Here is a 130,423-nt window from a genome sequence, read left to right as displayed (position 1 = left end):
GGTCAAACAATAATACTCAGTTCCAGGGGTAAAATCCACACAATACTGACAGAGCTTCCATATCTGGACGTCATTGTATAAGGAGACATAGAGGCCCTGACTTTACCAGACTCTGTGCCTGCGTCCTTCTAGTGGCTAATGTATCCTGTTAGATGTAATGCAACATCAGAAATGAGCGGGTGCAGCAAACTTTCTGCTGAAATCATTACACAACAAGTCCAGAATGCTTGGTATGTGTCATGAACCCTTGACACATTTTGTTCTGAACCTTGTCTTGTCTCGTCATTTCCTGTTTTATTTTGAAATATTACCTTCCCTCTCGTTTCAGGTATCTTGCTCTTCCTCTTGTGTTAAGCGTCTGATTGTCTTCCCTGATTCCAAAGGGTTTCCACCTGTTCCCCATTGTCCCTCATGTATTCAAATAGTCTGCGTCTCCCTTGTCCTGTGCCAGTGTGTCGTAACTTTTCAGTGTTCTTCACCCTAGCGTTCTCAAAATCCATACTCTTTGAATCCACATCCCTGTAGTAGAGCGTTCCTCTTACAGAGCGATCTTTTGTTTCTTAAAGTTTTTGAACCATAGTCATAGTTTAGACTTCGTTTAAGTTTCATAGTCTGTTTTGTTTCCTCCATTAAGAAGTGGTTTTTGTTCCTGTTAAAGTTTTATCGTGCCTCCGTTAGAGGAGAGATTTGTGTTTGGTTATAAGAGTTCATAGTGCCTCCGTTAGATGGAGTGGATTTTGTTTTGACAACCGTTTATTGTGCCTCCATTATAGGAGAGCCCAGTGATAAGTATTAAGTTTCATAGTGCCTCCCTTTGTGGAGAGTTTTGTGTTATTTGTGATTGTGCCTCCGTTTATCGGGAGATTCTGCCTCACTAGGAGTGTGTGTAAAGTTAATTTGTTACCGTTTCACAGCCTTTCTGTTTTCCTCCTGGAGTGGAGTGAGTTTTGTGTTCATAAGTTTTATAGCTACACTAGCCTCAAGTATAGATATTGAGCCTCTTGTTTTGCTCTGTTTAGGAGATCCATAAGTTGTTTATATTAATAAACTGACTTATTTTGAAACCCTGCATCTGTGTCCTGCCGGTCCGTGACAGTATGAGGGGATTATGTGGATACCACGTTAGCCTAACCAGTAGACCAGTATCACCACTTCTTCTTTCTCTCTCTCTCTATGTCTCTGTCTCACTGTGACTCCACTAGACAGCCCTGTGAAAGTCATTTGTGATGACAAGGTTGCATCAAAGACAAACGTCCAATTACGCTTGCCAACTTTACACACATTCTGCTCCACAAGTCAGAAAAACACAGCCAAACAACCACACAAAAAACACCAAATCTAAGAGCTAATAGCCACTGCACTCTCGCTCGCTTTTTCATCAAATCCATCAAATAATGGTGGTTGTTATCATAAAACGATTTTATAACAGTTTAATGGTTATTTTACTTTATCTCAAATAAATTGGCAAAAAAAAATACTTTTCAAAGTGATTAAGTGTTGTCACACTGAAAAAAGTGATCCTTTTGATTCTATTTAGAACATGCTGTAATGGTTTCCTGGGTCTAGACCTTTGTATGCTTTAGTCTGCATGATGCCATTCAAGCGGAGTGTTTCAGTTCAGCTTCCTCTTGTGGTAGAAAGGAAAATTACAAAAGAAAAAAAAATAATCACCTATGAAAAAAAGGCTAAAATCTATAACCTTTTACCTACGCACAATTCACAAAGTCAGGAGAACAAGTTCAATCTTCTTCAGACTTCCATTCTGTCTATTATTCTGATAATCTTCTCATCTTCTAACTTAACTCTAACTTCTAACTCTAACTCTAACATAACATAAACGTATGGGATATAGAACGTCAAATAAACAACATAATATAACATAGAAAACGATTGTGGATCTTGAATACTTGAATCCATCAAATTCAGATGTACATCTGGAAAGTTATGACATATGAATAAAGAACCAAACAGTGTTATTTTCCTGTGTTAAACATGGAATACAAAAAGAAACAGCAGGAAACATCAGTTAACAGTTGCATTACTTCATATAGATGTCTAGTTACTGAATTTATTTAGGTTTAAGTAACCAATACTACAAACCACTAGGCGGCAATGTGGCTCCAGAGAAAAGTTAGTAATTTGACTAACTAATGATTTCTTCGTTATTTCACCAAGTATGATCGTGAAGAAGGTCTTAAAATACAGCTCAAGATTTCACTGAGAACCTTAAACAAAATGTACAAAGATATTGATAACTTTCAATCAGGCTTCCGACATCATCACAGCACTGAAACATTTGTAATGCAACATTTTCACTCTTGAAAGTTGATCAGTTTTGAAGGGGGAGATAAAAATACACATTAACAGCATCGATTAGGCCAGTCATCAGTAAATGAACCAAGATGTTTAAAGCAACAGAATTTCTGGTCTGACAATGAGAAATTAAATGTATCTCTTTCCAATTCTCTGCTTCAGTCCAAACACAGCTCACTGAAATCCTTATAACAATCATCTCTCTTACCTCTGCTAATGAGACCAAGAGGTTCCTCTGAAGTGTTAAATGACATTAGGTTGAATACTGATTGTGGTTATGTTTCAGTCCTGGTTCTGTCAGATGTCACTGCTGCATCAATTGCACTTTAGATCACAGAATCCTGTTGTACAGGCTGGAAAACTGGGTTGGACTTTCTGGAGCGGTCCTGGTTCAGGTCCTATATAGAAGGCCGGAGTTATTTTGTTACAATTGGCAGCTATGAATCTGAGCGAGTGGCCATGACTTGTGGAGTCCCCCAGGGGTCAATTCTTGGAAATCTTCTGTTTAACTTGTATATGCTCCCTTTGGGTCAGACATTACAGAATTTTAACATCAATTATCACAGTTATGCAGACGATACACAACTTTATGTGTCTCTGTCACCAGACGACTGCAACCCAAAAGAAGTACTGTGTCAGTGTCTGGAAGAAATAAACACCTGATGTCAACAAAATTGTTTTGATAAATTTGCTGAATGAAAGTAAATGTCTTGGCTCTGTGAATTTAAGGGTGTGCTTTTAGCCTCCGACAAGAGACATTGTTGAGGCAGAACACAAAAAGTACTTTATTGCCACTGTGAGAGCAGAATTGTTTTCAAAGGTAGAGACAAGAAAATGTAGAAAAGGTACAAAAGCTTTTGTCAGGTTCAGATGGAGTGGAAACACATGTTTCTCTATGGCATCATTTCTGTCTCTTGATTTCTGAGTATGTTTGGCCAGAATGGCCATTTACCAATTAATGCATTAAAAATCCTACAATATGATTTTCTGATTTTTTTTCCCTCATTTTGTCTCTCATAATTGAGGTATACCTATGATGAAAATTACAGGCCTCTCTTTTTAAGTGGGAGAACTTGCACAATTGGTGGCTGACTAAATATTTTTTTGCCCCACTGTATATGTACATTTACACATATATTTCTACTTATTCATCTTTTTACATATTATTTTTTTTTACTTATATATTATTTAAAGTGTCACATTAAAGTTACTGTTTTTTTTTTCTCAGACTGACAGAGCTGAAGCTGAAGGGTTTGGCTGACTGTAAAAAGAGTTGGACCAATATCGATGACATTCATCGGGCATTTTGCTGTAAACAGACTGACATGTCAGGTACATTATTGCAGGTTATGTAAATGTATGCAAGTATAAACCGATCAGCCACTACATTAGAACCACTGAGACAAAAAAAAAAAAAAACTGAATAACTTGTGAGAATTTATTAAGGGGTGAGTTTTACGGGCCAGGAAGGGAATTATTGAATTGAAATACTGAAAGTGGCAGGTATGTGCATAGAAATTCTTCTTGCTGTCAGGGTGGGAGGGAGGGGCCCTGAAGAATGGTCCGTCTAGCGGTTGGCCAGACTCCCGGCGACCCGGCCACCGCTTCAGGGCCGTGAGTCGGCTCAACAATTAAACAACAATTAAATACTGTTACAAAGACTAAACATAAAAAAAAATTCTAGATTTTGTTGCCTTATATCATATATGAGGCATAAATTGTTGTGAGAATGAGCATGTCTGGAGAACACGTGAGGTGTGTCCATTGTCACTGAACATCCTTCTTTTACAAGTACTAGTATGTGTGCAGGAAAAGGAACAAGTATAGATTTTATGTTTCGGCGTGATTCATGCGTGAAGCCCACATGTACATTTTCCACTGCCTGTTCAAGATGGGACTAATGCGCCTTTGTTGCTGTTTAGTTTAAAAGCCATATAATTACTAATTAGTTATGTCTTAGGTCAGAGCCTATGTTAATCTCTGACCACAGCTGAATGTGATTACAAAGGCATGTGAGCATCAGATCTAAACTGCATCATTGAGCAGCAAAGGAAGGTGGTCTGGCATAGGTGGCCCTAGTCTGACCCTTACTGAAACAGCACTGCTGACAGCCCTCTGTTTGGACAGGTGAAGACCGAGCAAGTACTCATTCCCGCCCTTTAGGTGACGTCAGCAGCCGCCATTTTCTGTATATTTGCACATTAGCTAAGGACACAGTCATTCTGGCTGTGGCAAGTTATGGTGTGTTTTCATACATTACCCATCATAAAAAACTGGGCATCTGCGGTGTAATTTAATGCAGTTAATGGAAACATTATTAAGATATTCCTCTCGTGATACCAAAAAACACTCAAGCTCTCTATATAGATATAGATTACTAATTAGTTACTTTATTAGTTACTCTTTTAGTTTAATAGTTTAGCAGAGTAGCTGTAAGTTATCAGATGCTACTAAACAATGCTTTTTGATTAACTGTCAAAGACAGAACAAGACAGAAGTCTACACTGCATAACTCGTAGTAATGTTGTAATTTTTCCTATTAATTATTGCATTTAATTATGTTGTGCATATAAACGTAATAATAACGATTGTTCTTGGAGACCTACATCTTTATCAGAAATATGCTGATAATGTTACGTTAACACAACAAGAGCAGTCCACAGCATTCAGTGTAGCAACAACAGTGAGGAGAGGACCGGTGTTGTGTTGACCTTATCCACACAGTTGTGGGTTGTCTAAATTACAGAACACAAGTGTTCAATGAGAAAACATTCAGTTAACAAAATAATGGTTTTACAACAATGTTAATCTTTTAAAAAGTAACAGCAAAAACTTCTCACAAGTTCTTTCTGAGTTAGCTATGTGGAGCCTAACCCAGTTATCATTGAGTGAGAGGGAGGGTAAAGCCTGGACAGGTTGCCAGTCCATTACAGGGCCACATAGAGACAAACAAACATCCACACTAACTCCTTGGGTCAATTTAGAGTCACCAATGAACCTGACATTCATGTTTTTGGGCGGTGGAAGGAAGCCGGAGAGTATCCACGCATACATGGGGAGAACATGCTGTCACTCCCTCCAGGAAATACACCACGCTATTAGTTCTTCTTTTACTGATATATTTGTTCGTCACTGTTAAATCCACCATCGAACTAAGCAAAACATAACAATACCACAATAAACACAGACTGAAAACATGCAACACAATGTAACATTAATAAACGTACCTTGCTAGCTGCACAAAACCAGGTGTAAAGAATCTAGATGTGTAAATAAATGGTAAATAAATGTGTATAAACTCTCAAACATCCTCTGCTAACGAAAGTGCCCGAGCAGGATTTGGCTTTATGAAAACTAGAATTACATCTTATTCCTTTTACAGACTATGTCCAAGAACATTGGAAGGAGGACGCTTTCTTTGGCTACCAGTTTCTAAATGGTCTCAATCCAATATTGATCCGACGTTGTACGACCCTGCCCAGTAACTTTCCTGTTACCGATCGCATGGTCTTCCTCCATGGTAGGAGCAGTTTGGCTGATGAAATGAAGGTGACGCCACACACTGAAATGCAGTGGACTGCAACTTTCTTTGCATCTAGTTGATACTTGAATTGCTAAATGAATGTGCTCATATTGTGAAATACAGACGGCAAACATGTGAGACAGAGCATTTCTCAATTTTCCATGGAATTCAAACAGAAAGGAAACATATTCCTATGTGACTACAAGCAAATGGATGGAGTGCAAGCAAACACCATCAATGGAAAGCAGCAGTACTCGATGGCTCCACTCGTCCTGCTCCAAAAAACTCTAGACGATAAGCTGATGTCAATTGCTATCCAGGTGAGACTAACACTCAGAGACAATAGAGTATAGCCTTCAGTGAAATTCAGATTTGTCATTAAGCAGGTATCGAAAATTGATGGATGGATGGATGGCATTTACTGTCTGTACAAGTTGTATCAAGAACACTAATAAAATAAAAGCATTTAGAGCTGCTAAAAGTTTACTACTTACCCTTAACAGCTCTACATTATAATGCAAAGAGCCTGTTTGATAAATATTTTAATGTTAAAACAGAAAAAACATGAAGAAATAAACATGTCACTCATCTCATCAGGTCCCTCTTGGCCAGTACCCTGAAGACCACTTCAGTGAGGAGACTCCCCTTCAGGTTATGAAGGACTTCCAAAAAGAGCTTGAGGTGTTAAGTGCAAATATCAAGACCAGAAACAAACATCTGGAAGTGCCATACACATACATGGATCCAGAGGAGGTAGAAAACAGTGTGGCTATATAAGCATGGCAGGGTGGAACCAGCACAACTGATTTATCACTAATCGTTGATCAAAATTAGTAGTTCCCTTTTTGTTTGTGATCTGGGGTAAATAACCGCAAAAACATATCTAAAATGAATGAAACCAGAATCGTGATCATATTTATTTTTCTGTGATAACTTGCAGGGGATGTGTGTTTTGTATGTGGTAGTTTCAAGACAGACGGCAGGACTAAAGAGCCTTAAAAGCTATGTTCTATTGTCCAATGAGAGATGGCTCCCACGGTCACAGAACACATTTTCTCAAAAATCGATGGGAAAATGACTCTGCTTCTCTCTTGATTTGAAATTTCAGCCATCATTTTTCTGAAAGAACTTTATGGTCTCACACACAGTAAAATATGTTTTACTACGTCAGAATGTTCACTTGTTGGATTAAATAGTTATGTGTCATTTCTGTGATTTCTTTTCATTTTTCTCAGCTGGGGTCTTTCTGTGTGGGGTTTATTCTCTGGTCTTATTCTCTGCTTTCTCCCACAGTCCAAAAATGTGCATTTTATATCTGACCAGTGATTTAGAATTGACTGCGAGAATGCATGGTGCATGGAAATGTCCATGGTGGGCCCTTCCTTTCCCCAGTGCCTCAACAGCTTGCATGTCACTAAATTGTTTCAATACATTTTGCTGAAGTAAAGGTAAATGTCTTGAGTCTGTGAATTTAAAGGAGGTTGTTTTTTTTTAAAAGGCACATTTTTGAGACAGAACATAATGGGACATTACTGCCACTGTGGGTGTAGAATTGTTTTCAAAATTAAGACAAGAAGGTAGAAAAATGTAGAAAAACGTTTTTTCAAAATACAATGATTGTACCTTGGATTAGACAAATAAGCAGTCTCTTCTCCATGCTGTTCCATGTAAGCACCCTGAGTGTATCACATATCTCACATGCTTTCTTCACCAAGGAGTTGGTGTTGGCTGACTAGGATAGAGCTTCTTATAGGAGACATATAGCAGACACTGAACACACTCCCAGTGAATGAGTCTGGCTTGGTCTCAGCCACACCATTTCCTGTAATCCAGTATCAGTTCTTGCCATTCAATTAAATTTAGATCCATTCATATAGCGCCAAATTACAACAAATGTCATCTAAAGGAACTTAAATAATATAGTCCAATTCAAGCCAATTGGAATTCAATTAATTGTAATCATAATCCAATGAAATCCATCCATTTTCTATACCAACAGTCCGTTAATCAGGTAGTGGGTGGGCTGGAGCCTATCCCAGCAGTCATCGGGCGAAAGGCAGGGTACACCCTGGACAGGTTGCCAGTCCATCACAGGGCCACACATAGAGACAAATGAGACAAACAACCATGCACGCCCACACTCACACAGACAATTTGGAGTCACCAATTAACCTGACATGCTTGTTTTTGGATGGTGGGAGGAAGCCAGAGTACCTGGAGAGAACCCACACATACACGGGGAGAACATGCAAACTCCACACAGGCAGGGATCGAACCTGGAACCCTCTTGCTGTGAGGTGACGGTGCTAACCACCACACCATATAAGACACTAGCAGCAATGTTTCGTGGCATAGGTGAAACTGAAATCTGTACTTCTCACAAAAATCTTTACCAATAGCCAGTCATACTCAGAATCCGTAGGGAAGAAGATCGGGTTGTCCTCTGCTGGTTTCTGCTTCAGCTGCAGGACATCATACATACATCATAGTCATCAAAAAGGATGAAGATTTTCTTGTGCCTGTTGTGTGTTTGCCTTTATTATTGTAAGCTTATGTTTGGTACTGTCTCCATCCCTTCTAAGGAATTTCCACTGAGTCAGCTTCAGAACATCAGTCCCACTTTCCCACACACATCGTTGTGTGCGTGTCAAATCAAATTGTCAGTTAGAGTTACAAAACTTTGGATGTTGCTTAATCTCAGTGTGATCATAATGTCATCTCAGTTTGCTCTCTGACAGTGTCGTTGTTGTCAATTATATCAATCCTATGTCTGTAGACAATGACTGATGACTTCTCTTGGACAGTTGGATTCCTTGGTAAACTTAAGTCTTATGGTTTGTACAGCATTATAATTTATCACCTGAATAGCAACTGACTTCAGCTTATCATCTGGAGTTTTTTGGACGAGTGGAGCCATCAAGTACTGCTGCTTTCCCATTGACGGTGTTTGCTTGCACTCCATCCAGATCGCTTGTAGTCACAGGAATATGTTGCCTTTCTGTTTGGATTTCATGGAAAATTGAGAAATGATATCTCTCACATACATAGCATACAGGCTTCTTCAGCTCCTCTGACCATGGAGGAAGATCGTGTCATCACTGATAATGTAGGATCACCATAGGATGGACTGTCCATTCCCCGTGCTTTTCCCCAAATCACAGTTGGGATGTTGACAAAATGTTTTGATTAGTTTAACTAAGAAAAAGCAAATGTCTAAAAAAGGAAAAAGAAAGAATCAGAAGCGGCTTACCTTAACGCGTCATCTTATTGTTTACTTGCATCTGTTCATTTCAGGTTCACTCTGATTAAACATAAGAGACTAAAAAAGAAAATAAATGTAAGTCAAATATTGATTATAAATACTAATAAGAGATATTTAACTAAAAGCAAAATTAGTTTATTTTACTGTATCGTCTGAACATTGAAATCAGTCTTTTCATCTCAGGTTCACTCTTTCGTACATTTGTATAAAACAACCGCAAGCCAAATGACTTATATTGTTTCATCATAGGTGCCAAAGTCTTGCATCAGGTTTCCACTGAATTTTAACATGTAAGAACTTGAATGAACAACTAAACAAAATCAAGATATCATGCAAATTCCACAATAACAGGAACTTCTATCTTATCTAACAGTATGTTTCATAACAGCATTTTCTGAGTCAGTCTGATGATTAGTATTTGATGAGGGTGTGTCAGAGAGGCAATTCAAAGTGCTTTACAACTACATAAAATCACAAGAAGACAAATAAAATCATTCCAAAAACATTTTTTAAAAAATCATTAATTAATTCAATTAAAAACAAAGAGTGCAGATAAGATACTTTCAGTTGTCATGTGCACCGCTAAATAGAACTGTTTTCAGCCTGGATTTAAACGTTGAGGCTTCTCTCACATCTTCTGGAAGACTGTTCCAGATTTTAGGAGCGTAAAACTGAAACACAGCCTCATCTTGTTTAGTCCTGACTCTAGGCACCAGCAGGAGACCCCTCCCTGAGGTTCTCAGAGTCCGAGTTGGTTCATATGGCTCCCACATGTCAGAGATGTACTTTGGCGCTAGACCATGAAGAGACACAAGCAGAACTGTTTTAAAGTCTATTCTCTGAGCATCAGGAAGCCGGTGCAGAGACCGAAGCACTGGACTAATATGGTCATATTTCCTGGTTCTAGTCAGGACTCGAGCAGCAGCATTCTGGATGCACTGCAGCTGTCTTACAGCCCATTTAGAGAGCCCAGTGAGCAGGCTGTTACAGTAGTCTAACCTACATCAGGGTTTCCACTTAATTTTGACATGTAAGAACTTGAATGAACAAGAAAACTCGGAAGGAAAAACACTCGGAAAAGTGGGAATGTCGATGGATCGACCTGTATTCATTCAACTGTTTGGAAAGACTTTGTCTGTTACTAGTTGCTTGGGCCCAGGCAGGTTATGTTAAGAATATAAATGTGTCAAATAAGTAATTGATTGAAGAAAAATATCAGAAAAAGTTAAAACTAGATTGAACGTAAACGACTAAAAAGGAAATAAATGTAAGTCAAATACTGATTATGAATACTAATAAAAGATATTAAAGTCTAATTTTAACATGTAAGAACTTGAATCACTCTCCTAATTGTTCAAACAATTATTGTGTAACATTTGTCATTTCTGATGAGCATCAACTGCTGGGAATTTGAACATTGAAAAGAAATGAGTTGATGTCATCATTTTCCTTTTATTTATTTATTTTTTATGACACTTTGATACAGTCAAAAGTATACTTTTGCCGCACAGGGACAATCATACATGCACACTCAAACCTGGGTTTGGCTGCTTTTCAGGTTCATACATTTCAACACTTCATCATTGAAGATGTCCATTGGTTCTGGAAGGTTACTCCCACAAAACCGTGTATTTAAAGAGACATCAGAGGTGTTGCACCAAGCCTGAAGATCTTCAGAGGAACTTCTTGGTCTCATCAGCAGAGGTAAGAGAGATGCTTGTTATAAGGATTTCAGTGAGCTGTGTTTGGATGGAAGTAGAGGATTGGAAACAGAGACATTAAATTTCTCATTATCAGACAGGAAATTCCGTTGCTTTAAACATCTTGGTTAATTGGCCTAATCTGTGCTGTTAATGTGTATTTTTATCTCCCCCATCAGGATTGATCAACTTTCAAGAGAGAAAATGGTGGATTACGAAGTGACTGTGATCACTGGAAGTCGCCTCTATTCCTTTACCTATGACTATATCTACATTAAGCTGGTGGGCACAGATGGGGAAAGTGACCGCACCTGCTTCAATACAACAAAAGCATTCGTCAGTGGAGCTGTAAGTCTGGAAGATCAAGCTCAATCTTCAAATGTTTCAAATGTTTCCTCAGTCTTGCCTCACACGAACATTCATTAGCTCAGTCTCATGTTTAGCAACAAGATATGTGCAGCATGAGCAAAAATTATCTGACTGTCACTGCTCAGCTCTCACTTTTTAAATATGCTTCATGTCTTGTAGTGTTTTCTAACAATGCTTTCACTATGTTTAGGTATCATATTTTACTGTGTCCTGCCCCACTTCCATTGGAAAACTGGTGCTGATTGAACTGGACAAACAGCCTCTCCTGCTGTTTCCAGAAGACTCTTGGTTTCCTGCCAAAGTGGAAGTGAAATCCCCTGAGGGACGCACCTACAACTTTCCCATCTACCGCTGGATCACTGACAGTGAGGTGTACCGCTTCAGAGAGGGAACAGGTTTGTGAAACTGTGCCTGTCATAAAAAAAGTGTACATTAAAAAAAAGAACAGGTTCTGTAAATCGGGTAAATTCATCTTAACACATTTGACTTACTGACACTTTTAAACCTTTGTTTCAGCTCTGAGAGTCTTTGAAGATGACCATCATCTTGGCAGATACAGTCGGGAACAAGAGCTTCAGGAGCGTAAAGAAGACTATCGGTGAGAGCTTTTACACTTTTCAGTGTATTGCACCCAGAGACTAACAAGAACACAAACCTGCTCAACCCTGGTTGGAGTAGGTTAGCGTTTACATGACACTGTTAAAATGCTAGGATTTATTCAAATACTTTCAACTATAAAATATCTAAAAGAATCCAAGTGATTTATGATTGCATACTCAGACACCTTCTTTACTCTTCTCAGCTGGGATGAGTACAAGGAGGGAATGCCACATAACATGAAGGTAGATGACCCTCTTTCGCTGCCTTGTGAGGTCCGTTTTTCCTTCACCAAGACCACAGAGTTTTTGTACACTGGAGCCACAGGGTGAAGTCATTATATTCTCTCCTATATCTTTCTACTTATTCATCTTTTTACTTACCTATATTATTCAAAGTGTCACATTAAAGTTACTGTTTTTCTTTTTCAAAATTTTCCAGACTGGCAGAGCTGAAGCTGAAGGGTTTGGCTGATTGTAAGAACAATTGGACCAGCTTGGATGGCATTGATCGGGTGTTTTGCTGTAAACGGACTGACATATCAGGTACAGTACAATTATTGCAGGTTAGCTAAGGACACACAGTCATTCTGGCTGTGACAAGTTATGGTGTGTTTTCATACATTACACATCAGAAAAAACCTGGGCATCCGCTGTGTAATTTAATGCAGTTAATGGAAACATTATAAAGATATTCCTCTAGTGATACCAAAAAACTCTCTTGCTCGATATATAGATATAGATAGTTACTCTATTGTTGTGTTGAAAACACACTTTATCCACACATTGTGGGTTGTCTGAAATACAGAACACAAGCGTCCAGCTATAAAAAAAACTCTGTTAACAATATGTACGGCATAATGCCTCCATCATCGTGGCATTTGATGGACGGAGATTTACAATTTGTGGCTCACTATGACCACTGCTTGGGACATTGGGAGATGACCAAATGTTGCTCCATTCTCGTCTTTCTGTACTGACGGAGCCCAGTAAGCCTGCAGGCTGCTCTCACAATGTGCCCCATCACCGACATGATCTGGGGAGTTTCCAGCCCGGCGTCAGAGAGACGTCCGACCGACAGCATGCTCCGGAGACTGTGGTTGCATAAAACAGTCATCGAGAGTAGGGGTTGTCCATGTCTTTGTCAGCCAGGAAGTCTCTTAGTGTTTTAACTGCCCATGTCGTGGTTTTTTTTGTGTTTATCCTTTAATATGTGCAATTCCTCCGGTGTCAACTCCTTGTGTTGCTTCTTCCTTTTATTTTCTTTTCATATTCTCTTCTCTCTTTTTCTTCTGCTGCATCCCAGTCTCCAAAGCTATCAAATTTAGCAGATAAGTTTAAAAAAAAGATGAAATCACTCATGTTTTTGTCTGTCTTGCCGTTGTGATAAATAAACTAAGAAATAACGCTGAGTCTCCGTTGACATGGTAACCAACGAGCGTTTGATTCAACGCAATAGTTTAGAACTGTCATCAGACAATTTGATCGGAATGTCTTTCCTAGATGTAAATTAACACTTTTTAACCTACACCCTCCAGACAATCAGAATCGAGTGTTCACCCAGACCATGGTATAAAATAATATAATAACAATGTTAATCTTTTAAGGAGTAAAAGAAAAAAAACTTCTTAGAAGAGTTTAACACTTGTTGGTGACTTTAAACACCCAAATGCATGACCCCAAGAACAAACAAATAATTATAATGATAATATTTCGATAATAACTCACCTTAAAAAAATGTATGAGATATCTAAAGACAAAAACATGTTGAGGTTCTATGGTATTCCTTTTTTGTCTTTTTCAATTGATGACAGAAATAAATTATCCAGATTTGGACGGGTAACAGTTAAATGTGTGTAAGTGGTAGAGCAGGTTTTTGCTTAATGCAAACTAAAATCACATCTTATTCCTTTTACAGACTACGTCCAAGAACATTGGAAGGAGGACGCTTTCTTTGGCTACCAGTTTCTAAATGGTACCAATCCAATGTTGATCCGACGTTGTACGACCCTGCCCAGTAACTTTCCTGTCACCGATTGTATGGTCTTCCTCCATGGTGGATGCAGTTTGGCTGGTGAAATGAAGGTGACATCTCATACTGAAATGCAGTGGACTGCAACTTTCTTTGCATCTAGTTGATGCTTTAAATGTATGCTTTGCTAAATGAATGTGCTCATGTTCCAAATCCAGATGCTATGTATGTGAGAAAGATCATTTCTCAATTTTCTACAAAATTCAAACAGAAAGGCAACATATTCCTGTGTGACTACAAGCATCTGGAAGGAGTGCGAGCAAACATCATCAATGGAAAGCAGCAGTACTTGATGGCTCCACTCGTCCTGCTTCAAAAAACTCCAGATGATAAGCTGATGCCAATTGCTATCCAGGTGAGACTAACACTCAGAGAAAGTACACTGTGGCTATTACTGATTCAGATTTATTATTGTCAAAAATATTCTAGAAGAGAAATAAATTACAACAGTCAGAAAGCAAACTGAGATGGCATGAAGTTCACACTGAGATGAAGCAACATGTAACGTTGTATCACTGCAACTGTCAATTTGTCAACTTTACACACACACACAATGATGTGTGTAGGAAAGTAGGACTGATGTTCTGAAGCTGACTCAGTAGAAATTCCTTAGAAAGGATGGAGGCAGTACCAAACATAAGCTTACAATAATAAAGGCAAACACACAACAATATGTATGAATGACCAACATGTTCCCTCCTTGTCTTGCAGCTGAAGCAGAAACCAGCAGAGGACAACCCGATCTTCTTCCCTACGGATTCTGAGTATGACTGGCTGCTGGCAAAGATTTTTGTGAGAAGTGCAGATTTCAGTGAGCATCAGCTCAATGTTCACCTGCTGCGCACTCACCTGCTGGCTGAAGTCTTTGCAGTCTCACTGCTGCGCAACCTGCCCATGGTGCACCCTCTCTACAAGGTAACTGAAGATGATGAACCGTCATGTCTCGCTATGCAAGTATTAGCAAATATTTCACGCTGCTGCATGGTGTAGAAGCTGAAGATTTCAGTCATGGTAAAACCACAAAGCAAAAACAAAGAGCACAAGGAATAACAACTCGCTGTGTTGCTAACAGAGTTCTCTCTTTCCTCAGCTTCTCATACCTCACACCCGCTACACCATACAGATCAACTTCTTGGCCCGAAGGACGCTGATATCAAAGAATGGTGTTTTCACTCAGGTAGGAGAAACTTCCTAGACAATACTCAACTTTGTTTTTTGCTTTTTCATTATGACAGAAAGTATTTGTCTTTTAATGCAATGTGACTATTCTTTAGTTTGCAGCCTCTGGTGGAAAGGGTTTGGGCACCATTCTGAGGAATTCATTGTCCTCGGTGACATACAGGTCCCTCTGTATCCCTGAGGACATTGCTGACCGTGGGCTGGAGGATGTGCCAAACTTCTACTACAGGGATGATGGACTCAGGCTTTGGGATATCATCCACAGGTACTACAGATATCTTCCATTTTGTGTTGCATATTAGACATTTATGATAGCAAAGACATATCATAGATACTTTATCATGCTAAATTTCCAAACATTCACTCGGATTAGTTGAAATAAGTATATAACTAACCCTTTATCTATGACTAAGGAAAAGAAAAAATATATAGAATAGTTTGCTCTCACCACATTGAATACAAGAACGATCTGATTCTGACCCAACACACAGTGAGCATCTGACTCCTCAGGCATAATCTACATAAGCCACTCTACATTGAACATAAGTTATCAGCAGTGCATATAATTGCACTAAATATATCGAATACAGTTCAGAGTCCTGATCAACTATAAAATATAATTGTAATTGCAGATGGTTATTACTGTCTCTGACTGAAGTGGTCCAGAGTGAACATCATTAAACCTTAAGTTCATGTTGTTGTGTTGTTAAAAATGTTTTGATCTCATGTTTATGTTCATATTTCATTATTTCTACATTTACAGGGATCGAGGCTCACAAATTTAAATTACACTCAATCCAGTATCTGTTTTGCATCTTACCCTGTGTTATTACTCTTCTATAACTTTCAACAAAAGTAAAATGCAAAATATTTAATATATTTAGCCATATGAATTTTTTAACACATTACTTACTATTTAGACAATGATGGCATCTACCACAAATGTGAAATGTATTTTACAAAATGTTTCCATATCTCTCAAAGGTTTGTGAAGGGAATCCTCGGCTACTACTACAAGAATGATTGTGAAGTCAAGCAAGACTCCGAACTCCAGAAGTGGATTTCCGACATTTTCGAACATGGATTTCTTTCCAAAAAAAGCTCAGGTGGGTGTATAAGAAAATCTTAAACTAAAGCTTTGTGAATGTATTAAGAATTTGTTCTTTTTTGTTTGAATGTTGTTGAATAATAAAGTTTATTCTTTCTCATTTCCAGGAATTCCACAGAGATTTTCCACTGTGGCTGAGCTCATACAGTTTGTTACCATGGTGATCTTCACTGGCTCAGCCCAACATGCTGCGGTGAACACTGGACAGGTACAGAGATATGTATTTTTAAGAGACAAAAAACATGCAATGCTGGACTCTTATTCTGGTCTGATTCATAGTGAGGATAATATTTTCTGTGATGTGAGTTTACTGTGCCAACATGCAAGCAGTTTACAAGTAGCGTTAAACAGTATAGTTGATTAAAGTAGAGATTCCATTTGTTTTGCAGGCAAGATGAAAAGTCAGTGGATCATGAAATAAGTTTATTGCCAGATTTCATCAGTTGTGAATCTTTATTTGGAAAAGATTTCAGATCAAAACATCCAGTTGTTAAAACATTTTCACCTGGACCAAGCTTGGCTGACTCACCAAGAGAGGTCAATCACATGTGATTGAGAGGATGCTACTAAAGTTAAACATAGCCGACTGTTTGGACATTGAAGAGCGAAAAAGGATCAATAACATCTGGTATTTCTCATTTATTTACTGCAGTATGACTATGGTGCCTGGATGCCAAACACCCCCAGTTCTCTGCAACTTCCCCCACCAACCACGAAGGGGAAAGCGACTGAAGCCACGATGCTCAACACTTTGCCGGACATCAGTACAACAGTTAATGGCATGTCCGCAGTATGGCTGCTCAGCAAGCAGTCCAGCGACTTCGTAAGTGTGCAAAACCTCGAGACAAATTACACTGTAACATTTACTGTCTGTACAAGTTGTATCAAGAACACAAACAAAATAAAAGCTTTTAGAGCTGCTAAAGGTACACTGCTTACCCTTAATAGCTCTACATTATAATGCAAAGAGCCTGTTTGGTAAATATTGTAATGTTAAAAAAGAAAAAAAAAACGAAAGAAATAAACATGTCACTCACCTCATCAGGTCCCTCTTGGCCAGTACCCTGAAGACCACTTCAATGCGGAGACTCCCCTTCGGGTTATAATGGACTTCCAAAAAGAGCTCAAGATGTTGAGTGCAAACATCAAGGCCAGAAACAAAGATCTGGAAGTGCCATACACATACCTGGATCCAGAGGAGGTGGAAAATAGTGTGGCTATATAAGCACGGCAGGGTGGGACCAGCATAACTGATTTAATCTAATCATTGATCACTATAAAGAGTTTTTTGTGATCTGTGCTTTAAAACCTATTTTCAAAGGACTAGCAGGGGGTGAGTCCCACGGTCACAGAAAGAAACAAATTTGTACACAAGTAAATGGGAAATGACTGCTTCTTTCTTGATTTACAAGTTCAACATTTTCTGAAAGAACTTTATGGTCTCACACATAGTTAAATATGTTTTACTACGTCAGAATGTTCACTTGTTGGATTAAATAGTTATGTGTCATTTCTGTGATTTCTTTTAATTTTTCTTAGCTGGGGTCTTTCTGTGTGGGGTTTAGACCAGTGATTTAGAATTGACTTGTTTGTCTGTGTTAACACTGCGATAGACTGGTGAAATGTCCATGGTGTGCCCTTCCTTTCCCCAGTACCCCAACAACTTGCATGTCTCTAAATTGTTTCAATATGTTTTACTGAAGTAAAGTTAAATGTCTTGGGTCTGTGAATTTATGGGTGTGTTTTTTTAAAAGGTGCATTATTGAGGCAGAACATAATGAGACATTACTGCCACTGTGGGTGCAGAATTGTTTTCAAAGGTAGAGACAAGAAGGTAGAAAAATGTAGAAAAGGTAGAAAAACTTTTTTCAAAATACAATGATTGTACCTTGGATTAGACAAACAAGCAGTCTCTTCTCCATGCTGTTCCTTGTAAGGACCTTGTGTGCATTGCGTCTCACTAAATTGGTTCAATGTATTTTGCTGAATAAAAGTAAATGTCTTGGGTGTATGAATTTATGAGTGTGTTTTTTTAAAAGGTGCATTATTGAGGCAGAACATAATGAGACATTACTGCCACTGTGGGTGCAGAATTGTTTTCAAAGATAGAGACAAGAAGGTAGAAAAATGTAGAAAAGGTAGAAAAACATTTTTCAAAATACAATGATTGTACCTTGGATTAGACAAACAAGCAGTCTCTTCTCCATGCTTGTAAGCACCCTGAGTGTTATCACATGCCTCAAATGTTTTCTTCACCAAAGAGGTGGTGTTTGCTGACTAGGATAGAGCTTCTTATAGGAGAACAACAAGGAATTAAAAGGACTCCACACACTGAACACACTCCTGGTGAATGTAGAGTAAGGCTGGGTCTCAGCCACACCATTTCCTGTAATCCAATATCAGTTTTTTGGCTATAATGGTGTTTAAAACAGGTTTTTTGCTGAGCACTGAGCTGATAGTCTCTATATCTCATCTTTATATGCTGATTCTCTCCAACTGAAATGAGCCTGGTAACAGTTGAAAAGACATGGCCTCAGAACACAACCTTGAGGAGCTCCAGTGTTCAGAGTAATGGATGAAAATGTGTGGGGGCCAAGTCTGATATTCTGTGAGTGATTTCTCAAAAAGTCCTTGATCCAGGTACAGATATTTAAGCCCAAGTGCAGCAGTTTACCAACCAGAATATCTGGGATGATGGTATTAAAGACACAGCAAAAGTCGATGAACACCATCCTCAATATTTACAATATTATAAAACAATCTAATAAGATATATATTAGATGTAAGTACATTAGCTGTATATTAGAACAATAATAACAACAACAACAACAATAACAATAATAAATGAATGCATAAATTAATAAATAACTTTGAGAAACATATGTCAGCTGTCACTGTTAAAAAGCCTTTTGGCTGTGGGGACAAAGGACCTCCTGAATCTTTCAGTTCTGCAGTGCAGTGAGATGAGTCTCTCACTGCAGCTGCTCCTCTGTCCTGCCAGGATGCTTTGGATAGGATGTTTATTGTTCTCCAAAACAGAATAAAATTTCCTGCTCATCCGTTGCTCCACCATAGCACTGAGAGGGTCTAGCCTTCTGCCTTCTACAGAACTGGCCTTTTTCACCAGTTTGTCCAGGCGCCTACAGTTTTTGCCTGTAGTGGAACTCCCCCAGCAGACAACAGCATATAACAGTGCACTCTCATTGACAGTGTGATGAAACATGCACATCATGTCACTGCTGACAATGAAGCACCTGAACCGTCTCAGGAAGAAGAGATGGCCCTGGCCCCTCCAATACACTGATGATGCAAAGGCACTCTGTAAAATATTGAACTGTTCGGTCCGCTATACACGGCACAATACACCCTTATGGACCAAGGGTTTTCAGTTTAGCAATTCATTTTGCACCAACACTTTACTGGCCACTCTGTGTGCCTGTTAAAAGGTTAAAAGTCTTCCACGCGAGACGCGAGTTAATGTCCAATCACTGTTGTACCTCCACCCACCCCCTGTGCAGCTTGTACATGGAAGCGGAAAAAAATAAAACAAAGCTGTTGAGAGCAGTGGTGGAATAGCCATCGGGAGTGCCAGGACATTTCCTGGTGACCTGGCTGCCGAACTGGCCCACTCTGCGATTGCTGATGGTCGGTGGGCCGTCTAGTGGGGGCTGGTCTCTGGGCTGGATGGCTGGATGGCTGTGTCTAGCAGCGGAGTAATGTTCCCTTAGTTAGACTAATTTACATTGCAGCGTGCATTGAGAGGGCAGGGACTGTAACATGGGTTACCTGTATCGTTGCACCCCTACTATACTTCTATATTGGCAGACCACTCAAGTTTATTGTCCAGTACCACCCCCAGGTATTTGCAGGTCTGAACAGTCTCTATCTTCCCTCCATCAATGCAAAATGACTGGTATGGAGTTTTAGATCTGCTGAAGTCCATGACCAGCTCTTTGGTCTTGGTAGTGTTCATGGGAAGACAGTTCTTTTTGGTCCAGCCATTGAAGGACCCCACAAGGTCCCTGTACTCCTTCTCCTGTGCACCACGCATGCATTCCACAACAGCCGTATCATTAGAATACTTTATGTGGCAGGACTCCGAGTTGTACCTGAAATCCGATGTGTACAGGGTGAGAAGAAAAGGAGCCAAAACAGTACCCTGCGGAGTCCGAGTACGGCATTTCCAGTGTTCCAGAAACACATCTCCCCATCCTGACATACTGTGGTCTGGCAGTCAGAAAGTCTATAATCCACAATGTCAGGGAGGGGGCCACACCCATAACTAAAAGCTTGTCTTTCAGTATGGGAGGCCATATGGTGTTGAAGGTACTGGATAAGCCAAAGAACATGATTCTTACATATGAACCAGGCACATTCAGATAAGAATATTATCTGAATGTGCCTACAGCATCACTTCAGAGAGTGATGCTGTAGTGTCGCGAGATTGTGTGAGACTATCGGCAGATTCAAACAAGGCGCGCCTCAAATAGAGCAAACAATATATTAAGATTATAATTACGCCAATAACTACTGTTTAAATAAATATATTATCGGGTGAAACAAAAACAAAACACTGGAGTACAGTGAAGAAAGCCTGGAGAGCCTCACGGATTTCATCGACGAGTGTTTTGACAGGATCGTCATGGGGAAAACTAACCAAACCCCATCTGCTAGCAGCAAGGCTTCAACCTCAAAGAGAAGTCGTAATGAAGAGTCACCCGGAGCGACATCTCCAGCTGGTAATGATTCTACGGACATTTTGACATCAATAGATAAGAAACTATCCAGCTTCGACGCCCGTATGTCTCTGTTAGAGATTCTACACAGAGAGTTCCAGGCATCACGGGAGTCGTTGGAGTTCAGCCAGCAACAGGTGCAGACGCTGGCTGCAGAAAACGCAGCCCTCAGAGGATCGGTGAAATCACTCACCGAAGGAATGAGCCGGATCTCTGATGAGAACAAGAGGATGAAAGAATCAATTATTGATCTCCAGGCTCGTAGTATGAGGGACAATCTGGTGTTTTCTGGAATCCCGGAGCAGGCAGACGAGGATCCTGAACTCGCAGTGAAAAACTTTATCCAAAATCAACTGAAACTTCCAGTAGATGCAGTGAAAAACATTACTTTTCACCGAGTCCACCACCTGGGAGGGAAGAGACCTGATGCCCGCCGACCGAGACCGATTGTGGCCAAGTTCGAGCATTTCCAACAGAAGGTCCAGGGGCCTCATGTACAAAGGGTACGTACGCACAAAAAAGTGACGTACACACTTTTTCACGTCAACTATCAGATATATCAAAAGCGAAATGACCGTGGAAATGTGCGGTGCCTCACGCAAATTTCAGGGCTGTCGTACGCACTTTTCTACAGCGGTTGTTTCTTTGGCGACACTTACAGGTGATGTTGGGAAATTGTTATAATGAATAAATTTAAACACAATTTGTCCTCAGACTGAGTGATGTGCACATCTGAGACACATGAACAATTAATACACGTGTCTGCAAGTACACAAGTGGATATAAAAGCATGCGCAAAGTGTTGCAGTGCATACCTTTAAAACAATGGCTGCTTTAGCGGTATTAGAAGAATACCGCAAATAGAAAATAGCATGTTTTTAAGAGAATGAGAGGATTTGCTGGCACCTGATGACAACTGGCTCATCAGCCGTTTTGAGAGCAATCCTCCTGGAACTGTGCGCAGAGCTGCTGCCGGCGCGCAACACAGCGAGGAGCCATGCGCTGCTTGTGCCACAGGTGATGACCACACGGGGGTTCCTAGCAACCGGGGCATTCCAGAGGGAGCTGGCCAACCGATTGGGACTGTGCCAGTCGACCCTGAGCCGAGCCATGCCAACCTGAGTGGGAGGAATTATCTGCATCTCAGCACATACATCAAATTCCCACAATACAGTTGAACAGGCCTACATTGAAGCGCAATTTGAAGCGAGAGCTGGTTTTCCTAATATAATTGGAGCTGGTTCAACGCACGATTCATACATTCAGTAACGGAATTGTTGGGAACAGACTACAAGCTGGCACTGTGCGCGATGGGTGGCTTCTTGGTTTATTTGTGTAATTGTCCTAATATTATTCCCCGTGAAGTGGATTGAGCATGTGCGCCCCCAATTTCTATCCCGTCTTCACAGCATCATAGTTGGTGGTTAAAGTTAGTAACTTGCTGTTTTTTGCTGGTTAAACAACAGCTTAAGATCTTTCTAACAAGCCCCTGACCGTCTCTATGTACAAATGTTAATAATCATGAGCGTAAAGTGTGAAATGTCTTAATCAGCCTCACCTTTTCCCCAGCGCACTTCTGCACTAGTTACTGTATCAACATGTTTGTTGTGAGTTACACACACTTCGGCAGTGGGCAGCCATTCTCCGCTTCACATCCACCTTAATATCGGACCACTTCTTTTTCACCTCTGCTTGTGTGCGCTTCTCAGACCCCACAGCATTAAAGGCCTCGCTCACGCTCTCCCACCCACTCCTCTTATGTTTGCTGCTTATATCGTTGGACAGCGTGCCAAAGAGCACATTTTCGCGGGCCTCCACATCAGAAAGTAGCACCTCCATCTCGATTTCCGTTAAGTTATTCTTTTTCCGTCTTACTCATTCTTGCAGGAATTGCAGGTGCAGGGCTAATTTAAATATGATTTGCATATTTAAGTAGGGGCGTGGACAGGGAGGAGTCGGGTACTCCGACATGTGTGCTCAATTCCACGTAGATTGGGATGTACAAAAGAAATGTGCTTGGATTCATGCGTGGGCACACATTGATACATCCGGACATTTTTGTACGTTGGAGGGCATTTTGGTTTGAGCGTACGCCATGTTTCAGTAGGAAATCCACGCAAGTCTTTGAACATGAGGCCCCAGGTGATCTGTATTTGTTAACTTGTATGAATCATTTCACTGTAGATGACATATAAGTAAGATGAAATAATCTATCCAATTCACAGTTTCCTATCAAGGCAAAATATATAGCTCACTGCCAGTCTCACCAGCACAGGATATATGCAGTTCATATTTGTTTATTTGGGTATGTTTTTTTGTTTTTGTTTTTCTTTTTTCTATCTCACACTTCCACTCTTTTGCACTGTTTTTCTATTCTGTCTTTCTTCCCCAACCCGCTGCGTTTCCACCTTAATAAGTAATGTTAACAAGCACGGCGCACATAGAGTTTTGAGCAGAGCACATAATCAAGTTCCACACAGCATCGACAGCGCAAGTACATATTGTAGCAAGCTCATACTGACAACTGAAACACCAACAATGGCATGTTCATGGAAGCATATATACACACACACGCACGGGATGCTTTTAGCAAGCATCCAGCACTCACTGCGTTAGTCTGAGCATGTCCACGCTGAGGTTTATCTCATGGAATGTGCATGGAGCTGGGTCCAGGGAGAAGAGATTAAAAATCTCCAATAAATTGAAGGATTTACAGGCGGACATTGTTTTATTACATGAGATTCATTTATCAAAGACTGTAGCTGATGTTCTCACCACAGCACAGTTTCCTCATGTGTACTCAGCCTGTTACAACTCCAGACAAAGAGGTGTAGCCATTCTGATAAATAGAAGAGTGAATTTCACCGTAAAAAACACAGTTATAGATCCAGAAGGTAGATTTCTAATAGTTCATTTATCTATTCAAAATATGAATTTATGCATTGCAAATATATATGGTCCAAATGTGGATGACCCCTCATTTTTTCACTCCTTTTTCACTTCACTCTCTGATCACTCAGATAACACACTCATCATAGGAGGGGACTTTAACATGGTATTAGACTCAGGAGTAGACAGACTCAGTACTTCAGGAAGTCAGCGGAACTGGCAGTCCACGAATATTGTTAAACAGTATATGAAAGATTTTGGTCTTTGTGATGCTTGGCGCTCCCACCACCCCACTCTTAGAGAATACACCTTCTTCTCACCGGTACACCACTCATATTCAAGAATAGATTATTTCTTAGTTAGCAGTTCCTTGATGAGGGATATTTCAGACACCAAAATCCACCCCATCACTATCAGTGATCACGCTCCAGTTTCTATCACACTGAAGAATAACAGAGTTACACCACCAGCTAGGAATTGGAGATTTAATACATCATTACTAAAAGACCCTGATTTTATTAATTATTTCAAAAGGGAATGGTCTGTATATTTAGAAAATAATGACCTGCCAGGAATGTCAGCTTGTACTCTCTGGGAAGCCGGAAAAGCAGTTATGAGAGGCAAAATAATCTATTTTTCATCAAATAAGAAAAAGAGGGAAAGTTCAAGGATATCAGATTTAGAACTCAGGATTAAATCATTAGAAATTGTCTACAGTACCTCCAAAGAGGAACACATACTGAATGAACTAAGAAAAGCTAAACTTGAATTAAACAAAATTATTGATAAACAAACACAGTTTCTGATACAAAGACTTTGCTTGGAGAACTTTGAGCACGGCAATAAATCTGGAAGGTTCCTAGCTAACCAACTAAAGAGAAACAAAGAGAAAACAACAATCACTTCTGTTAAAGACTCAAAAGGATATGTCACCCATGACCCCGATGTAATCACCAATGCTTTTAGGGACTTCTATAAAACCTTATATTCATCACAAAATGATCCATCAGACAGTAACATAGATCAGTTTCATAGTAATATCAACCTTCCAAAATAACAAACCGAACAGGCAATGGCTCTGGATTCACCTCTCTCAGTAGGAGAACTCCATGAAGCCCTTCAACATATGCCTAGTAACCAGATGGTTTTCCAGCAGAGTTCCACAAAGAATTTTGGACTGTTTTGGCACCTGCATTTCACAAAATGGTATTACAAGTTAAGCAGAATGGCAGATTATCCCCACACATGAACTCTAATAACATTATCCTGCTACAGAAACCAGGAAAAGACCCCATACTTCCATCCAGCTACCGCCCAATATCTCTAATAAATGCAGAACTCAAAATAATTTGTAAAGCCCTCGCCAAAAGAATAGAAAAAATAACTCCACTTATAATACATCCTGACCAGACAGGTTTCATAAAGGGTAGACACTCATCCACTAACACTCGCAGGCTAATTAATCTCATAGACTATTCTACCATCAACAACCTGGAAACCACAATAGTCTCTCTAGATGCAGAAAAAGCATTTGATCGAGTGAACTGGAAATTTTTATTCGCAGCATTAAACAAATTTGGGTTTGGGTCACACTTCATCAACTGGATAAGGATATTATATAGCTCCCCAAATGCGTGTATCAGGACAAATGATCAAACCTCTCCAAGCTTCAGTCTGCAGAGAGGTACAAGACAGGGTTTCCCACTTTCTCCCTCACTTTTTGCTATTTTCATCGAACCTTTAGCAGCTGCTATCAGACAAGATAGAAATATTAAAGGCATCCAACCCCAAAATATTGAGCATAAAATAAGTCTTTATGCTGATGATGTTTTACTTTTCCTTCAGAACTCGCAAACGTCTCTCACTCACACGATCACACTCATAAATAAATTCTCAGCACTTTCTGACTACTCTATCAATTGGTCTAAGACCATTAACTGTAGGGTACAGAATATACCTGCGATCACTTTACAGTCAGGAAATATTAGATATTTAGGCATAAACATTTCCTCCAGGCTCTCAGAGCTAACAAAGCTAAATTATGTGCAATTATCAAAGACAGTAGAGGACGATCTCTCTCGTTGGAAGTCCTTACCTATATCACTTATGGGGAGAGTTACAACCATTAAAATGATGATACTACCAAAAGTTAATTATTTGTTCTCAATGATCCCCATAAAACCATCTGCTACTTGGTTTAAGTCACTAGATTCATGCATCTCCAAATTTCTGTGGAAAAACAAACCACCACGTATTAGTTTAAAAACCCTACAGAAGACCAAGGACTGTGGTGGATTAGATTTACCTAATTTTCAGCACTATTCCTTAGCCAATAGGTTACAGTATATATCAAAATGGTTTAAACCTAGCCCAATAGATGAACCATGGATAAATATAGAACAAGCATTGTGTGATAATCTGGAAATCTCTGACCTGCCACTTATTAGTCAAAATGTAAAAAATCACAAATGTTTCAAAAGCATTAACATCAGCACCTCTCTGACAGCCTGGTGGGAATTTCTTAAAATAACAAAGTCCTCACTTGTCCCGTGTAAGCTTACACCCATCTGGAACAATCCTGACATACTGCAAAACAAAAAAATGCTAAACTTTACTCTGTGGAAGATCAAAGGAATCAAACATCTGGAACATATAATCCAAAATGGAAATTTTATTTCATTTGATGAGCTCATATCACAACATGAGATAGGCAGCAATAAATTCCTAGAATATCAACAACTTAAGTCTATAATAACAAAGAAATATATCCTCCACCAACCAGACTTACAACTCCCGATTAGGGTAGCAGAATTTTTAAGCATCTGCACCCCAAAACTGCTATCAAAAATATATAAATTATTGTCTAAGATAGATGACACAATGTCTCTACCATCCTCAAAATGGGAGGCAGATTTATCCATCAGTTCTAGTCATAGCTTCTGGCCACAAATATGTTTGAACACCTTCAGAATGACTCGAAATCCTAATTTACTGATTTTCCCCTGTTGGGGGGGGCCTGGGTGATGGTGGGTCTCAGGCCCGGGCTGCTGCGACTGGTGTGATCGGGTGGTTTGTTTGTTCGTTTTTTGTTGTCGTTTGTTTGTTTTTTGTAGAGGTCCTCCGGGGTGGGGTGGGGTTGGGTTGAGTGGGGTTGGGCGGGATGGGTACCTTCTGGGGGTACAGCAGCTCCCGGAATATGGTCGCTGCAGGCCCCGAGCCTGGTGGACATCAGGCCCTCCTGCCCTGTGTTGGCTCCCAGGTAGCGGGGATGCCTATTGCAGCCAGTCCCTGGCTGACCTCTCCGAGGGAGAGTAGCTCCCCTGGTGTATATCCCCATACCCCTCTCCCTTCAGGCTCCTGTACACAGCACACACTCACACATGAAGGGTTTTGGGGGCGTGTGTGTTCGGTGGGGTGTAGTGGATGGGGCCACGTAGGTGGTCCCCTTGGCTGCACTCTGTAGTTCTCCGCCCCTGTTTTAATTACAACTTAGACATTACTACTTATCAAACACACTCACACACACACATTAGGTCTTGGGGGGTGGTTACACTGAGTGGCATCTGGTGGGCGGGGCTCGTTGGGTATGTAGGCTGCCCAGAGGGCCGCGCTCCCAGTTCTACAAGTTTGGCTGCCCCTCAATTTTAATTGCTCACTATTAGAAAATATTGAAGAGCCAGAAGGGTCTTCTTCCCACACCCCTGCTTCCTGGTTGCTGCTCGGGGCGGGAGGGGCCAGGAGGATTAATTAATTGTTCTGCTGGTTCGGTGTCTGTGGTGGCTGGGGGTCTGCTGGCCCCCTGGTGTGCCCGCTGCACTACACCCCAGCGGAGTCGAGGGAGGGAGGACGTGTGGATGTATGGGACGTGAAAGTGTGTGTGGTAATGATTGGGCCTGGATCTGGGGCTTGCTGTCGCCTGGCCTGCCTGTGCTTCTCCCGATGGGGGGGCGGCGTTGCCTCTCCCCGCTGCTCGCCACTTCACCCACCTGTGGGCACGTCTTGACTCCCAGGGCACTTGGCCAGGGGCGCTGGGGCAGGCGCTGACCCAATGTGTGGCTGTCTGGGGCGCTTGGCCCTCCTGGGTATTGGGTGGGGCCTCTGCCGGGGGGTTTGGGGGTGCTCGGGCTCCTAGGGCCCGGGTCCAGTGCACGGCCCATGTCTGGGCGGCTGGGGCCTGGCGGGGTCGGTGGGCTGTTGCCCCTGGCTCCCGGAGGGCCTCTGCCCTATGCTTATGGGGGCTCTGTCCGGGGGCTTCCTCTGCAGTCTTCTGGGTGGATGCGTGTTGTCCCTGCGGTGGGCTTCCTGGGTTCTGTGCTCTGTGGGGGCTGCTGGTGGCCTGGGTCTTGTGGCCCTCTCTGCCTGCTTCTGATTGCTGGGGGGGGGGGGCTGTGGATTGTGGCTCTGTACACTTATACACTCATAACTAAGCACGGTTATCATGTAGGTCCTGTGCCATGGGTGTTGCATGTTCTCACACACACACACACACATTCATTAGTCCAGTAGCATGGTCGCTAAGCAGTTGATGTATTATCATGTCGTCTCAGGTCATCTATATCCACAGCTGTGTTGTATGCGATTGCCGCTTCTTGTGCTTGTTTTTGTTTGTTTGTGTGTTTGTTTTTTCTCTGCTTGTCTGCTTTCAGGTGCTTCTGGTGGCGCTAAGGCTGGATTCCCCTCAGAGGCCATGGATTGTTGTCTGTTTTGTTTTTTACAGGTGTAGCAATTGGTTGTCTGGTTTTTGTTTCTATTTTTGTTCTGTTTCCTCTTCTTTCCTCTTCTTCTTTCCTTGCCCCCCGGTCTGGTTCAGTTCTATTACATGTCATATATTGTAAACAGAAATAAATAAATGGGCATCAAGGGGAGCTTTACATTTATAAAACTTCCCTTGGCAAAGCAAATCTGTTTGGCATCAAAGGTATTCAAACCACAATTCTGCTGCCATAATGCTGGACAGGAAAAGGGGAAAAAAAAAAAAAAGAAATATGCTGATAATGTTACGTTAACACACCAAGAGCAGTCCACAGCATTCAGTGTAGCAACAACAGTGAGGAGAGGACCGGTGTTGTGTTGACCTTATCCACACAGTTGTGGGTTGTCTAAATTACAGAACACAAGTGTTCAATGAGAAAACATTCAGTTAACAAAATAATGGTTTTACAACAATGTTAATCTTTTAAAAAGTAACAGCAAAAACTTCTCACAAGTTCTTTCTGAGTTAGCTATGTGGAGCCTAACCCAGTTATCATTGAGTGAGAGGGAGGGTAAAGCCTGGACAGGTTGCCAGTCCATTACAGGGCCACATAGAGACAAACAAACATCCACACTAACTCCTTGGGTCAATTTAGAGTCACCAATTAACCTGACATTCATGTTTTTTGGGCAGTGGAAGGAAGCCGGAGAGTACCCACGCATACATGGGGAGAACATACTGTCACTCCCTCCAGGAAATACACCACGCTATTAGTTCTTCTTTTACTGATATATTTGTTCGTCACTGTTAAATCCACCATCGAACTAAGCAAAACATAACAAGTACACAATTAACACAGAGTGAAAACATGCGACACAATGTAACATTAATGAACGTACCTTGCTGGCTGCACAAAACCAGGATGGGCGAAGACAGGCAAACACAAATTCTTCCAGGAAAATGGACAATGCAAAAAGCACCTTCATGTTTGGCTTCATGATCTTAATTATTGCGACCAATGAAGTGTCTTTGTGCATCACAGTCCTTGAACAAGGTTCCTACCAAGTACTTAAACAAATCAGCACAAAAATGAATTCTATAAATACATGTAAACAAGCCTATCAAATTACATAAAAATTTACATACATGAAACATCAATGCCTTTTATGGTAGTTAAACATACAAAACCCAGAAAGGCACCAGGTGGGAGTTAAACCAGGAACCCTTTTGCTGTGAAGCAACAATGCTAACCACCACACCACCATGGATTTTAACAAATGTTAAAATAGCGAAAGCCATAAACATGTAGAAGTTCCACATGTTTTTTTAAAATTGATGGCAGAGGTAAAGAATCTAGATGTGTAAATAAATGGTAAATAAATGTGTATAAACTCTCTAACATCCTCTGCTAACGAAAGTGCCCGAGCAGGATTTTGCTTTATGAAAACTAGAATTACATTTTATTCCTTTTACAGACTATGTCCAAGAACATTGGAAGGAGGACGCTTTCTTTGGCTACCAGTTTCTAAATGGTCTCAATCCAATATTGATCCGACGTTGTACGACCCTGCCCAGTAACTTTCCTGTTACCGATCGCATGGTCTTCCTCCAGTTTGGCTGATGAAATGAAGGTGACGCCTCATACTGAAATGCAGTGGACTGCAACTTTCTTTGCATCTAGTTGATACTTTAATTGCTAAATGAATGTGCTCATATTGTGAAATACAGACGGCAAACATGTGAGACAGAGCATTTCTCAATTTTCCATGGAATTCAAACATCCAGTGAGAGGTGGCTCCCACGGTCACAGAACACATTTTCTCAAAAATCAATGGGAAAATGACTCTGCTTCTCTCTTGATTTGAAATTTCAGCCATCATTTTTCTGAAAGAACTTTATGGTCTCACACACAGTAAAATATGTTTTACTACGTCAGAATGTTCACTTGTTGGATTAAATAGTTATGTGTCATTTCTGTGATTTCTTTTCATTTTTCTCAGCTGGGGTCTTTCTGTGTGGGGTTTATTCTCTGGTCTTATTCTCTGCTTTCTCCCACAGTCCAAAAATATGCATTTTATATCTGACCAGTGATTTAGAATTGACTGCGAGAATGCATGGTGCATGGAAATATCCATGGTGTGCCCTTCCTTTCCCCAGTGCCTCAACAGCTTGCATGTCACTAAATTGTTTCAATACATTTTGCTGAAGTAAAGGTAAATGTCTTGAGTCTGTGAATTTAAAGGAGGTTGTTTTTTTTTAAAAGGCACATTTTTGAGACAGAACATAATGGGACATTACTGCCACTGTGGGTGCAGAATTGTTTTCAAAATTAAGACAAGAAGGTAGAAAAATGTAGAAAAACGTTTTTTCAAAGTGCAATGATTGTACCTTGGATTAGACAAATAAGCAGTCTCTTCTCCATGCTGTTCCATGTAAGCACCCTGAGTGTATCACATAACTCACATGCTTTCTTCACCAAGGAGTTGGTGTTGGCTGACTAGGATAGAGGAGCTTTACATTTATAAAACTTCCCTTGGCAAAGCAAATCTGTTTGGCATCAAAGGTATTCAGACCACAATTCTGCTGCCATAATGCTGGACAGGAAAAGGGGAAAAAAAAAAAAAAGAAATATGCTGATAATGTTACGTTAACACACCAAGAGCAGTCCACAGCATTCAGTGTAGCAACAACAGTGAGGAGAGGACCGGTGTTGTGTTGACCTTATCCACACAGTTGTGGGTTGTCTAAATTACAGAACACAAGTGTTCAATGAGAAAACATTCAGTTAACAAAATAATGGTTTTACAACAATGTTAATCTTTTAAAAAGTAACAGCAAAAACTTCTCACAAGTTCTTTCTGAGTTAGCTATGTGGAGCCTAACCCAGTTATCATTGAGTGAGAGGGAGGGTAAAGCCTGGACAGGTTGCCAGTCCATTACAGGGCCACATAGAGACAAACAAACATCCACACTAACTCCTTGGGTCAATTTAGAGTCACCAATTAACCTGACATTCATGTTTTTGGGCATTTTGCTGAAGTAAAATGAAGTAAAGGTAAATGTCTTGAGTCTGTGAATTTAAAGGAGGTTGTTTTTTTTTAAAAGGCACATTTTTGAGACAGAACATAATGGGACATTACTGCCACTGTGGGTGCAGAATTGTTTTCAAAATTAAGACAAGAAGGTAGAAAAATGTAGAAAAACGTTTTTTCAAAGTGCAATGATTGTACCTTGGATTAGACAAATAAGCAGTCTCTTCTCCATGCTGTTCCATGTAAGCACCCTGAGTGTATCACATAACTCACATGCTTTCTTCACCAAGGAGTTGGTGTTGGCTGACTAGGATAGAGCTTCTTATAGGAGACATATAGCAGACACTGAACACACTCCCAGTGAATGAGTCTGGCTTGGTCTCAGCCACACCATTTCCTGTAATCCAGTATCAGTTCTTGCCATTCAATTAAATTTAGATCCATTCATATAGCGCCAAATTACAACAATTGTCATCTCAAGGAACTTAAATAATATAGTCCAATTCAAGCCAATTGGAATTCAATTAATTGTAATCATAATCCAATGAAATCCATCCATCCATTTTCTATACTGACAGTCCGTTAATCAGGTAGTGGGTGGGCTGGAGCCTATCCCAGCAGTCATTGGGCGAAAGGCAGGGTACACCCTGGACAGGTTGCCAGTCCATCACAGGGCCACACATAGAGACAAACGCCCACACTCACTCCTACGGACAATTTGGAGTCACCAATTAACCTGACATGCTTGTTTTTGGATGGTGGGAGGAAGCCAGAGTACCTGGAGAGAACCCACACATACACGGGGAGAACATGCAAACTCCACACAGGCAGGGATCGAACCTGGAACCCTCTTGCTGTGAGGTGACGGTGCTAATCACCACACCATATAAGACACTAGCAGCAATGTTTCGTGGCATAGGTGAAACTGAAATCTGTACTTCTCACAAAAATCTTTACCAATAGCCAGTCATACTCAGAATCCGTAGGGAAGAAGATCGGGTTGTCCTCTGCTGGTTTCTGCTTCAGCTGCAGGACATCATACATACATCATAGTCATCAAAAAGGATGAAGATTTTCTTGTGCTTGTTTTGCGTTTGCCTTTATTATTGTAAGCTTATGTTTGGTACTGTCTCCATCCCTTCTAAGGAATTTCCACTGAGTCAGCTTCAGAACATCAGTCCCACTTTCCCACACACATCGTTGTGTGCGTGTCAAATCAAATTGTCAGTTAGAGTTACAAAACTTTGGATGTTGCTTAATCTCAGTGTGATCATAATGTCATCTCAGTTTGCTCTCTGACAGTGTCGTTGTTGTCAATTATATCAATCCTATGTCTGTAGACAATGACTGATGACTTCTCTTGGACAGTTGGATTCCTTGGTAAACTTAAGTCTTATGGTTTGTACAGCATTATAATTTATCACCTGAATAGCAACTGACTTCAGCTTATCATCTGGAGTTTTTTGGACGAGTGGAGCCATCAAGTACTGCTGCTTCCCATTGACGGTGTTTGCTTGCACTCCATCCAGATCGCTTGTAGTCACAGGAATATGTTGCCTTTCTGTTTGGATTTCATGGAAAATTGAGAAATGATATCTCTCACATACATAGCATCTGAATATTACATTTGCAAAACAAGTACATTCATTTCATTCAACAAGAAACAAAGAAAATATGAGGCTTCTTCAGCTCCTCTGACCATGGAGGAAGATCGTGTCATCACTGATAATGTAGGATCACCATAGGATGGACCGTCCATTCCCCGTGCTTTTCCCCAAATCACAGTTGGGATGTTGACAAAATGTTTTGATTAGTTTAACTAAGATAAAGCAAATGTCTAAAAAAGGAAAAAGAAAGAATCAGAAGCGGCTTACCTTAACGCGTCATCTTAATGTTTACTTGCATCTGTTCATTTCAGGTTCACTCTGATTAAACATAAGAGACTAAAAAAGAAAATAAATGTAAGTCAAATATTGATTATAAATACTAATAAGAGATATTTAACTAAAAGCAAAATTAGTTTATTTTACTGTATCGTCTGAACATTGAAATCAGTCTTTTCATCTCAGGTTCACTCTTTCGTACATTTGTATACAACAACCGCAAGCCAAATGACTTATATTGTTTCATCATAGGTGCCAAAGTCTTGCATCAGGTTTCCACTGAATTTTAACATGTAAGAACTTGAATGAACAACTAAACAAAATCAAGATATCATGCTAATTCCACAATAACAGGAACTTCTATCTTATCTAACAGTATGTTTCATAACAGCATTTTCTGAGTCAGTCTGATGATTAGTATTTGATGAGGGTGTGTCAGAGAGGCAATTCAAAGTGCTTTATAACTACACAAAATCACAAGAAGACAAATAAAATCATTCCAAAAACATTTTTTAAAAAATCATTAATTAATTCAATTAAAAACAAAGAGTGCAGATAAGATACTTTCAGTTGTCTTATGCACCGCTAAATAGAACTGTTTTCAGCCTGGATTTAAACGTTGAGGCTTCTCTCACATCTTCTGGAAGACTGTTCCAGATTTTAGGAGCGTAAAACTGAAACACAGCCTCATCTTGTTTAGTCCTGACTCTAGGCACCAGCAGGAGACCCCTCCCTGAGGTTCTCAGAGTCCGAGTTGGTTCATATGGCTCCCACATGTCAGAGATGTACTTTGGCGCTAGACCATGAAAAGACTTGTACACAAGCAGAACTGTTTTAAAGTCTATTCTCTGAGCATCAGGAAGCCGGTGCAGAGACCGAAGCACTGGACTAATATGGTCATATTTCCTGGTTCTAGTCAGGACTCGAGCAGCAGCATTCTGGATGCACTGCAGCTGTCTTACAGCCCATTTAGAGAGCCCAGTGAGCAGGCTGTTACAGTAGTCTAACCTACATCAGGGTTTCCACTTAATTTTGACATGTAAGAAGTTGAATGAACAAGAAAACTCGGAAGGAAAAACACTCGGAAAAGTGGGAATGTCGATGGATCGACCTGTATTCATTCAACTGTTTGGAAAGACTTTGTCTGTTACTAGTTGCTTGGGCCCAGGCAGGTTATGTTTTTGTGTTGTGAATCTTGTGAACTAGAATAGTTGATACGCAGTTTAGTGAGTGGAGTATGTAGTCGGAGTATATAAAACACCTGCTCGTGATGATGACTTGGTGCCAAAGGCCAGCCTTTGGCCCGATGACCACTGGGATAGGCTCCAGCCCCCCCGCAACCCGACTGACGGATTAAGTGGGCATAGAAAATGGATGGATAAAATAAAATAAAATAAAAATAAAAACACCAGAAGAATAAAATGGAAAAAATGGATAAAAGATATAGGTTAAATACTAAAACAAGTTTATTCACAGCCCAAAGAATGTAAATGTGTCAAATAAGTAATTGATTGAAGAAAAATATCAGAAAAAGTTAAAACTAGATTGAACGTAAACGACTAAAAAGGAAATAAATCTAAGTCAAATACTGATTATGAATACTAATAAAAGATATTAAAGTCTAATTTTAACATGTAAGAACTTGAATCACTCTCCTAATTGTTCAAACAATTATTGTGTAACATTTGTCATTTCTGATGAGCATCAACTGCTGGGAATTTGAACATTGAAAAGAAATGAGTTGATGTCATCATTTTCCTTTTATTTATTTATTTTTTATGACACTTTGATACAGTCAAAAGTATACTTTTGCCGCACAGGGACAATCATACATGCACACTCAAACCTGGGTTTGGCTGCTTTTCAGGTTCATACATTTCAACACTTCATCATTGAAGATGTCCATTGGTTCTGGAAGGTTACTCCCACAAAACCGTGTGTATTTAAAGAGACATCAGAGGTGTTGCACCAAGCCTGAAGATCTTCAGAGGAACTTCTTGGTCTCATCAGCAGAGGTAAGAGAGATGCTTGTTATAAGGATTGTTATAAGTTTCAGTGAGTTGTGTTTGGATGGAAGTAGAGGATTGGAAACAGAGACATTTAATTTCTCATTATCAGACAGGAAATTCCGTTGCTTTAAACATCTTGGTTAATTGGCCTAATCAGTGCTGTTAATGTGTATTTTTATCTCCCCCATCAGGATTGATCAACTTTCAAGAGAGAAAATGGTGGATTACGAAGTGACTGTGATCACTGGAAGTCGCCTCTATTCCTTTACCTATGACTATATCTACATTAAGCTGGTGGGCACAGATGGGGAAAGTGACCGCACCTGCTTCAATACAACAAAAGCATTCGTCAGTGGAGCTGTAAGTCTGGAAGATCAAGCTCAATCTTCAAATGTTTCAAATGTTTCCTCAGTCTTGCCTCACACGAACATTCATTAGCTCAGTCTCATGTTTAGCAACAAGATATGTGCAGCATGAGCAAAAATGATCTGACTGTCACTGCTCAGCTCTCACTTTTTAAATATGCTTCATGTCTTGTAGTGTTTTCTAACAATGCTTTCACTATGTTTAGGTATCATATTTTACTGTGTCCTGCCCCACTTCCATTGGAAAACTGGTGCTGATTGAACTGGACAAACAGCCTCTCCTGCTGTTTCCAGAAGACTCTTGGTTTCCTGCCAAAGTGGCAGTGAAATCCCCTGAGGGACGCACCTACAACTTTCCCATCTACCGCTGGATCACTGACAGTGAGGTGTACCGCTTCAGAGAGGGGACAGGTTTGTGAAACTGTGCCTGTCATAAAAAAAGTGTACATTAAAAAAAAGAACAGGTTCTGTAAATCGGGTAAATTCATCTTAACACATTTGACTTACTGACACTTTTAAACCTCTTTTTCAGCTCTGAGAGTCTTTGAAGATGACCATCATCTTGGCAGATACAGTCGGGAACAAGAGCTTCAGGAGCGTAAAGAAGACTATCGGTGAGAGCTTTTACACTTTTCAGTGTAATGCACCCAGAGACTAACAAGAACACAAACCTGCTCAACCCTGGTTGGCGTAGGTTAGCGTTTACATGACACTGTTAAAATGCTAGGATTTATTCAAATACTTTCAACTATAAAATATCTAAAAGAATCCAAGTGATTTATGATTGCATACTCAGATACCTTCTTTACTCTTCTCAGCTGGGATGAGTACAAGGAGGGAATGCCACATAACATGAAGGTAGATGACCCTCTTTCGCTGCCTTGTGAGGTCCGTTTTTCCTTCACCAAGACCACAGAGTTTTTGTACACTGGAGCCACAGGGTGAAGTCATTATATTCTCTCCTATATCTTTCTACTTATTCATCTTTTTACTTACCTATATTATTCAAAGTGTCTCATTAAAGTTACTGTTTTTCTTTTTCAAATTTTTCCAGACTGGCAGAGCTGAAGCTGAAGGGTTTGGCTGATTGTAAGAACAATTGGACCAGCTTGGATGGCATTGATCGGGTGTTTTGCTGTAAACGGACTGACATATCAGGTACAGTACAATTATTGCAGGTTAGCTAAGGACACACAGTCATTCTGGCTGTGACAAGTTATGGTGTGTTTTCATACATTACACATCAGAAAAAACCTGGGCATCCGCTGTGTAATTTAATGCAGTTAATGGAAACATTATAAAGATATTCCTCTAGTGATACCAAAAAACTCTCTTGCTCGATATATAGATAGAGATAGTTACTCTATTGTTGTGTTGAAAACACACTTTATCCACACAAGCGTCCAGCTATAAAAAAAAACCTCTGTTAACAATATGTACGGCATAATGCCTCCATCATCGTGGCATTTGATGGACGGAGATTTACAATTTGTGGCTCACTATGACCACTGCTTGGGACATTGGGAGATGACCAAATGTTGCTCCATTCTCGTCTTTCTGTACTGACGGAGCCCAGTAAGCCTGCAGGCTGCTCTCACAATTTGCCCCATCACCGACATGATCTGGGGAGTTTCCAGCCCGGCGTCAGAGAGACGTCCGACCGACAGCATGCTCCGGAGAATGTGGTTGCATAAAACAGTCATCGAGAGTAGGGGTTGTCCATGTCTTTGTCAGCCAGGAAGTCTCTTAGTGTTTTAACTGCCCATGTCGTGGTTTTCTTTGTGTTTATCCTTTAATATGTGCAATTCCTCCGGTGTCAACTCCTTGTGTTGCTTCTTCCTTTTCTTTTCATATTCTCTTCTCTCTTTTTCTTCTGCTGCATCCCAGTCTTCAAAGCTATCAAATTTAGCAGATAAGTTTAAAAAAAAAAAAGATGAAATCACTCATGTTTTTGTCTGTCTTGCCGTTGTGATAAATAAACTAAGAAATAACGCTGAGTCTCCGTTGACATGGTAACCAACGAGCGTTTGATTCAACGCAATAGTTTAGAACTGTCATCAGACAATTTGATCGGAATGTCTTTCCTAGATGTAAATTAACACTTTTTAACCTACACCCTCCAGACCATCAGAATCGAGTGTTCACCCAGACCATGGTATAAAATAATATAATAACAATGTTAATCTTTTAAAGAGTAAAAGAAAAAAAACTTCTTAGAAGAGTTTAACACTTGTTGGTGACTTTAAACACCCAAATGCATGACCCCAAGAACAAACAAATAATTATAATGATAATATTTCGATAATAACTCACCTTAAAAAAATGTATGACATATCTAAAGACAAAAACATGTTGAGGTTCTATGGTATTCCTTTTTTGTCTTTTTCAATTGATGACAGAAATAAATTATCCAGATTTGGACGGGTAACAGTTAAATGTGTGTAAGTGGTAGAGCAGGTTTTTGCTTAATGCAAACTAAAATCACATCTTATTCCTTTTACAGACTACGTCCAAGAACATTGGAAGGAGGACGCTTTCTTTGGCTACCAGTTTCTAAATGGTACCAATCCAATGTTGATCCGACGTTGTACGACCCTGCCCAGTAACTTTCCTGTCACCGATTGCATGGTCTTCCTCCATGGTGGATGCAGTTTGGCTGGTGAAATGAAGGTGACGTCTCATACTGAAATGCAGTGGACTGCAACTTTCTTTGCATCTAGTTGATGCTTTAAATGTATGCTTTGCTAAATGAATGTGCTCATGTTCCAAATCCAGATGCTATGTATGTGAAAAAGATCATTTCTCAATTTTCTACAAAATTCAAACAGAAAGGCAACATATTCCTGTGTGACTACAAGCATCTGGAAGGAGTGCGAGCAAACATCATCAATGGAAAGCAGCAGTACTTGATGGCTCCACTCGTCCTGCTTCAAAAAACTCCAGATGATAAGCTGATGCCAATTGCTATCCAGGTGAGACTAACACTCAGAGACAGTATACTGTGGCTATTACTGACTCAGATTTATTATTGTCAAAAATATTCTAGAAGAGAAATAAATTACAACAGTCAGAAAGCAAACTGAGATGGCATGAAGTTCACACTGAGATGAAGCAACATGTAACGTTGTATCACTGCAACTGTCAATTTGTCAACTTTACACACACACACAATGATGTGTGTAGGAAAGTAGGACTGATGTTCTGAAGCTGACTCAGTAGAAATTCCTTAGAAAGGATGGAGGCAGTACCAAACATAAGCTTACAATAATAAAGGCAAACACACAACAATATGTATGAATGACCAACATGTTCCCTCCTTGTCCTGCAGCTGAAGCAGAAACCAGCAGAGGACAACCCGATCTTCTTCCCTACGGATTCTGAGTATGACTGGCTGCTGGCAAAGATTTTTGTGAGAAGTGCAGATTTCAGTGAGCATCAGCTCAATGTTCACCTGCTGCGCACTCACCTGCTGGCTGAGGTCTTTGCAGTCTCACTGCTGCGCAACCTGCCCATGGTGCACCCTCTCTACAAGGTAACTGAAGATGATGAACCGTCATGTCTTGCTATGCAAGTATTAGCAAATATTTCACGCTGCTGCATGGTGTAGAAGCTGAAGATTTCAGTCATGGTAAAACCACAAAGCAAAAACAAAGAGCACAAGGAATAACAACTCGCTGTGTTGCTAACTGAGTTCTCTCTTTCCTCAGCTTCTCATACCTCACACCCGCTACACCATACAGATCAACTTCTTGGCCCGAAGGACGCTGATATCAAAGAATGGTGTTTTCACTCAGGTAGGAGAAACTTCCTAGACAATACTCAACTTTGTTTTTTGCTTTTTCATTATGACAGAAAGTATTTGTCTTTTAATGCAATGTGACTATTCTTTAGTTTGCAGCCTCTGGTGGAAAGGGTTTGGGCACCATTCTGAGGAATTCATTGTCCTCGGTGACATACAGGTCCCTCTGTATCCCTGAGGACATTGCTGACCGTGGGCTGGAGGATGTGCCAAACTTCTACTACAGGGATGATGGACTCAGGCTTTGGGATATCATCCACAGGTACTACAGATATCTTCCATTTTGTGTTGCATATTAGACATTTATGATAGCAAAGACATATCATAGATACTTTATCATGCTAAATTTCCAAACATTCACTCGGATTAGTTGAAATAAGTATATAACTAACCCTTTATCTATGACTAAGGAAAAGAAAAAATATATAGAATAGTTTGCTCTCACCACATTGAATACAAGAACGATCTGATTCTGACCCAACACACAGTGAGCATCTGACTCCTCAGGCATAATCTACATAAGCCACTCTACATTGAACATAAGTTATCAGCAGTGCATATAATTGCACTAAATATATCGAATACAGTTCAGAGTCCTGATCAACTATAAAATATAATTGTAATTGCAGATGGTTATTACTGTCTCTGACTGAAGTGGTCCAGAGTGAACATCATTAAACCTTAAGTTCATGTTGTTGTGTTGTTAAAAATGTTTTGATCTCATGTTTATGTTCATATTTCATTATTTCTACATTTACAGGGATCGAGGCTCACAAATTTAAATTACACTCAATCCAGTATCTGTTTTGCATCTTACCCTGTGTTATTACTCTTCTATAACTTTCAACAAAAGTAAAATGCAAAATATTTAATATATTTAGCCATATGAATTTTTTAACACATTACTTACTATTTAGACAATGATGGCATCTACCACAAATGTGAAATGTATTTTACAAAATGTTTCCATATCTCTCAAAGGTTTGTGAAGGGAATCCTCGGCTACTACTACAAGAATGATTGTGAAGTCAAGCAAGACTCCGAACTCCAGAAGTGGATTTCCGACATTTTCGAACATGGATTTCTTTCCAAAAAAAGCTCAGGTGGGTGTATAAGAAAATCTTAAACTAAAGCTTTGTGAATGTATTAAGAATTTGTTCTTTTTTGTTTGAATGTTGTTGAATAATAAAGTTTATTCTTTCTCATTTCCAGGAATTCCACAGAGATTTTCCACTGTGGCTGAGCTCATACAGTTTGTTACCATGGTGATCTTCACTGGCTCAGCCCAACATGCTGCGGTGAACACTGGACAGGTACAGAAATATGTATTTTTAAGAGACAAAAAACATGCAATGCTGGACTCTTATTCTGGTCTGATTCATAGTGAGGATAATATTTTCTGTGATGTGAGTTTATTGTGCCAACATGCAAGCAGTTTACAAGTAGCGTTAAACAGTATAGTTGATTAAAGTAGAGATTCCATTTGTTTTGCAGGCAAGATGAAAAGTCAGTGGATCATGAAATAAGTTTATTGCCAGATTTCATCAGTTGTGAATCTTTATTTGGAAAAGATTTCAGATCAAAACATCCAGTTGTTAAAACATTTTCACCTGGACCAAGCTTGGCTGACTCACCAAGAGAGGTCAATCACATGTGATTGAGAGGATGCTACTAAAGTTAAACATAGCCGACTGTTTGGACATTGAAGAGTGAAAAAGGATCAATAACATCTGGTATTTCTCATTTATTTACTGCAGTATGACTATGGTGCCTGGATGCCAAACACCCCCAGTTCTCTGCAACTTCCCCCACCAACCACGAAGGGGAAAGCGACTGAAGCCACGATGCTCAACACTTTGCCGGACATCAGTACAACAGTTAATGGCATGTCCGCAGTATGGCTGCTCAGCAAGCAGTCCAGCGACTTCGTAAGTGTGCAAAACCTCGAGACAAATTACACTGTAACATTTACTGTCTGTACAAGTTGTATCAAGAACACTAACAAAATAAAAGCTTTCAGAGCTGCTAAAAGTACACTGCTTACCCTTAATAGCTCTACATTATAATGCAAAGAGCCTGTTTGGTAAATATTGTAATGTTAAAAAAGAAAAAAAAAACGAAAGAAATAAACATGTCACTCACCTCATCAGGTCCCTCTTGGCCAGTACCCTGAAGACCACTTCAATGCGGAGACTCCCCTTCGGGTTATAATGGACTTCCAAAAAGAGCTCAAGATGTTGAGTGCAAACATCAAGGCCAGAAACAAAGATCTGGAAGTGCCATACACATACCTGGATCCAGAGGAGGTGGAAAATAGTGTGGCTATATAAGCACGGCAGGGTGGGACCAGCATAACTGATTTAATCTAATCATTGATCACTATAAAGAGTTTTTTGTTATCTGTGCTTTAAAACCTATTTTCAAAGGACTAGCAGGGGGTGAGTCCCACGGTCACAGAAAGAAACAAATTTGTACACAAGTAAATGGGAAATGACTGCTTCTTTCTTGATTTACAAGTTCAACATTTTCTGAAAGAACTTTATGGTCTCACACATAGTTAAATATGTTTTACTACGTCAGAATGTTCACTTGTTGGATTAAATGTTGAAAAGGTAGAAAAACTTTTTTCAAAATACTATGATTGTACCTTGGATTAGACAAACAAGCAGTCTCTTCTCCATGCTGTTCCTTGTAAGGACCTTGTGTGCATTGCGTCTCACTAAATTGTTTCAATATATTTTGCTGAATAAAAGTAAATGTCTTGGGTCTTTGAATTTATGAGTGTGTTTTTTTAAAAGGTGCATTATTTAGGCAGAACATAATGAGACATTACTGCCACTGTGGGTGCAGAATTGTTTTCAAAGGTAGAGACAAGAAGGTAGAAAAATGTAGAAAGCAGTCTCTACTCCATGCTGTTCCTTGTAAGCACCCTGAGTGTATCACATGCCTCACATGTTTTCTTCACCAAAGAGGTGGTGTTGGCTGACTAGGATAGAGCTTCTTATAGGAGAACAACAAGGAATTAAAAGGACTCCACACACTGAACACACTCCTGGTGAATGTAGAGTAAGGCTGGGTCTCAGCCACACCATTTCCTGTAATCCAATATCAGTTTTTTGGCTATAGTGGTGTTTAAAACAGGTTGTTTGCTGAGCACTGAGCTGATAGTCTCTATATCTCATCTTTATATGCTGATTCTCTCCAACTGAAATGAGCCTGGTAACAGTTGAAAAGACATGGCCTCAGAACACAACCTTGAGGAGCTCCAGTGTTCAGAGTAATGGATGAAAATGTGTGGGGGCCAAGTCTGATATGCTGTGAGTGATTTCTCAAAAAGTCCTTGATCCAGGTACAGATATTTAAGCCCAAGTGCAGCAGTTTACCAACCAGAATATCTGGGATGATGGTATTAAAGACACAGCAAAAGTCGATGAACACCATCCTCAATATTTACAATATTATAAAACAATCTAATAAGATATATATTAGATGTAAGTACATTAGATGTATATTAGAACAATAATAACAACAACAACAACAACAACAATAACAATAATAAATGAATGCATAAATTAATAAATAACTTTGAGAAACATATGTCAGCTGTCACTGTTAAAAAGCCTTTTGGCTGTGGGGACAAAGGACCTCCTGAATCTTTCAGTTCTGCAGTGCAGTGAGATGAGTCTCTCACTGCAGCTGCTCCTCTGTCCTGCCAGGATGCTTTGGATAGGATGTTTATTGTTCTCCAAAACAGAATAAAATTTCCTGCTCATCCGTTGCTCCACCATAGCACTGAGAGGGTCTAGCCTTCTGCCTTCTACAGAACTGGCCTTTTTCACCAGTTTGTCCATGCGCCTACAGTTTTTGCCTGTAGTGGAACTCCCCCAGCAGACAACAGCATATAACAGTGCACTCTCATTGACAGTGTGATGAAACATGCACATCATGTCACTGCTGACAATGAAGCACCTGAACCGTCTCAGGAAGAAGAGATGGCCCTGGCCCCTCCAATACACTGATGATGCAAAGGCACTCTGTAAAATATTGAACTGTTCGGTCCGCTATACACGGCACAATACACCCTTATGGACCAAGGGTTTTCAGTTTAGCAATTCATTTTGCACCAACACTTTACTGGCCACTCTGTGTGCCTGTTAAAAGGTTAAAAGTCTTCCACGCGAGACGCGAGTTAATGTCCAATCACTGTTGTACCTCCACCCACCCCCTGTGCAGCTTGTACATGGAAGCGGAAAAAAATAAAACAAAGCTGTTGAGAGCAGTGGTGGAATAGCCATCGGGAGTGCCAGGACATTTCCTGGTGACATGGCTGCCGAACTGGCCCACTCTGCGATTGCTGATGGTCGGTGGGCCGTCTAGTGGGGGCTGGTCTCTGGGCTGGACGGCTGGATGGCTGTGTCTAGCAGCGGAGTAATGTTCCCTTAGTTAGACTAATTTACATTGCAGCGTGCATTGAGAGGGCAGGGACTGTACCATGGGTTACCTGTATCGTTGCACCCCTACTATACTTCTATATTGGCAGACCACTCAAGTTTATTGTCCAGTACCACCCCCAGGTATTTGCAGGTCTGAACAGTCTCTATCTTCCCTCCATCAATGCAAAATGACTGGTATGGAGTTTTAGATCTGCTGAAGTCCATGACCAGCTCTTTGGTCTTGGTAGTGTTCATGGGAAGACAGTTCTTTTTGGTCCAGCCATTGAAGGACCCCACAAGGTCCCTGTACTCCTTCTCCTGTGCACCACGCATGCATTCCACAACAGCCGTATCATTAGAATACTTTATGTGGCAGGACTCCGAGTTGTACCTGAAATCCGATGTGTACAGGGTGAGAAGAAAAGGAGCCAAAACAGTACCCTGCGGAGTCCGAGTACGGCATTTCCAGTGTTCCAGAAACACATCTCCCCATCCTGACATACTGTGGTCTGGCAGTCAGAAAGTCTATAATCCACAATGTCAGGGAGGGGGCCACACCCATAACTAAAAGCTTGTCTTTCAGTATGGGAGGCCATATGGTGTTACTGGATAAGCCAAAGAACATGATTCTTACATATGAACCAGGCACATTCAGATAAGAATATTATCTGAATGTGCCTACAGCATCACTTCAGAGAGTGATGCTGTAGTGTCGCGAGATTGTGTGAGACTATCGGCAGATTCAAACAAGGCGCGCCTCAAATAGAGCAAACAATATATTAAGATTATAATTACGCCAATAACTACTGTTTAAATAAATATATTATCGGGTGAAACAAAAACAAAACACTGGAGTACAGTGAAGAAAGCCTGGAGAGCCTCACAGATTTCATCGACGAGTGTTTTGACAGGATCATCATGGGGAAAACTAACCAAACCCCATCTGCTAGCAGCAAGGCTTCAACCTCAAAGAGAAGTCGTAATGAAGAGTCACCCGGAGCAACATCTCCAGCTGGTAATGATTCTACGGACATTTTGACATCAATAGATAAGAAACTATCCAGCTTCGACGCCCGTATGTCTCTGTTAGAGATTCTACACAGAGAGTTCCAGGCATCACGGGAGTCGTTGGAGTTCAGCCAGCAACAGGTGCAGACGCTGGCTGCAGAAAACGCAGCCCTCAGAGGATCGGTGAAATCACTCACCGAAGGAATGAGCCGGATCTCTGATGAGAACAAGAGGATGAAAGAATCAATTATTGATCTCCAGGCTCGTAGTATGAGGGACAATCTGGTGTTTTCTGGAATCCCGGAGCAGGCAGACGAGGATCCTGAACTCGCAGTGAAAAACTTCATCCAAAATCAACTGAAACTTCCAGTAGATGCAGTGAAAAACATTACTTTTCACCGAGTCCACCACCTGGGAGGGAAGAGACCTGATGCCCGCCGACCAAGACCGATTGTGGCCAAGTTCGAGCATTTCCAACAGAAGGTCCAGGGGCCTCATGTACAAAGGGTACGTACGCACAAAAAAGTGACGTACACACTTTTTCACGTCAACTATCAGATGTATCAAAAGCGAAATGACCGTGGAAATGTGCGGTGCCTCACGCAAATTTCAGGGCTGTCGTACGCACTTTTCTACAGCGGTTGTTTCTTTGGCGACACTTACAGGTGATGTTGGGAAATTGTTATAATGAATAAATTTAAACACAATTTGTCCTCAGACTGAGTGATGTGCACATCTGAGACACATGAACAATTAATACACGTGTCTGCAAGTACACAAGTGGATATAAAAGCATGCGCAAAGTGTTGCAGTGCATACCTTTAAAACAATGGCTGCTTTAGCGGTATTAGAAGAATACCGCAAATAGAAAATAGCATGTTTTTAAGAGAATGAGAGGATTTGCTGGCACCTGATGACAACTGGCTCATCAGCCGTTTTGAGAGCAATCCTCCTGGAACTGTGCGCAGAGCTGCTGCCGGCGCGCAACACAGCGAGGAGCCATGCGCTGCTTGTGCCACAGGTGATGACCACACGGGGGTTCCTAGCAACCGGGGCATTCCAGAGGGAGCTGGCCAACCGATTGGGACTGTGCCAGTCGACCCTGAGCCGAGCCATGCCAACCTGAGTGGGAGGAATTATCTGCATCTCAGCACATACATCAAATTCCCACAATACAGTTGAACAGGCCTACATTGAAGCGCAATTTGAAGCGAGAGCTGGTTTTCCTAATATAATTGGAGCTGGTTCAACGCACGATTCATACATTCAGTAACGGAATTGTTGGGAACAGACTACAAGCTGGCACTGTGTGCGATGGGTGGCTTCTTGGTTTATTTGTGTAATTGTCCTAATATTATTCCCCGTGACGTGGATTGAGCATGTGCGCCCCCAATTTCTATCCCGTCTTCACAGCATCATAGTTGGTGGTTAAAGTTAGTAACTTGCTGTTTTTTGCTGGTTAAACAACAGCTTAAGATCTTTCTAACAAGCCCCTGACCGTCTCTGTGTACAAATGTTAATAATCATGAGTGTAAAGTGTGAAATGTCTTAATCAGCCTCACCTTTTCCCCAGCGCACTTCTGCACTAGTTACTGTATCAACATGTTTGTTGTGAGTTACACACACTTCGGCGGTGGGCAGCCATTCTCCGCTTCACATCCACCTTAATATCGGACCACTTCTTTTTCACCTCTGCTTGTGTGCGCTTCTCAGACCCCACAGCATTAAAGGCCTCGCTCACGCTCTCCCACCCACTCCTCTTATGTTTGCTGCTTATATCGTTGGACAGCGTGCCAAAGAGCACATTTTCGCGGGCCTCCACATCAGAAAGTAGCACCTCCATCTCGATTTCCGTTAAGTTATTCTTTTTCCGTCTTACTCATTCTTGCAGGAATTGCAGGTGCAGGGCTAATTTAAATATGATTTGCATATTTAAGTAGGGGCGTGGACAGGGAGGAGTCGGGTACTCCGACATGTGTGCTCAATTCCACGTAGATTGGGATGTACAAAAGAAATGTGCTTGGATTCATGTGTGGGCACACATTGATACATCCGGACATTTTTGTACGTTGGAGGGCATTTTGGTTTGAGCGTACGCCATGTTTCAGTAGGAAATCCACGCAAGTCTTTGTACATGAGGCCCCAGGTGATCTGTATTTGTTAACTTGTATGAATCATTTCACTGTAGATGACATATAAGTAAGATGAAATAATCTATCCAATTCACAGTTTTCTATCAAGGCAAAATATATAGCTCACTGCCAGTCTCACCAGCACAGGATATATGCAGTTCATATTTGTTTATTTGGGTATGTTTTTTTGTTTTTGTTTTTCTTTTTTCTATCTCACACTTCCACTCTTTTGCACTGTTTTTCTATTCTGTCTTTCTTCCCCAACCCGCTGCGTTTCCACCTTAATAAGTAATGTTAACAAGCACGGCGCACATAGAGTTTTGAGCAGAGCACATAATCAAGTTCCACACAGCATCGAAAGCGCAAGTACATATTGTAGCAAGCTCATACTGACAACTGAAACACCAACAATGGCATGTTCATGGAAGCATATATACACACACACGCACGGGATGCTTTTAGCAAGCATCCAGCACTCACTGCGTTAGTCGGAGCATGTCCACGCTGAGGTTTATCTCATGGAATGTGCATGGAGCTGGGTCCAGGGAGAAGAGATTAAAAATCTCCAATAAATTGAAGGATTTACAGGCGGACATTGTTTTATTACAGGAGATTCATTTATCAAAGACTGTAGCTGATGTTCTCACCACAGCACAGTTTCCTCATGTGTACTCAACCTGTTACAACTCCAGACAAAGAGGTGTAGCCATTCTGATAAATAGAAGAGTGAATTTCACCGTAAACAACACAGTTATAGATCCAGAAGGTAGATTTCTAATAGTTCATTTATCTATTCAAAATATGAATTTATGCATTGCAAATATATATGGTCCAAATGTGGATGACCCCTCATTTTTTCACTCCTTTTTCACTTCACTCTCTGATCACTCAGATAACACACTCATCATAGGAGGGGACTTTAACATGGTATTAGACTCAGGAGTAGACAGACTCAGTACTTCAGGAAGTCAGCGGAACTGGCAGTCCACGAATATTGTTAAACAGTATATGAAAGATTTTGGTCTTTGTGATGCTTGGCGCTCCCACCACCCCACTCTTAGAGAATACACCTTCTTCTCACCGGTACACCACTCATATTCAAGAATAGATTATTTCTTAGTTAGCAGTTCCTTGATGAGGGATATTTCAGACACCAAAATCCACCCCATCACTATCAGTGATCACGCTCCAGTTTCTATCACACTGAAGAATAACAGAGTTACACCACCAGCTAGGAATTGGAGATTTAATACATCATTACTAAAAGACCCTGATTTTATTAATTATTTCAAAAGGGAATGGTCTGTATATTTAGAAAATAATGACCTGCCAGGAATGTCAGCTTGTACTCTCTGGGAAGCCGGAAAAGCAGTTATGAGAGGCAAAATAATCTATTTTTCATCAAATAAGAAAAAGAGGGAAAGTTCAAGGATATCAGATTTAGAACTCAGGATTAAATCATTAGAAATTGTCTACAGTACCTCCAAAGAGGAACACATACTGAATGAACTAAGAAAAGCTAAACTTGAATTAAACAAAATTATTGATAAACAAACACAGTTTCTGATACAAAGACTTTGCTTGGAGAACTTTGAGCACGGCAATAAATCTGGAAGGTTCCTAGCTAACCAACTAAAGAGAAACAAAGAGAAAACAACAATCACTTCTGTTAAAGACTCAAAAGGATATGTCACCCATGACCCCGATGTAATCACCAATGCTTTTAGGGACTTCTATAAAACCTTATATTCATCACAAAATGATCCATCAGACAGTAACATAGATCAGTTTCATAGTAATATCAACCTTCCAAAATTACAAACCGAACAGGCAATGGCTCTGGATTCACCTCTCTCAGTAGGAGAACTCCATGAAGCCCTTCAACATATGCCTAGTAACCAGATGGTTTTCCAGCAGAGTTCTACAAAGAATTTTGGACTGTTTTGGCACCTGCATTTCACAAAATGGTATTACAAGTTAAGCAGAATGGCAGATTATCCCCACACATGAACTCTAATAACATTATCCTGCTACAGAAACCAGGAAAAGACCCCATACTTCCATCCAGCTACCGCCCAATATCTCTAATAAATGCAGAACTCAAAATAATTTGTAAAGCCCTCGCCAAAAGAATAGAAAAAATAACTCCACTTATAATACATCCTGACCAGACAGGTTTCATAAAGGGTAGACACTCATCCACTAACACTCGCAGGCTAATTAATCTCATAGACTATTCTACCATCAACAACCTGGAAACCACAATAGTCTCTCTAGATGCAGAAAAAGCATTTGATCGAGTGAACTGGAAATTTTTATTCGCAGCATTAAACAAATTTGGGTTTGGGTCACACTTCATCAACTGGATAAGGATATTATATAGCTCCCCAAATGCGTGTATCAGGACAAATGATCAAACCTCTCCAAGCTTCAGTCTGCAGAGAGGTACAAGACAGGGTTTCCCACTTTCTCCCTCACTTTTTGCTATTTTCATCGAACCTTTAGCAGCTGCTATCAGACAAGATAGAAATATTAAAGGCATCCAACCCCAAAATATTGAGCATAAAATAAGTCTTTATGCTGATGATGTTTTACTTTTCCTTCAGAACTCGCAAACGTCTCTCACTCACACGATCACACTCATAAATAAATTCTCAGCACTTTCTGACTACTCTATCAATTGGTCTAAGACCATTAACTGTAGGGTACAGAATATACCTGCGATCACTTTACAGTCAGGAAATATTAGATATTTAGGCATAAACATTTCCTCCAGGCTCTCAGAGCTAACAAAGCTAAATTATGTGCAATTATCAAAGACAGTAGAGGACGATCTCTCTCGTTGGAAGTCCTTACCTATATCACTTATGGGGAGAGTTACAACCATTAAAATGATGATACTACCAAAAGTTAATTATTTGTTCTCAATGATCCCCATAAAACCATCTGCTACTTGGTTTAAGTCACTAGATTCATGCATCTCCAAATGGAAAAACAAACCACCACGTATTAGTTTAAAAACCCTACAGAAGACCAAGGACTGTGGTGGATTAGATTTACCTAATTTTCAGCACTATTCCTTAGCCAATAGGTTACAGTATATATCAAAATGGTTTAAACCTAGCCCAATAGATGAACCATGGATAAATATAGAACAAGCATTGTGTGATAATCTGGAAATCTCTGACCTGCCACTTATTAGTCAAAATGTAAAAAATCACAAATGTTTCAAAAGCATTAACATCAGCACCTCTCTGACAGCCTGGTGGGAATTTCTTAAAATAACAAAGTCCTCACTTGTCCCGTGTAAGCTTACACCCATCTGGAACAATCCTGACATACTGCAAAACAAAAAAATGCTAAACTTTACTCTGTGGAAGATCAAAGGAATCAAACATCTGGAACATATAATCCAAAATGGAAATTTTATTTCATTTGATGAGCTCATATCACAACATGAGATAGGCAGCAATAAATTCCTAGAATATCAACAACTTAAGTCTATAATAACAAAGAAATATATCCTCCACCAACCAGACTTACAACTCCCGATTAGGGTAGCAGAATTTTTAAGCATCTGCACCCCAAAACTGCTATCAAAAATATATAAATTATTGTCTAAGATAGATGACACAATGTCTCTACCATCCTCAAAATGGGAGGCAGATTTATCCATCAGTTCTAGTCATAGCTTCTGGCCACAAATATGTTTGAACACCTTCAGAATGACTCGAAATCCTAATTTACTGATTTTCCCCTGTTGGGGGGGGCCTGGGTGATGGTGGGTCTCAGGCCCGGGCTGCTGCGACTGGTGTGACCGGGTGGTTTGTTTGTTCGTTTTTTGTTGTTGTTTGTTTGTTTTTTGTAGAGGTCCTCCGGGGTGGGGTGGGGTTGGGTTGAGTGGGGTTGGGCGGGATGGGTACCTTCTGGGGGTACAGCAGCTCCCGGAATATGGTCGCTGCAGGCCCCGAGCCTGGTGGACATCAGGCCCTCCTGCCCTGTGTTGGCTCCCAGGTAGCGGGGATGCCTATTGCAGCCAGTCCCTGGCTGCCCTCTCCGGGGGAGAGTAGCTCCCCCGGTGTATATCCCCATACCCCTCTCCCTTCAGGCTCCTGTACACAGCACACACTCACACATGAAGGGTTTTGGGGGCGTGTGTGTTCGGTGGGGTGTAGTGGATGGGGCCACGTAGGTGGTCCCCTTGGCTGCACTCTGTAGTTCTCCGCCCCTGTTTTAATTACAACTTAGACATTACTACTTATCAAACACACTCACACACACACATTAGGTCTTGGGGGGTGGTTACACTGAGTGGCATCTGGTGGGCGGGGCTCGTTGGGTATGTAGGCTGCCCAGAGGGCCGCGCTCCCAGTTCTACAAGTTTGGCTGCCCCTCAATTTTAATTGCTCACTATTAGAAAATATTGAAGAGCCAGAAGGGTGAGGGGAGGGGTCTTCTTCCCACACCCCTGCTTCCTGGTTGCTGCTCGGGGCGGGAGGGGCCAGGAGGATTAATTAATTGTTCTGCTGGTTCGGTGTCTGTGGTGGCTGGGGGTCTGCTGGCCCCCTGGTGTGCCCGCTGCACTACACCCCAGCGGAGTCGAGGGAGGGAAGACGTGTGGATGTGTGGATGTATGGGACGTGAAAGTGTGTGTGGTAATGATTGGGCCTGGATCTGGGGCTTGCTGTCGCCTGGCCTGCCTGTGCTTCTCCCGATGGGGGGGCGGCGTTGCCTCTCCCCGCTGCTCGCCACTTCACCCACCTGTGGGCACGTCTTGACTCCCAGGGCACTTGGCCAGGGGCGCTGGGGCAGGCGCTGACCCAATGTGTGGCTGTCTGGGGCGCTTGGCCCTCCTGGGTATTGGGTGGGGCCTCTGCCGGGGGGTTTGGGGGTGCTCGGGCTCCTAGGGCCCGGGTCCAGTGCACGGCCCATGTCTGGGCGGCTGGGGCCTGGCGGGGTCGGTGGGCTGTTGCCCCTGGCTCCCGGAGGGCCTCTGCCCTATGCTTATGGGGGCTCTGTCCGGGGGCTTCCTCTGCAGTCTTCTGGGTGGATGCGTGTTGTCCCTGCGGTGGGCTTCCTGGGTTCTGTGCTCTGTGGGGGCTGCTGGTGGCCTGGGTCTTGTGGCCCTCTCTGCCTGCTTCTGATTGCTGGGGGGGGGGGCTGTGGATTGTGGCTCTGTACACTTATACACTCATAACTAAGCACGGTTATCATGTAGGTCCTGTGCCATGGGTGTTGCATGTTCTCACACACACACACACACATTCATTAGTCCAGTAGCATGGTCGCTAAGCAGTTGATGTATTATCATGTTGTCTCAGGTCATCTATATCCACAGCTGTGTTGTATGCGATTGCCGCTTCTTGTGCTTGTTTTTGTTTGTTTGTGTGTTTGTTTTTTCTCTGCTTGTCTGCTTTCAGGTGCTCCTGGTGGCGCTAAGGCTGGATTCCCCTCAGAGGCCATGGATTGTTGTCTGTTTTGTTTTTTACAGGTGTAGCAATTGGTTGTCTGGTTTTTGTTTCTATTTTTGTTCTGTTTCCTCTTCTTTCCTCTTCTTCTTTCCTTGCCCCCCGGTCTGGTTCAGTTCTATTACATGTCATATATTGTAAACAGAAATAAATAAATGGGCATCAAGGGGAGCTTTACATTTATAAAACTTCCCTTGGCAAAGCAAATCTGTTTGGCATCAAAGGTATTCAGACCACAATTCTGCTGCCATAATGCTGGACAGGAAAAGGGAAAAAAAAAAGAAATATGCTGATAATGTTACGTTAACACACCAAGAGCAGTCCACAGCATTCAGTGTAGCAACAACAGTGAGGAGAGGACCGGTGTTGTGTTGACCTTATCCACACAGTTGTGGGTTGTCTAAATTACAGAACACAAGTGTTCAATGAGAAAACATTCAGTTAACAAAATAATGGTTTTACAACAATGTTAATCTTTTAAAAAGTAACAGCAAAAACTTCTCACAAGTTCTTTCTGAGTTAGCTATGTGGAGCCTAACCCAGTTATCATTGAGTGAGAGGGAGGGTAAAGCTTGGACAGGTTGCCAGTCCATTACAGGGCCACATAGAGACAAACAAACATCCACACTAACTCCTTGGGTCAATTTAGAGTCACCAATTAACCTGACATTCATGTTTTTGGGCAGTGGAAGGAAGCCGGAGAGTACCCACGCATACATGGGGAGAACATACTGTCACTCCCTCCAGGAAATACACCACGCTATTAGTTCTTCTTTTACTGATATATTTGTTCGTCACTGTTAAATCCACCATCGAACTAAGCAAAACATAACAAGTACACAATTAACACAGAGTGAAAACATGCGACACAATGTAACATTAATGAACGTACCTTGCTGGCTGCACAAAACCAGGATGGGCGAAGACAGGCAAACACAAATTCTTCCAGGAAAATGGACAATGCAAAAAGCACCTTCATGTTTGGCTTCATGATCTTAATTATTGCGACCAATGAAGTGTCTTTGTGCATCACAGTCCTTGAACAAGGTTCCTACCAAGTACTTAAACAAATCAGCACAAAAATGAATTCTATAAATACATGTAAACAAGCCTATCAAATTACATAAAAATTTACATACATGAAACATCAATGCCTTTTATGGTAGTTAAACATACAAAACCCAGAAAGGCCCCAGGTGGGAGTTGAACCAGGAACCCTTTTGCTGTGAAGCAACAATGCTAACCACCACACCACCATGTATTTTAACAAATGTTAAAATAGCGAAAGCCATAAACATGTAGAAGTTCCACATGTTTTTTTAAAATTGATGGCAGAGGTAAAGAATCCAGATGTGTAAATAAATGGTAAAAAAATGTGTATAAACTCTCTAACATCCTCTGCTAACGAAAGTGCCCGAGCAGGATTTTGCTTTATGAAAACTAGAATTACATTTTATTCCTTTTACAGACTATGTCCAAGAACATTGGAAGGAGGACGCTTTCTTTGGCTACCAGTTTCTGAATGGTCTCAATCCAATATTGATCCGACGTTGTACGACCCTGCCCAGTAACTTTCCTGTTACTGATTGCATGGTCTTCCTCCATGGCGGGAGCAGTTTGGCTGATGAAATGAAGGTGACGCCTCATACTGAAATGCAGTGGACTGCAACTTTCTTTGCATCTAGTTGATACTTTAATTGCTAAATGAATGTGCTCATATTGTGAAATACAGACGGCAAACATGTGAGACAGAGCATTTCTCAATTTTCCATGGAATTCAAACATCCAGTGAGAGGTGGCTCCCACGGTCACAGAACACATTTTCTCAAAAATCAATGGGAAAATGACTCTGCTTCTCTCTTGATTTGAAATTTCAGCCATCATTTTTCTGAAAGAACTTTATGGTCTCACACACAGTAAAATATGTTTTACTACGTCAGAATGTTCACTTGTTGGATTAAATAGTTATGTGTCATTTCTGTGATTTCTTTTCATTTTTCTCAGCTGGGGTCTTTCTGTGTGGGGTTTATTCTCTGGTCTTATTCTCTGCTTTCTCCCACAGTCCAAAAATATGCATTTTATATCTGACCAGTGATTTAGAATTGACTGCGAGAATGCATGGTGCATGGAAATGTCCATGGTGGGCCCTTCCTTTCCCCAGTGCCTCAACAGCTTGCATGTCTCTAAATTGTTTCAATAGATTTTGCTGAAGTAAAGGTAAATGTCTTGAGTCTGTGAATTTAAAGGAGGTTGTTTTTTTTTAAAAGGCACATTTTTGAGACAGAACATAATGGGACATTACTGCCACTGTGGGTGCAGAATTGTTTTCAAAATTAAGACAAGAAGGTAGAAAAATGTAGAAAAACGTTTTTTCAAAGTGCAATGATTGTACCTTGGATTAGACAAATAAGCAGTCTCTTCTCCATGCTGTTCCATGTAAGCACCCTGAGTGTATCACATAACTCACATGCTTTCTTCACCAAGGAGTTGGTGTTGGCTGACTAGGATAGAGCTTCTTATAGGAGACATATAGCAGACACTGAACACACTCCCAGTGAATGAGTATGGCTTGGTCTCAGCCACACCATTTCCTGTAATCCAGTATCAGTTCTTGCCATTCAATTAAATTTAGATCCATTCATATAGCGCCAAATTACAACAAATGTCATCTAAAGGAACTTAAATAATATAGTCCAATTCAAGCCAATTAATTGTAATCATAATCCAATGAAATCCATTTTCTATACCGACAGTCCGTTAATCGGGTAGTGGGTGGGCTGGAGCCTATCCCAGCAGTCATCGGGCGAAAGGCAGGGTACACCCTGGACAGGTTGCCAGTCCATCACAGGGCCACACAGAGACAAATGAGACAAACAACCATGCACGCCAGAGTACCTGGAGAGAACCCACACATACACGGGGAGAACATGCAAACTCCACACAGGCAGGGATCGAACCTGGAACCCTCTTGCTGTGAGGTGACGGTGCTAATCACCACACCATATAAGACACTAGCAGCAATGTTTCGTGGCATAGGTGAAACTGAAATCTGTACTTCTCACAAAAATCTTTACCAATAGCCAGTCATACTCAGAATCCGTAGGGAAGAAGATCGGGTTGTCCTCTGCTGGTTTCTGCTTCAGCTGCAGGACATCATACATACATCATAGTCATCAAAAAGGATGAAGATTTTCTTGTGCCTGTTGTGTATTTGCCTTTATTATTGTAAGCTTATGTTTGGTACTGTCTCCATCCCTTCTAAGGAATTTCCACTGAGTCAGCTTCAGAACATCAGTCCCACTTTCCCACACACATCATTGTGTGCGTGTCAAATCAAATTGTCAGTTAGAGTTACAAAACTTTGGATGTTGCTTAATCTCAGTGTGATCATAATGTCATCTCAGTTTGCTCTCTGACAGTGTCGTTGTTGTCAATTATATCAATCCTATGTCTGTAGACAATGACTGATGACTTCTCTTGGACAGTTGGATTCCTTGGTAAACTTAAGTCTTATGGTTTGTACAGCATTATAATTTATCACCTGAATAGCAACTGACTTCAGCTTATCATCTGGAGTTTTTTGGACAAGTGGAGCCATCAAGTACTGCTGCTTTCCCATTGACGGTGTTTGCTTGCACTCCATCCAGATCGCTTGTAGTCACAGGAATATGTTGCCTTTCTGTTTGGATTTCATGGAAAATTGAGAAATGATATCTCTCACATACATAGCATCTGAATATTACATTTGCAAAACAAGTACATTCATTTCATTCAACAAGAAACAAAGAAAATATGAGGCTTCTTCAGCTCCTCTGACCATGGAGGAAGATCGTGTCATCACTGATAATGTAGGATCACCATAGGATGGACCGTCCATTCCCCGTGCTTTTCCCCAAATCACAGTTGGGATGTTGACAAAATGTTTTGATTAGTTTAACTAAGATAAAGCAAATGTCTAAAAAAGGAAAAAGAAAGAATCAGAAGCGGCTTACCTTAACGCGTCATCTTAATGTTTACTTGCATCTGTTCATTTCAGGTTCACTCTGATTAAACATAAGAGACTAAAAAAGAAAATAAATGTAAGTCAAATATTGATTATAAATACTAATAAGAGATATTAAACTAAAAGCAAAATTAGTTTATTTTACTGTATCGTCTGAACATTGAAATCAGTCTTTTCATCTCAGGTTCACTCTTTCGTACATTTGTATAAAACAACCGCAAGCCAAATGACTTATATTGTTTCATCATAGGTGCCAAAGTCTTGCATCAGGTTTCCACTGAATTTTAACATGTAAGAACTTGAATGAACAACTAAACAAAATCAAGATATCATGCTAATTCCACAATAACAGGAACACTTATCTTATCTAACAGTATGTTTCATAACAGCATTTTCTGAGTCAGTCTGATGATTAGTATTTGATGAGGGTGTGTCAGAGAGGCAATTCAAAGTGCTTTACAACTACACAAAATCACAAGAAGACAAATAAAATCATTCCAAAAACATTTTTAAAAAAATCATTAATTAATTCAATTAAAAACAAAGAGTGCAGATAAGATACTTTCAGTTGTCATATGCACCGCTAAATAGAACTGTTTTCAGCCTGGATTTAAACATTGAGGCTTCTCTCACATCTTCTGGAAGACTGTTCCAGATTTTAGGAGCGTAAAACTGAAACACAGCCTCATCTTGTTTAGTCCTGACTCTAGGCACCAGCAGGAGACCCCTCCCTGAGGTTCTCAGAGTCCGAGTTGGTTCATATGGCTCCCACATGTCAGAGATGTACTTTGGCGCTAGACCATGAAGAGACACAAGCAGAACTGTTTTAAAGTCTATTCTCTGAGCATCAGGAAGCCGGTGCAGAGACCGAAGCACTGGACTAATATGGTCATATTTCCTGGTTCTAGTCAGGACTCGAGCAGCAGCATTCTGGATGCACTGCAGCTGTCTTACAGCCCATTTAGAGAGCCCAGTGAGCAGGCTGTTACAGTAGTCTAACCTACATCAGGGTTTCCACTTAATTTTGACATGTAAGAACTTGAATGAACAAGAAAACTCGGAAGGAAAAACACTCGGAAAAGTGGGAATGTCGATGGATCGACCTGTATTCATTCAACTGTTTGGAAAGACTTTGTCTGTTACTAGTTGCTTGGGCCCAGGCAGGTTATGTTTTTGTGTTGTGAATCTTGTGAACTAGAATAGTTGATACGCAGTTTAATGAGTGGAGTATGTAGTCGGAGTATATAAAACACCTGCTCGTGATGATGACTTGGTGCCAAAGGCCAACCTTTGGCCCGATGACCACTGGGATAGGCTCCAGCCCCCCCGCAACCCGACTGACGGATTAAGTGGGCATAGAAAATGGATGGATAAAATAAAATTAAATAAAAATAAAAACACCAGAAGAATAAAATGGAAAAAATGGATAAAAGATATAGGTTAAATACTAAAACAAGTTTATTCACAGCCCAAAGAATATGAATGTGTCAAATAAGTAATTGATTGAAGAAAAATATCAGAAAAAGTTAAAACTAGATTGAACGTAAACGACTAAAAAGGAAATAAATGTAAGTCAAATACTGATTATGAATACTAATAAAAGATATTAAAGTCTAATTTGTAAGAACTTGAATCACTCTCCTAATTGTTCAAACAATTATTGTGTAACATTTGTCATTTCTGATGAGCATCAACTGCTGGGAATTTGAACATTGAAAAGAAATGAGTTGATGTCATCATTTTCCTTTTATTTATTTATTTTTTATGACACTTTGATACAGTCAAAAGTATACTTTTGCCGCACAGGGACAATTATACATGCACACTCAAACCTGGGTTTGGCTGCTTTTCAGGTTCATACATTTCAACACTTCATCATTGAAGATGTCCATTGGTTCTGGAAGGTTACTCCCACAAAACCGTGTGTATTTAAAGAGACATCAGAGGTGTTGCACCAAGCCTGAAGATCTTCAGAGGAACTTCTTGGTCTCATCAGCAGAGGTAAGAGAGATGCTTGTTATAAGGATTTCAGTGAGCTGTGTTTGGATGGAAGTAGAGGATTGGAAACAGAGACATTTAATTTCTCATTATCAGACAGGAAATTCCGTTGCTTTAAACATCTTGGTTAATTGGCCTAATCAGTGCTGTTAATGTGTATTTTTATCTCCCCCATCAGGATTGATCAACTTTCAAGAGAGAAAATGGTGGATTACGAAGTGACTGTGATCACTGGAAGTCGCCTCTATTCCTTTACCTATGACTATATCTACATTAAGCTGGTGGGCACAGATGGGGAAAGTGACCGCACCTGCTTCAATACAACAAAAGCATTCGTCAGTGGAGCTGTAAGTCTGGAAAATCAAGCTCAATCTTCAAATGTTTCAAATGTTTCCTCAGTCTTGCCTCACACGAACATTCATTAGCTCAGTCTCATGTTTAGCAACAAGATATGTGCAGCATGAGCAAAAATGATCTGACTGTCACTGCTCAGCCCTCATTTTTTAAATATGCTTAATGTCTTGTAGTGTTTTCTAACAATGCTTTCACTATGTTTAGGTATCATATTTTACTGTGTCCTGCCCCACTTCCATTGGAAAACTGGTGCTGATTGAACTGGACAAACAGCCTCTCCTGCTGTTTCCAGAAGACTCTTGGTTTCCTGCCAAAGTGGAAGTGAAATCCCCTGAGGGACGCACCTACAACTTTCCCATCTACCGCTGGATCACTGACAGTGAGGTGTACCGCTTCAGAGAGGGGACAGGTTTGTGAAACTGTGCCTGTCATAAAAAAAGTGTACATTAAAAAAAAGTACAGGTTCTGTAAATCGGGTAAATTCATCTTAACACATTTGACTTACTGACACTTTTAAACCTTTTTTTCAGCTCTGAGAGTCTTTGAAGATGACCATCATCTTGGCAGATACAGTCGGGAACAAGAGCTTCAGGAGCGTAAAGAAGACTATCGGTGAGAGCTTTTACACTTTTCAGTGTAATGCACCCAGAGACTAACAAGAACACAAACCTGCTCAACCCTGGTTGGAGTAGGTTAGCGTTTACATGACACTGTTAAAATGCTAGGATTTATTCAAATACTTTCAACTATAAAATATCTAAAAGAATCCAAGTGATTTATGATTGCATACTCAGATACCTTCTTTACTCTTCTCAGCTGGGATGAGTACAAGGAGGGAATGCCACATAACATGAAGGTAGATGACCCTCTTTCGCTGCCTTGTGAGGTCCGTTTTTCCTTCACCAAGACCACAGAGTTTTTGTACACTGGAGCCACAGGGTGAAGTCATTATATTCTCTCCTATATCTTTCTACTTATTCATCTTTTTACTTACCTATATTATTCAAAGTGTCACATTAAAGTTACTGTTTTTCTTTTTCAAATTTTTCCAGACTGGCAGAGCTGAAGCTGAAGGGTTTGGCTGATTGTAAGAACAATTGGACCAGCTTGGATGGCATTGATCGGGTGTTTTGCTGTAAACGGACTGACATATCAGGTACAGTACAATTATTGCAGGTTAGCTAAGGACACACAGTCATTCTGGCTGTGACAAGTTATGGTGTGTTTTCATACATTACACATCAGAAAAAACCTGGGCATCCGCTGTGTAATTTAATGCAGTTAATGGAAACATTATAAAGATATTCCTCTAGTGATACCAAAAAACTCTCTTGCTCGATATATAGATATAGATAGTTACTCTATTGTTGTGTTGAAAACACACTTTATCCACACATTGTGGGTTGTCTGAAATACAGAACACAAGCGTCCAGCTATAAAAAAAAACTCTGTTAACAATATGTACGGCATAATGCCTCCATCATCGTGGCATTTGATGGACGGAGATTTACAATTTGTGGCTCACTATGACCACTGCTTGGGACATTGGGAGATGACCAAATGTTGCTCCATTCTCGTCTTTCTGTACTGACGGAGCCCAGTAAGCCTGCAGGCTGCTCTCACAATGTGCCCCATCACCGACATGATCTGGGGAGTTTCCAGCCCGGCGTCAGAGAGACGTCCGACCGACAGCATGCTCCGGAGACTGTGGTTGCATAAAACAGTCATCGAGAGTAGGGGTTGTCCATGTCTTTGTCAGCCAGGAAGTCTCTTAGTGTTTTAACTGCCCATGTCGTGGTTTTCATTGTGTTTATCCTTTAATATGTTCAATTCCTCCGGTGTCAACTCCTTGTGTTGCTTCTTCCTTTTCTTTTCATATTCTCTTCTCTCTTTTTCTTCTGCTGCATCCCAGTCTTCAAAGCTATCAAATTTAGCAGATAAGTAAAAAAAAAAAAGATTAAATCACTCATGTTTTTGTCTGTCTTGCCGTTGTGATAAATAAACTAAGAAATAACGCTGAGTCTCCGTTGACATGGTAACCAACGAGCGTTTGATTCAACGCAATAGTTTAGAACTGTCATCAGACAATTTGATCGGAATGTCTTTCCTAGATGTAAATGAACACTTTTTAACCTAACCCTCCAGACAATCAGAATCGAGTGTTCACCCAGACCATGGTATAAAATAATATAATAACAATGTTAATCTTTTAAAGAGTAAAAGAAAAAAAACTTCTTAGAAGAGTTTAACACTTGTTGGTGACTTTAAACACCCAAATGCATGACCCCAAGAACAAACAAATACTTATAATGATAATATTTCGATAATAACTCACCTTAAAAAAATGTATGAGATATCTAAAGACAAAAACATGTTGAGGTTCTATGGTATTCCTTTTTTGTCTTTTTCAATTGATGACAGAAATAAATTATCCAGATTTGGACGGGTAACAGTTAAATGTGTGTAAGTGGTAGAGCAGGTTTTTGCTTAATGCAAACTAAAATCACATCTTATTCCTTTTACAGACTACGTCCAAGAACATTGGAAGGAGGACGCTTTCTTTGGCTACCAGTTTCTAAATGGTACCAATCCAATGTTGATCCGACGTTGTACGACCCTGCCCAGTAACTTTCCTGTCACCGATTGCATGGTCTTCCTCCATGGTGGATGCAGTTTGGCTGGTGAAATGAAGGTGACGTCTCATACTGAAATGCAGTGGACTGCAACTTTCTTTGCATCTAGTTGATGCTTTAAATGTATGCTTTGCTAAATGAATGTGCTCATGTTCCAAATCCAGATGCTATGTATGTGAGAAAGATCATTTCTCAATTTTCTACAAAATTCAAACAGAAAGGCAACATATTCCTGTGTGACTACAAGCATCTGGAAGGAGTGCGAGCAAACATCATCAATGGAAAGCAGCAGTACTTGATGGCTCCACTCGTCCTGCTTCAAAAAACTCCAGATGATAAGCTGATGCCAATTGCTATCCAGGTGAGACTAACACTCAGAGACAGTATACTGTGGCTATTACTGACTCAGATTTATTATTGTCAAAAATATTCTAGAAGAGAAATAAATTACAACAGTCAGAAAGCAAACTGAGATGGCATGAAGTTCACACTGAGATGAAGCAACATGTAACGTTGTATCACTGCAACTGTCAATTTGTCAACTTTACACACACACACAATGATGTGTGTAGGAAAGTAGGACTGATGTTCTGAAGCTGACTCAGTAGAAATTCCTTAGAAAGGATGGAGGCAGTACCAAACATAAGCTTACAATAATAAAGGCAAACACACAACAATATGTATGAATGACCAACATGTTCCCTCCTTGTCCTGCAGCTGAAGCAGAAACCAGCAGAGGACAACCCGATCTTCTTCCCTACGGATTCTGAGTATGACTGGCTGCTGGCAAAGATTTTTGTGAGAAGTGCAGATTTCAGTGAGCATCAGCTCAATGTTCACCTGCTGCGCACTCACCTGCTGGCTGAGGTCTTTGCAGTCTCACTGCTGCGCAACCTGCCCATGGTGCACCCTCTCTACAAGGTAACTGAAGATGATGAACCGTCATGTCTTGCTATGCAAGTATTAGCAAATATTTCACGCTGCTGCATGGTGTAGAAGCTGAAGATTTCAGTCATGGTAAAACCACAAAGCAAAAACAAAGAGCACAAGGAATAACAACTTGCTGTGTTGCTAACAGAGTTCTCTCTTTCCTCAGCTTCTCATACCTCACACCCGCTACACCATACAGATCAACTTCTTGGCCCGAAGGACGCTGATATCAAAGAATGGTGTTTTCACTCAGGTAGGAGAAACTTCCTAGACAATACTCAACTTTGTTTTTTGCTTTTTCATTATGACAGAAAGTATTTGTCTTTTAATGCAATGTGACTATTCTTTAGTTTGCAGCCTCTGGTGGAAAGGGTTTGGGCACCATTCTGAGGAATTCATTGTCCTCGGTGACATACAGGTCCCTCTGTATCCCTGAGGACATTGCTGACCGTGGGCTGGAGGATGTGCCAAACTTCTACTACAGGGATGATGGACTCAGGCTTTGGGATATCATCCACAGGTACTACAGATATCTTCCATTTTGTGTTGCATATTAGACATTTATGATAGCAAAGACATATCATAGATACTTTATCATGCTAAATTTCCAAACATTCACTCGGATTAGTTGAAATAAGTATATAACTAACCCTTTATCTATGACTAAGGAAAAGAAAAAATATATAGAATAGTTTGCTCTCACCACATTGAATACAAGAACGATCTGATTCTGACCCAACACACAGTGAGCATCTGACTCCTCAGGCATAATCTACATAAGCCACTCTACATTGAACATAAGTTATCAGCAGTGCATATAATTGCACTAAATATATCGAATACAGTTCAGAGTCCTGATCAACTATAAAATATAATTGTAATTGCAGATGGTTATTACTGTCTCTGACTGAAGTGGTCCAGAGTGAACATCATTAAACCTTAAGTTCATGTTGTTGTGTTGTTAAAAATGTTTTGATCTCATGTTTATGTTCATATTTCATTATTTCTACATTTACAGGGATCGAGGCTCACAAATTTAAATTACACTCAATCCAGTATCTGTTTTGCATCTTACCCTGTGTTATTACTCTTCTATAACTTTCAACAAAAGTAAAATGCAAAATATTTAAAATATTTAGCCATATAATTTTTTTAACACATTACTTACTATTTAGACAATGATGGCATCTACCACAAATGTGAAATGTATTTTACAAAATGTTTCCATATCTCTCAAAGGTTTGTGAAGGGAATCCTCGGCTACTACTACAAGAATGATTGTGAAGTCAAGCAAGACTCCGAACTCCAGAAGTGGATTTCCGACATTTTCGAACATGGATTTCTTTCCAAAAAAAGCTCAGGTGGGTGTATAAGAAAATCTTAAACTAAAGCTTTGTGAATGTATTAAGAATTTGTTCTTTTTTGTTTGAATGTTGTTGAATAATAAAGTTTATTCTTTCTCATTTCCAGGAATTCCACAGAGATTTTCCACTGTGGCTGAGCTCATACAGTTTGTTACCATGGTGATCTTCACTGGCTCAGCCCAACATGCTGCGGTGAACACTGGACAGGTACAGAGATATGTATTTTTAAGAGACAAAAAACATGCAATGCTGGACTCTTATTCTGGTCTGATTCATAGTGAGGATAATATTTTCTGTGATGTGAGTTTACTGTGCCAACATGCAAGCAGTTTACAAGTAGCGTTAAACAGTATAGTTGATTAAAGTAGAGATTCCATTTGTTTTGCAGGCAAGATGAAAAGTCAGTGGATCATGAAATAAGTTTATTGCCAGATTTCATCAGTTGTGAATCTTTATTTGGAAAAGATTTCAGATCAAAACATCCAGTTGTTAAAACATTTTCACCTGGACCAAGCTTGGCTGACTCACCAAGAGAGGTCAATCACATGTGATTGAGAGGATGCTACTAAAGTTAAACATAGCCGACTGTTTGGACATTGAAGAGCGAAAAAGGATCAATAACATCTGGTATTTCTCATTTATTTACTGCAGTATGACTATGGTGCCTGGATGCCAAACACCCCCAGTTCTCTGCAACTTCCCCCACCAACCACGAAGGGGAAAGCGACTGAAGCCACGATGCTCAACACTTTGCCGGACATCAGTACAACAGTTAATGGCATGTCCGCAGTATGGCTGCTCAGCAAGCAGTCCAGCGACTTCGTAAGTGTGCAAAACCTCGAGACAAATTACACTGTAACATTTACTGTCTGTACAAGTTGTATCAAGAACACTAACAAAATAAAAGCTTTCAGAGCTGCTAAAAGTACACTGCTTACCCTTAATAGCTCTACATTATAATGCAAAGAGCCTGTTTGGTAAATATTGTAATGTTAAAAAAGAAAAAAAAAACGAAAGAAATAAACATGTCACTCACCTCATCAGGTCCCTCTTGGCCAGTACCCTGAAGACCACTTCAATGCGGAGACTCCCCTTCGGGTTATAATGGACTTCCAAAAAGAGCTCAAGATGTTGAGTGCAAACATCAAGGCCAGAAACAAAGATCTGGAAGTGCCATACACATACCTGGATCCAGAGGAGGTGGAAAATAGTGTGGCTATATAAGCACGGCAGGGTGGGACCAGCATAACTGATTTAATCTAATCATTGATCACTATAAAGAGTTTTTTGTGATCTGTGCTTTAAAACCTATTTTCAAAGGACTAGCAGGGGGTGAGTCCCACGGTCACAGAAAGAAACAAATTTGTACACAAGTAAATGGGAAATGACTGCTTCTTTCTTGATTTACAAGTTCAACATTTTCTGAAAGAACTTTATGGTCTCACACATAGTTAAATATGTTTTACTACGTCAGAATGTTCACTTGTTGGATTAAATAGTTATGTGTCATTTCTGTGATTTCTTTTCATTTTTCTTAGCTGGGGTCTTTCTGTGTGGGGTTTAGACCAGTGATTTAGAATTGACTACGAGAATGCAGGTTGTTTGTCTGTGTTAACACTGCGATAGACTGGTGAAATGTCCATGGTGTGCCCTTCCTTTCCCCAGTACCCCAACAACTTGCATGTCTCTAAATTGTTTCAATATGTTTTACTGAAGTAAAGTTAAATGTCTTGGGTCTGTGAATTTATGGGTGTGTTTTTTTGAAAGGTGCATTATTGAGGCAGAACATAATGAGACATTACTGCCACTGTGGGTGCAGAATTGTTTTCAAAGGTAGAGACAAGAAGATAGAAAAAATGTTGAAAAGGTAGAAAAACTTTTTTCAAAATACTATGATTGTACCTTGGATTAGACAAACAAGCAGTCTCTTCTCCATGCTATTCCTTGTAAGGACCTTGTGTGCATTGCGTCTCACTAAATTGTTTCAATACATTTTGCTGAATAAAAGTAAATGTCTTGGGTGTATGAATTTATGAGTGTGTTTTTTTAAAAGGTGCATTATTGAGGCAGAACATAATGAGACATTACTGCCACTGTGGGTGCAGAATTGTTTTCAAAGGTAGAGACAAGAAGGTAGAAAAATGTAGAAAAGGTAGAAAAACTTTTTTCAAAATACAATGATTGTACCTTGGATTAGACCAGTGTTTCTCAATTCCGGTCCTCATGACCCACTGCCCTGCATGTTTTCGAAGTTTCCCTCCTCAACCACACCTGATTCAAATGATCAGCCCGTCATCAAGCTCTGCAGTGGCCTGATAAGGAGCCATTCATTTGAATCAGGTGTGGTGGAGGAGGAAAACATCGAAAACATGCAGGGCAGTGGGTCATGAGGACTGGAATTGAGAAACACTGGATTAGACAAACAAGCAGTCTCTACTCCATGCTGTTCCTTGTAAGCACCCTGAGTGTATCACATGCCTCACATGTTTTCTTCACCAAAGAGGTGGTGTTGGCTGACTAGGATAGAGCTTCTTATAGGAGAACAACAAGGAATTAAAAGGACTCCACACACTGAACACACTCCTGGTGAATGTAGAGTAAGGCTGGGTCTCAGCCACACCATTTCCTGTAATCCAATATCAGTTTTTTGGCTATAGTGGTGTTTAAAACAGGTTGTTTGCTGAGCACTGAGCTGATAGTCTCTATATCTCATCTTTATATGCTGATTCTCTCCAACTGAAATGAGCCTGGTAACAGTTGAAAAGACATGGCCTCAGAACACAACCTTGAGGAGCTCCAGTGTTCAGAGTAATGGATGAAAATGTGTGGGGGCCAAGTCTGATATTCTGTGAGTGATTTCTCAAAAAGTCCTTGATCCAGGTACAGATATTTAAGCCCAAGTGCAGCAGTTTACCAACCAGAATATCTGGGATGATGGTATTAAAGACACGGCAAAAGTCGATGAACACCATCCTCAATATTTACAATATTATAAAACAATCTAATTAGATATATATTAGATTAGTACATTAGATGTATATTAGAACAACAACAACAACAACAACAACAATAACAATAATAAATGAATGCATAAATTAATAAATAACTTTGAGAAACATATGTCAGCTGTCACTGTTAAAAAGCCTTTTGGCTGTGGGGACAAAGGACCTCCTGAATCTTTCAGTTCTGCAGTGCAGTGAGATGGGTCTCTCACTGCAGCTGCTCCTCTGTCCTGCCAGGATGCTTTGGATAGGATGTTTATTGTTCTCCAAAACAGAATAAAATTTCCTGCTCATCCGTTGCTCCACTGAGAGGGTCTAGCCTTCTGCCTTCTACAGAACTGGCCTTTTTCACCAGTTTGTCCAGGCGCCTACAGTTTTTGCCTGTAGTGGAACTCCCCCAGCAGACAACAGCATAGAACAGTGCACTCTCATTGACAGTGTGATGAAACATGCACATCATGTCACTGCTGACAATGAAGCACCTGAACCGTCTCAGGAAGAAGAGATGGCCCTGGCCCCTCCAATACACTGATGATGCAAAGGCACTCTGTAAAATATTGAACTGTTCGGTCCGCTATACACGGCACAATACACCCTTATGGACCAAGGGTTTTCAGTTTAGCAATTCATTTTGCACCAACGCTTTACCAGCTACTCTGTGTGCCTGTCCTGGCAGGTTAAAAGTCTTCCACGCGAGACGCGAGTTAATGTCCAATCACTGTTGTACCTCCACCCACCCCCTGTGCAGCTTGTACATGGAAGCGGAAAAAAATAAAACAAAGCTGTTGAGAGCAGTGGTGGAATAGCCATCGGGAGTGCCAGGACATTTCCTGGTGACCTGGCTGCCGAACTGGCCCACTCTGCGATTGCTGATGGTCGGTGGGCCGTCTAGTGGGGGCTGGTCTCTGGGCTGGACGGCTGTGTCTAGCAGCGGAGTAATGTTCCCTTAGTTAGACTAATTTACATTGCATCGTGCATTGAGAGGGCAGGGACTGTACCATGGGTTACCTGTATCGTTGCACCCCTACTAGACACTGCTTCTATATTGGCAGACCACTCCAGTTTAATGTCCAGTACCACCCCCAGGTATTTGCAGGTCTGAACAGTCTCTATCTTCCCTCCATCAATGCAGAATGACTGGTATGGAGTTTTAGATCTGCTGAAGTCCATGACCAGCTCTTTGGTCTTGGTAGTGTTCATGGGAAGACAGTTCTTTTTGGTCCAGCCATCGAAGGACCCCACAAGGTCCCTGTACTCCTTCTCCTGTGCACCACGCATGCATTCCACAACAGCCGTATCATTAGAATACTTTATGTGGCAGGACTCCGAGTTGTACCTGAAATCCGATGTGTACAGGGTGAGAAGAAAAGGAGCCAAAACAGTACCCTGCGGAGTCCGAGTACGGCATTTCCAGTGTTCCAGAAACACATCTCCCCATCCTGACATACTGTGGTCTAGCAGTCAGATAGTCTATAATCCACAATGTCAGGGAGGGGGCGACACCCATAACTAGAAGCTTGTCTTTCAGTATGGGAGGCCATATGGTGTTGAAGGTACTGGAGAAGTCAAAGAACATGATTCTCACATATGAACCAGGCACATTCAGATAAGAATATTCCTGATGCAGCATGTACAGTATTGCGTCTTCCACTCCTATGTGTTTCTGGTAGGCAAACTGGAGGGAGTCAAGATCCTCAGCAACCTGGAATCTCATGCGACGAACAAGGAGTCTCTCCAAGGTCCTCATGATATGAGATGTCAAAGCCTTCGGTCTGTAGTCATTCAGCTCCACCGGTTGCCCTAATTTGGGCACTGGTATGAGACAAGACGTTTTCCACAGCACTGGGACTTTTTCCACCTGAATATTAAAGAGCCTCTGAAAAAGGACTGCTTGTTGACCAGCACAGTCTCTCAGAAGCCTTGGACAGACTCCATCTTGGCCTGCAGCCATCCTTGACTGAAGTCTCCTGAGCTCAGATCCAACCTCCTCTATAGTTACAGAGGGAGCCGCCCAGGTTGCAGCAGAAGGGTGCCGACAGGAATGATGTTGGTATCAATCACATACATGTTACATATACAATATTACATATACAATATTTGGCTTCCACATCTAAACAGGAATGTCGGGTAATAATCCTGCTGTTACCAGTCATCGTATGAGGAGACACAGAGACCCTGACTTTACCTATGTCCTTCCAGTGGCTAGAGCAGGGATGTCCAAAGTCGATCCTCGAGGGCCGCTGTCCTGCAGGGTTTAGATGTTTCCCTGCTTCAACGCATCTGATTCAGATGAATTGGATCACTTCAAAAGATTGTTAAGTTCTGCACAAGCCTGCAAATGATACATTGATCTGAAGCAGGTGCGCTGAAACAGGGAAACCTGCAGGACCTCGTCCCTCGAGGACCGGATGTGGACATCCCTGGACTAGAGCATCCCGTTAGCTGTATTACAGCATCAGTTAAATCGTCATTGAAATTCTACTCATCCTATTCTTCCAGCTTCTGCTTTATTAGTCTGTAAAATAAAACACAATCATGACTTGATTATTCTAAGAAAATGGATAAGTAAATAGAAAATATGCAGACTGCACCTTGACTTTGTTTAAAAAAAGATCTTTCATCTTGATGAAGGAGGAACAGACCTCACATGGAAGTTTATCAGGGTCATCGGCCTTTATGCAGTTAATACATTCCCTCTGTGAATTTTGAATATTCTGGATACCACTGTATCTGCAATTTGATTTTAGTGCACGTAAACACAATGCAAATGAATTTGCTGACATATTTTACTTTAATAAATCATTGATTTGAGCAGATATAACAATGTCATGTTGTGGTTATCTAATTCTATATCACAAGTTTAGTCTAAGGTGGAAGAGGTTTGCTTTCTTGTTAGTTTTTGGGTGAAAAATGCTGAAATCTGGAACACTTTCTTTTGGTCATTAAGCTCCTGTTCCTGACTGAGCTCACCAAATTTATGACTCTCAAAGCCGAAAAAGACAAAAAATGTGAAGAGCAAACCAAAATCAACAACAAGAGCAATTATTAAGGTTTAAAACTGTTTACACTTTTTAGATAAATATGCTCCTGCCCTCTTTAATTAGATGGTTTTATTAACCACTTTGATGGAGGGGTTTCGGACTTTCAGTTACTCAACTTAAACAATTTCTTGAATCCTAAAATCTACACTTCAGTACATCCTAAAAAGAGATAATATGAAAAAGGCCTGGAAGTCCACACAAGACAAAAAGGGTGGATGAACACAACATCCAGCGAAGTGGGGGAAAGAACAGACACTATAATCCCATTTGTACCCCTAAAATATGATTTTCAGTATAAAAACTATTGCGGTTCTCTATGGATATTTGTTCGGATCATTTTCTTTTTTGTTGTTGTTGTTCAACCCCTTGACATAAATGTCTGTATTTCAACAGCATATCGATTGTTTGATTTGTATTATGGTGATCTAATGAACCAAAATTACTGTATCTGTTCATTTGATATATAGAGGAAGAGTAAAGGCAGAATTATTTGAAAAGACTACAAGGCATTAAGTCTATTTGAAAAGCAAGAAGTTGGCTGCACGATATAAATAAACAACCTAAAGTTACTACAAGAGTGGAAAGAATAAAAAATATGTATTATTATTATTGTATTTTATTATGTCCAAAAATAATACCAATTTTCTTAGGCTCAGTGTGCGAACTCTACCTTGGGCATCGTTATGGTAAATTGAAAGAGCTGTGCATATCTAAATATCATAGAGTTAGCAAGTGTTTTCAACACTTTCTCTTAATCAGTATAAGCTGAGAAGGAATGTGGTACAATAGCATGCAGCTGAGCAAACTTGGTGTCTGTAAATGGTTAAGTGAGTAGAAAAAGGATGCAAGTGAACGACATTCTTTTCACCATATTTACTGAAGATGTTGTTTTAATTTTGCGTTTTTCGAACTTTCAAAACACGATTAAAAAAAAGAACAAAACTGACTTTTAGGTACTAGCAGAACTACAAAACGTTGTCGAAAACATTCACCGAGATCTTAGACCTGAATGAAGCTTGTTCAAAACCCCAACAATCAGCCGTTGGCTCCTTTCAGTGGCTGCCAAGCTCTATGAAAAATAGCTGATTCCTATAAAGCAGGGGACGATAGATAAGAAATAGAAACATATCTCAGAGCAAAAGGGATTTGGCAGGAAAAGTGGGAAAACATTTCCCAAGCCAGAGTCTAAATAGCCATAGCTGGTCAAAAAACATGTCACAAAATGCTGGCAGAGTTTCACATTAGTTACGGTAATTCCTAAACTTTACTTACTTAAAATTATGAAGAAATTTATCATATTTTGATAATGGACCAGGAGTGCAGAAACTTTTGCATGTCACTGCAAAAGAGACTGTGCCAATATAAGAACAAAAACTGCCTGAAAAATATACAATTAAGCATTCCATAACGCCATAAGACATTCTTTCCTAATGTTAAAATTTTAACTCATCACCGATGATGATAGACAGATGTTATAACATGCTAAAACCAGACAGCTTGTTACAAAAACCACAAAACACACAAATAACGGTGTTGTGTAAATTTATTCCCAAACATACATTTTTCAGTGCAAGACAGTGACAGTGCTTAAAAATGGGCCACTCTACAAACAAACCTCCATCATTCTTGTAAAAAAAAATAAAAACATGATAGCTCAACAATAGCTCTGCTCTAGTATTGGCATTGAAATCAAATGGCATAAAATAGTTATTTTAAATGCAGGTTTTGCAATACAGTCATTGACTTTTGACTTTTTTTTCTCCATTCCCTTTAATATCATCCCATAATGCAATTGACGATCTTCAAGCTTTTTCCTTTTGTTGATTTGAAGCTGAGGAATGGGGTCAGATCTGAGGAGAAGGAACAGTAAGGAGTCCAGTGGGCTTCAGCTTGTTGATCCCTCCATCCAAGATACAAACACGTTGAAAATTCACCTTGACCAGATGTGACGCAAACTGGGAACAAATAAAACAGCAAGAACAAGATGGTTATTTCTCCAAGAATTTCAGGGACATAAAGCCCCAAGACTCCTACGCTGTTATGTTGTTTCCATGTGTTAATACGCTTAACTTACCAATTTATTTTCAATTAAGGCTATTCATAAATAGATTTTTCAACTTTAAATCCATCTTTTCATTTATATGTTAATGCACAATATGCAGCTGCAGATTTTTCAAAAGGGAAGCTCAGTTACTCTTGTTTTCTGGATTTTTCTTTATTACTTCTTTTTATTTGCACATACACGTGTGGAGGAAAACCTGAAAGGGTTCTAAATTTAATTACACTTTGAATAAAAGTGCTTGTGACATCATAATCATGGCATTAAGTTAAAACTGAATGTTTTGCCTAATTTGTATAAAATACAGGTTGTCATTCAACCGAGAAAGAACAGAAGAACAGCATATAAGGTCGCCAGTCCATCACAGGGCCATACAGAGCATGCTCACACTCACTCATAGAGACAATTTATAGTCACAAATTAATCTGACATGGACCACAATTAATATATATATATATATATATTATTATTATTATATATATTATTATTATATTATATATTATTATTATATTAGGGCTGTCATAGTTCATGCGTTAATCGAGATGCGTTTAATTAAAGTTGTTTTTTTTTATTAGATCACTGTTAATCGCGGCCTTAGCAATTGGCTTAATAAATAGGAGAAAAGTCACTAAGAGTTCAGAGATCTGAATCTGATATGTCTAATGACTGCAGTTTTTCATTTATCTAACTTTCATTAGGCCCTGTTCTGTTAGTCGTTTGTTGTCTACTACTTCTTCAGTTTTAAGACCACATCGTTGTGGCATTTTATGTGCTGTGTTTTTTAAATAGAAAAAGTCTGGACTCCCTTTTGCCTTCAGAACTGCCTTAATTCTTCGTGGCATACTTTCAACAAGGTGTTGGAAATATTCCTCAGAAATCTTTGGTCCATATCGACATGATAGCATCATGCAGTTGCTGCAGATTTGTCGGCTGCACATATATGATGCAAATCTCTCGTTCCATCATATCCCGAAGGTCCCTGGTGACTGTGAAGGCCATTGGAGTACAGTGAACTCATTGTTATGTTCAAGAAACCAGTTTGATATGATATGAGCTTTGTGACGTGGTGCATTACCCTGCTGGAAGTAGCCATCAGAAGAAGGGTACACTGTGGTCATAAAGGGACAGACATGGTCAGCAGCAATACTCAAGTAGGCTGCAGCATTTAAATAATGCTCAATTGGTACCAAGGCGCCCAAGGTCTGCCAAGAAAAATCCCTCACACCATTACACCACCATACCAGCCTGAACTGTTGATACAAGGCAGGATGGATCCATGCTTTCATGTTGTTTAGGACAAATTCTGACCCTACCATCTAAAAGGTGCAGTTGAAATCGAGACTCGTCAGACCAAGAAAGGTTTTTCCAATCTTTTATTGAGCCTGTGCCAATTGTAGGCTCAGTTTCCTGTTCTTAGCTGACAGGAGTGGCACCCGGTGTGGTGCTCTGCTGCTGCAGCCCATCTTCTTCAAGGTTCAACGTCTTGTGTGTTCAGAGATGGTATTCTGCATTCTCTGGTTGTAATGAGTGGTTATTTGAGTTACTGTTGCCTTCCTATCATCTCGAACCTGTCTGCCCATTCTCCTCTGACCTCTCACATCAACAAGGCATTTTGGTCCATACATCTGCTCACTGGATATTTTCTCTTTTTTGCACTATTCTCTGTAAACCCTAGAGATGGTTGTGTGTGAAAATCCCAGTAGATCAACTATTTCTAAAATACTCAGACCAGCCCGTCTGGCACCAACAACCATGCTACGTTCAAGGTCACTTCAATCCCCTTTCTCTCCATTCTGATGCTCAGTTTGAACTTCAGCAAGTTCTCCTGACCACTATACATGCCTATATGCATTGATTTGCAGCCAAGCGATTGGCTGATTAGTTATTTGTGTTAACAAGCAATGGAACAGGTGTACCTAATAAAGTGGCCGGTGAGTGTATATTGTATGGTGGCATGTTTATATGTGGAGGTTTTGCTGTTCACGACAGTCAAATGTAATAATCTAATACTCTTGCTGACCGGCTAACATTAGCTAACTGCTTACTTGACAATATTTACAATCATTTCACAACCTAACAACAGCAAAGTCCAATATATTTGTTTTTAATCCTATGTGAAGTAATTTAATTTCAAGATCATTGTGCATCATCAAAGATCGATGTGCGAGTTCAAACAATACAACGTTATCTTGACTCAACAAAGATGTGTTACGCAGCAATGCCATTGAACCCGGAAGTTTATACGTAGAGAACAGAAGGCAAGGAAAGTTTTTGGAGGAATGCTTTACTTGTCCAGTTTGTACATTGTAGTGAGACAGAACAAGCCGAAATAGTACGAAATAAAAGCTACACAATGTAGGCATAAATAAAAGCTTCATCACAAAAAGCTTCTTCAAAAAGCTTCAATTTAGTCAGTATTGTGGTATATTTTGGATATATGCGCGGTGTTGGTTATCCATCCACATGTTATGTTGCAACATGGCCCACAACAACTGGATATGTGTTGAGATGGAGGGTCTAACCACAGGTCACAGCGGGACATACTTAAATAAAACATGCCTATGTGTTTAGCACCTCTTTAAAAGAGACCCAGAGGTCCAATTTCATTGCACTGATATGACCAACATTCAAGACACGAAATAGATGTCTGAAAAAAAACCACGTGCAGAGTTAGCTTACTGTTCTTAAATAGTTTTAAATGCAACATAGGAGTTGTTTTCATTTATAACTTCTTACTGTGCTGCACAGCAGAAAACGAACCACAGACAATTTGACCTGTCATGGCAAAAAAAGGCACTAATAAAATATAATTTGTTAATGTTAGCTTGGTTTTGTCCTCACTAAGTAAATCATCGAGAACCAAAAGACTCGATGCCAGGACCTGGTGTTACCAGATCATCATCACTAAAATGTGTGCGGTGTTAGGTGGTCAAAGAGTTTTTCTTGGCTTTTCAACCACTTCTGCTAAATGGCAGATGACATAAGGGACTCACTAATTTCCTCTAAACGGAGATGTTAATGTGTGTACCAAACTGCACAGCAATACATCCAACAACTATCTGCATTGCCTTTGTTTAAGCATCACTTTTTGTGATGCTAGTGACAACTATAACAGACTTCTATCGGAGATTTTCTGCATATTTCAGCCAATTGCTTTCTAAAAGAGTCAATTCAGCTTTATGTGCTCTATACCGGTGTATGTGCGTGAGGCAGCTTTCTCACCATAACTGCACTCTTCACGGCATGACTGATGACCACAATCACACGTCCTCTATAATTCTGTAGGGCTCCTGTTGCAGGACACTGGACCAGCTCACCATCAGGACTGAAAACAGTGTTGAAGGGAATGTTGATGCTGCCAGAAACGTAGCCTCTACCAAAGCTGGAGGCAGTGGGGTTAAGGAAAAAAGCTTTTAACAAGTGCAGGAATCACAACCACTAAGATAACAAAAAGTATTTTTAGATTAGGAGAAAGGAAGCAGAGAATATCAAAATATAAGGGGATATAGTATGAACGACAGCTGGAGACTTTTCTTTTTCTTTTTAATAAAAAGAAAAGAAAAAGAACACAAGGAGAGTTAACAACCTCTGAGTGGAATAAAACAGAATAACTTCATAAGACAAGAAGAATGTTCCATTTCTGTGAAAGTAGCTATTGGTATTATTGCTGCAAATGGCTACGTTCACCGTACCAACTGCCCCAGCAGTCAGTATGTTAAATAACAAACATATAATCTGTTAGCTGGATATTGCTTTTGTGGTACATTCAGTCTTGGAAAGGCATGAGGCATCAGACAGTTGCAGCGAGATTGCCCTGATTTACCCCACAGAGGTCTTCATTTAATCCACTTTTTGTGGCCTCAGATACCCACAACAAAGCTTTGCAAAAGATCACAACAGAGGCAAAGAAGGGTTGCCAAATCCTGTGAAAGTGTTGAAATCCCCTTAGTCCATGTGAGCAGCCTGAGGAACATCAGGAGGCCTTATGGTAAGAATTTATCTGGAGGAAGTCCTGAAATTAAATCCTTGCTCCATCCACTAGTCCTTATTAGTCAATGACTTAGATGAACCCCTTAGATAATCACCATTTCAGTGGTGAGCTGAAGATTCGAGGCCAACTGGTTATGCTGATTTTAAATTATTAATTTTTCAAGGTTCTCTGTATCATTATATTGTACCCAACAAAGTAAAAAAAACTAACCATTTATGCAATACTGTCATTTTATACTGAACAAAATGAAAAGATAAATAAAACATGTAGAAAGAAAGGGGAGTGTGGGTTGATCGTGGGGAGAAAATCTCATTTTTAATTTACAGTCCTGGGAATGCTATTACTGAAACATTGTTATTAACATAAACAATTTCATTAGTCTTTTTATCGTTGTATTCAGTTTTAATCTAAAAATGTAAAATACAACACGTCCAGGCATTGCACTTCTCCCATGTTATGCTCAGCTGTTCTAAACTTGTCAAAAATATTCACTGTAGACAGCTGGTATGAGCAGAACAGTCACTAATATGTCCACACTAAAATGTGTTGATCATATTTAGGTGGCTTTTAAACCCAAAAAAACATATTTCCAGTATCCAAAAGGCTGGAAATGATTGGGTTCTCTAAGACTGCAGGATTTACTCGGGGAACTATATTAAGGGCCAAACTGAATGCTTGTGAAAAATCTGACGGCACATAGCTGGAACTGATAAGTTCCATCCCTGCTAAGTTTTAGTCTTTGTGTCTGCGGTTCAATGGGAAAAACAAGAATCAGTACCAAGTCAAGAGGTATTCAAGAGATGTGTGCTGCACACTTAAAAAATTAGTTTTGGGGCAAAGTGAGCGAGGTTGTCTGTCTCTACAAGCATCTCTATCAAAAACAAAGCAAAGTTACATTTATGAATAGATAAATGATCTTAAGTTTGATACTTTCTAGAGATATTCTTGAGGTCTAGAGGTGTCATTTTCTCAGTAAGAAGCTTGCTGTTTAGGATGAAGACTGCTTCAAGTTCAGTGGCCTTTGTGCACCAGTATAAACATTTATGGCCTTGGGTTGTCTTTAATCATATTTAATACAATAAGCCTAGAATAAACCTGTCACTACCATAGTGTAAAATATACATTCAGTGTTTATCATTATTATTTAACTCCGTTAAAACCATTTCAAATTTCAAACTTTAACAGCATGGTGCACACTGAAAAGGATTCTCGAGATCAAATTGCTTAGCAACACCACTGGACTCTGTTGCTTGGACAAGCTACTTTGTAAGATTGTTGTTGGAGTGACTTTGTGTAGGTGAGCCCTTAATCTGTAGCTGCAGCAATCCCTGCTTGTTTCGCTCCATTTCCCCTTCACCTTTAATCCTCTTGGTTCAGAAGATGTGGAGGAATTCTTTTGAGTGTGGAAATATTACGCACCTCTGAATCTGTAAAAGTTCTGAGGTGGCAGCGTAAAACTATTTGTGGTGCGTGGAATTTAATGTGTTAACTGGCTTTACTGGCTGGTCCTGTGAAGGTGTGGATAAAAGGTATGGTTGGTGAGGCTTGCAGGATGGGATTCACCACTCTTGCTGTTAGACTGCACTGTTTTTGTATCCTTAAGCTTCTCAGTTGGTACCTTTTTCACGATAATTTCTCATGTCTGTATTCAGACTCCATTTTCAGATCATAACTTAAACAACACGATCCCTGTTAAGCTGTTAAATGGTTAAAAGACAATAAGAGACCAGTAGGTAAAATGGTAAGGATACTCTTCCACACTGCGAATGTCAACACCCACGATTTTGGGCTTGCCAGCTTTGTTTCTCTTGGAGGGTCCAGCTACTGACAGCTCACAGAGGTCGATTAAGTCCTCGGCTGAGATTCTGGGAGACACTTCTGCTTTCAGGTCGCACAGCGCCAGCGGCTCCCGAGACTAAAAGAGAGGAGGTCAGAGGAAAGGAGATAAAGCAGGAAAAAGCTTCAGAGAATATCTCAACACAACTGGACAGATGAATTTGCATAAGCGAAAATAATAATTTAGAGATCAGCGTCCAAACTGTCAGGATGGATGCTGTCAAAATAAGCGATTGCGCCAGAATATGTTCCACATGACCTCATTCAGACTTAAAGCATAATTTAATAAGAATGATACAACCTAAATGTTGTTTGACTTTTAAACCTTTATTACTAAAATTAGGTTAACCTAATGTGTGTGTGTGTGTGTGTGTGTGTGTGTATGTGGGGGGGGGGGGTCAATATAACCAAGTACATTGAAATTAAGATTTATAAAGCTTTATGGAAATGCTGGAAAAAGACAACAGCACACTGTGTAAACTCGAGCCACATGACCAGAAGGTTAAATGTCCATTCTGCAGAAGTCATTTTATTTTTACCCTGAAACTATTTTGTGTCAATATTTCAGTACTTTTCCTGTGGTGACATTTTGAATGAAGAACTCGCACATAATGGAAGCATTTGGGTATCCTGACATTTCATCTCACTTTTCTTACATGCACAAATAATCTGAAGGCTTCCTCCACCACTGTTTCCAGGTTTCCAAAATAAGTCAAATAAATAAAATGCTTTTTCCTTACATTTTTATATGTAATAATACCCACATACACACAATCAATTTTGTTGTCTAACAACTAGGGCTGGTCAGATATTAAATTATTTAATCTCATTAATCGTATGATTTCCTGTGATTAATCATGATTAATTGCATTGTTATACGCAAAATCCAATAATGAAATAATGAATGAAAAGTAGCATATAACGCACTTTTATTGAAGCTGTACAGTCATATGATTGAAGTATTCCTGTGATAAGACAATTCAACGTTGCAGTGCTTACAAATAACTTTGGCTCTGTCGACTGCGCCATCTGGAAGAACTTTGAAATGAAAATGGTCATGTAAAAGTTCCGTAACCTTCTCCATGTTTGTTTAGCCCGCTTCGTCCGCCATTCTTTTCTTTTCTGGCTGTTTCATGTGAGCGCCACAGCAGTAAGCAACATACTAGGCTCGCTCACGATGGACTTTTTCAAAATAAAAGCCGGTGAGCAACAGAAGTTTATAATAAAAATGATAAATAATAAAAAGTGCGTTAATGGGAGAAAAACAATTGTTGGTGATAATGAATTCATCAATTAATGCAAAAATAACGCGTTGATGTGCTCAGCCCAAATAACAACCACTGACGAGTAAATACACAACACAAAGAGACTACACAAAGAGAACAGTTAGAAGACTTCCTCTCTAATACAACAGCCCTGAAACAAATGCTCGCAAGTGCATAGTATTTAGTTTTTGTTGACTTGTTTGTTTGTGTTTTGAGTCAATTCAGTAAAAATGCAACACACGCACACACACACACACATACACATTTATAATTAGCAGGCATCCCATGTACAGAGACTGTAGTTCCTCAATGCAGCCGGAATCTGTTACCACTTCTAAGTCACAGTGACCACATTTCAACATAAAGTATTTCTCCCTGTGCATTTCAATTTTTACACGTCAGTGCTTAGAAGATGAGGAAAAACAGAGGACTTGCTTGTCAAGTAAATTTGTTTAGTTATGACACACAATGTTACAATCCAGTGTGGAAAAACATCAAGTCTTGTACATGACAAAAGTGAAATGGGATTCAGTAAGTTCAATCTGAAAGGAAAACAAATATGATTATGTTGCCTCTGGTCTCACGCAGGCAACAACTAAATGTAATATATAAATCAATGGATAACAGATATAGGATACAAGAAGAGCAAATACTGACAGATAAATGCTTTGTTTTTTTTATTATTTGGGTTATTTTGATGTCTGTATCTGGGGGGAAAAAAATTTGAAGAGAATATAAGTGATTATAGTATTTTAACAAGCTGATATGATTTGTTCAACAAAACTCTAAAAAGTTACATCAGTGATACTAAGAGATGTCTGAATCCATTTACACATATTCACACACACAAACATATACTTACATATAAATATGCTATTCATTTACAGTGACAGGCAAATGCAGCTAGTTGGTCGGGACTGATGAATTACTGCATAGTGACTTAAATGTCAGAGTGAGCAGTGTGTGGATGGCTTTTTGGTACTTTGGCATTTTACCTGCCTGACAGTGAGGAGTCTAAATGAGAACAAGTGTAGCAGGATCTCCAACAGGGAGAACAATGCCCAAGGTTGCAAAAACAGTCAAAAAAGGAGAACGAAGGAAAAAAAAAAGATCACTTCACATTTCGAGTATATAGCTTATATGAATGTATAGCTTATATGAAGTTTGATGGCAGGGTAAGTGACGGCATAACTTGTCAATAAAATGTTCAAACACCAAACAAGTGCAAAGCATAAGCTAGAAAGCAAAACTCCAGATCTGCCTAATCTGCTGTCTGACAGAGAGATGACGAGCGTCACTGGGGTTGTGATCTTAGGCACACAGCAAGTTTCTTATGGAGAAGGATTTCAAAGCAAAATAAATACCCATATGTCTCCTGTTTATTTTTTTTATTTTTTGTAAGAGTAAAAAAAAAAAGGAAATACATATAATGATTTGGTAAAAAAAACAACCAGAATTTGAATTGAGATGTGCACTTTAATAACTGAGTTACAGAGGAAGAAACACAATGCTGCTTTAGAGCTGCACGGGTAATCTTGCCTTGCGTCAAAGGGACAGATTTACTATCATTCTGTTCTTAAACTGAATTACACAGACCTGTTTATTGAGCTTGGTGTTGATTTGGTTTCATTTTCTGAAATAAAAGACGTTGACAGATATCCCTGGAGTGCACAGTGGTCCGTAGAGATAGTCGGCTATTAGATTAGTCCAAAAGGTTTTCCTCATCTATGTTTTTTGAATACATGTTTGACTTTAAAGACCCTTCCTCATTCATGTGTACTGTCATAACCTGAAGCGTTAAAGAAAAATAATAATAAAAAAATAAAAAACTTATTAGCTTCAAGCCTATGTGTTGATTTTTGTGTTGCAACAAGTCATCGACCATTTAAGATTTACAGCTACATGCTACTTTGGCTTGTTTAGTAAATCTACCCCAATGTGTGCAGACTCAGTTACTCATAAAATGCTTAAAAAGAACTGATGAGGGAGGACCTTTGATATTGGGAAAGTATGTGCAGTATTCTATCTGAAATGCATAACAATTACTATGAACTGCTACATATAGGCACTTAACATTATGATTTTATATAACTGACAAGGCACTTCCTTAGGCAATAACAGAACAAACCTTTTTTTTTATTCTTTATTGTGATGTTACTGAAAGATGGATGAAATACAGTCAACATTTTTTTTAGCTAATTAAAAAGCCTACAGTTTGTTTGCAAAGGTTTTGTATAAGATTATATTATACTGCATCAACTGTAGCATATAATGGAAGAGTCAGTGTGATCATCCATTGCCATAGTCAATCAAATATAACTCTCCCAGCTGTTAGGTAACGGAGGCAAACATTTACTCATCTAGAGGTTGACACTATTCTTCCACAGCCCATTTGACCGTCAACTGTCAATATTGCGACATTCACAATAACTTGGAGCCAAAAGTCAGACCACATTCTTCATGTAAAAGAAATCAGAAGCTGACAAATGTGCAGTTTATTGTTTGCTGAGTTCTACTAAATCTAGCTGCTTACAGGTATTACTGCACAGGTACAATTCTTCTCACTACTGCACCTTCCAGTGAAGAAGAAATTTGAGATAACTGAAAATGAATTGAAGACAAAAAAAAGTTCAAGTCGAAAAAAGGATGAAATGGGGAGATTTTAATTCAAGGTAAAGTTTAGCATTTTGCTGTATTTGAGAAGAAAGGGTTGCCTTCTCCTGTTTGGTCTGTCAGACCAACCTGACTGGACAGCTGTCCCGTGAGATAAAGGTCTGCTTGTAGGAATGCCTTAGTATCTGCTGAAAGGGCCTCCTGCACTCCTGCGCCCTGCTGGAATATTTTCATGAAAGATATTTCTTTAAAATAATGTTAGTCCATTAGTTGCATTCAATTCTCATCAAAAGGATCATTTAATTCTCAACAGCCAGGGGTCTATCAGAACATCAAAACTGCTCTCTAGGTTTGCATGTGTTTCATCTTTGTCGTAGCTTCAGCTACGGGAGGGACAATTTCACACAGCGCGACCTTGCTGTATGTTTTCAGAAGAGATCAAGAGCACCTATATGGATCAATGCCACCGCCCACACAAATGAGCCTCGGCTTAAAGAAAAAAAAAAGATTACAGCAATCACTTGGGCACACAGCAGACAGAGCTGACACGAGGGTTTGTGAGCTTTCTGGACGTGATGCATTCAGGTGTGAAAGGCAAACTGGGTTCTGCCACAACATCTGAACAAAGGCAAAACGTCTGTATGACTGAATGACATGAACAAGAAATCCACATACCAAAAGATAATCACTTTTATGCTCGTTTGAAGAGCGCTCTGGTGCAATACGTTTCATTTTAATTGTACATACATCCGCATAAATGTGGACTAAAGTATATGTCAAACCTTGTTCCATTCTGGATTGACACACCCTTCCACAAAAAACCTGAAAAAAAATTGAGAGCCCCCCCCCCACCCTGCCTGATGGCTGACCAAGTACTGAAATAGAGTTTTACACAGATTTTTCCAAAGGTGTTTAAATATGCTACATGGATTGGTAGTGTTAGACTATTTAGATGTGTTTTTCAATAACTTTGTGGAACTGTTATGGAGTGCTAGGTATAAAGCATTTTGTCAATTCTGGAAAACTACTATTCACCAGAAAAAGCTGAAAAAATATTAAGAAGACACTTGCACTCACTTACTGTGAAGATATCTGATTCAAAAGTAACAAATGTTCATTTAGATGAAAAAGTCCCTCACAGCAGCTTTAAGTGAGAGCAGCTGGGTATGTCTTTGTAGAGAACTGATAGAGTGGAGATGGAAACAATTTGTTAGCTCTGAACTAAATGAACAAAAATACCTCTATGAATGGCTTCACAAGGAAGCACCAGCACACATACAAGTCTGTATGGGTGGCACCGGAGGAGAAACACAACATTTGGCACTCTTATATTTCAAATATTAACACTGGATAGAATTTAAATGTGTTGTAATCTGATATTCATATTTAAAACCTGTAACTATCGCATTGCAAACAATTTTGACAGATTTACCTCAAAGTAAAATAAGTTCTGCATCATCTAATTTATATATATATATTCATCATTTATAATAAATCTTGATTTGAGTTTTCTCTGTATTTGGTGCATTGTCTGCATCACCATACCTTGTGGGGGGGTATGCATGATGATCCAATTTCTATCTAGATGCAAGGGCTACAATACAATTCAGGGACAATACATTCTTTTCACTGAAGAGTTTGATACAGTCAAATGTTGCATAGCTTATGTAAGTTTACATAGATATAGTTTAAAAAAGGCTGGAGAAAGTGGTACTTAAAAAAACCTATAAAATCCCATTTCAGACTTTTCATGTCACATTAGATGATGCAACTGTGTCAGCATCTCTCTTTCAATCTCATTTTGACTTGATGGAGAATCTATAGCAAGTCACAACCACCTGTTCAATCTTTAGAATCAGGCCATTGACCAATTAATGACACATTTGAATCAATTAAAGGGGTCTGTATGTTCATTTATTTAAATGTTTACTGATAAAATCAGGTTTAGATTTGTATCAAAAGTTAATGATCACTTCTTAATGTTGGGTGTAATGTAATTTTACCATGAAATTAAACTCAACTGAAAAACTGAAAAAATAAAGGGGTAATTTGTCAGATTTTCAGCATGGATTTATGGATATTACTAAAAACTAGTGTTTCCAGGTCACAGCTTGAGGCAACAACCACCCAGTTTCTACAGCATCACGTTGAGACAAACGTTTGTTAGGCTGAAAGGGATGCAGTTCAGCATTATAATATGGTAACTACCAGTTTTAACTTCTTTTACATTGAAGGTGGACTGACTGTAACCGAAAACATCATTCTGTATCATGACATTACTATTTGGTTCATGCATGTGACGATATTACAACTTTTTTTTTTTAATCAAACAATTGCACTGATATAATCATCTTACTGAGAGCAAGCAATTATATTACTGAATTATAACTACTCTCTTACCATATAGTTTTACCTTGTCGTCATCTTTAAATTTGTTTCCCATCACTATCCTTGACTTTTGGCTCCTTTATCGTGCAACTTTAAATTCTCAACTGTCAATACCCAATTCATCTATTGTTAATGCCAGCTACAACCTGTATATAGCTTTGTTAAGTACATAGTATTTTCCTAATTATTACATCTATTATCAGGCTATTAACGTCTTACTGAGCTGTCATGTAAAGAGCAACCAGGGTGGGTGAGAAGAGCAAAACTTACCAAGTCTGTCTTGGTCATGGTTTGGTAGTCAGAAGAGAAGTATGTTGCTGTTTTCCCAAAGCCATTGTCACTGGTGACTTTTGTTGGCTGAGCATGCTGCCGATATGTAGCACTCTTTGGAGTCCAGCGGAAAAGGTTGATGGACTCACGAACACAGCGTTCAATGTCGATTTCTGTGCAACAAAAGAGTCAAGGCAAAACTATGAAAGTGTTAACTAAACATGTTGGAGCTGCCTCCCAACTTAAAAGCAATATCATTATCAACATCATGTGACCAAAACTACTTCCATTGTAGGATGTTTGTAAAATTCGCACAATATTAGGAAAAGAAATGCTAACGTGCACCCAATGAGCCACATTACAAAGAAATAACAAATGTTTTTGTTGTACACCTCGTTGATTTAAGAAACACGCATTTACTATGTGCCATAAAGCCTTTCATAAGTAGTCGAGATACTTCAGATAAAATTGAAAACTTTACTTCCTCAAATGAAAATATGAAGAAAAAAGAAGAAAATTGTATTTCCTCTATTGAGTCCGACTCTAAAGCATTGCTGCCATGTATGCAAATACAGCATGGAAGGCTTAATTGCAGAAGTGGGCAGCTTAACCATGGTATTTTGCTGCCATCAATCGTCTTAAGTAGTTATCAAGTACCGGCAGTGGCTTTTAAAAGGTAATAAATGTTTATTGTTTAATTGCCATCTCTCCTTTGAGCTCTTGCATTATAAGTTGTGGATACATTTTTAGTGTAAAGCATAATTTTTCTTCTCCCCAAATGCCTCTGCAGCAAAAATCCATTCTCATCCTGTTTCTTGTACTGAAAATGGAGAGGATTAGGGAACAGAGACTCACTGGATTAGCCAAGGATTTGGGTAAATTAGGAATTCTTTCCCTCCACAATCTTTCACTCTGACACCCTCTGTTATTCATTTCCATTTTAATGGCTAGTAAGTAAGTCTGGCTAATGAGTGCTCTTTGGTATGACCTGCACCTGGCCCAGGCTCAAGTGAAGTCACACAGAAAACGTATCATGCGTTCCCTCCGCTCCACCGCAGTGTCAAGGTTACAGGATCATCAGCCCTCGAGGGCGAGGCCCTGACAAATTCAGTAACAAGGTTCATTCCAGTGAAAAACCACACCTGTGGTCTAAAACAGGTTTGAAGCAGTTCAGGGAAACGCATTTGCCCCCCTTGAGTCATGAATGCTGCATACAATCACTCCTCCTGTTGAAATAGGCAGAAAGGAGGAAAAGGAGATTGATGGCTGCTTTAACAAGCTCTAGGCTCAGCTGGGTATACGAAGACAGCCAGCTCTGTTAACAACCAATTTCTCTTTTTTGTCAGACTAAATTGTATTATAGTAATTATGTATAGGTGCTAAGTGTGGGCCTCAAACAGAATAACTGGATGAGATTAACGCCATTTAGGGACTTGATGCACTCACAATGAGAAACTTCAGTAAGTTAAAATCAATACACTGTTGCAGTGCAGTGTTTGAAAATCCCTTTTGATCTATATTTCCAGTTAGTGATCATGATAGACTATTGCTGGTAGCTTCTTTGTAGCAACATGAAATTAGCATTTGTTGAGTTGACCTACACACAGTACAATGATTAAGTGCTAAGAGCTCAGTACACATCTGACAGAGAAAATAATTCATATGTTTCCGATCAAGATCATTAGTTCAATCAACTGCATGTAAGCAGAAGCTGCCCAGAGATGGAGCCACTTTGCCAAAGTCTGGAGGAAGACCTCACCCTCACCTGAGTGGAAATGGGTTCAGACTGGATTTGAACCATCTAGGCCCAGATGTGCTATTAGCTGAAAGCTGCTGGAACTCTTGTGTCACTGTCTTCAGTCAAGCAGGTTTTACAATTTTACAACACGTTGCTCAAGACCTTAAAAAGAAGTTCCTGCTCCAAAAGAGCACCTTCAATGTCCAATGTGGTCACCTGCTAACTTAAGACATAGTTTGCAGGTGACCACATGGACATGATTTGTGGTTAGATGAGATTTAGAGTTATTTAATTGCAAAGATCCGAGGGATGATAGAGAAGTGACATTGTGGCATTCAACCAAATAAGCCCTGTATCAGCTGTTAACCAAAGCAGTGTTTGCTCCATCGTGGTCTGGTATCCATTTTGCCATTTAGCACAAAGTTGATGAAATAATGAAGGACTAACTGAGAATTCTTCAGACAGATATTTTAATAAGACAATGGATCCTTAAACACGTCAAAGCTGGTTGCAGAATGGCTAATGTTAAGCTTAGGAAAAGTCCTGGGGCCTCATGTCCAAAGTGGCGTACACACTTTTTCACGTCAACGATCAGATGTATCAAGAGCGAAATGAGCGTGGAAATGTGCGGTGCCTCACGCCAACTTCAGGGCTGTCGTACGCACTTTTCTACAGCTGTTGATTCTTTGGCGACACTTAGGGGGGATGTTGGGAAACTGTTATAATAAATAAATGTGAACACAATTTGTCCTCAGACTGAGTGATGTGCACATTTGAGACACATGAACTCATCAGCCGTTTTGAGGGCAATCCTCCTGGAACTGTGCACAGAGCTGCTGCTGGTGTTGAAGCGCAACACAGCGAGGAGCCGTGGGCCGCTTGTGCCACAGGTGATGTGCACACTGGGGTTTAAGCATTCCAGAGGGAGCTGGCCAACCAATTGGGACTGAGCCAGTCGACCCTGAGCCGAGCCGAGCCATGCCAGCCAAGTGGGACGGAATTATCTACATCTCAGCAGGTATATCATTCCCACAATGCAGCTGACCAGGCCAACATTGAAGCGCAATTTGAAGCGAGAACCGGTTTTCCGAATGTAATCGGAGCTATCTTAGCGCACGTAGTGCTATAAAAGCACCATCATATGATGAATTTGTATATCAACAGGAAACATTTTCATTCCATCAATGTACAGATAGTATGTGATGCGCAAATGCTTTGTGGGGGTGGCCTGGTCTTCACAGCATCATAGTTGGTGGTTAAAGTTAGTAACTTGCTGTTTTTTGCTGGTTAAACAACAGCTTAAGATATTTCTAACAAGCCCCTGATCGTCTCTGTGTGCAAGTGTTAATCACCCTGTGCATAAAGTGTGAAATGTCTTAATCAGCCTCACCTTTTCCCCGGCGCACTTCTGCACTATGTTACTGTATGAACACGTTTGTTGCGAGTTACACAAATACATAGATTACCTTGGAGGTAATCAGAATCTCCCACACTCCCACACCCACCACCCCTGAGAGAGCAGTGTCACCCATAGCTGTGCCGACTCGCTGTTCAAACAGCCTCCCCCGCCTCTTTTGGCCACACTTCGGCGGTGTGCAGCCCGTCTCTGCTTCACATCCACCTTAATATAGCTCACGCTCTCCCACCCACTGCTCTTACGTTTGCTGCTTATATCGTAGGACAGCATGCCAAAGAGCAGGCCTCCACTTCAGAGAGTAGCACCTCCATCTCGCTTTCCATTAAGTTATTCTTTTTCCCGTCTTACTCATTCTTTTTTCTTTATTTTCTGATCGTGCAGAGAGGGGAATCGCAGGTGCACGGCTCATTTAAATATTATTTGCAAATTTAAGTAGGGGCGTGGACAGGGAGGAGTCGGGTACTCCGACATGTGCGCTCAATTCCACGCTGATTGGGATGTACAAAAGAAATGTGCTTGGATTCATGCGTGCGCACACACTGATACATCCGGATATTTTTGTACATTGGAGGGCATTTTGGTTTGAGCGTACGCCATGTTTCAGTAGGAAATCCATGCAAGTCTTTGTACATGAGGCCCCTGGTCTCCCGTAGCTGCCAAAAAAGTGTAGACCATGCTTGAAAGTTTAGTCTGTGACAGGAAAGGAGCCAGTTCTGTGAACAATTCTGTGAAAAATCAGAAACAAACAGGAGCATCTGGTCAAGGTGCAACTTGCTAAGAGAGTTTCGACCAAATTTTAGCGATGTATTTTGAAATATTTTTATGATAAACTTTGGATTTATTGTCAGAAAAAAAACACAAAACTTATAACATTAGCACAACATTCTTCATTTTATCCTGTTCAACATGTGTATTTGACAAAAAAGTGCAATCAAAAGAAACCACTGGCAGACCCACGATCCCATTGCATCCACGTCTATGATGATTGTTTAATCATTTGTGTTGTGATTGTATGCCTGTTCTTGGAAACTGCCATATAGTAATTACTGTTTTTACTCAGTGCACGTCAGCGTGCGCTGATCTCACACTAACAAATCTCCTTAGCTAATCTCAAGTGATCCCAATGAATCACATTTCTTAATGTTGCATATTACTCGGAACGCTCATATGATTTAAAAGATTTACAGCATTACCATTCCTGCTAGAATACATCAATATATATAATAATGCCTCACCACAAACAAGCAAGCTCTCTCTAAAAGCTTTAGAAAGAACAAGCTCATACAAGTAACGTGATTGACGTAAAACTTTTTGAGGCCCAATGAGCCTGGGAAATGCAGCCCATCAACAAAAGTGTGCTCAAGGTCATGTAACCTACACTGAAACTTAACTGAAAGCAGAAAAAAATATATATGTCATGAAGAGCATGATCCAGCATGATCTGCATGACAAGGCTGCATGATGCCCACGGGTGTGATCGTGCTTCATATAAGGCAACAGAAGGAAAGCAGCAAAATATGAAACTTCTGTAGCTAAGGAATGGTCTTTTGGATACACAATGGATGATATAGTTTGTTCAATTTCTTGATTATCATTTAATAGTTTAACTGTCAAAAAAATTCTATATTCAACACCAGTTTGAGTGTTCTAAGATCAAGCTGAAAATGTACATTTTCTTTCATTCACTCTCATTTCGTACCTGCTTCTATCCAAAGTTAGACCAATTTTGTGTCTCTCTTTTAACTGAGATACAAACGTCAAGGTTAAACGCAGTGAGAAACCCTTTTTCAAAGTATGAGGTGCTAAAGGACCAACAGCAACGAGAGCAGGTGAAGAGGCAAAAATTACCAGACAATGTTTCTAGAGGACTGCAGTCCAGCAATAGCACAGTCACGTATGATTTGGTGTAATTGGCTCTGTACGGTTCAAGATGTCACTCTGTAGATGAGGCTTAGTGACTTGAATTTAATCTGGACAGCCATTGGTCATCAATGAAAGTCAATGGTGGATCAATAATTTATCTACTGAGGGCTCCACTTTACTCGTTGGCCGCCTGCGTGAAGCAACTAAACCCACTGTTTGAGAAAGAGTGACTTTGCATGAAGTTATCCATTCAGGCAAGTAAAAACAAATGTGATGGCATAATCTATTTTTCAGATCATCGTCTTCATTAACATTCCTCTAAACACAACAGCTTGGGATAGTTTCTGGAGAAACGGGGAAAGTAAATGCAAACAAACCGACAATAAAAAAGCGGCTCGGCATTACTGGGAATCAAAACTACAAAGGAAATTCCTGCAGTTAGTCAAAAAAATTCCCATGAGTCCGTTAGGATTAACAGAATGACTCTTTCATCTTTTTTTTATTACATATTCTGGAGTTCTTGAAGAACTTTAGTCAGTTTAATGCCGTGGCGTTTAGATCAAGAATGGATGAATGTCAATCTCATGGTCAATCAATCAAATTAATGGAAAATATTTAGCAGCAACTATGTAGCTGCAAATCATTCAAGGAATATGTGGAGTTTCGTACAAATTAGTCATTCCTGAAGTCTCAAAAGAATTACAAAATTAGTAGTGCAGCAGTCAGTGAGCAGTTATTAGAAGTGTCATGTGCAGGTTTCAGATATTACTCAAGACAATCTATGATGTAAACTGGGCAGTTTAGGTGAGCTGACATGGAATGGAGAAAATATAAAACATACAGCAGCAGATTGAAGTTAACGGTCTTACCCATTTCAAAATTACTGCAATATGGGTAGTTATTTCTTTAACAGCCTTCTAAATTCTTCCGCATCATATGTGCAGAGTTATTTTTGTTAGTTTTATTCTTACTGCACTGAAGTGAATCTAAGGTAATAAATCCTCATGGTCTCAGTTCAATATACATTAGTCACAACAGTGGACCCAGGGCCTTCTCTATGTTGGCTGCTTGTAACAGAATCAAATGTGTGTTTTCCTTTTTTCTCTGGGCACTGACGTACATTAGCCAAATATCAGACTTCAAACCTAATCCTAAATTATAATCAAAATATGGCAGCATGCCAAATTAGTTATAGCACTTTTTTTATGACTATGTCTGCTCGTGCTGAGTCTATGTTTGTTAAACATTGCTATAAGCAGTTTCAGCAACACATGGCAGTTTTTCTCAAAGTTAAATATCTGTAACTAGAGCCCATCAGTTCTGTGCCCATCCCCTCTTGTTAAAGCAGATGCTAATGTCCCGTGAAGGTGAATGCTGCTGCATCATCAGTAAACATATGGTCCCTGTCAGCCAAAGAGACTCTCTGGTCCACAGCAAATCAATAAAGTCTCCAAACAGAAGAGAATTGTACAGATTACCTCGGGCAACAAATATAAGCAAATAGGAATCACAAAGTTTTAGCAATCGCTAACAACTGGCAACCTGTAATGTGTTGCTGACTTAAAGGTAAAACGTTGCATCGAGATTTACTTTTTTTCAGATTATAAATGTTGGTTTTACTTTACAGTCTGGAGAATCAAGCAGACTTTTACGTGTAATAATGAATATAACAATATACCGTACCTGACTCAACTAACACATTGATGATTTGGAGTATTAAATGTCTTCATTACTTTTTTTTTTCTCCATTTCACTGAAATATAATAACTGTAGACTTCCTAGATCTCTATGCAGGAGGCTTGTCTGTGAGAATTACTGTCACTGACCCCATTCACTCCCTAGAACAAGGGCCAAAAAGGAGGATGTCTCAGTCATTAAGCAGCCACTGTCCTCCAGTATTCTCCTGACTGTTAGCTTTGATTTGACAGCAGCAGACAGGAAAAGAAGGGGACAGACTTTTTTCTTTTTCACACTTACTGCAGGAAACTCCAGATCTAACAGAGGTTTGTGATCTCATATTAAGCCATTGTTCTTATTAGTCTTATTTGGGGAATAATCCACTATAAAAGTATATAATATAATATGTGGGATGTTATAACTCTTGAAAGGAATTATTTTACATCTGTTATGCATTTACACCAGACGAATCATACCAACAGAGACACTGTGAGAGACCATACTGTGAAAGCTTGTTTCACCAGTAAAAACTGCTTATAATGACTTAGTCTGCAGTACAAGTAGCATTTCTGGCTTTTAGATTTACCTAGATCAATTAGACTTTACAGCTCAAAGGATTACAAGTTTCAGCTAGATCAAATGTTTTTTCCATCTAAATTTGATATAGTCATACTAAGATTTCACATAATGGTGCTGTGATAGCATCAAAGCATTTATTTGCAAAGCGGATGAATCGGAATCGCGTTTCGAAACTGAATATAATGCATGATGAGCATATGTTTCAAAATATATTGTCTGTGTAGCCTGGGCAACTTCTTCAGCTGAAGTCTTAACTTGGTATTAAAAGGGGAAATGTGCAACTTTTGAAATCTCTGGGTATCACACTAGAGTGGCATACTTCAACTCCAAAACAAACTGAGCAAAAACCAAAAGGGAAACCTAACCTGGAGCACAAAAAACTGCTCATAAATCCCAAAATGTAGATAAAAACACACCGGCGGTATATGGTATCTGATTTTAGGAAATCTGATCTTTCGAGAAAGTCTTTTTCACAGGAAAAAGGAAGGAAAATGCTAGAACTGTGTTCTCTCAAACCTAGAATTGCATCCATGGTGGCTCCAAAGTCCTTATTTATAGGAAACATGAGGGAAGGCGAAGGAGAAGGGCTGTGTGCTCTATTAATAATATCAACACATAATAAAGAAAGTAACATTTCATATTAGAACTTTACAGGGCAGATGAGTGACATACAGATGACTGTATATAAAATAATAAATGTGTGATAATATGGTCACGAAACATGTACGTAACATAAAGAGAGACACGATCTTTGATAGTGCCACTCATAACCACCTCACTCAGAGCTTAGACACACAGTGTGACACCCCCCCACGTGGCTCAGAGCATGGAAACAGCCTCGAAGAAACACTGCATCAACAAATGACTTTCTTTTATGTGACTTCTCCTTCTATATGTGTCGTATAAAGAACTAGATATGATCTATTTGTCTTCTTTTGGAATGTCCAGCCAGCAGCAGGATGTGTTTTTTTCTGACTCCACATCCATAGCTCCTGTAGTCACAGACATGTGATACGCGTGCAGCCGGCTCTGAAACTAATCAATGTGAGATTCAGTTGTATAAGAACATCAATTCTGCCCATCTGATGGCAGAAAGGAGCAGGTGCAGACCACATATCACAGGATTTCTACCATAACTCACTAGGTGCGTGTGTTGGCAAACATGAATGTGGTGAGGAAGAGAAGCACTATTAGAAACTTTCACAATGTATTCATACAATAATGCACACAACAAAGCATGTTCGCTCTGAACATCCATGCATTGATTGCACCGCATATCCTTCAAAGTTGTTATTTTCTCAGTCAAGATATTTGACTATAAATGATTCAGAAAGGAAGAGTTGACAGAGGGAGATGATACTTATTTCATAGGTACCAAAATGCACGCCTATTCTAATCTATCAGTAATCATAAAAATAAACCCTGTCCTAAATGTCCAACAGTTTCAACATGTCAACAGGTTTTTAATTAGAATGAAATAAGAGGGAGCTGATCTGGAACCATGACAAGCGTTCATTTTTCGATAAGGGGGGTATGATTTATTATACCAAACTCTAGCAATAACTTTTTTGCTAGCTCAACAATATATACAGCATGTGTGTGAGTGTGTTTCTGTGTGTGTAGCCTGAAGTCTGACGTAAGAGCTGTAAACTTCAATCAAACTGTCAACTCACTAAGGACCCCAGTGAAGACCACCAAGCGCTTGTTATGATTCATAAATGTACAAATCTCCACTTTGCAGTCTGGAACTTGAATATGTGATAGTTTTTCTTGAAATACATTCAAGAAAATTTTACAGTTAATTACTGAATGCATCTGTACTGTATGTTGGCAAAGGACTGCTTCAAGCTACAAGCTAAAATCTCTCGACTGTAAGCTACATTAAAAACAAGCAGCAGCATTATACTGCATTTAGCAAAAAAATGTGTCTAAAAGATGCCCATAGCTTTCAAATCTAAAAAAATAAAGCAGAGATGCCTTCAACTGGAATTCCTCTTTTACGGCCAGCTGGAATTAGTTCACAGAAGTCTGAGAAAATGACCTGGCTTCTCAATAGATTTGTTACATCAGTAAACATTTTGGCATTGAATTTAGGGTCTTCCTCACAAGGTTCAATCATTCTTCAATACGACTGAATATTGACTCTGTAAAATGGAGTCAGAATAAAATAGACAATGAAGCGGCGGCTGCAGGGTATGAAGTGGGACAGAGCAGCTTTGTGACTGACAGGCCTAGGTGTGCGTAGTATCTGCAGATTTGAAATTAGATCTACCACATCCAGTTTCTAAAAAACAACATGGTGATAATTAAAATTCCAAACTCTTCAAGAAACATCCAAACAATACTCAATGTCACTGTGGCTACATCCACTATATTCATTCAGTTCATACTATTAACTATGGTAATAATCCTAGTTTTCTTTGTTCTTTGTTCTTGTTTACCCTTCTAAATAAAGCATAGGTACATAGGCATTTGGTTATTAAGTAAAGTTTTGAAAAAGAGACATTTTAGCTGATGGTAGTGCTGGCAGAAACTTTAGGAAATTACCTCAACAAGGGGCTTTAAATATCTGAAAATCTATGAATTTAATGTCACTCCATCAACTGTTGTTGATGTTCAAGTCTGGAACAGCGTGACCAGCAGACTGACATCGGTATCTCCACAGCTGCACTGCTCGTGTAACTATAAAAGGCCAGTAAGCACAAAGTAGTGAGCCCTTTCCTGTCTTAGAGGTGATAAATATTGTGCTGAACTGGTTGGCACTAAATTTAGCAGGCTGTGTCTGTAACAAGTTGTATAAGACTATCCTGAGTATGAACCAAAGCACGGCTGGAAGCTTAAGTAAACATGTCCTATTTGAGGTCATTCTACGGCCGAGAATTTATCCCTAATATAGTTTAGGAACCGTTCCAAATGCTACATTGTAACCATCCAGGTATACACAAGCTGCGAAAATTAGGCTGGCAGTGATATACAGAAGCAAGCTGGTAAAAGCAGTCGCTCTTGCCAAAGAAACTGACTGCAGCTTGAGGCTAACATATTTTACCTTTATAAGGAAAACTGGATCTCTGTTTGCCTCTTGACTCAATCTCATCAATCTGTTGGACTTGGATGGTAAAACACAGTAAAGTATGGCAACACTAAAGTCAGGCAGGAGGTGAAGCTTATTTTACAGCATTTCAGCGTCCGTTTGGATAAATTGTCCCCATCTATTTGTTCAAGAATCCCAAAGTCATTCTACCTTTGAGTAAAAGAAAGGAACTTGGCAGCATTTTAAAGAACATTTTTAAAGAAAATTGTATAAGCTATCCCCAAAGGAAGCGAGTACACACAAAAAATATATATACTATTAATGCTGATCTTGAAAGGTCAGCATGGTGACACTTTGTAGAAGTAATAGCTTTGTGTGACTCAAAAGCATCACTTACGTGAGTAGCCTACATGTCAAAAGACAAGTTTCTATCTCAATGTCAAGATAATTGAAGTAAACTTTAGAAATGTTGCTTCACAGAAAAGCACATCTGAGTTAAATCCATTACTGGGTTTGGAGCAAATAAATTGGGTTGTGTAGTAGAGGAACAGCTTCAAGATGTGTTTTTACTACGTGCCATATACAGATGACAAAAACAGAAAATCTCCAGGTGCACTGCGTCAATGTCCACTTTAAAAACTGATGTGAAGCAGATCTTTTAAAAAGTAAACAATGACTGGAAGTCAATAAGCAAGCTACTCCATCAACCTTGTATGAACAGAGTCAACCCACTGACTCCCTTCTTCATTTCTCTGCTCTGTAATGCACTAAAATGTCTGAGGATAAACAAACATATTGCAGACATTAGAAGAGCACGTTTCAGTATTTGACGTCCCACCTCCCCTCTCTTACAACTCACTTTTGCATTACAATGACATACCACTTAGGAGGTATAATGACTCATTACAAAAGTATAATTTGGAAAGCCTGTCATCATTTGTAAGTGTGAATGTGGTGGTAAAAAGTGTGTGCTGATGATGCTCATTACATTTTCCTATTCTTACATCTATGCTCGTGCCATTTCTTAGTACAGCACTATTCTGTGTTTGTGTAGCTTTTAAAATCTTTTAATTAGCCAAGCCAATGATTGCCTTAGGCAGCCTGCTAACCTCAGACTTCCATGCTAACTCTTGGCTTAAATCACATGAGCACACCCACACCACTGTGGCTCCAGTGAAAGTGAATCACAGCCCTGAAGAAGGGCTTGTTGTAGACATGTTTAGTTTTTCTGCCACAATCCCTGACAATAATTGCAGATTTCTCTCAACAAGTTTGAATTCATCAATAATTGAAAGCTGCCAATAATTCAGTATTCTATGTCTTTTCTGTTATTATTTACATTCTTGACTTACAATCTCGGGATGCAAATATTTTTGGTTGGGGCTTTTGTTAATCACCAACCATTTTTTTTTTTTAAATTAGGTTAAAAAAAAGAAAGTCAATGTACATAAACTGTTCTCACCTGGCAGATCAGAGAAGAGGAGGATGCATTCGTTGAAACCATTAGCCAAGAGACGATCCCTGAGCTGCTGCAATATGGCAACGCCAATACAGAAGGGGAATGAGGAGTTACCCAGCAGCAGTGTGTCCCACAGGTGGAAGATCTTGTGCAGTGGAAAAACATCTGTATGGTGGGTACAAAAACAAACACAACAAAGGGAATGTGCTATAACATGAGTGGTACAAGAAGGCTTGAAAAGACAAATCCCTAAAGATTCACAATGGGATCCTGCAAGTGAGACAATCGCATACAACATGCACACAATGAGAAATGGAGGATCAGTTTGTATATAAAGCGTATGTTTTGCATTTCCACATTGCATTTACTTAAAATGGTTCTATGACTTGAAATGGGAAGCTCACTCTGCAAAACTGCACATTGGCATAGTTGCCTGGAAGCTTATTTGATGTGGAGGAGGCAGCTGGGAAAATGTGTTTAGGTGGGTGGCGTTGTGAAAAAAAAATGACAGGAAGAACATAAGCAGGCTGATGAGCTCCAAATAAAACCACATCCTAATGTCCCACTGCAGCTATCAATTCAAACATAGTATTTTCAGTATTATTAAATGAATTATTAAAGAGACATGCATGTATGAGAACCACTATAGTCCATCTGTTTATATCATTCAGAGGTCTGTTAAACTAAGCAGTCGGTGCATGTGTGTGTGTGTGGGGGGGGGGCAGAATGGCCCAGTGGTCAGAGTGCTGACAGAACGCCTCAGAAAGTCCCCACCACATTAGCAGTCAGCTGAGTAGACTGCTCCATATGAGTGACAGGCAGTTAGTCTGTATATGAATGGAAGATGACCCTCCAACCTTGTGTCATATTGGAAAGAGGGCATTAGCAGTCAGAAGGGCACACCTGAACACTGGGCTCACACAAAGCCATGGGAACATAAAGAGTTATAATGGTAACAACCCACACGCTCCATCTCTTAAGTAGTCTCTGTGAGAGTGCACATGTGTGTGATTAATTGAAGAATGAAATATTCCACTGCCAAGTGCAGGGTTCAGAAAGATCACTGCTTCGAGAATTTCCAGACCAGTGTGACTCTAATTAATGTAACAGCTGTAGGAGTCTGAAGACTGGTACATTACTAATGTAGCTGTAACTGTCTATATTTAAAAAGAGAGAGCGCAAAGACATTCAAGCAGTTGCACTGGATGATGTGGCTCTCTTTAACAAAACATAACAGCGCATGTGAAAATACGAAAGTGTAATGGGGAAATCAACTGACTAACTGCGTGCACACACAGATACACGAGTTTTCATTCATACAAATCCTACGAAAAACAATATAGGTAAGTAAAAGTAAGTAGGAAGTATATAACATGATTTAATAGCTTGTAGTACTACCCTTAGCAACACTATTTTGAAGTAGCTGTTTTCTGTGATACGCTTCTGGTCCTTTGTTGTGTCTTTATTCCCTTATTTGCTTCCTGATCCATTTTCTTGGGCTGTGGTCATCGTTTCCAGCACTCTGGTAATTCTAACCTGAAAACAAACTCTCATTAATCTGCGGTATGTCAACTCCGGTCTTTCCTCCACTTATCACCAGACAGCTGTTTATGCCAGCCTGGTCACAACTGCTATGAACAATTCAAGTTCAAGAACATCAGTTCAGACCTTTCTGTGTTCAGTCTGTCTAATTGACCAAGTCCTCCCTGTTTTCAGATTCCACTGTGAGCTGATCATTCAGTCCTGCCTGTTATCGCTCAGCCTGCAGCCTGTCTGTCCACCTTTCTGCCTGCCAGCTTGGAAGAAGTATGCTGGGATTTTGGAACTTGTAGCCTATATTGTTATAAACCAACATCTACGTAAACATGAATCTGTGTTCTGCTTTTTGGTCTCATCCTATTCAACCATGAAGTTATAGTTTGTCACATGTTTGAGGAAGAATTTTACTTCAAGTCTCTTTTAAAACTATGCTTCAGTTCATTGATGTTTTGGAGGCTTTCGTTATGCACAGAGGTAAAAGAGGACTTAGTTTTTCCACACACTTCGCTTTGTTAAATAATGACATGTAACCTTATGTGTTATCGGTCATCTGAGGTTGTATTTTTTCTAATATTAAGACCTTGTGATGATGATCAGATGTTGAGCACCTGGAATTTATTTTGTTTGCCGTATCATACTTAGTGATCGAGACACAATTTATTTACATCATATCCTCTAAATGTTACTTCAGGTTAAAAAGCCGTGCTTATGTATCTGGAACTAACTGAGCAATGCAATCATGCATTTATGCACTGTTGCCTCACAGCAAGAGGGTTCCCAGTTCAATTCCCAGCTGGGGCCTTTTCATGTGGAGAAACTAAAGACAATTTTCTATACAAACCAGGACCGTTTCTTTCTCCTTCTTTGAAATATTAAGTGAAGCAGGTTCTAAAGACACGGAAAAGAAAACGCTACTTACGTGTAAACATAGTGAGGAACCAGGGAATAGCATAAAGCTGTGAGGAGACAAAGAAGAGAGAAAGAGGAGAGAATTAGGCTGGGTACTCTGTCGCATTCATCCATGTGGAATTTTCAATATGTCAGACGAAATTACTTTGCTCAAATAAAATCAATGATCAATTTTTTTTGACTGAAACAACATTTTCTTTGAGAGGAGCAGCACACATGGCTGAGCTGCTGAGAACAACAGAGCAGTCGGCTCAGCTTGGGTCTTGCTTAAAGGAGAGAAAGCAAACAATGAATGAATGTCACTATTCTAATCTTGTCATCCCTCCTTTTCCCTCCTACTTCACTCTCTCCATTTTCATTTTTGTCAGGGGAGACAAGACAACACACACACACACACACAGATTCCACCATTAGGCGAATGGCCACAGTAAAGGTGCTTAATGTTATGTTGAGCAGCCAAAAGGTTTAGAGCAGGAATACTGCAGCTTATCTCGGCCAGTTAATTGACAGCTAATTGTTAGGGAGCCGTTGGCTGCTGAGTGGACCTCTTATGTGAATAGTGATTAGCTGGAAGGAGACTGTCATTGCGCTGCTGGTCTTATCCTCAGTCGCAAAAGCTCAGCAGCACAACTGCGAGTGCAGCCAAATTGCATTAGCGAAAGTGCAAATGGCAGGCCCAGGAGAGGGAGCAAAGCCAAATTGAAAGCGGACCTGAATTATACCACTGGCTACATGCAATCTGACTCACTGCTTATTGCATTACATGAGAAGAAACCTTAAACACTGAAATGTTTCCAAAAATCACCTGTGGTTTCTGCATGCTTGCACAGAAAGCTAGCTATGAACTGGTGTGTATTTATTAGAAATCAAACATATTCATACAGCAATGACATCTGGTCTTTTGCAGCTGATGGATTTATTGCCTCTGTGAAACAAAAGTTCACTGCATTCTCTGAAGTTCACAAAGGAACAAGGATTTATTGTCTTAATGTCTAATTATCGGGCTGACAAGCATGAAAGCTCTATCAACAAAGACTGTGCCAGTGCTATTCTGACCCAACAATGAAAACAGGCATACAGACTCCCCTTTGAAAGGCAAGCCAAAGCTGGTAGCAATTTACATGTAGTGAGTGCCAAGTCATCAGGGTCAAGTATGAACAATATTCAGTAGGAGCAAGAAACTAAAAGTATCTCAGTTGTTAAAGATAAGGTTGAGTTTAAAGATAGCAACATACAACATGTATTTCTTCTTTTTGTCTTCCTTCAATTGTGCCAATTCAGACTTCCAGGGTTCTCCAGCCTCAAAGCCTAGACTTCTCTGTGATAAAGGACCCAGAATTCATTGGGTGATGTCTCAGAGGCCGCTCCACAAATGACACACATTCATCAGCACACAAGCGTAAAACCCTGGAGAGGCAGCGAAGGCTTTAACCTTGACACAGCGTACAGCCGTAAGAAGGAAAACGAAGGGCAGGAGGATGTGGCACAAAGTAAGAGAAGTAAGGTTAAACCCAGCAGATCATTAAGTCTGCCTGGCAGACATTAGTCGCCGTATAAATTATCATCCATGGACTACGGGGAGAACTCGACCGTGACCACAGATTCTGGGAAGGAGGACGTGGAACAAAAAAGTGTCACTGACAAAAAAAATATATACACAGCAATGTATGAATGGTTATTTTCTTTACCCTTAGAAGGAGCCGGAAAGTAAGTTATTTCCAAGTATGTTTGAATTCACATTAAAGACAAACTGGTATTTGGTGAAATTCTTCGCTGCCGCCTGTTATTTCTTTGGCTACTTGCACTATTTCTAACTTACATCTGGGATGAAGCCAATCTCATTTAGATGGTTGCTTAGCTCTGGGTCATGGAAGGCAATCATTTGGGAGAAGACAGTCAAGTACTCTGAAACAAAAGCAAAACAGCAAAAGATTAGAACAAAACATATCACGTAGCCCACACTAAAGTCCAAAAAGAAAAAAAACCTTTTGGAGACTGCAAAAGATGCACCAAACATACACAAAAAAATATCAAAATGCACATACACTTACGTAGCAAATTGTGCTTCATAGTTTATTATGCCAAAATATCACACTGCTGATCAACTGTGCAACCAATGAGACCAACTTCTGTAAATGGTGAATTAACTTCCATTATTCACACTAGAGGTCAGAAAAGGAGCTGTGACCAAACAGATCAACGTTAGCGACCACTCCGGGGCATTTAGCCGTGGAAGGATGATAGCAGTCGCATTCCCCACAGAGTTGGAGAGGTGGATGGTGCAGCTGTTTATCAGTCACGTAAGAATTGGTTGTGACATTTCTCTGCAGGCATTTACGGTTTCATTTGTTTCCCTGTCTCTGAATGATGTGGCTCAGCTGCAAACTCCATTAAGATGACTGAAATTAGCATGCAGAGCTCAGACACAACATGTAGCCAAAATTTGCACAACATTGAGCGGACAGTCTGATGCTCTGCGACAGTTAGACAGTTTCTCATTAGAAAACAAATATTATCCTTGTATGGCTTACCTTGGATGACATGAGAGTTGTCTTTTAAGAAAAAGTTGTACAGGTACTTGGGGATGAAGGCAGACATGCAGGCGTATGCCAAGGCTGTAAAGAGTACGACATTAAGATGAAAGGAAGGAGGGAAAAAAAAGAAAAGAAAGGCAGGGATAAAAACATTCCGCCGTGACGGCGGTAAGCTATTTGAAAAGTTCAAACTGAAACCCTTGCCTTCGTTGTTGAAGTTCAAATACAGGAATGGGGCACAAAGTGAATCCAAACCTGCAATAATAACCAAATGATATCACTCTCATTTAAGGAAGGAAGTTTCCAAAATGTGACATGACCACCATCTAGTGTCCAGTTATGTGTGCTACAATAATGAAAACTGTAAATCAAAGAGATAAATAAAAGTGGCAGTGACATAAGAAACACATCAAACAGATGCAGTGAAATAAGCCAATGGCGACTGACTCACCCTGCCAGTAGACCAGGTCAGGGTGAGAGACCACCCAGGCTTTTAACACACGTCTGAACTTAATGTGGCCCTGAGGAGATGACAGCAGCTCGTCGTACTGGTGGCAGCGTGGGATGTCCACCTCAATCTGTGCACAAAAATATCCACAACTAACGAATGAAGCAAAGTCCTATTAAAATGTTTAAATGCTGCAATATGTCACAACCATTTATTCTGAAAGAGTTGTCTACCTGTCTGTCAGTTGGGATGGGAGTATCCTTGTCTATGCTTTCATACTTGGCTTGGATGTCACCCTGTGCAAAAAGAGACCAATAGTTAAGCCCATGAACACAGTCAAAGTTGCACTTTTTTTTCCTCAGGACAAAATTTTTTTCTTTGTACCTCAATGCCCAGAAGTGCAGCCCAAGCTAGTCCACGAACAAGAGGTGGAATATCCACTCTGGCCTCTTTCCACACTACGTTTTTCTTGTAAGGATAGGACTGAATACAAAACATCAAACAGAGACTATATTTATCATCATTACAGTTTATTAAGTACAATGCATGGCTCCGATGCAATCACCAGGCTCTGACACTTGTGGGCTCTCTTTCTGATTGCAAAACATATGCTCGGGAGTTTGCATGGGTTCGGAGTGTGTGTGTGTGTGTGCGACCTAAACGGCAGACACACATGAATCTGTATGCGGCCCTGACCTTGAGCAGCCTGTCAAAGAGGATGATGCGGATGAGCTGGTACTCGGTGTCTCTCTCACGGATGATGAGTGGCAGCGTGACGGTGGCTGACAGCTCATTGCTGCTGTTGGACTGCGGCAAACTCGACTGTCTGAATTAGGGAGAGGAGAATGGAATGTGATGTTACTCGTGCCAAAATAAATGACAGGGAGAATTGAAAAATAGTGACAAGAAGTGGCAAGTTCGCGATGGAGAGGACTTACTCGTCTTCCAGTAGAGGGTAATATGCTTCTCCAGCTACATCCTTCAGTCTCTGGAAGAAAAAGAAAAAAAAAAGAACACTTATTTTTCACGTTTCAGCTCCTAGGCTGTAGTAGGTGTTTTGAGATTTGACACCAGCAGCAACACTGAGAAATATTCATGCTCTTTACACATGTATGCATGTCACTGCTAATGTATCAACTATCTTCAAAATATAATGATACAGTGAAGTAACTTAAGTCGGGCGTGTTTCATCAGCCACTAACATTAAGAACAAGCATACTCAGTCTCAGTTAGTTTTGTTCATCAGCACATGATATCACACCATATCATTGCTGCTGCATACAGAAATACAAGGTAAAACTACCACGATAAGACAAACCCAAAGTCTGACTTCAACCTCTTTTAAGATGTTGTTGTCAAAAAGTAACATGCAGTGTGCTAAAGAGAGACCATTAGTGTAAATGCCACAGAGAGAAAATGCAAATGCTCCAACAATGCTGAACAAAACCCACAGGTTTTAGAGCAACATATATGCTGCTGACCAGATTGTGTTTTTTGAAGGAAGGTCTTACTTATTTCAGCAGCACAATACCAATCTGCCAGCCAATTTACAGCAACTGGCATTCTTACAAATGTTTGTTAACAGAAAAGGTGATGCAACACCGTGATAAACGTGTCCCAAAAATGGGATTTTGCAACATACTGTAGGCATCAAATCAGTCATATCTTTAAAAAGAACGTATGCATTTCAGTATTTGATGTTGTCTTGGCATTATCACACTCAGTTAGTGAATCGCTTCATTCCTTTTTTTTTGTTTTACACTGAGTAACATTTTTTTTTTTTTTTTAATGGGTGCAGTGAAATCAGAATATGTTGCAGATGTTTGTTTTGTCCGCTTTTCCTTAGCAGCGCTGCACGTGCAAACAAAAATGTTCACCTTCACACAGTATGGGACACAAACTGTCTTACATTTCTGAGCTGGCACAGAGACAGTGTCACTGTAGTGTCATCGAGCAAGAAACTTCTATCCCTGCTCTGGCCGAATGACTCCCCGTCTTCCAAGACAAAACTAAAAGCAGAACACAAATACAATACTTGACATTATCAAAAATGTGCAAATACCACAGATAGTATTCTGTGTGTTTGTGCATGTGTGTGATATACTTGGGCAGAGTGCAGATTGGAGGTTTGGACTGGATGATTCCCTTGTTGGTCAGCTCCTTTTCGAGGTCACCCCCAGCTAAACACCACAAATGGTACAACTCATCTATGCCCCGCTCTGACAGGTAGTCCTCATCATCATCTAAGGGCAGACACACAAAAAATGAATAAACATTTGCTAGCAGTCATGGTTGACACAACAGAATAATATCGACAATAGGGGAACAATTTTTCAGAATCAATTTATTTAACCTACGTGGCAGTAAAACACTGCCTGAATTAATTTTTAAAAATGCATTCTATCAAAAAGTTCCCAGTAATAAATGTCACATTTTTGATTTCCGCTGGCCCATAACAAATAGATCTAAAACAGCAAATCTGAGTAAAGATCATTAATAAAAGCAAATATCTGGACACTGTGAACGAAAAATGTTTACAGGACTATAAGTTAAAAAGAGCAGAGGAAAAAAAAGGAAAAAAAGTGCTATTTGATACAAAAAAAGAACATACAGTCGGCAGCAAAAGTAATTCTACCCCCATTTCATGGGATTTCCCACAGTTGGGTTTTACAGATTTCAGAGTGGAACAAAGTAGACAATAAGCAGCTTCTGAAAATTGAACATAAAGGCAAAAATAAAAAAAATATATGTATGTCTGTACATATATTCAGTTCTAATATATTCAAACAGTTCTAATGAGCTTGAAAGTTGTAGAGATGTTCTCCTTGGCACTACAGATAGGTGTATGCATATGTAAATGTTGTAAATATTGATGATGGGATAATTAGTCAAAGCTATTTCAAGACAAATCAGCTTTAAGAGTTTGTATTTTTGAGGGTCTTAATCAAAGGAAAGAATGTTTGACAGGTTTTTGTTTGCAGTTCCGTGTGAGTCAGTGAAAGGTTCCACGTTCACTTGTGTGTACTTGGTGGAGACCTTTGCAAAGGTCACTGATGTCGTCTGGGAGCTCCAGATGTGCGCAGCGCAAGGAAGATGAAAACAGGCTGACAGGCTGCTGGAAAGGTGTGTAGTGGCAGGAAATGCCATTAAACAAAGGGTCTCTCCGTAGCTCTGCAGGGGTTGGTCTAGTTTATGCATAAAGGACAAAGATATAAGGTCATAACAGCAAATGATCCAAAATCACAGAGTGAGCTTCAGAGCTGAAGGCTCGGTCATAAAAGTTATTTACCACTGCTGGTAGCTTTTACCCATTTCCCCCTCACTTAATTTCTCTGTTTCATCTTAGCATGCCGGAATCCACTCTAATGTTTAAGACTTCTTCATAACGTGTGCGATCAAAATGACTCTGAAATCAAATGGTAAATGTCCTGCAACAGGATATGAAAAGCAGGTGAAACTGTACTTACCTTTTAGATGGAAGAAAAGTCAAGCATTTCCTCAATAACTCAAGAACGTTCTCAGGCAGCTCCTGTTAATATGATGCAAAGTATATTAGCTACCGCAAAGTAAACACGGCTCAGGAAGTGTGCCTCATATTTCCGATAAGTCTAACATTTTTTTTTATCTATAATTAGATGTGTGTAATCAAACACATTTAAAAGTTGGGTTTCAATAGAGCAGACTGCTTCAGGATGAGGATAGACTGGACAGGTTGATGGATCAGGAACTCTACTGTATCCTCTACAGAGAAATCGTGAACCATGTCTTTATACATTTACTTCTACTGTATACAGCTGTCTGTATCTAAGTCTTGTACATAGGCAGATTTGACAATAAAGCAGACTTTAACTAAATGTAGTTATTATATGAATGACGTTTCAAATAGGAATAGTTTAGCTTACGCTTGGGTATCAAATCAAATTCATTTGGATCAACGTAACTAATCAAATAGAACAAGACTCGAGAGGAATGAACATAAAGCCTTCACTAAACTTTCCTTTTCATAAGTATAAATAAATCAGGGATAAAGCAAACCTGGGCCTGGACTCACGTCAATGATACTGTGATAACAACTAATTTTACCGAAAAGGCAACAAATAAATATGACTTCACGACTAAGGTTATGTATCCAGTGTTTATAGGTTTACCTTAATGGTATCCAAACATCCATGTTCCTCAGCAAGGACTGTGACAATGTCATCCATGCAACCTAACAGAAACAATATCACAGCTTAAGCCCGACTGAGCTTTAAATCATATTGCTCGGCTCTTGGAATATTTGCATCTTTCTTACTCACCCAATGTCAAAATGAATTTCAGTTTCTCACTTATATCAAATTTCTGCCAGAGTCTTCTGCCCTAAAATTGATGCACAGCATTAGATTTTAAGAAGAAGATCCTACGTACAGCATGAATTTAGGTTAAATACCAACAGCTTTGGAAAAAGAAAAGAAAAGGTCTTGGAAGAACACTGCCTCTCTTGTACAAAGAGGTTTATCAAGGATTCTTACAGCACACAATTCAAAGAGCAAAACTCCAAGAGACCAGACATCGGTCTTGGGTCCTGAGGGCAGTGGAGCTTCATCATGTGATGGATCACTGGGGTGGAAGGAGCCCTGGGCGATCACCTCTGGAGAGAGGTATGATGGGTAGCTGGGGTCAAAATGACAAAGCAGATAAGCACATCACTTTGTCAGCCAGTAAACAACGGCTCTTACTGCTGTCCTGGATTTGCCAGTTAATTAATCTGAGCTGATGTAACAGCTTAGTGTATAATAGCTTTTAATTGATTTGTAAGATTTGCTAAATTTCTATCATGCTCTTTTCCCCCTTTCACTTATGTTTAATATGACATAGTTACTGCACAATATTCTTCAAATGACAGTCACTCTATGCAAAGAGATTATGCTGTTGACATTTCCGTTACTAAACAATGTCCAAACAGCCATTTCTTCATAAGGACTGCAGCGCTGTTTGACTGCATTTCCCTGCCAGATGTTTTATTGAATGTCCCATCATTCCTTCGCTCGGTCTGCAAAAGGATATTGCCCAGACACACTGTACAGAACACAAAGGCCTTTGGACGGGGATAAAAGTGCAATGATTTGTTGCAGCTCTAAACCAGGAAGCTATTCAATGCCCCCAAAACTCAATCTCTGTAGAAAAGGATTCATCAATCTGCAATATTTATCCACGTTTTGGTATATTACCTTTTAGATTTGTGTGTGTGTGTGTGTGTGTGTGTGTGTGTGTGTGTGTGTGTGTGTGTGTGTGTGTTCTAAAAGCAAAAGAAACAAGTAAACCCCTGGCAGACATCTAACTGTGATGATTAGTGAGGAAAAGACATACCCAATGGGAAAATCGACATCTGCCCCATGATCAGTCATGTGATAAAGGCCAAACTTTGCCAGCTTGACATTCCCCTACAAAAAAACAAAAAAAAAATCTTCTTAGTTTCTCTCGGATACTCCTTTTATGCACAATCATGTCATTCACTCATTGCCAAATTACGCATTTCGATTTAAAATCGTCAATTTGTTTCTACGTTTCCAACTTTTTTTTCCAAACAGGATGCTGGTATCAAATTCAAAAGGGACAAAATTAAAAAAATAAATAAATAAATTCCAAATTTCTCAATGGCGCTGTATGTTGTCTATATGCTACTTTTAACAGGGCTGTGATCCAAAAGATGCTTAAACAGTTCAATCGGAGACAAAGAGTACCTTGCAGTCCATGAGAACGTTGTGTGCACTGAGGGCTCTGTGAACCAAACCATGTTTGTTCATAAACTCCAGACCTTCAAGGACCTCGTAGGCTATTTGCAGCACCTTCTCTGGGCTAACACAAACACAAAGGTTTTAGTGGTTGAACTGGTGACTGTGTCAATGCAGATGGACTCATTTACACTTCCAAAACCAAACTAGTGAGATCATCTAGTAATATTCTTATGCTTAAATGTATCAACTCACCGGTGAAAATAAACAAAAATAAGTTACAGTACAGTATATCAAGATTACTGCGATATGGTTCAAGTAGAATGCTCATGATAGTTCTACCTTACGATTTGTCCTTGTTTGAAACCACTTAAACTGCTTGCATAGTGTTCAGCAACAACAATCAGCCGTTCTAGGAATAGGAAAAGGAAAAATAAAGATATGCAACTGTAGGTTGAATCAAAATAAGTGATTTATGTTGAGAAAGCATTTTGATTATACATATCACCCAAATCTAAATCTAACAAGATGAATAAAAATGAATGGTTCATCCACATATTTATTCATTTCTGGTTTGTTTGTCTTGCTTTTCACTGTGCTGAATTTAATTGTAGAGGGGGAAAACAATGCTGTGTATAACATTACAGACTGTCCTACCATGCTTTCCTCTGGAAATGTCCACATATTGGCAGAGTCTGGGGTGAGTGATGGTCTTAAGGATCTGGAAACGTCCCAAGATTTTGATGGAGTTTGGGGTGAGAGGGAGGCCATTGCTACCACAAACATCATGTGGGAGAGCTGAGGCAAAGAAGGTAAAGGCTCCCAGCTGGGCATCTTTTAATGGCCTCATTGTACCCTTGGCTCAGACAATGAGGATCTGTGATGTATCGACAAAATTAAATGTGAAAACTATAAAGGAAAGGAACGTCTGATCGCCAACATGGTATAGTAGATAAATACACAATTTATCTTTCGTGTCATTTCTGTAAATATCTTAAAACTTAACTGAGGTAAAGACCACGATTAGAGCAAACGCGTGACCACTTGTCATAAAATCATATTTACGCCATATGAGACATTTCGATAGTGAGTGTGTCATGCAGCATGTAAATCAGCTGTGTTTGTAGCCAAATTAAACACAGCTGCACAGACGGCCGACATAATAAGCCACAGATGTAACGTGCATTACCTTGAAAGATGAGTATCTCGCGCTTAATGAATAGGCATTATGCTCATGTCGATTGTTGTGGAAATATTTTTATATTTTAGACGAATTATTTCCTGTCTCTGCGCTGGAAACGGACACAGCTGAGTGAACGTCACCACTGACGACATTTTTGTGCGACGAAGCGGTGAAAACCATTTCGAAGAACAAACGATAATATTGTTTGGCGTAATCATTTTTTTAACGTATCTTCAATAAGCTGCTTTTTTTGGTTGGGTGTCCTCCTTTTGTACGAGTAATTTTCTAAATCCATAATTTTTAAACAGGCACTTGCCGTCGTCTCCTCAAGCCTCGGAGACATTATTCGATTTCTAGAACATATGGCTGGTGAAGCCAAAGGCAAAACTGTGTGACTGCTTCCTCTCCGGATACTGCAAAGATTTACCGGCGAGGGCCTGAAGGAGTCTGTGCAGCTAGCTTCTAGTCATCCAGCCACTCGAAAGTAAGAGACTGGCGCAGCACCTGTCACCCTCTGCTCTCCCTGAAACGTGTTGGGGTTACCATAGTCCATGTAAGTTTTGAAAGCTTTTATGTCATACCTCACTGCTTATTCTAGCAATTTCTGAACTGCAGGCTGTTAATGGTACCACCAATTGGAGTAGCGTGCAGCTAACTTGTGCTAGCTTCACAAGAGGTGGCATTGAATAAAATATGTCCTCCTTCCAGTGAGTAAAGTGACCTGATTGCTTTCTGATTGAACTAACGCAACCTTAGCAGTGCTGTATACACGATATTCCGGCTACACAGTTGATTTTATGACGGGATATAACACTGCTGCCTAAGTAAATTTGATTAGCGTGGAGTGAGTTGGTCTTTGAATAATTGTCTGTGCTATTATTTAAGATTGGGTGCCAACAATTATTTACCTTGGTTATTCATTTGCCTTGTATTTCTTGTATAATGTATTCTCGATGATCAACTGATGACTTGCTAAACTGTGTATTTTCTTCCGACCAAAGTAAAAAAGATTTGTTTTTTTTTAAATCCAGAGGTTTATACAAAACAAAATAGCAAATCCTTCAAGAACAGCCCCAGATAACAAATAAGTGATGTGTTATTACTCTGAGCCCTCAAATATATGGGTTGTTCAGATATACACCATCACCTCTGAAAAGCTCATTTAAGTTCATGTTTAACCAAATGTCTGCATGAAGTTGAATTGATCTTTCTATACACCCTTATTTGCCCAAACTAAACTTTGTAATTACAGCTCAACTCTGCCTTTTGGCTAAAACAACAGCGGCTGTACAATCAAATTGGAAAATTTCAGTCAGCATTTTATTCAAAAACAATGAATGAATACATGTTTAAAAAAATTTCAAACGTGTCATCAGACATTTTTACATTAAGATCATTTTGAATTTCTTGCAGATGTATTACTTTTGAGTGTTGACAAAATGTGGTTATTGAAAATGTAATTTAGCCAAATGTTATAGTTTAAAAAATAAATAAATAAAATTATTTATAGGCAGTGATGACAGTATACTACTCCACTGAGTATGTCTGAATATGTTGTGCTCTCCGGTCATCTGTTTTCTGTTTTTCAGCCTGTGAGCCAGTACAATCTGCCTGCACTTGCCTGCCTTTGAAACTTTTGGCGTTTACAAGTAACTAGAAAGACTCACTTTTGTTTGATCACAATAAGAATCAAGTAAGAGGAAGCAGATAGATGTGTCTACATCTGCTACCTAAGGCCAGACATCTCATAATTTCTCCTAAACTTAAACTTGTAGGGCCTTCTCATGCCCTTCGGGTGGTGCTGGCACACTACACTCGCTTTCTTTTTTTTCTACTTGGCAAACTGGAAGTTTTCTCTTACCGTATGTCCCTGCTGTGCAAATTAAACATAAGAGGAAACACTTGCAACAAGGCAAGAAAGCTGGCAGCTAAATGCAACATATTTTCATGTTTGATTCAGGCCAAATGTGTGGCTTTAGAATTACTATACGTTGTTTATCTTTGGTGTTCATATTTCAGAATGAGTGTTGACATAGATTTCTATTCTCTCTCTATATATTTTTTTTTTTATAGGAAATGGCTAGAGAAACTTCTGCTGAACCCTGTAGAAGCATACAGAGTTTATAAAGTTGTAAAGCAGAATGAATCAAAGCGAGCGCTGCTTTCATACAGTGAGGACGGTAAATTACGCAGACTGAGGGCTGGTGAAAGGCCGGCCACTTTTAACGCTGTCAACACTTTTGAATGTTTCCATCTAAAATACACTTGTGCAGTCTTTATGATGCAGAGAATACCTTGGAATTTCTGCTCCATTTTCAGAGGTTTTTGTGGGCAAGGTCTTGTTATCACTCCACCACTGGGGCTGTTTAAATCAATTCAGTTATTCAGCAAACAACGCTTTGATCCTTGATTTTATCAACTCCAGCTCTTTTGTGTTTCTAATTTCCTCGTTCCTCAACGTTTTGTTTTCATCTCCAGCCAGCTGTTGTATTCCAGCGCCTCCTTATATTGTGCATAAGAAGTTGTTTTTCCTCTGTGTCTCAGCCTTAAAATCCCTCTTTTCCTTGGAAAAACCTTTCAATGCAGCATTATAAATAAGTCTAACGCCTGCACCTAAGCTGGTGTCCAGCTGAGGACAAACTATTCACTTCACAACTGTGAAAGACTCGGAGAATTGAAGACTCTTTGAGGTCTTTAATCACTACACTGTTGCCGAATCCTTCAAATTTGCCTTGAGTCATGATCTGAGGGATGGATTCCTGTCATTTTAATCTACCAGCGTTCCTCCCGCTCTGTGTGTTTACTTTCTTACGGACAGTGGTCTGTTTTGGATGATCAGCCAAAGTATTAGTCATGAAATGAAAAGCATATTTTAAACATGATCATAGACGCATTGCAATCAGAACGTCTCGGCACATTGTTTTGTGACCATTCAGATATTTGATGCTTAAGATGGTGAAATCCTGCTTTCTATGAAGATGTGTTCCACAAAAATCAGTCTGATGTACACGATGCCCTTTAGCCGTACACAGTAAACCTGTAACACATGCTGTGGAAATTATAGTGTTCTGTTTTTGTTGAGACTATGTGAGGCCAGTTGACTGAACTCTGTGGTCACTTTTGGAGGCTGTAGTTTGTGGTGGCATTGTACTGGAATGCAAACCTTGTAACTCAAATATATCTTAAACGTTGAGCTCGTTACCCTAGAAGACCATCTGTTTTAACATCGTCGGTGTTTCTTAAGTTCATTTAAAGCAAGAAATGGGGTGACGTCACTGTATGTTACTAATTAACAACAAATTTAATCGGCTCATAACATTCCGAACAGCGGCAGCAGACCTAACGGATGCAACATTTTCTGTGTTCTGTTAGGTTTTTAGCTCGCTCAGTGGTCAAGATGTCGAGTCACAGTCCTTTGTTAAGGCTGGAGCAGCGAGCGGCTGAAGCTGACCAGATCATCGAGTACCTCAAACAGCAAGTCCAGCTACTGAAGGACAAAGCAAGTAAGAAACGTACATATTTGATATCGTCTAGTAAGAGACATTTCCAGGGAAAAAGTCTGAAGGCTTGAGCACAAATTGATATCAAGGAATCACAAATGTTGGTTATTTTTCCCTTTTTTATTGTCAAAAATCAGGTAACACATGGAACAGTTTCCGGTGATTTTGATCATTTCTGTTCGGTCAAACATTAGACTTATTTTCTGATTTTTAAAGTTTAGTTTGGTCCAGCCTCCATATGCTTCAGCTATGCTTGGGAAAGGCTTATTTCAGTGCTGATTAGTAACCTGAATCCACCTTTTTGCAGTTTCTCAGGCCAGTGTCAGAGAGGAGAAGAAACTGATGCTGGAGAACGCCAAATTAAAGAATGACATCGAGGAGCTGAAGAATCAGTTGCTGGAGAAAGAAAAGAGAAGAGGGGGTATGTATTTCTCCCAGCAAGACTTCCTGCAGATTACTAAAGACCTTGTTATTCTCTGTATTTAATTGTAGAACAGTTTGTTTGAGCTTTACTTGAGAGCATTTGATGTCAGTTGTTGCTCATTACAGCTTTTGTGTGGTTTGTCCTATCAATGATATCATCTTGCGCGTTCTCGCCCGAAAGCCCATTCTAACCAGCCCTTTATTTGTTTTTATTTCAAGCATCCCCACTGCTTTAAGAATTCCCATTTGGCTGATGGGGCAACATGTGTATCAGCGATTGTGCCACTGACAAAGCTTGGTATTAAAGGGCTCGAATCATTTAATGTTTTCCAGAAAGGATTTAGTGGGGGGTCTGGAAGAAATGAGAGAAGGAGAACTTACTAAAATTAGAGTGCTGTAGGAATGTGTTCCAATACACTGAAGACAAAAACAGTAGCCCTGCAGCCAGGAGATTAAAAATAGTGACAACTGAAGGAGACTATCAGATTTGCTGTTATAGCCGGTATTGGAGCCATCAAATCATGGTTGTTTTGTTGAGAATAACAATCCACAGGACAAAGAGCTGTATTTTCCACTTGGGTTGATTTGGTGTCATTTTACATAGTTGTTGTATTTCCTCGTAACTGGAGCCTTAAGTTTTTTCTGCAACTTATATAAAGCATGAATCGACGTTATTGACTTACACTTCAGGTGCAAACTGGAGGCTTCACCTAACAGTTTCAGATGCGAAGTCCTTCAGTGCCTTGGTGGACAAACCCTTCCCTTCTGGAGAGGGCTTCTATCAAAACATATGCAATGATAGCTGGTGGGGATTAATGAACAACAAAGCAAAGTGGATCACAAAGAATGGATCAAACAACACGAATAAGACTTTAAGCACTGAAACAAAGTGCATAACAGTATGATTGCATTATTAACACTGGCTTCATTGCCTGTATCTTTTGTAATTTAGACCCAGCTTTTAAGTGACTGCTTCATTTAGTTACTCATTTATTTATTCAAGAGGAAATCCAACATAAGCATTCAACAGACAAAAAGCAATATGCCCGAGATCTCTGGAGAAACTCTTAATTTGTGTTGCTGCCATCCAGCTATTTTAACGGGGCATATTTCAGTCACTGCTTATATTATATGTGATGTTGTCTAAGAAAAAAGGTTGGCGTTAAAAAAAATGTGTGTGGGGGGGGGGGCTTAAGAGGAAACTTAATGGGAATGTTAAAGTCTTCGAGGTTATTGCCTGCAATTTCAAGGTAAACCGGAAAGGTCCTGCTCTCAGGTCTCAACATAGAATTAAGTTAATTAAAAGCATTATGGAGACAGCGGTGTGCCTACAGACCTATGTTTGTCAGACACAGGCACAAGATTTTGTGGGAATTCAAACATCAGGCGCCTTAAATGAGGGGTTATTTTTCTCTGCAGGCTTATTGTAGGACATTGTTCCCTGCTTTATGGTCCCATTTCCTCCTTTCCATCAACTTGGACACTGTCATTTTCCCATCCACACTGTTTGCATCAGGGGAACAGTCCTCCCACTGAGTGGGTAAATAAAGCTCCCCTGTGTCATTTTGTTGTATTATGTTGATGCCTTCACCTATGTGCGTGAAGAGGAACAATAAGGATGTTGTGTATCTTCTTTATTCGCGGTGTCAATGTCTCTTGTCTGGCTCCTGTCTGTCCTTTCATTCACAATGAATTTGGGATTCCATGAATGTGGTTTATTTTATACATATATTGTTGCATTAAAGCCGTTTTATTCATCATTTGCTCTCCCTGTAGTGCGGGACGTTGCCATGCCATCAGGCGACACTGGTGTTGAGCTTTGTTCAAAGCCCATCCCTCCCAAAGTCTCCGGTCCGGCACCGTCAGCGGCTGCCCCTGCAGCGGCGGCCCACAGCCCCCCTCCAAAAGACGAGGGCAAAAAGAAGAAGCAAGAGAAAAAAGGTGCGGGGTACAGGGGTGGAAATCCAGGTTGTAGTGTCTTCTTATGAATCCATGTAAATTCTGCCTGTAGAGATTTTTCTTGTTTGTTTCTTTTCGTATCCAGTTGTACATTTTATTTTTTCCTGTACTCTCTCTCTCTCCCAATAACAAAACTTGTTCCAGTTGTAAACAATGAGCCCTGAAACTGCACGACACAGGTTTTTGCGATTTAAAAAGTGAAGAGTATCCTGATGTTGTATGTTCCGGGTCCACAGTCAGCAGTGGTGCGTGATCAGTGTTTTAGTGTTCACGTTTTTTTGTTTTTTTTTTTATAATGGGATTTGTGCCGTGTGGCGAAACGAGACAGCAGGGTAAGCTGAGAGCTCAGAGGAGGCTGTTTGTGTGCAGCATGGCATAAAACGAGACCAATATGGTGCAGGTGGGTCTGTTTGGGGAGTATTTCTGTATGAGAGCGCCGTTTGTGGCAAGCAAAGGTTTATTGTGTCACCAAATTTATAAAAAAAAAAAAAGACTTCTATAGAAAATTTGAAAAAAACAATGCAAAGCGCTGCATTTCTGTGGCTCTGCTAAACTTCAACAAGCCGATGGGAAGCCTAAATAATCTGTCTCTATAATGTAGTCTAATTTCTCCCACATGTACTCTTAGGTAATGAATCTTGGCACAGACGGAATCAAAGTTAATTAGCAGTTTGTAACACCATTTTAATGGGTAAGTAGCCTAAAGCATCGTTCAGACTACAGGATTTTATCAGATCATCATATCGGTAATGCTACACGACTTGTTTCTCGTGTTCTGGACTTTTGAAGTCATAGCGTGGTCGTACTACAGGGTCTTTCCCCACACTGATCCCCCCCCCAGACTCATCTGACCGCTCTCTGTCACACAGTTACAGGTGCCTCACTCTCTACAGTAATGCTCTACAGTTTGTTTTAGTCGATGTTCTGTTTTTATTGCAGGAGGGGAGAGAGTGGAAAAGAAACAGGCAGCACCCAGCCAAGAGGAAGTCAAGGTGGACGTGTCTCGCCTGGACTTGCGTGTCGGTCGTATAATCGCCGCTGAGAAGCATCCGGATGCTGACAGTCTCTACGTGGAGCAGGTGGACGTGGGAGAGGCTGCTCCCAGAACTGTGGTCAGCGGACTAGTCAAGCACATACCTCTGGACCAGGTACAGAGTCCTTAATACCGACAGCAGAGGTTCAGACAGAGAACTATGTCAGCTGAATAAATTAAAGACTAGACTTAAGCTTCTCCAGTGGCGTTTTCCTTTGAGTGAAGCAGATGTAGAATTCCATAAAAGGAAGATTTTTATGTTGGTAAACACACACACACACACACACACACACAGAGTATCTGAAAGCTGTCTTCAGAAGCAAAGCCAGTGGGATTTCATTAGTCAGTTATTTAAAAAGGGCTCTGTGATGATAGTTCTGCTCAGCAACTTTGTGGTTATAATGGAGAGGATCTCCATCGATTAACTGTGTTCATATTGTCATGTGGGGATGGCATTTCATGATATCTAAATAAAGCATCATTAACTTTTATGCTTGTCAGTATTGAGCCTTTGAGCATAACAGTTGCATTACGCTGCGTCTTGCAAAATCGTTCAAACTCAAACTGGCTTTTTTTTCCCCCATTCGCGCAGATAATTATTTTGGGCATTGGCAAACGTAAAGCCAGCAGTAGATGGCGGACACCCTGCTGCAGTTGTTGCCTTTAACATTGCTACTTTATGATTTTGTCCGACGATGTTGCTGAAATAAAGTCAGCAGCTGGGAAATGTTCTCATCCCTGCTGGTTGACATGAGGTCCTGTTTTTTGTCGCCTTTCAGTCTCATTCCATTGTCTAATAACAAAAAAAAAAAAAGGATTTCTACGAGTAAGGACTTATTCGTATTCTTTAGAGAGTTCGTGTGAGCACAAAGAGTAAAAGAGAAACCAATCGAACATGATTATAGTCTTTTAATCATATTTGTTTTAATGAAGGGAAATTGCCCTAAAACTAAGTGGGAAATTAAATGGGATTTTCACAGAGAATTGTTCACTCTTTCAGCCAATAATAGCATACTTGGCTTGTGTTATCTTTGACTTAGGAACTTTTTAAAGTTCTCAGAATTGGCTGCAGACGAGGTAATAATAGGTAATAATGGTCGGCTGCAGGCAGCAGCTCAAGGCTGGACAGTCGCTTATGGAGGGTTATGCTCAGGGTGTTAACTGTACATTTGGGACCTCACTGACGGGGTCTGTGCCCTAAGAAATAACGGGTCATTTTCTTAAGCTATAAACTGGTTTTCTGTGTTAAAGCAGTAACAATAAGTTGCAGACTCGTGAGGTGCTTTATGATTCCACTTTGAATGGCCAGAGCACTGCGGTTTTTTGTGTGTCTGTGTCAGTTACAAAGTCAATAAATCCATCATCAAAAACCTGCCCGACTTTCTGGTTAACGGATATAGATGTTGCTTATTATCTGTCACGCGAGCAGGAGCGAAATATGAGGCGTTCCACAATTAGTTTTCTGTCTGTACTGCTGAGTGTGGATAATGTGCACCGTTCTGAAACACCAGTCTTGGACCGGATAATCATACAATAACTGTTAGGACAAGTTTCCACAGTGCAAATGAAATATTGCTCAGATTGAACTGTCTATTTTTGTAAATGTTGTTCTTTCAGCTTGCCAAAACTCTGCACAGATGAAAAATGAAAAGTGCCATCAAAACCTTGCGAAAGCGATGAGTGATTTATATATATATATATCTTTTTTTCCTTTCTTTCTTTCTTTTTCTGAGCAGTTTCTCAAAAGATATGAAGAAAGATGTGATTATTCTGTTAGATCTGGTATACATCAGCTCTGGAATGTTATATTTTTCTGCCTCTTTTTAAATGATGGTAAGTCACAGAGCCTTCTGGACCCACAAGTCAAATGTTTTCTTGTGTGCTCCTTTTTGTTTTTTCAAATGAGGCAAACAGAAATGAAAGCATGTAAACCCTGGGACACGGTATCTTTTGATTGGGTATGGCATCGTTGTGCCTGTTAGAATGTGATGGACTCCCTTTTTTTTTTCCATTGAAATGAACAGAACTTAAGAACTTCTTTTCTGTATACAGGCTATTTAGAATGACTTGAATCTTTTGTCCCTCCATATAGATGCAGAACCGCATGGCTGTATTGATGTGTAACCTTAAGCCAGCTAAGATGAGAGGAGTGGTGTCACAGGCTATGGTCATGTGTGCAAGCTCGCCAGAAAAGGTTGAAATCCTCGATCCTCCAAGTGGAGCGTCACCAGGGGACAGAGTTACTTTCCAGGGCTTCCCAGGTACCAATAACCTCATCACTATTGTTTAGCTGTCCCAGTCAATGGGATTAGGAACGTGTGTCCCAAGGATTTCTATCACTATGAATCTTTGACCACCGTCATGTGACTTTCTGTATTTGTCTTCACTAAGATTTCTCTTTGTGTCCACAAAATGTCTTTAAGCAATGAGGTGTGACACTGAACCCTTTTGCAGCCAGCAACAACACAGCAGTTTGAACGTTCACGTCTCTTCAGACAACCGGTCCCAACGGGTTTTCACGCCCGTCTCAAAGCTCACACTGGAGGACACCTCGGTTTTGTTTGGCCGTGGCTAAATGGCCCGTGACTGCTGATTTTTACTGGCTAATCAGCGCTCACTGCTAGGAACGTAACCTAATCTTTTTGTACTTTCTTGGGAAAATAAGTGTCCTAATTGTTGTGTGTAGTCTAACTAATGTAAATGATTTTGGACAAAAGGGGAGAAACCAAATATGTGGAGCTAATTTCCTATCGATTAACAAATAAAGCAGACCATGGAAAAATGCATAAAACTGCGTTTTCCTCTCAAAGTCCGAAACTTGCGCGTCCTTTTATTTTCTTGCCAAACTTACGAAGTTGTGACGACATGTGGCTCTCTCCTGTAAATCTCAACAATCAAGAAAATATACGCGATTAAGAATGAAATAATAATGCCATGGCCGCTTTAAGAGGAGACAATCATTGCTCTATCTGACCACAAGTCCGTGGGATTGGCTGTCAGCATGCCAAACTCTGAGGTGTTTTTTCCTTTTGTGTGATGTTCCTTTATTATGATATTTTAAAACTGAGGCTCTTAACAAGGGCCGGATGACAAGTTCTGTCATCCGGCTTCCCAGTTGCCATAATTTTTTTCCTATCAAGGATAAATAACACAAATTCAATTACTCAGCTGATCCGCTGGTGTGAGAACACGCTTACTGCTTGCATATTCCCTGACTTGAGTTGATTATCTCTTTCACACTTCAGCTTTTTTTCACTTCAGCCTGTAAATCAGCAGAAATGGCAGCTTTGAGAGAATTGCATTTGTGTCCTCACACCCTGAGATGGTTTTACTTATCAGGAAAAGTCAACACCAGATCAAGTCAGCTAGTGCAAGCCATGATGTTGAGCAACATCCAAACCAAAACTGTCATGAAATGAGAACCCCACCTAATTGTTTTCCTAGATTCTGAGAAATTCTGTTTTGATGTTTCAAATTATGGCTAAGAACAAACAGCTGTTTTTAATAGCTGGCGCTCTAATGGTACATGACAGAAAGTCAAACCACTCACATTTCTGCTTGAGGACATAAAATTCTGATTGGCCTGATGAATTATGAATGTAGTCGTTGGCCATTTGCTCACATTTTGTTCCGGCTTTAGGTTCTTCCACACATACTTTATGTTTAAGTCAACTGTGGACATTCAGCAAGTGTGCATCTTGTCATTTTATATCTTCTCTGACTGACTGCTTGAGCATATTAAAACTGTTCTGGTAAGCTATGCAAGAATATGTCACAAGAAGTTTTTTTTTGTGGGATCCACAAAGCTGAAATGCTGCATGTGACAGATGAGCTGAGGGGGGAAAAAATGGAGATTCTGATGCATTAAACTGACTTTTTTTTTTTTTTTTTTTTTGATCGCAGGTGAACCAGACAAGGAGCTGAACCCTAAAAAGAAAGTGTGGGAGCAGGTCCAGCCCGACCTGCGCACGGACGCTCAGTGCGTTGCAACCTACAAGGGCGCCGCCTTTGAAGTTGCCGGCAAGGGAGTGTGCAGAGCCCAAACTATGAGCAACAGTGGAATCAAATGAAATGACAGAGCTCCTTGAAATAGCTCAGTGTTTACTTGGCAATCGTCTCCGCTGATGACCATGATGGTGTTGATCAACAGAATGATGATGAGTGGAAGTAAATGCTTACAAGATGTTCAATGAAGGGTTTGGACTTGCTGTAGTATTATTTGTTGGGTTTTTTTTTTTTCCTCTAAAGCTGTGTCCCAAGAATCTGTCACTAAACTAAAACCAGTCAAGATCCATAAAGTGAAATGAAGACGCCTGTTTTTTGTCGTTTTAATTCCCTGATTTAGTTTTTTCTCCTGAGGCAAATGGGCTTGATTGCGCTTTGATTTTTGAACTTGTAACTGATGGACTTAACGATCGGGACTGAAACAGCCCAACAAAAAACGTATCAAGTTATCGAGCTCTGTGCAAAGATTATTTAGCTGGTTCTGGATTTTAACTCTTGAATCTCCTGACGCACACGTCATTATCTCAGTCCTAATGCAGCAATGCTTTGTTCTATTACACTCGCGTTGAAGAAAACGCCTTCCTCTGAAAGTCGAGAGCCATGTGCTAGAAATTTAAATCAAGCCATCCGTAATACCAAAACTCGCTGTCACATCAAAGCGCGAAATCGCACTGCGTTTACGGGCTTCAGACCTCCAAGTAATCTGAAAGTATGCTTTCCTGTTTGTTTTGCTATTTCAGTAAGTTGGTGTGTCAGCGGCAGAAAAATGATTAACAAGAAGGACGGTCTGACTTGACTGCGCTGATGTTTTCAGGGTTCACGTTACCTTGTTTAAACAGTGAGCGAACTAAAGTGTGGGCTAACTTTCTGGCGTCTTTTTCCTAATGCTGTTAAGAGACACTATTTTAAAGGCGTGTCAAGATGTTTCGCCGATTCTTCCGGGGCATGGTAAGGAGAGGGGTGAATGCCGCACAAGTTCAGGAGGATCTTCGGCTTTGTCGTGGGGGGGTTCAAGCCCCCGTAGGTGTTTCCATGGGGAAAGGCTGAGGAGGACACTGCCACAGAGGGAAAAGTACAAAAGGGCAAGACCAATATTTGCAAAACCTTGATAAGGCAATCTTTACGACCTAGAAGGAAAGTGAGAGTTGTTGGGAATGTAGTGCATAAATTAATTGTCAGTAAGGGCTCTGTTAATTCAAACTAACAGAGCCAGCCTGTGTGACTTATCTTCAGGCCATAACTCCTAACTTCCATATTACCTTACCGTATCTTTGTTTTTAATCATTGCTCACAGTTATCTCAGTATAGGTTTAAAGGTCCTCTTTATTGCCTCCTTGCATAAGATTTATTTATTTATTTAATCTTATTTTTAGACGCTTCAGTGTCTCAGTCGGAATTGAGAATATCTGTTTTGCTGCAGCGAGTCGTCACCCAGAGCTGCATGAACACCTGCCAAATGGCATTTTAATGGAGGAGGTCATGTTCAGAAACCCTGTATATCTCAAGTGAAATAACTGTTTAGCGATCGTTGGTTAAAACCAAAAAGAAAAATAAGAACGACCTTTGCTTAGACATACTTTAAACTAAACACCTAAACCCACAGTGTTCTGTTTGGGTTTCTCTGCAGCCACAAGGACTGTTGCAAAATGAGAGTGTTTACTCTGTGATGTTTTGAACCGGACATTTTCTGACTGAAATCTAAGCTGGAATTGTTGCCTTACGTGACGTAAGAGATTTACCCCATTGCATTTGGTCATATGGCATCCACATCTCAGCACTAAAGTCTATTCCTTGTATTTAGTGGGCATGGGCAACTAGGACTGATCGGTCTTTGCACCGATGATGTAGAGTTTGTGTAGGTCTGCAGACAGCCAAAATTACCAAAAGAAGGAGCCATCTTGGCATATAGCCGTCTCATTAATTCACCTAATTATTTATCTTCCAGCTTAGATCCTCAGTTTGATATGTGCGAAAAAATTTAAGGATTCTATTCGCAACCTTTTATGGGGGAAGATCCAGACCAATGCAATGGCTTTTGACATGACGGGATATGGAAAAAAGTTGGAAAAACTTTAGTTAAATGAAAAACTGATGTGGAAGAGCATAACACTAAACATTAGGTTCAAAGCCCCACAGGGCAGTGACCCGCGTCTTGTTATTGCAACAAGGCGGTTTTCACAGGTTTATATGAAGGAATTGTGCCTTCTATTGGACAGTATGAGTTGTTCCTTTTATAATAGTGTGAATCACAAGACCACATTTGTTGATTATTTCAAGACATTTGGATGTGTTCGGGGATCTGTCATGTGTTGTTTTTCTCAAGAGTTATGTTTTTGTTTCTGATCTACTTGTTTTGTTTTGTTGTGCAGCAATCCACATACAAGCTGATTTGGAAAATGGCCTCTGGTCGTATTTATCAACACAAACATATACCACAATTTGTGTTTACTATGTTGGACCATAGCCCAAAATGTAGCAGATTGACATTGATGACATTTAAAGCTCAAAAATGGTCAAATCAATGCATTTTATGAGCCCCAAAGTCATCGCATACCTACGTTCCACAGAAACCTTCTTCCGGCCTCGATGGCTTAGGACTTTCTTTTTTCTCATTCACTGAATAGTGATCTATGAATATGCTAAATGGCTCCACCCACATTTCCATTCTCCAGCAGCTCACATGGACTTTCCCTTTTTTTGTTCACTGGCTCCGTTTACGCTATGTTTACACTATGTCCTTTTTAGCACATAAATGCCATAAATGTTTTAACCAGAGAGCAATTCTCATGGAGAGAAAACTTAATAACAATAACAAGGTCATAAGCAAGTGGAATTAGCAGAATGGTTGCTCTTGAGTTCCCAAGCCCAGTTCTTAGATGTGCTGGCAAAACATTGGCAGCTGATTTTGCTCATGGGAAGACTTGCAACTCACAGAAAAACAACTTATAGATAGGTTAAAAAGGTCAAAAGCTTCCTTTTTAAGTGAAGAGGACTTTAAGGTCATGCAATATGAAGTTTTGCAATACATGAAACTGCAACACAGGTGTAACACGTCTAAAAATACTTAGACATGAGGGGGAAGGTTGGTGTTGTAGTGGGAACTGTTGGACCAAAGATGGTGCTCACCAAGGTTTCGGACAGAATAGATTGTAAGGCTTAAAAACAAATGAATTTCATTATGATATTATTACGTTGGGGACCTGTCCAGGGTGTAACCCGCCTTTCGCCCGATGACTGCTGGGATAGGCTCCAGCCCACCCGCTACCCGATTAAATAATTGACGGTATAGAAAATGGATGGATGGATTATTACGTTGGGGACAAAAGTACCGAATACATTTTTAGTTTTCGAAACTTGATTTTTACTTATCTGGGAGCTGTTAACTGGGGCCTTGTTTGAAATTTGACATTATATATTAATGTATATGTTGCACGTCAGACCAATCATATTGCCATATATTAATTTTTTATATAAGTTCCCTTTGAGGTATATAAAGTAGTTTTTCATTTCATTTCATTGCCACAATACAGTATGAAAAGAGGGTTTCTTTATTTAATTCTATATTAGGTTAATCTTTTCATGGCTACAAAAAGCTACAAAAGCCTGACCAGGTAGTTTATTCAACATTATCATCATTTTAATGATGCTGTATTATGCTTTTCCTTTTGTTTTTTCCAGCACTTCATTGTGACATAGCTTCTGTTGCATTGAGAAGGTCTGCGTTGTTACGAAGCACCTGCTTAATGGTGTACTTCAAACAAAGAATGAGCAGCCGTATCACAATCCGGCGTTTTTTGATTGTTCGCTTTTTCATTCTACGGCCAATAATGACGGTATGATGTTGTAAGCACCCATAACTAGCTTCCAAACCAAATGTCTTGGAAAAACAGTAGCTACTATGAATTTCTGAGCAGTAAGCCTGGAACAGTTGCTCAGATGCATTTTAAAGCAGAACTGGACATGCAGATAGTTTTCCGTGGGTTTTCTCTATTGTTTGGAAATGAATATAAATTGTACTTATTAATGACGTTTTAACTGATTTAACTCTTGTTCTTTGTCATCTTGAATACAGCTAATAGTGCCCAATTGGCAGATGTAGGCTCTTTTCTCTTCTGCACTTTGGTCTTCTCTAATAAAAGTCTATATGACCGGAGACTTTCTGCAAAGCCACCACCCGCCTGTGATAAATCACATGTGGTGATATATCTCTACTCATAAATCTATTCAATTATGACTCTATTTTTATTAACAACAGACTTGAAGTGGTAACAGATAAAGTAGATGTCCATTAAAAAAATGTGTTAAAATAAACTTCTTCTATTGATGAGCAGCAGGACATGAGGCCCACAAAGTCTCTCCAGACTCTGTGATGGGGTTGTAATCATTACAGGATGGTTAATTAAATGATAATTTGCATTTGATCAACAGTAAACAGTCTATGAACTGAAACAATCAACAGCTTTGTTAGTGGATGGATAGAAGAAAATATTGATAATGCGGAGGGAAAGACATATTTTGGCTGCAGTTGAAAGAGCAGCTCGTGTACTCTCCTCACGGTGTGGTTTTATGCTTCATGGATGTTCACAATGAACAAAATTATCCAAGCTTCTCTTTCAACTCTAAGAAATTTATTATTCATATCATGGGCCACGCTGGACATTTTGAAGTCCTGGTTATACACATATGAAAACATTTGTACATCCCTTTCAAGCCAAGTCATTATTTCGATATTTGGAGAGTTTAAACATTTCTAGACAATAGCAGCAGTAGCAGCATTACAGTCTTGTGCCGTTCTCACCACTTTATTGCTTAACTGGTGTGACATTGCATCTCCGCTCTGGGTAACATCGTTTGACATGTCCAGCTTCAAAGGGGCCATTTTATGGACAAAGAAATGTTGTAAAATTTAGATGTACGATAACTGAAAATAACTGAAAAACTCATAAAAGCACAACCAAAGATCCGTTCAGATTTGAGGTTTAAACTCGTGTTAGTCCTCATCTTCACTCCATCTTCTCTGCTAAGCCTCGACCTCTGAGCCCCACCTGCTCGTATCCAACCTGCTAGACCGATGAAGTCTGCTTCGTTTGGAAATGGAACCTGTGGAACCCTGTCAGGTCAGTTGGCGAATTCCAACTTGTCCCCATGAGTGAGTGTGGATGGTTGTTTGTCTCCATGCTGGCCCCAAGATAGACTGGTGACCTGTCAAGGGTGGGTCCTGCCTCTCGATAGTCTCTCCCAACGAACAAGAATTTGATTTGACAGGTATGGAAAATGGATGGAACTTCAGACAAACAATGATACATTACACTGTGATTTTTCATTTATAAAAACTAAGTCAAATGCAGAAGCAATGTGTGAAAAGCTCAGTAAGCTCTGTGATTCATCAGTGTATTAAACCACTTTTAGCTGCAATAACTTGAAGTAATTGCTTTATCTGTGATGTTATCATCCTCTCACACCAATATGGAGGGATTTTGTGCGTTATGGCCAAACATCTCCACTTTGGTCTTGTCTATCAAAGGAAATTGTTCCAGAAGTATTGTGGTTTGTTCAGATGCATCTTTGCAAACTCAACCCTGCTGCCAGGTTCCTTGTAGAAAGAAATGACTCTCTCCTGGAAACGCTTGCAAACAGGCCATGATTGTTCGATCTTTTTCAAATTGTACTGCCATTATATTTAACATGCTAACTGAGGCCTGTAAAGGCCTGAGATGTAGCTCTGTTTTGGGTTTTTTGGTATTTTCTCTGAGCATTGCATGGTTGTAACTCAGGATGAACTTGCTGGTCCACTCCTGAGAAGACTGGCCGCTTTCTTGAATGTTTGGCACTTGTGAATAATTTTTCTCACTGTAGAATGGTTTGGAATTAGCCTTATAACTATTTACCTGAACTTAAGACCTGGCAATATCCTGATGATTTGTTTGTGTCCTGATAGATGATACCCTGTAATTGCATGACTTTATACTGCCTGGTAACTTGTGGCTTCAATAAACACTTGTCTTATCAATACTTATCTAAACAACATGATTTAGTCGTTGGTTAAAGTTTGTGTTATTAACCTTTATGTCCGAGGTCACCTGAGGTTTTCTGATGTGTAATAAAAGATATTTTGTTTATTCAATGAATTTATGTCCAATGTTGCTAACCCAGCCTCTCACTACTTGTGTTGGGGTTATTTCTAAAAGCCTTCTGAAGTTTTTCTAAGTGCTTCTCTTGAATACGAAATTTACAAAGCCCACATTTATTCAACGGCTGCCTATGTCTATATACCTGTTTTTTTTTCTCAAAGGAAATGTTAAAGATAATGAACATATTTAAAAAACGGTCTATGATCCACGCACATGTTCAAGCTGACAAAGTGAATAACTCAAAACAAAGTGAGGAATTTGTACCAAATTAAATCAGAGACTTTGTCTCCACAGACTATTGTAACAATAAACAGCTGAAACCACTGAACAGGAAAATCTCTTGTGCTTCTGTGACACCTTGGGAGTTGCTGCGCTGACCACAGGAGGGCAGAACCCCACCACTAAATTACACATCCCCACAACACAAAAAAATGTGCTTTGGGCACTTTATTGAAGAGTTAAATGTGCTTGATTGAGCTGACCTTTACTATGATTAAATGGTGTTTTTTTTCTCCTCCGTTGACATTGAAGTCAGAATAAAGTGGCAGGAAGAAAGTCTCACTTATGCAAAATCATTCAATGCTGCAAAATGTGTAGAGGATGCAGAGGAAGAGGAAGTATTATATGACTGTATAATTATCCTTCTGAACAAAGTGCTTTGTTTGTGCTTATCTGATCCATTGTGATACTGATCCATACTGGGCTGGTACATCTGGTCATCAATTTCTTATCAATGAACTAAGTGATGAATGACTACATTGGAAACAGATATTTGAGTTTTAAAAATTCTATCAGAACAGAGTAAATAAGGATGTGGTTAGCCTCACTAATTACTAGACCTGTTGCCAAAGAATGAAAAAGGCAAGGGCTGCTGAGACATGTGTTTTATATTGCAATCTTAGCTCTTATTCCCTCATTTGTCTGAAGAAGATGGCTGAGAAAAGTATTATTTTGTCAGCAGTGATTGTGAATCACTTTGGTAACTCTATGCTCAAAATTAAACACCTCACTTAAAACTGACCCTAAACCAGCATCTTTGGCAACAGCATTAAAACTCTGCTCGGGGTCTCGTGTCTTGATGAGGTCATTCATCTCTCAGCAGGCAGCAGGCCTGCAGAGACACTTCCACATGCCAAAGAAGATAAGACTATTGACAGAGAGAGTGTCTGCTGAGACTCCAGCCGAGCGTCACCTTTTCAGACGGTGCAGACTTGTCTTCATTTTCCTTGACACTTAATGAGTCAGTGAGTGTGTCTTGAGACCTCTTGGTGGAGTGGGAGGCGGGAAGTTCCCAGGGGGAAACTTTTAGGTGAGGACAATAATTACAATCAAACAAGGACAACCCTGTCCCCCTCTATCAACAAGTGAAACCCAAGATTAGAAGGAGGAAATATGTGATTTTTTTTCTTTTTCCCTTTTCTTTTGACAAAATAAGGCATGAAGTTGAGTCACTCGCTTGTTTTGATGATTAGCCTCTTGCCTATTAAAGGCTGATTTGTATGCCACCAGTTTGGGTGACGGCTCCATGGGTAGGAATTGTAGATGACAGTCAGAAGTGTTTGCTAAGGGTAATTTTATACCTAACAAGTCTGTGAGCACAGTCATTTGATTTACAGTGTGAGACTTAGACAAGGAGCTCTTGTTTTGCTGTGGTGTTGTCTTATAGTGTATTACCATTCAGAGAGTGAGATCAGCTTACCTGTCTAAGCTCTGTCAGGGATATCCTTCAAGGACAGAGTCCAACACATGACAGCTGATGGCACGTAAATGCAGTCAATTACCATATGCTAACAAGTGATATTGTAATATTAGTGAAAGGCACCATGTAATTCAATGTATTCTTGAATAGCATGTGGTGCAGAGCAGCTGTTTTAGGTATAAACACAGAGACAGTAATTGTTGGTGCCCACAGTTCTTACTGCAGTTGCCGCACTGAATATAATGTTGCTGTTGTTTGTTCTTGTTGATCTGATTTATTTTCCTGTGGTGTTTGGGGAAAACCCCTCATTATTGGACAGCAGGGGAAGTGCTGATGCAGGATTTTGACATCCTGACGCTGAATCACAAAATAACCACATATGTGCATAATCACACTGAAAACCACCTTTTACACCGGGAAAACTCGGGAATAATTTTATGTTCTACAAATTTATTTGAACTATTTTTATTTATTCTTTTTTTTTACTTTTAGGAAGATGACACTGGATTCATACAGTGTTTGCAATACAAAAAATATTAGTAGTAGAATATCTTGCATAGCCGGTCATTAGTGCACTAATTACATTTGCAGATGTGAAGCAGAGGTGCATATTCAACTATTGCTGCCATTCAGCTTTGTCTTGCTCAGCCGTGGGGGTGGGCAATCGAGTCTGCATCACTGCTGAAACTCTGCAGCAGACAATGGAAACACTGACTGTAATGATTTCAGTGACTTCTAACATTCAGACAAAAGGCTCAACTCACGACCCCTAAAAGACATCACCTGAGACATGCCGCTGACTCATCCCTCCGTGTGTGTGTCCTGGTTACAAACACCGACTCAGCAGCCAAGACAGGGCAGGGTGAGCTCTGATGCACCCCTGAGTGGAAAAAGTTTGCAGGCTATAACTGTGCCTGACAGATCTGGTGCTTTTAAGGAATAATGTCATCACTGGCTGCCTAGCTGACCCTTTTATTCCTAATGTTGATTTTAATGTGCCTCAGCAGTGCTGCATCTCTTGGATGTTGAGTATATTAAATCGGATTTCTCTGAGGTCAGTCCATCAAATGTTCCTTTCTAAAATATGTTTGGCAATCTACTCCAGTGAGGTGGGTCAGAGTTAAAACACTGACAACGCCACCTTGGAAAATTTCACCCAGAGAATATTCCTCAGTAAAATTTGATTAACGATTATAAGCATTATAAACCCCTGAAAAGGCCCTCAGGTTTGTCACTCTTTAATACAGGAGATGTGTTCTATCCATAGATACACTTTATTTATCAAAAACAAGTTTAAACAAATGATAAAAAAAACTGCTAAAATACAGCTGAGGCTTACCAGTAGGTTGACAGGTTAACGGATCACCCCTTAGTACACATGCATCACACCCACAAGAACCCTGTTGCAGCCCAAACCCGGAGGTGCAAGACAACACACAGCACGCTGGACGGAGACGCTGACACCAAAATGGCCCCAACCACTACCACTGGAAGCTCTCAGTTTCTGAAAAGAAAAGACATTTAATGAAAATAAGAATAACACAGAGCACCTTAAAGCTGCTCATCAATACTCAACAGCTGAGAAAAGGCCTCCCGCCTGCAGTGAAACAAAAAATGAATAAATGAATTTAAACAAAACAGTATATTCACTAATCTAGGATAAATCATATGAACAAAAACAACCTGTTAAATAGACATTATTTGATGGTCCTCTCTCAGAGGATTTAGATCAGATCCCAAAACCAACACAGCGGGTATCTGACCATGCTTCGGTATTTGACGAGTTGAGAGTGAGAATGAGTTGGTGTAGAAGACACCGTGAGACAACTGAAGTCTAATATCATCCCACTTCAGCTTAACTTCCCGTCCTCCAACATGATTTACGAGAGGACAGAATCACAGACTGTGTAAAACATAGTATCTTGAAAGTGTTAGACTGCAATTGAGCAAAGCTATATCAATTCCTTAACCCTCAGTGGAATGACATTTTAAGTACAATCTGACTTAGGCTGGTTGGCAAAGTAATTTGGATGGAAATTCTGCGGTGGTGTAGTGAAGGGTATATGGAGATACACCCACCTATTTTTTTAAAATTAAAAATAAAACCCACTTGTAAAGCATCTTAGGTGTGCATCAAATTTAGTAGAGTGCTCTGAGATAATTTGGTTTTCTTTAAATTGGTTGGTCAGGTTTAGGCATGTTCAGGCCTTTGATTTCATATTGATGCTTACTCTGATGTCAAGCAGCACAAGATGCGTGACAATGTGTAAAATTTACTTGCCCATTTTGGACTAACAAATATAGCAAACTGCATGTAAATGGCACTGTGACTGTTTATCATTTGCTTGACAAGCTTCTTGAAGACAGAAAAAGCAGTTAACACCATAGACCACATATGAAATATGGATGAAGTCGCAACATCTGAAAAATGAAGCCAATAACTACATGGTTTACGGTGCAATACCACTGATGGGGATTATCGTAAAAAACTAAGCCAAGATATTATGTCCATCAGTCATTATGATGCCAGCAGTTAGAAATAACTTAGTTTGCTGGTGGTCCTTTTGAAAATAATCCCATAAACGTACAGATGTTATGCAGAAGAAAGAGGCGCGTTCGTCCAATCAGGTTTCAAGTACCACTCCCTTGCTCCACTCTCTTGTCTAAATTTAATTACTTCGGGCTCCCAAAGAGGAAATAGTTCCAGGCATGAAAACTGTCTTTCACAAAAAAAAGAGAGAGCTATATGCAAGTCTTCAATAGTTTCTACAAGTGACTTCCTGCCTTTTTTAGTTGTATATAAAATAGATTTTTGTGTTCTTGAGTAAAAATCCATTAAATAATTGAATTGAGATTTATTCAAGAACCCCCTTTTTTATTGAAAAAAAAATCTAAGGTTAAATGAAAAAGTTTTAATTTACCCTTAATTTACCCTTTTTTATGTATTTACTTATTCATTTATTTTTTTACTAAATCCCTAAATTCTTTATTGGCTTAACTGCACTTATCTGAGCTGGAGAGGTAGGCATGGCTAGCATTATAATTGCTGAAGCATTGCTCAAACATTGTAAGTAAATACCACCATAAGTATTTAGATATTAGCTTTTATCTCAAAGCACTAATGTGGCCAAGTACTTTTGTCTTGCTTCTCCACTGCAGAACCTCCATGTTACATGCCAAACTATCACAGCAACCTCAGTCAACTTCATGGTTCAAAATGAAATCATATAATGATCCTAAACCCTCAATTCAATATAGTGAGCCTCAGTTTAAAGCCTGCCAGTCACGTTTGCCTTATCAACCAGC

At 40.0% G+C, this 130,423-nt stretch overlaps 5 protein-coding genes across 5 annotated transcripts; 4 read left to right on the top strand and 1 right to left on the bottom strand.

Annotated features, from left to right (window-relative positions):
- Positions 1-10,982: 10,982 nt before the first annotated feature.
- Positions 10,983-17,353, top strand: LOC140305936 (polyunsaturated fatty acid lipoxygenase ALOX15B-like). The gene is made up of 14 exons (XM_072384992.1): positions 10,983-11,146; positions 11,358-11,562; positions 11,684-11,765; positions 11,970-12,092; positions 12,206-12,309; positions 13,682-13,848; positions 14,007-14,150; positions 14,507-14,710; positions 14,886-14,972; positions 15,070-15,239; positions 15,959-16,080; positions 16,190-16,290; positions 16,735-16,905; positions 17,128-17,353. Exons 1-14 carry the CDS (start codon positions 11,003-11,005, stop codon positions 17,305-17,307), a joined length of 2,004 nt encoding a protein of 667 aa, XP_072241093.1. The 5' UTR covers positions 10,983-11,002; the 3' UTR covers positions 17,308-17,353.
- Positions 17,354-35,520: 18,167 nt separating this feature from the next.
- On the top strand, positions 35,521-41,864 carry LOC140305935 (polyunsaturated fatty acid lipoxygenase ALOX15B-like). Its single transcript, XM_072384991.1, has 14 exons — positions 35,521-35,684; positions 35,896-36,100; positions 36,222-36,303; positions 36,508-36,630; positions 36,744-36,847; positions 38,193-38,359; positions 38,518-38,661; positions 39,018-39,221; positions 39,397-39,483; positions 39,581-39,750; positions 40,470-40,591; positions 40,701-40,801; positions 41,246-41,416; positions 41,639-41,864. Exons 1-14 carry the CDS (start codon positions 35,541-35,543, stop codon positions 41,816-41,818), a joined length of 2,004 nt encoding a protein of 667 aa, XP_072241092.1. The 5' UTR covers positions 35,521-35,540; the 3' UTR covers positions 41,819-41,864.
- Positions 41,865-58,713: 16,849 nt separating this feature from the next.
- LOC140305933 (polyunsaturated fatty acid lipoxygenase ALOX15B-like) lies at positions 58,714-65,081 on the top strand. Its single transcript, XM_072384990.1, has 14 exons — positions 58,714-58,877; positions 59,089-59,293; positions 59,415-59,496; positions 59,701-59,823; positions 59,937-60,040; positions 61,410-61,576; positions 61,735-61,878; positions 62,235-62,438; positions 62,614-62,700; positions 62,798-62,967; positions 63,687-63,808; positions 63,918-64,018; positions 64,463-64,633; positions 64,856-65,081. The coding sequence occupies exons 1-14, from the start codon at positions 58,734-58,736 to the stop codon at positions 65,033-65,035; spliced, it is 2,004 nt and encodes a 667-aa protein (XP_072241091.1). The 5' UTR covers positions 58,714-58,733; the 3' UTR covers positions 65,036-65,081.
- A 6,315-nt stretch (positions 65,082-71,396) lies between these two features.
- Positions 71,397-108,573, bottom strand: tbck (TBC1 domain containing kinase). The gene is made up of 26 exons (XM_072384987.1): positions 108,374-108,573; positions 107,842-108,061; positions 107,527-107,596; positions 107,194-107,308; positions 106,820-106,893; positions 105,982-106,123; positions 105,769-105,829; positions 105,619-105,680; positions 104,938-104,999; positions 104,507-104,655; positions 103,575-103,713; positions 103,380-103,479; positions 102,409-102,458; positions 102,167-102,296; positions 101,855-101,953; positions 101,704-101,766; positions 101,474-101,600; positions 101,227-101,277; positions 101,020-101,103; positions 100,308-100,393; positions 98,499-98,535; positions 96,044-96,205; positions 84,277-84,449; positions 77,656-77,819; positions 75,136-75,295; positions 71,397-71,809 (listed from the first exon to the last, which is right to left on the bottom strand). Exons 2-26 carry the CDS (start codon positions 108,032-108,034, stop codon positions 71,699-71,701), a joined length of 2,664 nt encoding a protein of 887 aa, XP_072241088.1. The 5' UTR covers positions 108,035-108,061; positions 108,374-108,573; the 3' UTR covers positions 71,397-71,698.
- A 240-nt stretch (positions 108,574-108,813) lies between these two features.
- Positions 108,814-119,485, top strand: LOC140305931 (aminoacyl tRNA synthase complex-interacting multifunctional protein 1-like). The gene is made up of 7 exons (XM_072384988.1): positions 108,814-108,920; positions 111,740-111,870; positions 112,175-112,288; positions 114,067-114,231; positions 115,189-115,397; positions 117,375-117,543; positions 119,186-119,485. Coding segments are annotated over exons 1-7 (957 nt in total). The 5' UTR covers positions 108,814-108,918; the 3' UTR covers positions 119,353-119,485.
- The last annotated feature ends 10,938 nt before the right edge of the window (positions 119,486-130,423 follow it).

Source organism: Leuresthes tenuis, unplaced genomic scaffold, assembly GCF_036924035.1.
Source record: "Leuresthes tenuis unplaced genomic scaffold, fLeuTen1.0.hap1 SCAF_4, whole genome shotgun sequence".
In the NCBI taxonomy this organism is placed as follows: Eukaryota; Metazoa; Chordata; class Actinopteri; order Atheriniformes; family Atherinopsidae; genus Leuresthes; species Leuresthes tenuis.
This window is presented reverse-complemented; position numbering and strand designations above follow the sequence as displayed.

Excerpts from the sequence above, each read along its gene's own strand:
- LOC140305936 (XM_072384992.1), top strand. The coding sequence starts at position 11,003 with ATGGTGGATTACGAAGTGACTGTGATCACTGGAAGTCGCCTCTATTCC. Across the intron at positions 14,711-14,885 it reads TGGTGCACCCTCTCTACAAG|CTTCTCATACCTCACACCCG; the intron begins GTAACTGAAGAT and ends CTCTTTCCTCAG. Across the intron at positions 14,973-15,069 it reads AGAATGGTGTTTTCACTCAG|TTTGCAGCCTCTGGTGGAAA; the intron begins GTAGGAGAAACT and ends ACTATTCTTTAG.
- LOC140305931 (XM_072384988.1), top strand. Across the intron at positions 115,398-117,374 it reads AGCACATACCTCTGGACCAG|ATGCAGAACCGCATGGCTGT; the intron begins GTACAGAGTCCT and ends CCCTCCATATAG. Across the intron at positions 117,544-119,185 it reads TACTTTCCAGGGCTTCCCAG|GTGAACCAGACAAGGAGCTG; the intron begins GTACCAATAACC and ends TTTTGATCGCAG.
- LOC140305935 (XM_072384991.1), top strand. The coding sequence starts at position 35,541 with ATGGTGGATTACGAAGTGACTGTGATCACTGGAAGTCGCCTCTATTCC. Across the intron at positions 36,101-36,221 it reads CCGCTTCAGAGAGGGGACAG|CTCTGAGAGTCTTTGAAGAT; the intron begins GTTTGTGAAACT and ends CCTCTTTTTCAG. Across the intron at positions 38,360-38,517 it reads GTTTGGCTGGTGAAATGAAG|AAAGGCAACATATTCCTGTG; the intron begins GTGACGTCTCAT and ends AAATTCAAACAG.
- LOC140305933 (XM_072384990.1), top strand. The coding sequence starts at position 58,734 with ATGGTGGATTACGAAGTGACTGTGATCACTGGAAGTCGCCTCTATTCC. Across the intron at positions 59,824-59,936 it reads TTGTACACTGGAGCCACAGG|ACTGGCAGAGCTGAAGCTGA; the intron begins GTGAAGTCATTA and ends AAATTTTTCCAG. Across the intron at positions 62,968-63,686 it reads CTTTGGGATATCATCCACAG|GTTTGTGAAGGGAATCCTCG; the intron begins GTACTACAGATA and ends TATCTCTCAAAG.
- tbck (XM_072384987.1), bottom strand. The coding sequence starts at position 108,034 with ATGAGGCCATTAAAAGATGCCCAGCTGGGAGCCTTTACCTTCTTTGCC. Across the intron at positions 107,597-107,841 it reads CATTTCCAGAGGAAAGCATG|AACGGCTGATTGTTGTTGCT; the intron begins GTAGGACAGTCT and ends TCCTATTCCTAG. Across the intron at positions 96,206-98,498 it reads GTTCCTCACTATGTTTACAC|ATGTTTTTCCACTGCACAAG; the intron begins GTAAGTAGCGTT and ends CCCACCATACAG.